The 140905-nt window shown below is 46.2% G+C and overlaps 6 protein-coding genes across 31 annotated transcripts in view; 3 read left to right on the forward strand and 3 right to left on the reverse strand.

The window, feature by feature from the left end:
- Positions 1–5411: 5411 nt before the first annotated feature.
- On the reverse strand, positions 5412–5873 carry LOC140593930 (histone H2A.N-like; the record flags this gene model as incomplete). Its single annotated transcript, XM_072720775.1, has 1 exon — positions 5412–5873. A coding segment is annotated over one exon (345 nt), but the record flags the coding sequence as incomplete, so codon positions are not given.
- Positions 5874–20915: 15042 nt separating this feature from the next.
- SELENOK (selenoprotein K) lies at positions 20916–27447 on the forward strand. Of its 2 annotated transcripts, XM_025986243.2 has the most exons (5): positions 20916–21104; positions 24478–24568; positions 25994–26077; positions 26654–26740; positions 27008–27447. In XM_025986243.2, exons 1-5 carry the CDS (start codon positions 21086–21088, stop codon positions 27009–27011), a joined length of 285 nt encoding a protein of 94 aa, XP_025842028.1. In that variant the 5' UTR covers positions 20916–21085; the 3' UTR covers positions 27012–27447. The 2 variants fall into 2 exon arrangements, with proteins under 2 accessions (XP_025842028.1, XP_025842036.1); XM_025986251.2 differs by lacking the exon at positions 27008–27447 and having other exon boundaries at positions 20972–21104; positions 26654–26744.
- Positions 27448–29702: 2255 nt separating this feature from the next.
- ACTR8 (actin related protein 8) lies at positions 29703–46774 on the forward strand. Of its 6 annotated transcripts, none has more exons than XM_025986267.2 (14): positions 29945–30183; positions 30397–30572; positions 33940–34110; positions 35243–35353; positions 35985–36089; positions 36307–36480; positions 38513–38606; positions 38823–38955; positions 40237–40390; positions 41389–41484; positions 41983–42123; positions 43061–43325; positions 44069–44232; positions 45029–46774. In XM_025986267.2, the coding sequence occupies exons 2-14, from the start codon at positions 30528–30530 to the stop codon at positions 45170–45172; spliced, it is 1797 nt and encodes a 598-aa protein (XP_025842052.1). In that variant the 5' UTR covers positions 29945–30183; positions 30397–30527; the 3' UTR covers positions 45173–46774. The 6 variants fall into 6 exon arrangements, with proteins under 6 accessions (XP_025842046.1, XP_025842052.1, XP_072576866.1 ...); XM_025986275.2 differs by having other exon boundaries at positions 29968–30183; positions 30397–30520; positions 33977–34110; XM_025986261.2 differs by lacking the exon at positions 30397–30572 and having other exon boundaries at positions 29703–30183.
- Positions 46775–47298: 524 nt separating this feature from the next.
- Positions 47299–63857, reverse strand: IL17RB (interleukin 17 receptor B). 4 transcript variants are annotated; one of them, XM_072720773.1, is made up of 11 exons: positions 63351–63857; positions 60109–60133; positions 59270–59410; positions 56973–57100; positions 56456–56582; positions 55223–55270; positions 53729–53871; positions 53270–53338; positions 51538–51613; positions 50091–50189; positions 47299–48720 (listed from the first exon to the last, which is right to left on the reverse strand). In XM_072720773.1, exons 1-11 carry the CDS (start codon positions 63372–63374, stop codon positions 48176–48178), a joined length of 1425 nt encoding a protein of 474 aa, XP_072576874.1. In that variant the 5' UTR covers positions 63375–63857; the 3' UTR covers positions 47299–48175. The 4 variants fall into 4 exon arrangements, with proteins under 4 accessions (XP_072576874.1, XP_072576875.1, XP_025842081.2 ...); XM_072720774.1 differs by having other exon boundaries at positions 63580–63664; XM_025986296.2 differs by lacking the exon at positions 63351–63857 and adding an exon at positions 62407–62685 and having other exon boundaries at positions 53756–53871.
- CHDH (choline dehydrogenase) lies at positions 62085–101375 on the forward strand. Of its 6 annotated transcripts, none has more exons than XM_072720771.1 (9): positions 62085–62231; positions 66680–66750; positions 91552–92316; positions 93789–93940; positions 94599–94728; positions 95734–95868; positions 96707–96849; positions 97291–97393; positions 98147–101375. In XM_072720771.1, the coding sequence occupies exons 3-9, from the start codon at positions 91599–91601 to the stop codon at positions 98563–98565; spliced, it is 1800 nt and encodes a 599-aa protein (XP_072576872.1). In that variant the 5' UTR covers positions 62085–62231; positions 66680–66750; positions 91552–91598; the 3' UTR covers positions 98566–101375. The 6 variants fall into 6 exon arrangements, with proteins under 6 accessions (XP_072576872.1, XP_072576870.1, XP_072576868.1 ...); XM_072720769.1 differs by having other exon boundaries at positions 91555–92316; XM_072720767.1 differs by lacking the exon at positions 62085–62231 and adding an exon at positions 62714–62854.
- A 1109-nt stretch (positions 101376–102484) lies between these two features.
- Positions 102485–140905, reverse strand: part of CACNA1D (calcium voltage-gated channel subunit alpha1 D) — a 300511-nt gene continuing 262090 nt past the window's right edge. For 7 of the 12 annotated variants that reach the window (XM_025986349.2, XM_072720756.1, XM_025986336.2 and 4 more), the window contains 16 exons: positions 139501–139566; positions 137790–137881; positions 136687–136846; positions 135995–136122; positions 135759–135855; positions 133340–133442; positions 131864–131965; positions 126800–126930; positions 113833–113949; positions 112763–113130; positions 112013–112039; positions 110392–110541; positions 109916–110079; positions 106994–107115; positions 105090–105410; positions 102485–104596 (listed from right to left, as the gene is read on the reverse strand). In XM_025986349.2, coding sequence (XP_025842134.1) covers positions 104303–104596; positions 105090–105410; positions 106994–107115; positions 109916–110079; positions 110392–110541; positions 112013–112039; positions 112763–113130; positions 113833–113949; positions 126800–126930; positions 131864–131965; positions 133340–133442; positions 135759–135855; positions 135995–136122; positions 136687–136846; positions 137790–137881; positions 139501–139566 — 2442 coding nt within the window. In that variant the 3' untranslated portion in view covers positions 102485–104302. The remainder of the gene's footprint in view (positions 104597–105089; positions 105411–106993; positions 107116–109915; positions 110080–110391; positions 110542–112012; positions 112040–112762; positions 113131–113832; positions 113950–126799; positions 126931–131863; positions 131966–133339; positions 133443–135758; positions 135856–135994; positions 136123–136686; positions 136847–137789; positions 137882–139500; positions 139567–140905) is intronic. The other 5 variants (XM_072720761.1, XM_072720759.1, XM_072720757.1 and 2 more) reach the window with 1 other exon arrangement.

The raw sequence follows: 140905 nt of genomic DNA on the forward strand, positions 1-140905 counted from the left end.
GAGACTTCCCTGTGGCAGGAAGAAAATATGCTTATCACCAGGCACTGGGATAGACCCGGAATAAAAACCTAACTAAGATAACCTTATCTTCTAGTAGCTTCTCTCCAAATATTCTCTAGTCACTCTCCCACAATTTACTGCCCTTTGACCAAGCTCCTTTGTTTATTACCTCCCCACAATGTAGTGGTTTTGTATACAAAAGGTATACAAGCTTTGGTTCTAATGGTTTGCTCAGGTCTTCATTTTCCTTCTGAAGACTATGAAATAAAATGTGTATTTTTGGCCTATAAATCTGTCTTATGTCAGTTTAATTTTTAGGTCCAGCACAGAACTTAAGAGGGTAGAAGGAAGGCTTCTTGTAAGATCTCTATACTGAAAATCATGCAGTATTCTGAGAGAATTTAAAGATAACCATACCATGCTCAACACACTGGATGATTCAATATTATTAGCATGTGAATTCTTCCCACATTGATCTATAGGTCATAATTTCAGTTATACTCTCAGCAGCCCTTTTATACAGAAATTGAAAAGCTGAGTCTAAAATGTATCCAGAAGTGAAAGGACCTAGAATATCCAAAGAAATCTTGAAAAAGAAAAACAAAGTTGGAAGTTTGAAATGAATGAAGAAATGAAATACTAATGGATGGGTACAGTGATGGATGGACTGAGAGACAAAGAGACATTTTGTTTCTTATAACAAAATGTTAACAGTTGAAACTAGGCAGTAGATATATGGGTTTTCACTCTAACATTCTTTAGATTTTTCTGTACATTTGAAAAAGTGTCATCATAAAATGTTGGGGAAAACTTCTATGAGTCTTTATCGAAGGTCTTTTGGAAGGGACAGCTTAAGTCACATAGGAAAACCTTCTAAAAACTCTCTTCTATTTCCTAAAATCCCACACCTAGTTTATCACTGTAATTATGTATCATTCTCCTGTTCTAGAACATGAGGAAATGTATCTACTTTTTTCAATAAAAAAAAGGAGATCTTAACTCCTTTGATAAAAGGGAGATAGAAGCAAGTAAAAATACAAAGACCTGAGGCAAGTAACCAATTGCATTCCTCACTTGATAATCACAGGTTGTTTCTGACCTCAGATAGTAATTTAGACTTGGTTCCAATTAATTACCATGTATTTCCAAAAATCAAATTTACCTTCAACACATGAGGTGATTCCACCACTAAGGAAATCTGTAGCAATATGACTAAGGCTAAGTAGGACATTCAGAAGGAAGAATTTCAAACATGTTGTACACAATAAGCGCATCATCAGAATAGTATAAAAGCTCACAAGATAACTATTTTGAAAAGGACCTTATCCAACCAGAGGTATACATTAAAAGAGTCTTCTAAAGTAATTATATTAGTTCACATTCTGGCACAGAACAATAGTGGATATTCATAACGATAAGCTTGTATTATCAATATTAAATTATAAGCAGTATGCTCTTTACTACAAGGCATTATAAATAACCTCAAAGACTTCTAATAAAAAGAATAAATCTTTAAAAGTTCTGAAGCGGAATGCCTGGGTGGCTCAGTGCTTTAGCACCTGCCTTTAGCCCAGGGCGTGATCCTGGACTCCCAGGATGGAGTCCCACATCGGGCTCCCTGCATGGAGCCTGCTTCTCCCTCTGCCTGTGTCTCTGCCTCTCTCTCTTTCTCTCTTTCTCTCTCTCTCTCTCTCTCTCATGAATAAATAAATAAATCTTTTAAAAAATAAAGAAATAAAAGTTCTGATGCTGGGATATCAGTTATCTGAAGATTTTACCATGTGGGATAGCTCAGTCTATTTCAGAATATCATATATTACTAAATTCATTTCAGAATACATCTTGACATTTTTTTCCTTCTAGCCTGGGATATGATCTTCAAGCCGACACTCCAAAACATTAGTTATTTTTACAAGTGTACCTAAAGACATCACAACGTGACCATCGGAGATTTATGTTGTAGCAGTAACAGAATGATTAAAAGAGAATAAGAAAATCATGTCTATTTCTGTTTGAACAGTCATCAAATAGATAGTAAATCCTATGAAAGATCAGTGTGCCCAATGATGTTTTGTGGAGTTGGTATTTATGACATATTCCTAAGAATAACGCATTTGAAGCAATAGTTGTAGATGATACCTATGTGATTAACTCTCTGACATTCACTTTTTTCCCTCCCTAGGATTCTGGTGACGACTGAAGGTGAAGACTTTTGTAGCACATTTATTGCAGTGTTCAACACATTAAGTAAGTGCTCAGTTATATGCAGGCTACTATAATTTTTTATTGATTGTGGGGACCGCATTTTAAAAGTGTAATATGAGAATCAGGAGAGAAAACAAGAAAATTATGTTTCTGTTCATCAGTCCATGCCCACTTATCATTTTCCCAAAAAGTATCCCAAATATTTCATGTTAATTACCCAAGTATGTGGGGGTTTGTTTTCATTTTAGTTCAAGATTTCTATTTTTATCTCCATTGATTTTAAATGGTGTAACGCAAATACTCTCATTCCCCATCCCCCCCTAAAAAAAATCAGGGGCGCCTGCATGGCTCAGTGGTTGAGTGTCTGCCTTTGGCTCAGATCATGATCCCGGAGTCTTCATGGGGAGCCTGCTTCTTCTACTGCCTATGTCTCTGCCTCTCTCTGTGTGTCTCGTGAATAAATAAATAAAATCTTAAAAAAAAAAATCAAACCAAATTGAAACATGTAGGATGAGATGTGAAAGCTCCCTTATCTGCTTCCTAGTCCTTTTCCAAGTCTTCCCATGAGATATCAACCTGTACCTGTACTCCCAAGTCACTCATCTCTGTAGCAAACAGTGTTCACATTCCACAGCCTCATCCTGGGCATTTCAACAGAAGATTTGATTCTCTTAGTCACTGCATAAAAATTTCAAGTCCTCCCACAAGTGCAGTTCCCTCTGCAGCTTTGATAATAATCTCTACACATTTGTAAGGAGTTGGCAAACCCACCCACCCGCATTCCCCCAAATGCATGTATCTCTGGGTTAATTTAGGAATTCAAGAAATTCAGATACACCAAAAAATTTTGGAGACACAATTCCATCAAAGAACCTGGAAATAGGAGACTCAACAGTTCACTGACACAGCCATCCACGTAAGTCATGTAACTGTTGGAACCAGTTCGTTTCTTCCTCTTCTGCTCTGAGGAATATAGCAAATGTGGGCCACAACTTAATGAAAGTATCATGGGGAGGTTCCACAGGGTGAGAGGCCTCTGTTTGTCTATGCAAGTTTTCACACAGGTTGTAAAATGAAGAAAGTGGCTACCAAATTAAATGATCCCACCTATGTGAAGAAAGTGGCTACCAAATTAAATGATGCCACTTATGTGGCATATTCCACATAGCAAATATGCCAAGTGGATGATTAAAATTCAGCAGGTTATACTTGCTGCCATTCTACAGGTGGTTTTCTAGGCAGTCATTATATTTTGTGAGCAATCTGTTCTGTAGCTTTTGATATTCTGGAAGGATTGACGACATCCATTTCCTTTCAAATAGAGCAGTTTTCAATTTAGCTACATTCAGCAACCTACAAATCAATCTGCAAGGCACTGTGAGGAAGATGGCTTTCAGACCTTAGCTATGTTGCAGGTGAATTCTGCTGAGAACCATAATGTATAGATGCTCTGGGACCTCTGATGAGCCGTAAGTAGAACAACATCAAAAGTCAGTTTCCCTGAGTGAGACACATACAAATGAGAACTAAGCTGAGGCATTACATCACAGGGCTCTTTTTATTTTTATTTTTTATTTATTTATTTTTTTAGGACTCTTCTTATTTTTTTTAAGATTTTTTATTTATTTATTCATAGAGACACACACAGAGGGGAGAGAGAGAGAGAGAGAGAGAGAGAGAGAGAGAGAGAGAGAAGGCACCATGCAGAGAGCCTGACGTGGGACTCAATCCAGGGTCTCCAGGATCATGCCCTCCCTGGGCTGCAGGCGGCGCTAAACTGCTGCGCCACCGGGGCTGCCCTAGGACTCTTTTTAAATAATGAGAAGAAATGATGCAAGGGTGGTATTTATTTCCTCATTGCATAAAAGTAGGTCCCCACTAAGAAAAGATGCATACTCCTGGGTGGTTCAGCAGTTGAACATCTGCCTTTGGTTCAGGGTATGACCCCAGGGCCCAGGATCAAGTCCCGTATCCAGCTCCTTGCAGGGAGCCTGCTTCTCCCTCTGCCTGTGTCTCTGCATCTCTGTGTGTCTCTCATGAATAAATAAAATCTCTATAAAAAAGAAAAGATTCATGACATAGAAATGGTCTGTAAATTCTTGTGAACTTTAAAAATGGTAAAATGAAAATAATCACAAAATATTTCCATTTCCATAGCCTTCTAGAGCATTGTTGAAGAGCTGGTTGGCCTCAACAAAATCTTGTAAGTAATGTGTTACTTTGCTAGCACTGCCATAACAAAGCATCATACAGTAGATGTGGACTTAAGAAACAGAAACTTACTGTCTCACAGTTCTGGGACCTAAAGGTCCAAAATCAAGGCATTAGCAGGGCTGGTTTCTTTTGAGAGAAGGATCTGTTTCATGCCTTCCTCCTGACTTGTGATGACCATCTTCATACCATCTCCTTTCTATGTGTATCTCTCTGCCTAGGTTCTTCTTTTTTGTAAGAGCACCAGTCATCTTAAATTAGGGCCCCCTCTAATGACCTCATTTTAATTTTGTTCCCTCTATAAAGACCTCATCTCCAAATAAGGGCACATTCTGAGATGCTGGGGGTTACAACTTCAACATACGAATTTTGAGAGGTACACAACCTGTAACAAGTAATTTAAACATTCTAAAACTATCTTCAGTGATGCAATACATTTCAAGATATTCCTAATTTTCCTTTTACTCTGTTCCCTTTAGAGTCTCTTCAGAAATATAATTAGCCTCAGCAAAATCAGTTTTGAACTACAACAGTGTCTCACATATGTAGATGTACAATAAATGTGCTGATTTGAATTTGATTTTATCATAACCCTAATAATGAATCAAAGTCATTGGATCCCATGGCATTAAGCAGATTCCAACTGACTACAAAACACTTGATATGTCCAACTGTTCAGCTATAACATGAATTGTCTGAGTGTGTTGGCCTTTGAATTTCTGTCCTGCAGAATTTGCAGGTTAAATACAGTCATAAGTCATCAATTTTTTTTTTTTTGTAACTAAACATTTCAAATAATATAGAGTGGTAACTCCACAAATAAGGTTCTCCCTCCTCTAATTTGTTGTTGCTGCTTGTTGTTTGTTTAGTGACTTTTTGGAAGAAAAAAGTTTTTTTGTTTTTTTTTTAACATGACATAAGAGAAAATGCCTTTATATTTCCCCCCCACACAAATTAGGTCAGAGGCCAAAAACACAGGACCCAGAGACCAGGTATGTAGTACCAAGACTCCTGTTGCAACAGGTATTTATCAGATACCTTGTCTTCCAACTCAGTCCTCTGACCTATCTGATTATTTTTGACAAGTGCAATCCTTTCAACAACAGCACCATTCAGAACACTTCGTTTACACAAAAGCTCTTCAGAAAGGATCTCTGCTTAACTGCTCCAAGGATCTCTCTGCTGGTAACAGCTCTTCTGTGGTTGTAGAAGGATAGTCGAACCGCCTCCAGGCTAACCTGTTCCAGCAGCCAATCCTCCAGGGAGCCCAGTGTATCCAAGATCCAGGAGCATCCACTGAAGTCTGGGTGAGTTTGCTTTAGGATTTTCCCCATGTAGCTAAAATAGACCTCTTTCTTCTTCCTCTTCTTCCTAAGGGCTGAGTTGGCCCACTCATACTTCTCTCTGGCTGGGATATAAAGTATAGTCCTCTTCTCCGGGAACCTCAGGCCATGTAAGCAAATGGGTCAATACTGCCTTAATGAGAACATTTGTGCATTCTCACAATTGTAAAGTTTCCTTTCCCTCTCCATCTAGGTGACCAATAATACTACTGTAAATTGATGTGTTTTTTGTTTTTTGTTTTTTTTGCAGTTCACAGGGTATTAATATGTTGAAGTACTATGTAAATTTAAAGAAGTCATAAACTGCATTTATTACGTTTATTTTTTTTTGTATTTAAAAAGTAAAACCTGTTCATATTTGATATTTTAAGAGAAATAACATTAAATAAAGTAGATGTTTTTGAAATATCAACATATAATAAAAAAAATCACAAAGTGCAAAAATCTTCCTCTATCTCCAATGCTCAGAGAACAGTTATCCAGCTGTAGTCTACTTTCCTGAATTTTCTTAGTTCTTTTTCTTCAGATTTTGACAACTGATGTATAAGGTCTTCTCCCAAATCTGTGCTGTTTGTATCTTCTATCTTTTCAGTAAAATCATTTTCTTCATCTGAATCATTACTTTCTTTTCCTTCCATATCTACATCTTCTGGGATTTCTTCATCACTCTTTGTCTCCTTAGACAGCAGCAATGAATTAACAAACTTGGAGCAAAGGAAAGAAGCAGATGGCAAAACATGAGCTGGAGTATGAAGAAGCTCATTAATTGCAGGTATGTTTTCTGTTAAGGGTAGTTGTATTAGTTCACTCTCCAAAGCTTCATTTATTTTTTCATCCTGCTGTTCCCTGTGTTTTCCCAGTATGAAATAAAATGGTGTCGTTGGAAGACTTTCTTCTGCTAGCAGCTGTTTGCTTGTTGGTGTGAGTTTCTCTTCTGGAGACTTCGTACTGAATGTCAATAAACTCTGTGACTTTATACTGTAAACGCTATATCCTTTTTATATGTCATCACTGAAGTCCTTGCTGGGTGATCTGAGTGCTCAGAGATTTATTTATTTCAATGTTTGGAACCATTAAGTTTCCCACTGTGCTGAGGCACGCTGTGTGTTGGGGCATGCCTTCAATGTTCAGTCAGGCAGTTGGGAATTCCATGTTACCTTTTATGTCTTGCTTGTGCAGAGTCTCAAGATCAGCCAGGGTTGAGAAATTAGGGCCTTATGGGGTCTTTCTTGAACATGCAATCAGACATAGGCATGGGCATCTTCTAGATTCCCAAGAACACATCCGAGCTTTTCAAAGCCCCTATGGTCATTGCATTGCCCGATTTTTTCTGCTAAATTTTTGCTTAGCCTATTGTTTTTCCCAACTGTTATCCTCTGCCTCGGGTGGTCAGAAAGTTAATCCATTGTTTTTAATTGTTTTCAACAAATGCCCCCAGAAAAAGTTTCTCCTACACTCTATAAGTCCTGGCAGCCTTTCAATTGGTGTCTTATAGGGAACCTCTAGACAGGTCAAATAATGACGATTTTCTATGAATGCACCAGCCCCATTCTGCCCCTCTTCTGGTGGTTAGGCTATCAGCTCCCAAAACAATTGCAGAGCCAGAGTGGAGAATGGAAACAGGACAAGTTAAGAAGCCAGGAAGATTGCTATTCTTACTGATATTCAGCAATTTTTCTTGATTAAATGCTCTCCAGATTGCTGTAAGCCTTTGGTTAATTTCCACAATTCTGAAAAATTCTCCCCATTTTTGGCCACTTTTCTCATTGCTTTTATGGAGAAGAGAATTTTTGGATATTCTTACTCCACTGTCTTTGCTTATGTCTTTCTATTATATTATTTTTATGATTTTTAAAAATTAAAAATAGTACTTCTTAAAAAGTACTGTGGTGATAAGGTAATGGTGGGGCTATCTACATGGTATTGGTACTCTCCTAGTTCCCGTAAAACTTATCGCATTATCATTCATTACATTACCAGAACAGTGGATTTTTCTCCCATGGGTATCAATTTTGTTGTTTTTATCTTCTTTATTAAATTTTTATTTGTATTAAAATGTTGTGCTCATCAATAGATTAAAAGAGATTTATCAAGAAATATCAACCAATTACAATGTATTTCAATCCTGATTTGCAAAATGAAAACTGAAAAAAAAAGTGATAATTAGGAGGGGAATTTTGAACATTGGATGTTTAATGATATTAAGAAATAATAGTTAATTTTTGTCAGTGGGAAAATGACATTGCAATTACCTGTATTTTTTTAAAGTCCTTGTCTTTTATTTTTATTTTTTTTATTTTACTTATTTATTCATGAGAGACACAGAGAGTGAGAGAGGCAGAGACACAGGCAGAGGGAAAAGCAGGCTCCATGCAGGGAGCCTGATGGGGACTCGATCCTGGGTCTCCAGGATCACGCCCTGGGCTGAAGGCAGCGCTAAACTGCTGAGCCACCAGGGCTTCCCAAAGTCCTCGTCTTTTAGAGATGCATGCTGAAATATTTACAAATAAAACTATATGATGTCTAGGAATTGCTTCAAAATAATCTGAGGAAAATAGGGCAAGTGGCTGGAAGTATGGATGAAGCAAGACTAACCACAAGATGATAACTGTCTAAACTGGGTAATAGACACCAAGTTATACTATTCTACTTCTCAATGTTTGAAATTTTTCATTAATAAAAGGCTTGGTACATTGTTGTTGTTGTCATTTGTAATGTTATGTTACTTCAAGCTTGGGCCTGTGAGGAATTTTAGCAATCTCTAGTGAGTATATCTTAAAGCAAATCTTGTAAACAGGTGGTCATTGCATTAAATTCAGCTTTATAGGCATGTTTTGTTTAGCCAGCACTGTTTCTTTTTTTAAAAGATATGAATTAGTTACCAACATTTTAATACTGTAAAACAGAGAAATTTCAGATAATCATCTGGAGTTCAAGCTTTTCTTGAAATCATGAGAAGCGCTGGCTACACTGGACTTGCATCTCACACGGTGACAACTAGCTGGAATGGAAAAGTTTCTGTACCCTGTATCCTTTCCTCTAAAGAGAGGAAAGGGACTCTTCATTTGCCACAGATCACATTTTCCTGCCCTTTGCAGTCACCCACATGTGTCATTCCTGTCTCGCTGTGCTTCAAAATCTTGTTGACAATGGGAGATGACAATGAACAGTAATCAATAATTTACTTCACTTTGTTCAAGGTACAGTGGAGCTAGACCACTGTTGCGAAGAACAACAACAACAAAAAAAGGTTTAAGATATAACATTTCACCTGTTTACAAAAAATTCAAAAGAGACAGGAAAATATCTTGCATAAGACTTGATGCCAATTAGAATATTTCTAAGGTGACAGTCTATGAGCTAGGCTTCAACAGGCAGACTGCAAAGCTAAGTCAGTGACAGAGCAATTGTCTTTTATAAGATAAACTATGGAAACAGGATGCTTAAAAAAACAGCCAATTCAGTTAAGGAGTGCATTTTTTGTGATGAGCACCAGGTATTATACAGAAATGTTGAATCACTGCATTGTACACCTGACGCTGATATTATACTGTATGTTAACTAACTGGAATTTAAATAAAAACTTTAAAAAGCAGTCAATTCATCATAAATCTTATTAGGTTTAAGGCAAGTGATCACGTGGAGATCTGGCTAAAGTGGAGGGATTTCTGAGTGACAGATGCAGTCTCGTGCATCCTTCATTTCATTTCTAGGTCCTATTGCCCTTCTCAAGATACATTTTAAGTTACAAGATACACTTCAACTGTCACTTTTCAAGAATTCTTTTCTGATTCCTGCCAGGTAACATGTACTCTCCCTCCTCCAAATCATAGGGGTACTTCATGTGTCTTTTTTTTTTTTATGACATTTGACCTTCCTCAGTCTTACATGAGTGCTTTCATCAATCCCCTTCTCCTTGTGGAGAATGGAAGACTGGCAGAGACTCTGCAGCCAGACTGCCTGGGTTTCAATCCCAGATCTACCACTTTCTAGCTGTGAACAAATTACTAAATCTCTCTGAGCATCAATTTCCTCATCTATGAAGTGGACATGATAATCATACCAATTTCACAGAGTTATTAGCAGGATTCACTGAAGTCATACATGTTCAACAGGATGTTAAGATGGAAACGTTGACTGCAGCATCTAGGTAGAATGGATCCAATATTTTGAAAAAGGAACTAGAGCAAAATGTATCTTTTCAAAGTAGCCATCTGAAAACTAGCTCCTTGTCTATAGTTGCCAGCGATACCTGAATGTGTTTGACAACCAGTTCCTGAACTCCTAAGCCCTTCTTCACCTGGGAATACAGAAGGGTTCAAGGTACGAAATTTTTAAATAGTAGATTTTTAGAGGGTGAGTTATTCTGATTGGGTAGGGAGCTTCACTACTTTCATCTCAAGTCATCAGAGGGAGGCTTTAAGGAAACCACCTAGAAAGATGAATGTGTACTCCTGAGTTTTGGAAGGACTGTTAGTGTGTTTATTATATTTAAACTATGCAATTCTGTGATAGAAGAAAAAAAAAAAACAGGGTGGATGTTAGAAAGATAGTATGTTAGTAGTGTCTAAGATGTGTTAAAGATAAAGGGAATAATGGACTACATGATTTCTTAAAAAAAAAATAGAACTCGGGATCCCTGGGTGGCGCAGCGGTTTGGCGCCTGCCTTTGGCCCAGGGCGCAATCCTGGAGACCCGGGATCGAATCCCACGTCGGGCTCCCGGTGCATGGAGCCTGCTTCTCCCTCTGCCTGTGTCTCTGGCTCTGTCTCTCCTTCTATCTCTCAAGAATAAATAAATAAAATCTTTAAAAAAAAAAAATAGAACACACACACACACACACAAAAAAAATAGAACAAACGAGAGTACTGCTTATGGATAGAAAATGATGGGAAGACCAAGTGATAAGGTAGGTAGTGAATCATGCCACCTCCAGACTGACAACTGTGTTATCCCTAAATTTTTCATCCACCTGTGATACCCATTATGGTCCCATTATGAACCCAGTGTTCTTCCCAAGATATGCACATAAAACCTATTGCTGCTCAACAGCCTAACTGGCAAGCTGTGGCTCATGGCCAGGCTCAAGTGTGTCTCTGATAGAGCGAGCATGTTGGCTCTAAGCACCTTCTACATGCTAAGCCCTTTGCTGATTTTCAGATCTGGTTCTTATAACCACACCATCAATGGGGAAACTGTGGTGGGGGCACTGGGGATGGGAGGGGACATACAAACAATGAGAAACAAAGGATGAGGATAACATAGTCCTTCCACCCTGCTTGTATACTACCCTATGGTGTGATAAACCTATCCATCTGTCTCCCTTTGTTCTTGTGTGTTTTAAATTGATTGACTAAATTATGTCATTTGAGCATCATATTTTTGCCTATGAGTGATTTTATTTTGTAACCTCTGGGATAGCTTGCCAGGCAGTATACTAAAAGCTACCTCTGCATCAAGGTAATTTCCCACATGACAGAGACACACAAAGCAGGTGTCTGATTCCTGCCTGGAAAACCTAAAAGGTGAGGAATGGTCTGGATGGCTGCCTTAAAAGCAGGACTGAAGACATTGCTGCTACTATAATGGATTTGGCTGGCACTCTCACAATTTTTCAGGCAAAGGATGTGGGAAGGTCCTAGGATTATGTTGACCTGCCAGCCTGGTAGTGTGCTGGGACATCAGCAGAGAAGGCTGCAGGTAAAACATGGATTACCAGAAGCAGAGGAATGAACTCTGAGCAAGCCAAGAGCAGGAGTAGAGATGTTTTTGGTCTTACCCAGAGGGCTATTTGTGATAGACTCCCCAGCAATTGAGAGAATTTCCAAAGCGCTCACAAAAGCTGAGTTTAGAGGCCACCGACTCATATTATGGAGGATCATAGGTAAGAATTTTTCTGGTTCTCTTTGCTTCTCCTTCATCCCTGGAGGAGTCTGAAACCACAGTAAGCCAGCTCCAAGAGGTGGAGGAAAAAGCTGGACTGGTAACAAGAAGAGGGATCTACCAAGTCATAGACACTTCTGCCTACAGTAAACCTCACCTGGGGAAGGGAAAAGCCTTAATTTTCAATCACAATCAGTAGATCTACGCTTACTTAGAAATGGACATTTTTCTTATTATATTTAGATAGTGAGACCTATGAGGAACCAAAAAGTCTTGGGACTTGCCCAAATTTTCATTTAGGCTCATAGAAGAACTAGCCGCACCTAACAAAATGTAAAGGAGTGGAGGGGGGCAAAAATAAAATTATTATCAGAAGCTGTAGTTCTAGCTTGCTCAATACAATGTTTACATATGGAAAGTGCTTAACACAGCACCTGGCATACAGTAAGTGCCAAATAAATATTAGCTATCATTACTGTTTGTGCCATTGCCTAGCATGACTTGTACACAATAGGAGCCTAATAAGCATTTTATCAAGTTAAACTAAATTCATAGTAGAGTAACTGCACAAATTAATGGATCTTTAAGATCTAGAGCAAAAAGTATAGTGTCCAGAACTTTTTTTTTTGTCCAGAACTTTTTTGAGGCTCACTTCTGAAATCTACAGCCCATTAAAAAGGATATAAAAGAGAATACCATAAAGCATCCTAAGGTCTTTTTTTTTTTTTTTTTTTTTGGCTTATATCATAAAAACTCGAGAAGTTCTGAAATAGGCCTCACATCTTCCAGAGGATCAAAGGAAATCATTTCCTTCACTAGTCTTAAATTTCAAAAGTAGTTTATTTACTCCTGAAATACTCAAGCTGAAATACTGCTTGAGAGAGAACTAAAGAAGACAAATTGTCCATAGAGAATATTCCAGAGCACACTGGGTGGCACTGTGAGGACAGATCCTCCCGGATTTCTCAGGCCTCTGTAGAACTGAGGCATAACTCAGGGTCTCTGCAGCCCTTCTCCACTCCACTTTAGAAGGCAGCTTAAGTCTTGCATTTTACTATGTACATATTTAAAAGAACTTAACTTGTTTTCTGTGTTGACTCCCTGCATGCTATTTCCAGAAAGTGCCTTCTAGCTGGGAGGCAAAAATCATTGAGTTGGACTCTGATTTATTCCTCTGGAAGTAAGAAAGTTGCCACAGCATATTTCTTATAGCCTATAAATTCTATTCAAGGAAAGGATGTTAGATCAAACCCTTATACAACAAACTTTTGAGTTTGTTTTTGTTTTGTTTTTGAGGATTTGTGGGTGTGGTTTTTTTGTTCTTAAGTTACTTACCACCATAGAACATTCTATAAACGTTCTTGATTAACAGTCTATTTTTTTCAGCATGGTCCAAATACCATTAAGATGATTCTACTGTCTGTCTACAGTTAGCCACCTGAAGGCAGGGCTCAAGATCTATAAAGGTCTATAGCTGTATTTGAATGCTCTAAAAAAGTTTTACTTAATAGTATAACAGGGCTCTGAAAAAGACACATTTAAAATCAATGTTTTTGTTCAGTAACCTTGCCAATGGATCATTCGCACAATCTGAACATGCAAGTCTGCATTTTGATCAGCTGTCAAGATTATATTGAGCTAACTAGCAAAGAATTTGAAACTACATTTACTTGATTCTTACCAGACTCTATCAGCATTTAGGGAAAACCAAAAAACATTGACTCCTCCAGGGATGGGAGAGGAAGCAAAGAGGACCAGAAAGCTTCTTACCTACGGTCCTCCATAATCTGAGTTGGTGGTCTCTAAACCCAGCTTTTGTGGGTCCTTTGAGGATTCTCTCAATTGCTGGGGATCTATCTTCCATATGTATCACGTGTATACTTTTGAGTACGAGGGCACTTAAGGATAGCAAACACAACTTTATGAAATAAAACGTCTTTTAAGTTGCATTCCAAAAGTTAACAACTACCTGAGCAAATCCTTTAGTTATTAATTTCCTAACAGTTCTGCTAGAAAGACAAATTTGGGGGCAATTTTTAAAGAATTTCCCAAACCATTAAATTAAACTAATGATGAACCCTTAGTGTCTAACAAATGAACTTTTAAAAATTATTGGTATTTTGATTGATTTTTATTGCTATTTGACATTGTTTATATGTCTAATAACAAAAAGAATGCAAATTTTTTATAGAAAATTTGTGAACTATAGAAAAGCACAAAGAAAAATTACAGCTCTTATAATCCCACTTTTAAAAAGGACTTTTACTTATTGACAGACAGAGAGCACTAGATGGCAGAGCAGCAAGCAGAGGGGAACCGGAGAAGTAGGCTCCTTGCTGAGCAGAGAGCCTGACATAGGGCTCTATCACAGGACACTGGGATCATGACAGGGCCAAAGGCAGATGCTTAACCAACTGAGACACTCAGGCACCCTTCATAATCCCATTGTAGTGTAATTTCATATACATGCATTTCTTTTTTTGTTGTTGTGCACTGACACACTGTACATACTTTGTAATATGCTTTTTTTTCACCAAACAGTAGTGTGAATGGTTTCCCATTACTTTAATGTACATGTGCTATTGTTTTCTAAAATTTAGCCAATCCCCATTGTTTTAGCTTTGTGGCTTCCATTTCTTTATTTCAAATAACATGGGGTAAATATCCTTGCACATAAATCTATCTGAACTCTCTCATTGTTTCTTTAGAAATTCTAGAAATGGAAATGCTGGGTTAAGGATATGAACATTTTCAAAGCTTATGATGGAAAATGTAATTTAGCACAGTTTCTTTAGCATTTTACATTTCTAAAAACAGTGACTCCAGTGAAATGACTAGACTCATATGCTGGGTGGCTTCCCCCTGCAGGAACAGTCTCAAAGCTGAACTCCCCTGGTACCTGGTAAGCCTATTAAATCCCAGTGTGAACTGTTTGTGCTGGCACCTCTGCTGCAGCTGTAAGTCTGAGCAACAGTCCTTCTGTCTCATGTGCCAGCCCTGTTGGCAGCCTCTACATCTGCTCTGCTCCCCTGCCTGCCGGCTGACTATGGTACAGGAACTGCAGAGACCAGACAGGTCAGCCACCCAAGGTGACCCTATCCATTGCCACTTGCTTCTCCACTTTTCTGGGCATATGGTCTTCAGCACACTTGTGAAATGTCTCAGTCTGAACGTGAAAGACTGGGTGCCACTAAGGAGAAGCTAAATACGTTCAAAATGAAATGAGAAAATAATATCAAGCAACACTTCTTCAGTTGCCAGATTCCATTTTCAGAGTCTCTGTTTCATACTTTCCATCAAAAACAAGTTGGGGTTTCATAGAAAAAGAGATGAATTACTGATCATTGTGAAAGATGATTTTGTGGAGAACCATATTTGACCTTGTGTGATATTAACCAAGCTGCTGTCTTGTGCAATTAGTGAGGAAAAATGATGTCAAGGCTCAGCAACAGCCTGCCTAGCCACCGAGTTGAGGTGACAGCAACCTCCTTCACAGTATCCCTTTGAGCCTGGCTATCAATTTTTCCAAGGAACACTCATCACTGGGCCACAAAGAAATTTCCTTTAGGAGGCTATAAAATAAACCCTTTTTCAATGAACCCACCAACAAAGGAACCAAGAATGTCAAGACAAAGTATGGTTTTAGACATCTGTTTGGTTATGGAAAGATTAAAAGAATGTTTATTGGTAAAATAATTTTTTTGAATCACCCACACATTTTAACTTACTACTTATAATGATCCTTTCTGCTCACAAGAAAGAATGTGTTTTGACTATATTAGGAAAATAGTTGTTCTAGAAAATTTATTTATATATACATAACAGAATTTTTAAAGCAAAAGGCAAAGCAGTGTTTAAAACTTAACCTAAATTGTCACTTTGATTTGGTTAAATAAATGCATCTATCCTTTTGCTATGGAGGATTAAGTAATTTGTACTAACTTTCCTTCAGAGGACAACTAAAAAGAACCTGGCCAAAATAATGAGAAAAAGACATTTTAAAAACGTTAGAGAGCTAATAAGTGATTGAGGAATTGCTTGGTAAAGATCCAAGAGAAGATGCACTTGAGAGAGGTGAGTCTGTCATGAAGGTTACTATTGCCCAAGAGGAAATTTGCCAAGAAGAGCTTCCAACAGCCTCACTGCGCTAGAGGATCAAAGTTTAGCATCCTGAATTATAGGGGAAGAAAGGAAACGTGTTCTTCACATATCCATTTTTTTATTTCTTATATTATGTTCAGGTATCACATTAAAAAAAACAGATCTAAGGACTTTTATTAAATTCTCTGCTCTGAATCATTTAATGAATAAGAATAATGAATCATATACTCCTTAACATCAATGGGTACATATCCCTACTCTTAATTTTTCCAAACATAAACATCAGTGTTATCTTGAGACTTATAAACATAGTAATGGAATGTACATTTCTATTTCTTTACTCCATTTTTTGGAATCTGTAGATAAGTCTTAGAAAGCAATACTTTTTTGTATTAGAGAATGCAAATATAAAAGTATTAAAAATCTACTTTTAACGATCAGTCAAAAAATGAGACAATTAAAGAACTAAGATTTCTAAGTCCAAATACAATAAAACAAGGCAATAACTATAAGAACAATACATAAACACATGTAAACAATAAAAAGAATAAAAATAAAGAATAAAAATGCCAACTGTTGGGCAGCCCTGGTGGCTCAGCGGTTTAGTGCCGCCTTCAGCCCACGGTGGGATCCTGGAGACCTGGGATCAAGTTCCATGTCAGGCTCCCTGCATGGAGTGGAGCCTGCTTCTCCCTCTGCCTGTGTCTCTGCCTCTCTCTCTCTCTATGTCTCTCATGCATAAATAAATAAGATCTTTAAAAAAAATAAAATAAAACATAAAAATGCCAAGTATTTTCCATGTTCCTAAAGGCAGTATTGAGGGCATCTTATTGTTTTGATGCAACCCAGTATCCATTCACTACCTTGTAGTAAACACTACCCGTCTTCAACTCCCAAACCATGTGGTTTAAGCAGGATTGACTCCAGTTCCAGAGGTAGCGGTCTTTCACAAATAGACCGTCCCTCTGGCAAGGGATTGGTACAGAAATGAGAAGGTAATTAACCTTGGTGCTTAAGGAAATTTTATGCTTTGGGATGTCTAGAAAAGAAAAACTAGGGGAACCTATTTTGCAACTTTGATAAAACTGAGATACATTCAATCTCCAGAAACTACCTCCCTTTCTATGTGGACTACTACTGTTTGAACAGCTGTTAGTGTGTGGAGAGGCAGTAAAGAAGTCAGGAGCACAAACTATAGAGCCACACTCTTGGTCCTAACCACTGCTTTGCTTCTTAACTAGCTGTGTGATGTTGGGCAAGTCACCTGAGCTATTTATGACTCAGTTTCCTCAACTGTAAAATGGGAATAGAACCAACTTATAGGGTTGAAGTTTAAATGAATTAATACATGAAAAGCACTTAGAACATTGCATGGCACAAAGTAAGTGCTATACAAATGTTAGCCACCATTATTGTTGTAAGGATTAAATGAACTATTAAATAAAAAGTGTACAGAACAGTGCCTGACATATAGTAAAGCCTGTGTATTATTCATTATTGGGCTGACATTGGCAGCACATATACTAAAATATTATCCAGTATTAAGACCATTCATTCATTCAACAAATATTTGCTGAGTATGTTTTCTGTGCCAGGCTGGCCAATATCTTCATTCTAGACCAGCAGTATTCAACAGAAAATGTAATGTGAATCATAAATATAAGCCAAGTATGTAATATTAAATTTTCTAGCAGTCACATTAAAGAAGTAAAAAGGAAAATAGAAGTACCTTTATAAAATATTTCATGGGGCACTTGGATCAGTGGTTTAGCATCTGCCTTTGGCTCAGATCTTGATCCTGGAGTCCTGGGATTGAGTCTTGCCTTAGGCTCCCCACAGGGAGCCTGCTTTCCCCTCTATGTCTCTGTCTCTCTTTGTATTTCTCATGAATAAAATCTTTTTAAAAATAAAAAAAATATTTTACATAATCCAATATCCAAAATAATGACTTCAACATGCAATCAATATTTAAAAGTTTAGATACTTCATATTTTCTCATTTTAAGTCCCTGTAACATAGTGTGTATTTTATATGCACAGTACATATTAATTCAGCCTAACCACATTTCACCTGCTCAAGAGCCACATGTGACTAGTATTTAACATGCAGTTCCAGACAGTGAAGGTTAGGGAAATAGAGAAAATGTTATCTTTGTCTCCCCACCCACCTTGCTACGGATTACACTTTTCTTTTTCAATTTGCAAAGTCTTTTCACATTATTTCATTTGATAGGAACACACCTCATCTTGAAGGATGGATTAGATTTTAAGAAGTGGGAAAACTTTATCCATTCACCTAAAGAAGATTTGGTACGTGTGTGTGTATATATAGAGAGATATATATAGATAAATATGTATATATGATGGAATACTACTCAGCCATCAAAAAGAATGAAATCTTTCCATATGCAATGACATGAATGGAACTAGGTTTTAGGCTAAGCAAAATAAGTCAATCAGGGAAAGACAACAGTCATATGATCTCACCCATATATGGAATTTAAGAACAAAGCAGAGGATCATAGGGGCAAGAGGGATAAATAAAACAAGATGAAATCAGAGAGGGAGACAAACCACAAAAGGCACTTAATCATAGGAAACAAATGGAGGGGGGAGAGGGGGATGCGATAACCGGGTGACAGGCATTAAGGAGGGCAGTGATGTAATGAGCAGAGGGTATTATGTAAGATTGATGAATCACTGAACTCTCTGAAACTAATAATACGTTATCTGTTAATTGAAATTAAACTAAAAAACAATAAAATCACAGAAACAACATCTAAAAAGGGGGGGGGGATCCCTGGGTGGCGCAGCGGTTTGGCGCCTGCCTTTGGCCCAGGGCGCCATCCTGGAGACCCGGGATCAAATCCCACGTCGGGCTCCTGGTGCGTGGAGCCTGCTTCTCCCTCTGCCTGTGTCTCTGCCTCTCTCTCTCTCTCTCTCTGTAACTATCATAAATTAAAATAAAATAAAATAAAAATAAAAATAAAAATAAAAATAAAAAATAAATAAAAAATAAAAAGGGGGGGGGATTTCCATCAAGAAGAAATACATGAGCAGGAGCAAGAGGCAGGAAAACAAGAGATCTAGGAGGAAATCAGAAGATCAAGATAGGCACTGGAGGGGAGAGGGTGAGGGAATGGGTAATGTCCATCACCATTACTGGGTGATGGACATTAAAGAAGGCACATCATGTAATGAGCACTGAGTGTTATGTAAGACTGATGAATCACTGACCTCTATCTCTGAAACCAAAAATACATTATATGTTAATTGAATTTAAATAAAAATTTTTACAAAGATCAAAACAGAGAAATAAGAGACAGTCTGGTACTCAAAAGATCCCAATGTTAATCCCCTTCCTCTTTTGCCGACTGAGGAATATTTTAGGGAAAGCCTCCCCCACCCCAACAAATATTTGGATACCTACTATCTGCCAAGGGCTATGATAGACCTTGAAGATATAAAAAGGAACAATGCAGGTGAAGTTCCTGACTTCTTAGATTTTACCTTCTCTAGAGACAAAAATCAATCACCATATAAAATAATTTCACGTTGTGTTAAGCATTACGTAGGAAATAATCATGGGGATGAGTGGCCGGGAAAAGGTACTCAGAAATGGTGACAAACTGAGATCAAAAGAATAAAAGGAACTGATGAGCTAGGAACCAGGGGAAGAGTGCTTCAGGGGGAGGGAAAAGCATGTGCAGAGTTTTGGAGGCATGAAAGAATTTGAGGGTGCTCCAGAAACTTAAGAAACAATGTTGGTAGAGCACAATATGGCCGTAGATTGTGGCAGAAGGTACGATGAAAGGTGCAATCGAGTGGACAGGTCATGATGGGCCTGAAGACCATGAGGAGGAACTGGATTTCATTTTAAAAGCAATGGGAAATCACTGAATTTTAGTGTCTTAAAGGTTATAGACAAGAGAATGAGGCATTTTAAACTCATTCTTGGCTGCCGTGTGAAAAACTCGTTAAGGTGAACAAAAGTGGAAGCTGGAAATTTCAGTTAGAAAGCAAGGAATGTAGAGATGATGGCAGCATAGTCCAGACTGAAAGGTCCTTGGTACAATTCATGACCTTTTGTGGATGCCTGGGTGCCTCAGCAGTTGACCTTCAGCTCAGGTCATGATCCCCAGGACCTGGGATCCAGTCCCACATTGGGCTCCCCAGATGGAGCCTGCTTCTCTCTCTGCCTAGGTCTCTGTCTCTGTGTTTCTCATGAATAAATAAATAATTTTTTTAAATGACCCTTTCCAATATTTCTGAAAAATTATCCTCTAGGATTGTGCTGCAAAAATCTCAAAAAGAAGTAAAAGATGTTGTCTTGTCCTATTACACATTTTTGGGGGGAAATGCTCCCCCAAAGAGCCAACATGAAATTAAATCTTTGTCCTAGGTATTAGGACATACTTAACATCTTAACCAACACTATTAAATACAAAGTAGAATCATCTCCAAAATATAATTTTTCCATTCTTGTTAAGGTGACTGGTAATCTTTTCGAGCTGACGCACGGGTTGAGCACTCCGGACTTGGGGGTCGGGGTGGGGTGGGGGGGCTCGCAGCAATTAGGGCTTTGAGGAGAAGGACAGCCAAGTACAAAGGCCGTGAAACAAGAATGAGATTGCCACGTGGCCGTCAGTAAGAAACCATAACAGAACGGTCTCGCGCTGCGGATTCGTTTTTCACGGCGGCCTCACGGGACTTAATAATTCCATTCGCTTCTGGTGAATCAAGGGCAGAAACAGTGCCTAGAAAAAGAACCAACACATCTGCCGGCCGCCTGTCCCTGTATTCCGCAAACAAGACAATAAAGCTCCGCAGGGTTTGGTCACCGTCTCCGCCCGAAGGCACTTCCCTCCACATCCTCAAATAGCAACACTTCTGGAAGATTCGGAGGAGCTTCCTCCTGCCTGCAGTTCTCCACTGCATCGCCTTCCCGACGCCGGGTGCCAACAAGCAACCAAAAAATTGCTTTTCTTCCTCGGGGGAGGGGGGTGGGGGTGGAAACCAGCTCCTCAAGCTCAAATCCCAAGTGGGACGGGAAAGCGCGCGTTCACGGGTTAAATCCCAAACATCACTTCCGGTCACCTGCCCGGCAGCCCTGGCTCTACCTGATCTACCGGAAGTCGCCGCCGTGATGACGCAGAAACCGCCCGCCGTGTGCGTGTCCCTCCCAGCAGCCAATGGGCTCCGTCCACCTCCCTGCTCCGGCGCCGTTGCGTTCGGTCTAACCGTGGGCTGTGACGTTTAGGGGCGGAGCGCGGAGAGAGAGACCGCGGCCGAGAGGGGCCAAGCTTCTCAGTCGCTCCAGAAGCGGGGACCGAGGGGGCCAAGATGGTTTACATCTCGAACGGTGAGTTGCAGGGTCTTCGGGGGCGGCCGCTGGCCGCGGAGGCGACACCCGGGCTTCTTCCGTCCTCGCTCTCCCGAGACGGCCGAGCGTCCCTGGAGCCCGGAGGCAGAGGCCGAGGTCCCGGGGTGACGACGCTGCCGGCTGCCGGGCATCCTCGCCCCGCTTGTGGCCGTGGGTGTCGGCCGCGTCCTTAGCCGGGGATGACAACAGGGTTAACGCGGTCTGTGCGCGTAGCGCCTGTGTCGGCGGCGCTGCTCCCACCTGGCTCGCAGTCGACCCGCTCCGTCCGATTCGGGTACTTGGTTACCGCGTTTTAGGGGCGGGGACTCAGAGGCGCAGCTGGGCCCTGGAGGTCGCCTGTAGCATCTCTAATGGTCGTAGACGGTTCAGCCGGATTTCGAGCGGGGAGGACTGTCGTCAGGGTCCTTCTCTGTAGGAGGAGAATTCAACAGGACGGTCTTCCCTCCCCTCCCCCCACGCCCCCAGGAGTAGGTAGCGGATCCTACACGTAATTGTTTGTTTGCCCCGGATTCCAAGGGGCACAGGAAGAGGCACCGCCCCCTGTTGGAACCTGGTAACTGTTCCCGGCCCGAGTAGAGAATCTGAGAGCGACTTAGTTCGGGCGGAAGTGTATGGGGGCACCTGTGTGGTTCAGTCGTTCGAGCGTCCTACTCTTTGTTTGCTTAGGTCTTGACCTGGGAGGCCTGCGGCATCTGCCCCGCCTGGGGCTCCGCGCTCAGCGAGGAGTCGGCTGGGTACTTTCTCTCCCGACTCCCGTTGGCCCCAACCCCCTTTCTCTCTCTGCCCAAAATAAATAAGTAAATCTTAAAAAAAAAAAAAAAGTGGGGCACCTGGATGGCTCAGTGATCACCTGCCTTCGGCTCACCTGCCTTGGGCTCAGGCCATGATCCCGGGGTCCTGGGATCCAGTGCCGCATCAGGCTCCCTGCATGGAGCCTGCTTCCTCCCTCTGTCTCATGAGTAAATAAATAAAATCTTAAGAAAAAAAACAGTGCCAGGAAAGAAAGGACCCAGTATGACCGGGTCAGACCATTGCCCAAACTGCCTTCCCACCTTTTTGACGCAGGTGTCTTGGCGCAATCTTAAAACACGTAGGATCACTGGAGCTAGATCCTTGTTCAATTGAACTCATCTGTTTATCTTCAGGGAGGATTCAGGTTTTCAGAAGACTTCTGGCTGAGTACACTCTGCATTTCTTTGCTCTTCATAAAGTCTCCCCTCCTCCTCCTGGTGCAATTAAAAATCTTTGTAACAAGTAGGTTGATGGACACTACCCAAAAGCATCAAAGTTTTATTCTTATTTGGGGGCGCTTGCGGAGTTTGTGTTACGTCCTTTGTGGGTAATGCTGGCAGCTTCTATTTTTGCATTATTGAGTAATTCTTTGTATGTCTTCCTGTGTATACATTATCATAGTGGATCCAGATAAATAACATGAAGGTCCTCTTAAGACCTTTTATTTCACCATTATAGTTGAGAAATGCCACTTGGATCCAAGCAACTTACTTTGCTCTGTGGATATTGGGAGGGGAAGTTTCTGCCTTCAGAAGCTAGGAGAGAAAAGTGCTAAGAGCAAGATAGAGGGATGCAAGTGCATGCAAAGGGTTCTTTAGAATCACAAAGAGAAAAATGTGTTCTAGTTAGATCTCCTTTAGAAGGATTGAATTTATCAATGCTTTCCAGTTGACAAAACATTTACTGTCACATGACTTTTTCTTCAATCCTACCTGATGACTAGTCTTGGAATACTTTTTTCAGAGCAGGAAAATGTCCCATCAGCCAATGAAGCAGAGCTAGTAAGAGTCAGAACCAAGCATGTCACAACCCATGCCCTATCTTGAAGTGTATCTCTCTTTTTCTCAATAGCTCCATTGAGAGCTCAGGTCCAAGTGGATCCCTAAAAGTAAGGTGGTCAAAGAAGGAGAAATTGTAGACCCTGACTAAGGGGGTTGAGAAGATTGAGAGGAGAGGTGGTTGACAGCTCTTCTCCCAAAATATTCCTGATTCTCAAGGCTAAAAGAACGCTAGAACACTAACTTCATGTTGTAGTTTCCATTATTTAAAGTGGTTTGAAAAATAGATCTTCATTTGTGCTTAAGATGAAACTGGAATCCATTGGAGCCCCTGGGTGGCTCAGTAGTTTAAGTGTCTGACTCTTGATTTTGGTTCAGGTCATGATCTCAGGGACTTAGGATCGAGCCCTGAGTCCGGCTCCCTGCTTAGTGGGGAGTCTGCTTGTCTCTCTCTCTGCACCCCCCCCCCCACCGCAGTGTGTGCATTCTCTCTCTCTCAAGTAAATAAATAACCTAAAGAAAAAAAAAGAAACGAGTCTGTAATTAGAACAGCATCCCATTAGAGAAAAATTGTGGTTATTTTAATGAACAAGGTGAATTCTCTTCAGTACCTAGAACACACAGACTGAATTTCAATGAAAATATTAACATAGCTGAGTGTACAGATTGGTAAAAGTGTATGTAAACAATTTTTTTATACAGGAAAGAGACTTTGCAGGTGAAAAGAGATTTTCACATTTAGGAAAGTGGAAGTGGTGTGAATATTCTTTTATATTCACTCATCCCATTTGTTTCCTCAAAATACTTGAATAAATAGAGATTCAGGCACCGGCATTCATAGCAGCATTGTCACAATGGCCAATAGATGGAACCACCCCAAGTGCCCATCAACAGATGTATGCATAAACAAAATAAACACATGAGATGGGAGATTAACCAGCCTTAAAAAAAGATGGAAGTTTGACACATCTACAACATGGATGAAACTTGAAGACATTAGCCTGTCATCAAAGTAAGAATACTGTGTGATTCTTCATATGAGGTTTTTAGAGCAGTCAAATTCATAGAGACAGGAAGTAAAAGGGTAGTTGCCAAGAACTAGGAGAAGGGAGAAAACAGGAGTTAGTGTTGAATGGGCACAGAATTTCAGTTGGAGGAAGATAAAAGTTCTGGAGATAGGTGATGGTGATGGTTGTACAACTGTGTGAAGGTACTTGATGCCATAGAACTGCACACTTTAAAATGATTAAAATGGGAACTTTTTATGTATATTTTATCACAACTTAAAAAGAAAAGAAATCCTTGAATTGTCACTCACCAAAATTAGGAACATAGGAAGGCATTTGACATATTAAAAGAATGACCCTTAGATTGTAGAGCTTTATTTCTCTGAACCCTTTCTTAGAAGGATGCACACATAACAAACCTTTCCTTGTGTTGGCTCTCTGAAACAGTGAACAAGTTGAAAACTGAGTCTTACTGTTCCCTAAGTAGTTAATTATAAAGCATCTTGTATCAGGGATTTGTAGTACTAACTGAAGTTTCTTTTTTCTCGTCTGTAGGACAAGTGTTGGACAGCCGGAGTCAGTCCCCATGGAGATTATCTTTGATAACAGACTTCTTCTGGGGAATAGCAGAGTTCGTGGTTTTGTTGTAAGTGTAACAGTGCTCTTACTAGCCTTGATACTTAAGTTAACAGAAGTACCTTAGTACATCATGTTGAGGATCTTAAATAGGCTGAGCTTTTAATTGTAATTAAAAATTATATATATATATATATTATTAGCTTTGCTAAGGGAAATGAAGACTTCTGTGGCGGTAAAGCTGCCCCCCAAGCATCCAACAAGTATGAATATGATAGTTGAGTAGGTAGCTCGACTGTGACTTAGCCTTGGCAACCATTTCAATCTGCAGCTATGAAGCCAGGCTTCCCTAGTCTAATGCTGGGCAACAGTGCCTCACTTTCTCTCTGCTATTTCAGCTTAGTGTGTATGTGCAGCTTTTACTCCATATTATACAAGAAACAAGGGGAATTAGATCTTGATTAAAAAAAAAAAAAATTCCAAGCAGTTCTTAAATGCATTTTTGTCCTTTTCCATGCTGTTTTTTTTTTTTGTGAAGATTATTCATCAGCTATGAACAAGCTATGAACAAGTCTTACTCATGCTAAGTTTGAATATATATATTTGAATGTCACATGGCAGAGAACTGCAGGGATGCAGAGATGTGGGAGACTGCTTCTTCCTTCTTTGACTTTAATTCATATTACAATGGGTGTTGGGCTGGCATGATTGTGGGAGGTGGCCATCAGAGGAAGTTACTCCAGGTGGAAGAAACACAGGAAAGATGGCAGAGAAGTTTGAATAGCAGACTATGATCTTTATACTTAATTGAATTGTTGCTGTGATTTAAGAAGATTAATCTCATGGCTGCATGTAACATAAGTTAGAAGGGGTTAAAAAAAAATCAAAGAGATGGTTTTATATAAAAATAGAGTGGGACAGAGGGTCCTTAAGTTGCCAGTGCAAAACTTCCTTAAAGTTTTACACATTTCACCTACTCCCTATTTACTTAAAATAATTGTTTTAACTTAAATTCTTCCCCCTCCACAACTAAAAAAGATTCCAATCAGATGAATTCCCAGAAGCCCTTTGCCTCTGGCACAGCACCCTAGGCTCCTCCCACAGCAAGGTAACATTAGGTAGGCTGTTCGCAGGGGAAATGTGAAGGAAATGAATGTGCAGTGCTGTTTAAAAAAAAAAAAAAAAGACTAAGCTCTGACAGCTGATATACGGTACAGGAAGGAAGTTGGGGATGGCTCTGGTTTCACTCACTTCTAGTGCCTAGACTCTCTTAAGGTGAGTTACTAGCATGTAAGAAAGACAGGCAATGGTGGCTTTGGCCCAGAACATAGCACATGTGTAGACATGAGCTACACGGTGTTGTCCAGCTGGCTTTGAGAAACATGAGGTGGGAACTGAGTTGGTTTAGTACTCTTCTCGTAGATATAACTGAAACTGTGGAGGTACATTTTATAATGTTGAAAGTGGTATTTATGTTTTTTGCCCTTTGTTTCAGTTTTAAAACTCTGCTTCAGCAAGATGTGAAAAAGAGAAGAGGCTATGGAAACTCCTCTGATTCCAGATATGATGATGGAAGAGGGTATAGCTTTTTAAATTGATAATTGGTATTTTTACCACTCTGTAATTTTAATTAAATTAGCTATTATAGATAGACATTGTCTCACAGAAATAAAAGGTTTAAATTCTATTTCATAAAATTAATGCGTTACTATAAGTTATGTCAGGCTGCCTCTGATTTGATAATTAGAGTCAATTTGACAAAGCTAAATTGTGTATCAACTATCCTGTGGGAAAAGTCTAAATTAGATGATGAAAACTGATGACAACCATTAAATCTAAAGAGTCCATTTTAAAGTCTGGATTTCTACTGCTAAAGAAAACTAGAGAAGATCAAGCAGCGCAGGGTTGGGCTTGCATTTCCATGGAGCTGGGTTTCAGTTACGCATGTATTTATAGGAAGTACTATTTAGGTCATCACAGTCTTTGCTTGATTCCTTTTCTCATGTGCATTAAGTATCTGGTCCCTATAAGTATTTGAATTTTCTCAACTCCTGACCTAATTGGTAGTTCTTATTTTAAAATAAAAGGGTCTATTTGAGTTTTTGAAAGGAATCACTTGATGTCTACTAAACAGTAGAAATTTTTCTTTTATTAGGCCACCAGGAAACCCTCCCAGAAGAATGGGTCGAATTAATCATCTACGTGGCCCTAGTCCTCCTCCAATGGCTGGTGGATGAGGAAGGTAACTTGAAATCTGAAATTACTCTGCAGAGATTTCATTTTGAAAATACCTCCTTAGGGAAGTTTTCTTTAGGAAACAGAAGTTGCCCAATATTTTGTAATTACTCAGGCATCTTATTTGAAAAATATTTATATCTTAACCCTTGAAAAATTTGTTGAATTTTATTATCAGTCTTTTGAAAAAAGGCTTAAAAAAATGATTATTAGATTTTTTTGTGCAGATCCAAATTAGTAACTAGTAACTGATTGTTATAATGCTTTCTTTTAGGTAAATGTCTGCTCTAAGAAGCAGACAACTGGACATGCACATTCATAACAGAAGGAAACCATCAAGAAGTAGAGTGCAGACCATATTGGACAAGTAATTGAATGTGTATGCCCAAACAAGGATTGCTCTGTGCCTTCACAGACGGATGAGGTCGTGCTGGGAATTCCCTCCCCAGGGATCTGGCATGACTGACATGCAGTTCTATAAATGCACATGTTTGTCTCATTATCTTTTTTGTATAGTTTATGAAAGTATTAATATAGTTTTAATAAGTAAATATTTTTAGGTTACAAAACTTGACTTCACATCTTTGTATAATTAAACTCCAAATTTGAAGAAAAATAAAAGATTGTGTATTCAGTAAATTAGTGTCACCTTTTTAACTTCTGAAATACTATTCATTGTTAATTTGTTCTCATAAATAAATCACATTGTATTTATTTCAGTGGTATGCATACAATTTTATCTTAAAACATTATATGGAGTATCAGATTTGATATGAAATATAATTATCAGAGTATTTATAAAGTCATAACCAAGAGGCCTGAGCTACAAGAATGAAGATTAACTAGGTAGTCTTTAAAATCATAGACTTCTGTACTATTTTAACAAATCTGAATTCTAAACTATTGGTTAGGATATTATGTGTTGGCTTTCAACCCCCATGAATGCTGGCAACTCTCCTATACTTTCACTAGAATGGAAGTTCTGTGAGATTAGGGATTTCGTCTTTTTTTACCCTAGTGTTTTGAACAGTAACTACATGTAGGCACTGAAATATCTGTTGGAAAAATGAATAATACTGCTTTGTGTTTAACAGTCTTTTAAACAAAGTGTTCCGGTAAAAGCATTTTTTTAAAAAGATTTTATTTTAGTGAGAGCATGTGCCCATGCATGACGGGGGGGGCGGGGGCAGAGGGAGAAGCAGACTCTCCATTGAGTAGAGAGTAGCTCTACTTTCTAGTGTGGGAGCCCCTGACATGGGGCTCAACCTCAAAACCCTGGGATCATGACGTGAAGCAAAGGCAGATGCTTAACCAACTTAAACCACCCAGGGACTCCTGGTAAGAGTATTTATATATATTTGGAAATACTTACTCAACCCTATTTGCCGAGAAATGGGGATGTAGTGGCACGAGATACTGACTTTCAAATAAGGAAAGGGGCAATTGCAACACAATTTTAACGTTAAGGATAATAGAGACAGTTTATTGATCACCCAAGTCTCTGTCAGATATTTTATCTTTTATATTTTGTTAATTCTGACACACTACAATAGGTAGATGATACTTGCATTAAATAGAGAACATGTGAAAACTCAGCAAAGTTGTGATGTCTCAGATAACATGGCTAGTGAATGGCAGAGTCAAATTTCCATCTAAAGCTGGAGTGAAGAAAAAGGAAAAAAAAAAAAAAGCTGGAGTGAAGAAAAAAAGGCAGAGTCTCAGGAAGCAGTGGCTTTTCTGTGCATGTGATTCATGATACCTGCCCCCTGCCCCTTCACCTAACTCCTCTGCAGGACCCTTTAGAAATTATCCTATAATCCCAACTGCATTGGATAGTTAGCTCTACCACTCTGAGCATGCAGTAGGTAGACCGCTGCAGGGCAGGAAGTAGCCTTGAGTCATTTGTGTTCAAATCTTGTCTTTGGTACTCAATAGCTTATGCTCTTGACTAAATTATGTCATTCTCTCCCACTGTACTCTTACGAAGTGGGGATCACATGTCTACCTCCAGGGATTCTTCATTCAGCAGTATTTACTCCACAAATGCTTAGTGGGCACCTACCATGTGCTGAAAATAACAGTGGCAATTAAGACAACGTTCCTCCTCATGGAGCTTACTTTCTAGTGTGGGAAAACAGCAGCCAAGTACAGACTTCTTTAAAGGAAATGAGACTTAGGTGACATTTGAGGTGAGACAGGACGAGAATGAGCCAGCTGAGGGAGAAGCACCCAAGGCAAAGCCAACAACGTGAGTGATGGATGGCTCAACGATGAGAAGGGCCTGGCATATCTGAGAAGCTGAAAGGAAGCAAGTGTAGCTGGGAATGCCAACAGAAGGAGAGAGAGGACGCGAACTGAGAGATGCAGCAGGAACTGGATTAAGACTGGCTTAATAGGCTAATGGTTAAGTTCTGTTCCATGAGCAAAGGGGAACTAAGTACGGATTTAATTTTTGAGATAATGCATTGGTGGTATTAACTGGAAAGCTGAGTATGTAGTACTGATTGTCTTAACTACATATTTTAAAACTGGATTATTTGGGGAACTTGCAGAAGGACAAGAGGAATGCTGCAAGTTAGGTCAAGAGGCTGTTGCAGTCCAGGTGAGACGATAGTAGTTTGGACTAGATAGCAGTAGGAATGGAGAAGTGGGTTCAAGATACACCTGAGCGACTGCAGGATTTAGTGATGGACTGGACAACCGAAGCATCAAAGTGGTATTCACTGAGATGGTAAAATGGTAGTGGGGTGGGGGGCGGGTATCAAGAGTTGCAGTTTGGACGGGTTTGAGTTTGCAGTGCTCTGTGGACATCCAAATGGAGACACGGAACAGGCCCCTGGTTATGTCTAGATCTCTGGGGCACTTCCAGACTGGAATTACATACCCCGGAGTTACCTATGTAAAGCCATGAAGCCGGATAAAGTCCTCCAGGCGATGTGAAGAGAGGCGCCCGGGCTCGAGAGCGCCCTAACGTCCGCGGCGGGACTGAGCATCACCAGCGCAGCACGACAGCCAGGAGAACGTGTGGGTTCCGGGAATCCAGGGAGCGGCAGGCCTCGGCGAGGCTTCGGAAGGAACCGGCTTCTCTCCTGTAAACGCTCAAAACAAAAGGGCGGCTGCGAGCACGCTACCGCCGGGACCAACCCCACCACCACCACCACCCCCGCCCGGCCAGCCCCGGCCCCGCCCCTCCGCCTTCCCGGAAGCCTCTGCGGCAGCGGCCCGGCGGCCATCTTGGTTGCCGGGAGGCTGCGCCTGCGCAGCCGCCCTCCAGCTCCGGCGGGCGCCGCGGGTCCCTGAGGCGGGGTGTGGGCGTCGGTGGCCGCGATGACCCAGGCGGAGAAGGGGGACGCGGAGAACGGGAAGGAGAAGGGCGGGGAGAAGGAGAAGGAGCAACGCGGCGTGAAACGCCCCATCGTGCCCGCGCTGGTGCCGGAGTCGCTGCAGGAGGTGAGGCGCGGCGCCGGGGGCGGGTCTCGTGAGGGCCTTCCGGCCGGGGTGGGGAGGGGGTGGCAGCGGCAGCGGCGACGCGCGGCTTCCGGTCTCCGCGCCCTGGCGGCTGGTGCCCGGCGGTGCTCGTCACGCCCGCGGGCGGCAGGACGGGGACTGGGCTTCGGGAACTTCCCGAGCTGCCGTGGGCTGTCGGTGACCTCCACTCCGCAGGTGGAGTCCGGCACCGGGCAGGCACCGTTTCCTTCGTGAAAACGCCGGACGTTCAAGCCTGACGCCGGGGAGAGAGGCAAACGACTGTCTGAATAGACGTGAAGAGTTTGCGTGTCCGCGCCAGGTCAAGAATGAAGGCTGCTAACCAGGAAGAGTTACTTACAGTTGCATGGCAGGCAAAGGACCTGGGTGTCTGTGTGTCCTTAGGGATCGGTGGAAAACAAAAACAAAACACAACGTTCCCGTAGGAAACAAAATGGGCAGTTTCACAGGAAAAAGCAAGGAGGCATTGATAATGCTCAGGATTTCATGTTGGACATCTCCGACACGGCTTCTTAACGGGGGGATGGGCTGAGGATAACACCCAACTGGCCTGGCACCTGTAGGATACATAGCTGGGTGCCCGCTCCCGGGGAACCCCCAGGGGGGTTCTGACTGTTGCACGGGCCTCAGTTTCCCCACCCATCTAGTTGAGGGAGCAGACTGGGTGGTCTGTAAGGGCCTTGCCTTCCCGCCCACTAGGATTCTCCCCCATTCTGTGAGTGGGAGAGCTCACGGTTGGGTATGGGGCAGCAGGTATGAGGGCATCGTGGGGATAGGCTAATGCAGAAGGCCATAGGGAGTTATTGGGCACACACGGCAGGGACCTCCCCTGGCCCTGATGGCCTGGGAGCGCCTAACAGGAAGTGATCTCTGCACCAAGACCTAAGAATGATTAGGAGCTAGCCAGGAGGGATCTCCTGGAAGGAGGACAACATGGAAGGGACAGACCTGGGCCAGGAGAGGGCATGAAGTATTCGTGATCATGATGTCTGGAAGTGAGGAAGAAGGAGGAGCAAGATTGGGACGCCACGGTGGCTCAGCGGTTGAGCACCTGCTTTCAGCCTAGGGCCTGATCCTGGGGCCCCGGGGTGGAGTCCCACCATGGGCTCCCTGCAGGAGCCTGCTTCTCCCTCTGCCTGTGTCTCTGCCTCTCTCTCTCTGTTTCTCATGAATAAATAAATAAAATGTTTGCTTTTTTTTTTTTTTTTTTTGAAAAAAAGAAAGGAGCAAGAGGTGAAACTGGAGAGCTTAGTGGGGCCTATCATGAGAGTCTTTAGAGCCAGAGTCTGCTCTCTTCTGAAAGGCAGCGGAGTACTTTGGAAGAGCTAGCCAGACTCTGAGCTACATGAGTAACTAGATTAATGGTCACAATAACTCTATGAGGTAAGAACTTCATCCAGAGCAAGGAAGTGGTGCTGTATGAATTTGAAGCCAAATCTGTGAATCCAGAGCCTGGGCCCTTAACCACTATAGCAGCATTTCCTTTATCTTCGGTCAGTTGTACCACACCCATTAGTTTTTCCATGTTCTCTGTGGCTTTTTCATATCCATTACTTTCTTAATAACTGTTTTACTCAGTTTTATATTTTTATTTTATTTATTTATTTATTTTTTATATATTTTTATTTTATTTGAGAGAGAGGTGAGAGAGTGAGCATGAGAGCACAAGTAGGGGAGAGGGAAAGGGAGAAGCAAACTCCCTACTCAGTAGGGAGCCCAATGCGTGGCTCCTTCCCAGAACCCTGAGAACGTAACCTGAGCCAAAGGCAGCCGCTCAACCAAATGATCACCCAGGTGCCCCTACTCCATCTTTTTTAAGCAGTAATATTTGGGAAATGACTTGTGGAGTGTACTAGCTTGTTGTTTCCTAATATGTTAAAATAGGTCTGAAATTATTTAAAAATATTTGTTCATACTTCTGAAAATTGCCATTACTAACCCCAGAACTTCCCAGTCAATGTGCTGTAGTCTGTGTTCCGTAAATGAAGTACAGGTATCCTGATGGCAAGCAGCTTCATCTTTTTGCTCCAGTCTACTGGACGAATGTCTCCCATAGCTCAAAAAAGCTTGGGAAGTACTGTTTAACATCATGCCAACCACTTGAAAGAGATGCATTCAACAAATAACTCTTAGCTCCTGTGTGCCTTGCACTAGGCATAGAGTACTGAGTAAGACAGAAGTGATTCCTTTTTACGTGAAGGTTTTTGTTAGTTGGGAGGGCAGACAGTAAATAATTATAAAATGATAGATGACATGAAAACTATATTGCAGGGGGTTAAGTAAACCTAGTCTGATGACATTTAACTTCAGAACTGAAGGGAGAAGTAAGATTTACAAGGGAGAAAGGATATGGCAAGCAAAGGGAGTTACCTGTATGAAGACACAGTGTGATGAGTTAAGAAACCAAGAGAGATCTAGATTGGGAAGATTAAAGAGACCAGAAAGCAGGTGGTTCTTGAGTAGGGCTGGAGAACAGACAGGTTCTTGATCTCACAGGTTCTGGACTTTATCTTATGGGCAAGCTGTGGAAATGTTTTAAATGGAGACCTGCAAGAAGACCCAACTGTAGCTCAAGGGCAAAGCAGAGTAGGTGCTGGCTAAGGAGTTGTGCAGGAATGGTGGTTCTTCACAGAGGTATCCTCTTGTCACAGGAATTGTCAGAGTCCCTTCTTCCCCTTCTCTGTACTGAAACCATGGGTCCTTTAATGAGTTTATGAGGCAAAGGTTCCCCAACTGATTGAGATTCTATGTTTCGCTCCCTTGGGAATTACACATCTGAAACAATTACCATCTAAAAATAAAGGTCACAGCAGTCACTCGTGTCCTGACATGTGCTGCTTTATCATTTCTTGTTCACCATTTCCCAAGAATGGATTGTAAAATACAGCAAGGTTTTCTGGCCTATGAAGATAGAATTGTGAACGCTGGCATTTTAACACCAAACTTTTGCCAGATTAGGTGAATAGCATAGAACTAAGAAGAGGTAAAATGTTTTAAAAATGATAACCAAAATGTGGTTTATGCACACACTGAGAAGTGGTTGCTGTATAAAAAGCCTTACTTTCCAGCATTACAAAATAGTAATTCTCTGCTTACGTGAATTTCTTCCCTAACTTATTCAACCAGTGGTTGTCAAACCTGAGTGATCATACTGATCACCTCAAGAACTTTTGAAAGTTGCAGATTCCTAGGCTCCCTTCCTGGAAATTCTGAATCAGAATATTTGTACTAGAGGCTTAGAATCTAGTTTTTTTATTTACAAGCATCTTTAGGTAATGCAGATATAGGTAGCACTTCCCTAGTCATCGTATTCCCTACACTTATTCCTTGTCTGTTTCCCCTAGTAAACAGAGTTCTCCCATGGTCAGAATTTTGTCTTGGTCACCATTGTACCCCAATACCTGGCCCAGAAATGCCCAGTAATTGTAAGTTAACTTGCATTGGATAATTATGGTTTCATTCATTTAAACAAGTGTTGACCTATGTACTGTGAGTCAGATCCTGGGAGCACAGAAATATGAAATGAATTTGCATTCAGGCAGAGAGCAATAATTGGATGCCTTTCAAAGAGCTACCTTCAACTGAATTATTTTGGTACCTGTGAGTCTGATAGTTATTACACAAAACTAACTTTTTAGTCTAGCCTGTTACCTTATGTTATTTAACTTGTTACCTATATATTATTTACTAAGGTCACATTCCTTTGTTTTATATTGGCAGCAAATCCAGAGCAACTTCATTGTTGTCATACATCCAGGTTCAACAACCTTAAGGATTGGCCGAGCCACAGATACACTTCCTGCTAGCATTCCTCATGTCATTGCACGAAGACACAAACAACAAGGGCAGCCACTATACAAGGACAACTGGCTCCTAAGGGAAGGACTAAATGTAAGTCAGTAATGGAGGATCTGGAGAGAAAGCCCAATGTTGTTTCCTTGAGACAGCTTAGACATTCAGGTATACACAGTAAACTTGAATTAATATCTTCACGGGTTTAATGTATTTTAAAATAATAACATCATTCAGGGGTACAAAGAGCATTTTTCATTTGAGCTAGTGGTTTTAGATTGTAAAGAAATAATTATGACAAGCAAATCAAAATTATTTTAGCCCATTAATATGAATTGGGTATTGATGAAGGTGATTTTTAAATGGGCAATACAGAATTGTCACTTAAAATGAAGCATTAAGGTCTCTCAACTGACTGCTCCATATTTTTCTCTTCCAGATACTTAGAGTTTATATTGAGTTTGTGTTTTCAATCCATAAACAAATTGAATTGTTATAATCACTTCTTACAATCTTAGATCAAATTATAATTTAAAGGCAGGACTATGTATATCCTTGCAGTTAGCATTTACTTTATCTTACCTTGGAGATGGTAATTATCAGAAAAATTTTTCATGGTAGATGTTAAAGTGTGCATATTGCTTCATAATCCACTTTTAAGTTTTAGGTGAAAGGTAATTTTAGGAACCTGTAGGTTCTATACTTCTAATAGTAAGCTTTAGGGTTCCACTTTTTTTTTTTTTTTTTTAAAGCATAATTAGAAGACTACCTTAAGCTCATTTCTCTAAGCCTAGGTGTAACTTTGAGAGTATGAGAGTCTAAATCCATTTGTATCTTTGGATCTCACAGTTCTACTGTAGGGCCTAAATTTCAAGAGTAAAATTTAGGTATGAGAATTATGTCAATATTTGGAAAAGTCTCTGAAATACTTTGTAAATACTAAGTAGCTATCCTGTACTTAGTTCTCTGAATGACTTTATCACTTAAACTTCACTTGAGGCTATAGCTTTTTACAGATACTTGGTTTGTGGTGTTTATTTTTGACTTTTTTATTCATAAATAATAAGATTATTTTGAATTCTTAAGATTGATATATTTGGCTATGATTAAGGAAATGCTGCTACTTGTTGATGAGGGATATTTCCTCTTGGATTAAATCAGTAGTTTGACACATTGCTTTCTCTTTTCATTAAATCCTTTCTGCTGCTCATCTTTCACTTTTTTTCCCCAGAAACCAGAAAGTAATGAACAAAGACAAAATGGCCTTAAAATGGTGGATCAAGCAATATGGTCTAAAAAGATGTCAAATGGTACAAGACGGATTCCCGTGTCCCCTGAACAGGTTCAGTCTCTTTTTTTAGATTTATTCCATAACCGCTGTTCTATCATAAGTGCCATTCATGTGTTCTCTCGATTTCATTAAGCAAATAAAAGATGGGATTTCCTTAAAAAAGGAAAAAGCATTCATAACCACCTACAGAATACCCAAATCAGTGTCACAAATGCTTGGACAAGCCAAATAATTTAAAAGATGGTATTTCTTATGGCAAATTGATAAAAATTTATAGTTTACCTGAGAGTCATAAGTGTGTAATTCCAGGATCTTGGTGGGAAGCAATTTGCTTACTACATTTGCCATTTTAATATGATGAAAAATACTATTAGGAATGGACAGGAGTTGGCATGTATGTAAATGTATATTCAACTTTAAGCAGAGTGCAGTATTAATTTTGGACTGGTTATGAATCATAATCTAGGTATTAAAACTATGGGAACAATCAAAATTTTGGAAAAGGCCAAGAGTATCTTTTTGTGACCAGTCAGTATTTTGCCAAATATTTAGGATTTGTGATTAAATTTTGCTAACCATATCTAGTATATGAGAGAGGAGAAAAGAGGACTCATACTAGGTTTCTCCCATTCCCCCTCCTTTTTTTCTTACATAAAATTTTCTGGTGATTTTTTAATTTCAGGCACGTTCCTACAACAAGCAGATGCGACCTGCAATTTTAGATCACTGTTCTGGAAATAAATGGACCAACACATCTCATCACCCTGAGTTTTTGGTTGGGGAAGAGGTAGGGACATCCAGTTCTAGTTGTTTCCTAGAATTCATAATCTTCCTTTCAGGCCCAGATACTCACACGGGCTCCTGTGATGTTAGATACTCTACTCTCAACATTTAGAATAGTCCGCAAATGTTAACCATAACTCTGGCCTGAGATTTTTAATGTGAATCCAGAAAACACCCAGAAGAAGTTTTAACAATATATTCATCTCCCCTGTCTTTTCTAGGCCTTATATGTTAATCCATTGGACTGTTATAATATTCACTGGCCTATCAGAAGAGGTCAGTTAAATATTCACCCAGGACCTGGGGGCTCTCTCACAGCTGTTCTGGCAGATATTGAAGTAATATGGTCTCATGCAATCCAGAAATACTTAGAAATTCCACTGAAAGATTTAAAGGTGAGGTTAAATTCCCAATTAACTTGGATTAGCTTTAAGATTCTTGGGCAGCCCAGGTGGCTCAGTGGTTTAGCGCCGCCTTCAGGCCAGGGCCTGATCCTGGAGACCGGGGATCGAGTCCCATGTCGGGCTCCCTGCACGGACCCTGCTTCTCCCTCTGCCTGTGTCTTTGCCTCTCTCTCTCTCTCCGTGTCTCATGAATAAATAAATAAAATCTTAAAAAAAAAAAAAAGAAAAGATTATTGATCAGTAAAAGTGCCTAATACTGAGTTGTTTGTAATTTAATGTCCTTAGAGCATTTTGTCAGCCTTAAGGTGTTGAGGACAGCTTTCTTTCTTCACTGACTTCACCTCTCATGCTTTCTCTTTTTTCTTACTCTTTTTTTGGTGTCTCTGTCTATTGCTCTGCAACCAGCAAGCTTGCTCATGTTTGTGCCTTATCACTGGACCTTTTTCAGTTCTTATTATCTTATTTTTAATGTCACAAGGTTTTTTTTTCTTTTTCAGTTGAAGTATAGTTGACACACCATTGTTACATTACTTTCGGATTTATAGCATAGCGATTGGACAACCCTATTCATAATGCTGGTCTCACCCCAAGTATAGCCACCATTCTGTCACTATGCCATGACAGTACCATTATAGTACCAGTGACTATGTTCCCTGTGCTCTATCTTTCATCTCCATGACTTATTCATTCTGTAACTGGAGGTTTATCTCTCCCAGTACTCCTTACCCATTTTGCCCACCCTCCTTCCCCCTCTGGCAACCACCAGTTTATTCTCCATGTTTATGTGTCTGTTTCTGCTTTTTTTGTTTTGTTTTGTTTTTAAGATTTCACATATAAGTGAAATTGTATGGTATTTATCTTTTTCTGACTTCACTTAGTGTAAGGTCCTCTAGGTCTACCCATGTCGTTGCAAATGGCAAGATTTCATTCTTTTTTATGGCTAATATACCATTGTATGTATATACCACATCTTCACACATTTATCTATCATTGGATACTTACGTTGCTTCTGTATGTTGGCTATTGTAAAGAATGCTATAATGAAAATAGGAATGCATATATTATTTCAAATTACTGTTTTAATTTTCTTTGGGTAATAACTAGTAGTGGAATTACTGGGTTGTGTGCTATTTCTATTTTTAACTTTTTAGGAATCTCCATTCTGTTCTCCGTAGTGGCTATACCAATTTACATTCCCATCAACAGTGTATAAGGGTTCCTTTTTCTCCACATCCTCACCAACTCTTGCTATTTCCTGTCTGTTTGATACTAGTCATTTTGACAGGTTTTAGGTGATAACCTCATTGTGGTTTTGGTTTGCATTTCCCTGATGATGAGTGATGTTGAGCATCTTTTCATGTCTGTTGGCCATCTGTCTATGATCATTGGAAAAACGTCTATTCATGCCCTCTGCCCATTTTTTAATTGGATTATTTTTCTGCTGTTGAGTTGTATAAGTTCTTTATATATTTCAACTATTAACCCCTTATCAGGTTTCAGATCTCACATTTATGTGTTTAATCTATTTTGAGTTTCTTTTTGAACAGGGCTTAAGAAAGTGGTCCAGTTCCATTCTTTTGCATAAGGCTGTCCAGTTTTCCCAGAACCATTTATTGAAGACACTATCTTTTTCCCAATGCTATCCTTGCCTCCTTTGTCAAAGATTCATTGATCATATAAGTGTGGGTTTATTTTTGGGCTCTAATCTTTTCCATTGATCTATGTATTTTTGTGCCGATACCATACTATTTTGATTATTACAACCTTATAGTGTATCTTGAGATCTGGGGTTTTGATACCATTTCACAAGTTTTTAATATAAAGGGGAAAAAAACACAACTTCAGCATTTCCTGTTTTTCATTAAACCCAAAAGATAGAGATTTGAGCTTTGTTCTGGGCCTCTAACCATTGCTTCCATCCTTTAGAGAAAATCCTTTCTGAAGACAAGTGTAGTGACATTTATTTTGATCTGGCTTTAGTATTAATGGTTTTCTCTTCTTTTTTCTTTGTTCTTCTCTTTAGTATTATAGATGTATCTTGTTAATTCCTGATATCTATAATAAACAGCACGTGAAAGAATTAGTGAATATGATCCTAATGAAGATGGGTTTTTCAGGTATGTCTGATATTCCTGAGAAATCTGTTTGAAATGAGATTGTTTATCTATTTTACTGACAAAGTTAATCTAATATACTGCCTTATTGAAATGCATATTCTAAGAGGATCAGCCATGCTTGGACAATTGCCCAGATGTTCCCAGACTTTAATGGATGATTTGTCTTAGGATCTTTACTGCTCCCTAGCTGATTGCTCCTCTACCTTTGTGTTTTAGGAATTGTGGTCCATCAGGAGTCTGTGTGTGCCACCTTTGGAAGTGGTTTAAGCAGCACATGTATTGTAGATGTTGGAGACCAGAAGACAAGTGTGTGCTGTGTGGAGGATGGGGTCTCTCATCGCAATACTCGGTAAGGACCTTGGAAGGTAGCATTCTCTGTTTTCTCCCCTCACAGCCTGTTCAGCTATAAAGCATCAGAAGTTAAAAAGAAAATTATTATAAGGAATTATATATTCAGAGTTTGCATAGGAAACCAAGATTATGGAAGTGCAAATTCTAGCAAGGCTATAAACCACTGATTTTATCCTTCCTGTTAGTACTATTTATGCTTCCTGTTATGAGTACATAACAGGAGCTCCTGAAAATCCTAACTTGTGTTGTGTGCTTTCCCACAGAGGCAGTGTATATATTAACTCTGTGTCTTGCTGTGGTCTGATGTAGAGATATGTATCATGCTCACAGCAAAGCTTTAATTACACAGGTCATGCAGGGGAAAATAGGTTTTCAGGTCCAAATTCTCTATCTAGCATTATGAGCATTTGCTTTTGTCATAATTGTTCAGTGAGTGATGAGTAGTGTTCTGGTCAAGTCCCTTCATGATGTCATCACTGATATAAGAGGTAATAAAGTAACTCAGGAGCAGATTTACTGCTTGTCCTTCCTGAGACAAGCCCAACAAAGGTAAGCACACTCAGGCAATACGCATACAGATTCTTTGCAGCATTTTTGTGCTCCCAGGATGGCTTCTTCAGGATGCTGTAGTGCTTTCTGTCCCGCACATACGTAGTTCAAGATCCAGGGCATAGAAACATTTAAAAGAAGACCTAAGCAGTCCATGCAGAAAGTTGACCTGTTGCCTCCTATCCCAAATTACAGTGAATTCTAAAACAGTATAAGTTGATTTGGCTCATCCATTGGTTATGTATTACGTAATGCCATTGAGTCTCAAAGTATGGAGAAAACACTGGGCCTGGGTCTCCCACCTCTAAAATAATATAGCAGTGCTTTTTGCAAATCATAGAACCATTCAGTTAGTTGGTGGTATACTCTTGAAAGTTTTCTCCCGTGAGTCTGTCTTATGGTGTCACTGTTTGTCACCTCAATGTATTAGTATAGACAGGCAAACCACTATGATATGGTAAATATGATAACTTAGAAATGAGTTGCATTAACGCTGTTCTCTTTCTTGGAAACTTTTTGCAGAAGCATGACTGCTGCTAGGTGCTCACCACTGATGGTTTGCTAGAGTTCTATTTCTCCCATCTCTCCATCCTGTCCTTTCATTCTTTATTCCTAAAATAAACATCTTTTGAGACTTGTTAGGTTTCACTGTGCCTAGTTGAGTTTTTGAAATGCCCTTTGCACCTTCTTGATTAACAGATTACCCACCTCTTTTCTCTTTTAACTCTAGGCTCTGTCTGGCCTATGGGGGGTCTGACGTGTCAAGGTGTTTTTACTGGCTCATGCAGCGAGCTGGATTCCCTTACCGAGAATGCCAACTAACAAATAAAATGGATTGTCTTCTTCTGCAGCATCTTAAAGAAACTTTCTGTCATTTAGATCAGGTGGGAGCAAAACCAAAATTGCTGATTATTTTTGTTACTAGGAAGAATTTACAATATTCAAAAGGCAGTTAAAAATAGAGGCACCTGGGTGGCTCAGTTGGTTAAGTGTCTGCCTTCAGCTGAGGTCATAATACCAAGGTCCTGGGATTGAGCCTTGCGTAGGGCTCCCTGCTTCCCCCTCTCTCTGTCCCTTCCCCTGCTTATGCGTGAGTGTGTGAACATGCTGTCTCTGTGCCGCCGCCCCCCCCCCCCCCACTCTCAAATAAATAAAATCTTAAAAAAATATATAGCAGTATTCTACCCTTTCAACCCAAGTTGAGAGAGCCTTAAAGTTAAAGCTCTTAAGGAGTTAAGAGTGTTTTGGTAAGGTCAGATCTGTTAGGATGTGTCTCAGGCTCTGGAAAATACAGCTGTTTTTTTTTAAGAGTGAGTATTTAGCAGATTTGTCTCTCTTTAGGATCTTTGATCAAGATGTAGGTAAACCTTTAGGTGTAATGCATGTGTAGGTACAGACATTTAATTAAATGGCAGCAACTGAAGCGCTTTCTTAGTGTTGTGAATAGTCAACATGTAATCTTTGCTATATGTCGATTCCTACCTTTTTATGCTTTCTGTTTCAGGCCTTTTTATTTTCCCTGACATTTTTCAAGCAATCCTAATTCTAAACAACAAAATTTTGAGAAACCTAAGACTGGGTATCATTTCCCAATTACTGAGGGAATTGGCTTATTGATTTGGATCCTTGTTTAAATTAATATTTACCGATAATAAAGATAAAAATGCAGATGACAGGAATTTCAGACATGTTAAAAGTAAGGTATATCTGAACTATTTTATTAAGTTCCAGTTGAAATGGGGGAAAAAAAAGAAATGGTAGAAAGTTGCAGAGCAGCTTTATTATAGGTGAGATTTGGATAGTGTAGAGAGGCTTGTCATTTGAGGAGTTTATATGCATGCACTTTTACTGGTTCACTGACAGCATCTTTTTCTGGAATCAGGACATCTCTGGGCTTCAGGATCATGAGTTTCAAATTCGACATCCAGATTCCCCTGCCCTACTTTACCAGTTTCGATTAGGAGATGAAAAACTCCAGGTAATGTGTAGTTGTATATTTCCATGGGTAGAAAGAAAGCCATCCAGGTTCAGTCAGATTGAGAGAATATATACTTGTCTGAAACCTCATGAGGCAGAATGTCAGCTGGTTTAGACTGTCGGCTAAACCAGCTTTTAAGTCCCTGATAGCATACAGATCATAATAGATCTAAAGACTATCTTTTTAATTAGCCACTGTATGATTAGTTCTTATTTAGAGAGGGGGTACTATTCTTACTAAGGAATTTTAAAATAGCTTGTTAGGCACTCAAATTACATTTGCTTTGACATTTCTCTCTGTGGTGTCACATCACTCATTCAATTGGATGATTTCTGTAGTTTTCTGACCTCTTCTGCAATGAAGAAATAATACTAACTCCCAAAAGAGAATGCTTACTCAGTCTACCTTCTAGGGTCTAATCTTCCAGTTTTGTTTGGGGAAGAACAGATTTTAATGGATCAGTATCCTTGGTTGATACTTGTTTTCTTCCTTGCACAGGCTCCAATGGCTTTGTTTTACCCAGCAACTTTTGGAATTGTTGGACAGAAAATGACAACTTTGCAGCACAGATCCCAGGGTGACCCTGAGGATCCTCATGATGAGCATTACCTGCTAGCCACACAGAGCAAGCAAGAACAGGTCCGCAGTGATTCTGGTGTGTGAGGAGATAGCTTTGTCCCTGCAGGAGAAATTTGCCCATCATTAATAGATCATTGCAGTCGCTAGAATCTGACTGCATAGTAAAGCTGATACTGTTTTTAGGACTGTAGATGAAATGAAGTCTAAATTTAAAATCCAGATTACAGATTTCTTCATTCATTCAATAATCCGATTTTCAGAATGCCAGTCCACACGTTTAAAAATTAGTGTAATAAAGATACTTCTTTTTGGTGTATACAGTATCTTCTTTTGAATATTTATTCAGTAGGGAGTATTTTCAGTAAAATCTGACTTGTTTTTAAAATCATAATGTAATGTAAATGGTATGAGGTCTAGGCAGAAAGCTGAATTCTTTTGTCCAGAGCTGATTATCCCAGTATAGGATATTTAATATAAGGGCACAAATTAAAGCTCTTATCTGCCAGTGAAACAGCAGCTCATGATGGAGAAAGGAGGGCTCTAAACCTGTTCTAGTCCTTGTCCCTGATCATGAGGTGGTTAGGTAGGGTCTGAAAACGAGGATTTCAGAATAGCCACAGGCACAAGAATCCTACTAAACTCCACTTAAAAACTCCATTCAAGCAGGAAAAGTCTGTGTATGCCGAAATTTTCAATTTTAAAATCCAACCAGTGATAATAAGGTCGTGAGATTTGCTCTGCCTGCCAGTGACTGCTTTGGGATTGTATGCACATCCTCATCTTTTGTACACCATGTGTCACTCCCAGGTGATCCGGGAGAGGGTCCAAGTGGTTGGCTATATACTAGCATGTATTCCTTCTGCACCACAGTAATGCACCTTTGCTTTATAGTAGCGTAAAGCACTATAAAATAACGCAGTAGGGAAGAGTGGGGTCTAGCTGGAGAACATCCGTTATAGTCCTACCATCTACTTGATTGTCCTTTTAATTGATTTAGTCTGCCAAAGCTACTGCTGACCGAAAGTCTGCATCCAAACCCATTGGATTTGAAGGGGATCTTCGTGGCCAGTCTTCTGATCTTCCAGAAAGACTCCATGCCCAGGAGGTGGATTTGGGATCCTCCCAAGGAGACTGTTTGATGGCTGGCAATGAATCCGAGGAGGCTCTCACAGCACTGATGTCCAGGAAGACTGCCATCTCTCTGTTTGAAGGGAAAGCCCTGGGCCTGGATAAAGCCATTCTTCACAGCATAGACTGCTGTTGTAAGCATATTTCAGGAGCCAGTAGCAGTTATTGAATGTGTTAAAGCTAGACTGTGGGTATGCAGCGTAACATGTGCATTGAAAAACTGGAGCACCTGCTTTGCACTTGTGTTGTCTGATATTAGAAATTGGTTCCTGGTCTCATTGGGCATATAGCCTAGTAGAGGAGACCAAAAAAGTTAAATTGTCACACAAATGGGAAACCACAACTATGGCAGGTGCTACAAAGGTGAACTAACTAAAGGATACTGACTTTCAGAGCTTCTGATTGAGGGATTTAATAAGGGATTTTTAATAGGAAGAAGTGTGGAGGATGGGAGGCAGGGAAACCTTTCTTGGGAAAGAGCCGCTTAAGAGAGATTTAGGAGGTGAGTGTGGGGGGGCGGGGGGCGGTTAGCCTGTCAGGATGGCATTCTGGGCAGAGGAAGATGCCTGTGTGGAGATTAGTATGGCTGGGGACACTGGGTGCCAGGATGAAGCTAGAGAAGCAGTGAATACACACCATATTGAACTTTGTAGGTCCCTGTAGAGATTTTGGTCTTAATCCTGCAGGTGGAAAGTATGGTAACAACATGTTCATGTTGGTGTTTTGCAAGATTCTTCTGTCTGCATTGTTGCGGATGGGTTGGAGAGAAACCTTTGAGGAGGCTTTTAGAATTATCCAAACGAGATGGCGGTGGCTTGGCCCAGGGTGGTGGTGGATATGGAGAAAAAGAATGGAAGGAATATCATTGTCTTTTCAGCATCTGATGATACCAAAAAGAAGATGTACAGTTCCATCCTGGTGGTGGGAGGTGGTTTGATGTTTCATAAAGCTCAAGAATTTCTGCAGCACAGAATTCTCAACAAAATGCCACCTTCATTCAGACGAATTATTGAGAATGTGGATGTGATCACAAGGCCCAAGGTCTGTTGTTGGTGCAGTTGGATTGCATACAAATGAAATCAGGACTGATTCTAATTGTAATGTTGTATGTGGACAGATAAAATGCTGGGAGGCATGAGTTTGTGTCTGGGCTGCTCTTAATTAAGGGCTTGGGCAAGTAGAAGAATTTCAGTGGGTCACAGATTTGGTGCAAGGAGCTTTTGGCTAGGGGCCTGGCTTTCTGGGTGTTAGTCCCAGCTCTCCTCTCCAGACTAGACTGACTTCCAAAAGCTATGCCTCTGGAAAAGGACGGGCTGGTCTCACATTGGCCAGAACAGCTTCAGTTTTTGCTTTCATATTTAAGATCTGCTGTTGGTCTATGGACCAGGGCATCTTTACAGATCCTTTTGGCTTGAACGGTCTTGGAAAGAAACATAAACCCTGGAATTTAGAAAGAGATGGTGTCTGTATTTCATTATATCCCACGAACAATTCCTGGGAATGTTCTTATTTAATTTTAATCCTGTGGGAGGGATTATGGCATACATTTATTCTACTCTAACTTCAGAATAATGATTTCCTTACGTATGATCCTTGAGTATGGGACCTATTTGTAAAGTAATAGTATTGAATGGTAGCATCTTCAGTAATAAACACTAAAGTTTTCTCATCAGTTGGAACAGAAAGATGTCTGTAGTTAATGGGTCCTTTGTATAGATGAGTCTTTAATGCAGGTTGAAAATCTGGCTTTTTAGGTATTGACTCAGCAGGTTTTTTCTACCCCAAAGTCAAGGAAATCTTATCTGCTTTTGCTGAAATATCTTTATCACTTCCCTAGGACATGGATCCTCGGCTGATTGCATGGAAAGGAGGGGCTGTGTTGGCTTGTTTGGACACAACACAGGAACTATGGATTTATCAGAGAGAATGGCAGCGCTTTGGTGTCCGCATGTTACGAGAGCGAGCTGCTTTTGTATGGTGAAAACAGGGAGAAAGTCCCTATTGAAGACCAAAAAACAGGCCTCCTGGTGTAAAAGACTCTTAAAAATATGTATATTTTAATTTATTGACTCAGATGCTTAAGTTTCATGGAAAATAAATGAATTTTAACTTTTATGTTGACAGCAGGACATTGGTGTGAAATTATAAGCTGCTTTTGTAGTCAGGATACTTAATAAATATGAACTTACTCTTCAGTGGTAAATTCTGCCCCTTTCTCAGGATCGCAGGAGCTCCCTGATGATGTGAATTGTTGCTGTTGTCTCATGTATGTGCACGCCTGGGCTTAAGTTGACCTCAGTGTCATCAGACAATCTCAAGCATCCACAAAGGGTGGGAGCGTGACTTGGGTACCTGACTCCTTAGAGCTGTGTGGTCATGCCATTTCCCTCATGTGTTACAGCAGGCACACATGTTGGGACTCGTGTGGTCTTAGAATTCCAAATAGGGGGAAAAAATGTTCTTTTCTTTTTCTGTTGGATTATAAAAAAGACTGACCAGTTGAGCTCTGGATTTCCAGAGGCAAAGATTTAAGGCTGGGCTGGTTGGCTTTTGTTACTCACATGCTTCAGGGTAGGCTTAGGGAAAGAAAACAGTCCTTATCTGGTCAAAACAGAACAAAACTGAAAACTTGTTTCCTTCTTCAAGCCCAATAGAAACAACTCAGGTGTAATGTAGAGTTAACTTGTACAGATAAGTAAAGGTGACTGCTCTAATCACTACGAATTTAATCATCAAGCCCCCAGTTTTCCTTAAAGGAACTAAGAGAAAGGTTTCAGAACTCTTTATGCTTGGTATGATCATTTGACCTTAATCTGTGAACCATCTGAAGCAAAATCTAAATACAAACCGGTATTAGCACCAGCGGTCCAGGCCTTGGGGAAGCCTTCCAAGCCCCTGGCCAGAGGAAAAGAAAGTACTGTGTGGAGACAGAAGAGACCTGGGAGCCTGGGGAATTGCCTGATTCCTGCCACTCCCTGCTGGGAGTCTGCTTCCACCATCTGCTTATCCAGAACTGGAGATGGGAGTGGGACTCGAATGAGGGAGGTGAGAGACAAAGGTAGAGATAAGAGGTTAAGAGGTGGAGGGTAAAAGTACAATATAGAAAGAGTAGGACGGTTAGAAATCTCAGCGCCTGAAGAAATACTGGTCCTAGAACATTTTGCATAACAAGGAATATTCTAAATACCTGCTCAGGTGAGGAACAATGATTTTTACCTTGTTTGGTATTATTGAAGATATGTGCCTTCAATCTTAAGATTGTGTACTCTTTATTTTTTAAAAATTTTAACAAAATAAATTTATACAATATTGATTTTATTTATTTTTCTGCACTGTTTCACCCCAATTTATTAATGTCTACCTAGTTCCAAAAGCAAAATGTATTTTGTGTATAGTTGGTTTTTTACATAGTAACCTATTACCCTTATAACTGGTAGATACTGATTCAGAGGAAGTTGGTTTCTGGTCCAAGTTTTGACATAAGCTTTGTCCGTCTTTTGTTACTAGCACTTAAAAGCGCCTTGAAAACTGTTCATGACAAGTAAGTGAGTTTAACCACATTAAACATATTGCCTCACCATTACCAAGTGTCTGCTTGTGAAGTTGGACATGGTGAGTTTTCATTCTGTGCTTCCTTATTTTGGTTTTTGTTTTATCTGTAAGACCTGTCCCTTTAAGGTTAGCTTTAAAAATTTTTTTTTTTAATTTTTTATTTATTTATGATAGTCACACACAGAGAGAGAGAGAGGCAGAGACACTGGCAGAGGGAGAAGCAGGCTCCATGCACCGGGAGCCTGACGTGGGATTCGATCCCGGGTCTCCAGGATCACGCCCTGGGCCAAAGGCAGGCGCCAAACCGCTGCGCCACCCAGGGATCCCTTAAGGTTAGCTTTAACACTTCACAAATACATTTTAAAAGTTATCCACCAAAAGCTGATCCACATTCTAGGGCAGATTCAGTATTGCACTGTGTGAGAGAGACAAGCATTCCTAGAAAAATTGTGTGCTAATATAAATGGCCTCTTGGTAATCTCTAAAAGAATTCTAAAAGAATCTATAAAAAGATTCTTTTATAAAAAGAAGTTGGGAGACTTTAAATACCATACATTTCTAGCTCTTGGTAATTTTTTATTCAGCAAACCATTATAATTCCATTTATAAAAAGCCTAATTATTTCAAGAGGGCTGACTTTCGATGGAGCAGGAATTGTGTTTTGAACAGGAAAAGTTACATATTCACCAAGAAACTCAACGCTTACAATAACCTCTTAAAGATAACTGGGCCAAAGTAGACATTAGGTCTGCAGGTAATGGATGTTGGTATTCATGTTAAAAGTCACCTGTACAAGAATCAGATAGGACATGAATCTAGTTCAGGGCAGGAAGGTCCTATGCAAGTGCCAGATAATACAAATGGCTATACATATACTATATCATCTGGTCAGCAAAGAGGAGTTCAGCTTGTTATTACCTATTCTGTTTTCTTTAAAATAGCTTTTGTATATAATAGAGGGTTTTTCACCTATGAAGTTACTGGTGAAGGAGCAAAGGTTTTCTTAAATTTGGTATTCACTAACAAGTTCAGAATGTCACAGAAATAAATAATTTTGCTTACAGTGCAGTGCGTGGGCTGTTCAAGACTGGATGGTCTCCTGGAAGATGCTTTGTTGTTATCAGTGGTTTTAGTTCTGCATTTTAAGTCTCCTTGACTTTTAGGTATGAAGTTGATTTAGCTTTATAAATTTAGTTTCTGTCCTTCAGTTAATGCAACAGAAGTTAGTATTTGTAACAGTTTCATTGGCATAAAAGTTCTAATTAAACTAAGGCATATGTATTGTTTTGAATCCTGTTTTTCTTGCTACATAAAGCAGGTGTATATAAAATATTTCCTGCATGTAGCCCATACAGGAACCTTCAGAATCATCTGAGATACTTTCCCCCTGTGGGTAAGAAGGCTTCAAGGCCCCTCATTTCTCATGGGTGGGCTATAGGAAACAGGCCGTCAGTCTCTTTTCTCCTGACACTGGCTGCTTGACGCGGAGTTCTGTACAGAAAGCAGCAGCATCCTTCATGAGGTGGTACTTGGGGCAGACACTGAGCGCACTGTATTCGTCTTTGGTATCAGTATCCCTAAAATAGACTACCATGTATTTGTCAAGAGGAGTCTGGCTTCTCAGATCGCTGCAGAAGAGGTTAAAGGCCAGGGGGAATAGGTCTTGGGAGCTTTCGTGCGGGCTGCCCTCCCTCTGGCCACAGGTGTTATCACAATTGGAGCTGACATCATTGGAAAGAAGGAAGATGACTTTATCAACTGCTTTCTTCTGAGTGGTAAGCCACTGCACTGGACCCATCTCAGCTATTTTCTTTTTCTGCCATTCTTCAAGGATAACCTCACTTTTGCAATGATTTTGAAGAAATTCAGTGAAGTAACAAACTGTGTGATGGAAACATATTTCAGATGGGTAGACCACAAGAACCTTAATGAGGGGCAGTAGCGTGGTAGTAGGGAAGGAAGCCTTCTTGGTCCTTTCTGTGGGGAGAGAAAGCATTTGTTCTCTGTGAGCCACAAACAGTAGGCTTTCACTCTGGTCTGAACCACTATTAAGAAATGATCCCTTGCTAGGGGATGCTGGTGGAGCACCAGGGACATTGTTACTGCCAGAGAGGAAATATCCCCAGTGTTCATTTTGAATGTATCGCCTGAAAGACACTGATGTTTAGACCTTAAAGATGCTTTAAAAGATGTATTTTCCAAGTCCCGATCACTAAATCAGTCCTCTTAAGCCATATCTTTTCAGCTTGAGGTACTTTGTTTTAGGTAGGTGGTTGTAACTGTACTATTCTTAGTGTCCTATATAAACAGGGCCAGGGTCACCTGACCTGTCCTTCACATCACATTTTGAGTTACGTCAACTCGGTAACTGGTCCATCTTCTATCTGCAGGTGGTAAAGTTTCTTTGTGGTTGCATAAGGTTAGCTGGTAGCCCATTTCAGCTGGAACTGAACTGGAATTTTGTATGTGCTCTAAGAACAGAAACTATATGTGAAAGTACTATAACTTAATAACAGGCCAAGCATGTTCCCTGAATAGAAGTATTCCCAAGGTCAGCGTTCCACATGGCTTCCGTACTAAAGTTATGAGGTTAACCTTGTTCTAGGCACAACATCACAAATAACTCAGAGGGTACGTTTAGATTTGGCTCCATGTGAAGAGGAGAAGCAGAAGTTTTCAGGTATCTGTATAAATACTCTTTGGTTTCCGTATTCAAATCCTCAGTGTCTTGAGTGTTGGCAAGGTCTCAAATACATAGATTCAAGTGTGTGGTGTTCTTATGCATGTTAGAATTATTTTTAAAAAGTGGGACTAGGCACACCTGGGTGGCTCAGTGGTTGGGCGCCTGCCTTCAGCTCAAATCATGATCCCGGGATCCGGGATCAAGTCCCGCATCGGGCTCCCTGTGAGGAGCCTGCTTCTTCCTCTGCCTGTGTCTCTGCCTCTCTCTCTCAGTCTGTGTCTCTCATGAATAAATAAATAAATCTTAAAAAAAAAAAAAAAAAAAAAAGGAACTAGCTTGGAGTACCTATTACAGGCAAAATGCAATTTATTAGCTATCTTTTGCTCATTGCTGTCCTTTTAGATGCCTCATGATAAAAGATAAACCAGTGGTAGTGACCAGATTGAGGTCCTCATCCCTGCTCTGCCTTGGCAAATGTGACCCGGTCATCTGTACTTGGGTACTGATGGGTATTTTTGGAAAGCTCTATGGCGTTACATCAGTGCTACCTGACTCTTGTCGTAACACCAAAATGGGATTGCCTCAAGAAGAATCCTCTTTAAAAAAAAAAAAAAAAAAAAATTCACATTTGGGTTGTTTTAAAGAACTGAATTGTAACACTTACCATGCTTCCACATTAGATAGATCACAACCACCAGCACCCATGTGGCTACTAGCAGAGCTGAGAGGAAGAGAGGCAGCCAGCCACCCAATATGCTTCTGCCTGGAGAAAACAAAAGTTTATTTACCTTCAGCAAAACCATATTTATCTTCTATTTGGAAACTAAGATTTTCACTCTATATAGGTTAGATTCCTATAAAACCAACAGTCTAGGGATGCCTGGGTGGCTTGGTGGTTGAGCATCTGCCTTCAGCTCAGGGCATGATCCTGGAGTTCTGGGATCTAGTTCCGAGTCAGGCTCTCCATGGGGAGCCTGCTTCTCCCTCTTCTCATGTCTCTGCCTTTCTCTGTGTGTCTCTCCTGAATAAATAAAATCTTTAAAACAAAACAGAATATCGCTAGGGTGTCTGCAGATTGGTGCATTTTTCCGCAGTGTACAGGCCACTCATTAGATTGTCAGAAGGGATAAGGGACCCAAGAGGTTAAGAAAGTACCCCCCCCCCCTCCCGCAAAGAAAGAAATTCCCCTAAATTGGCTTGGGTGTCTTACTCCACATATATGAAGGCGTTATCACTGTGGTAACCAGAGTTTGTATTCAGTTTTTTTGTTGTGATGAATTGAGGTTATTCTGGGCATGGTTACTTAATAGTATACACAGATGCCATCTTCAAAGGCTGTTTTGTTAGACTGGCAAACGGGGTAATGCTACCCCCCCCCCCCCCCCGCAGGAATGTCGGTCAGGTAAGCTCAGAAACCCATAGGCACTGTGCCCACACAGAAGTCAGCATTATCAGGCACCTGGGTTGTCAGTTTGTTCAGCTGAGTTTCTAAGAATAACACTTTCTAACTTTTGACTCCACCTCAAGCTAGTTCTGGGAACATTTTGTTTATCTGTAATGAGAGAACTAACGTCTCCGAATCCAGAGAGACGTTTTCCCAAATATGCTGCTCTCAGGCACCAGTGAGGCGTGTCTTTTGGGGCCAGTATTCCTAATTTGTTATCCAAATGTTGGCTGTGTGACCACACCAAGGTACAGTAACAGGCCAGGGCCACTGCGACTGGTCAGAAGATCAGAGTTGCAGTGACATGCACCTTACATACTCAGTCCTCTAACACCACTGACTTCCCAGCTAGTCCTCGTAGTGCTCTCCGCATCCATTTTGCACTGTTTATTTTTCCCCACTTCCCCACTTCATGTGTGTATCCTGTTTTATAAAGGATCTTGCAGTGAATTCCTAAATAAAGCCTTCATTCTCAGGTGACGGGCCCTCTGGCACGGCCTCAACATCTGCCCCTGCACCCCAGCTCTCACTCTCACGCAGGACAGGCATGCGCCCTGGCACACGCTGAGTGGGGTGGCCAGTGGGCCCCTGAAGCCCTGAACCTCTCTGATGACCCGGTGGAAATGGCTGGGCACTTACGACTATCCAGGGGGAAAGAGAGAGATACCTGTTTGTGGGCAAAGCACAACTGTCCCTTTGCGTCGGATGCAGTCATTGCCACAAGTATGGAAATACGGAGTCAGCTGAGGGAAAAACAGGAGGCTCAGCAAATTACCATCATGCTTCAGAGCAAGACCTGAGCAGAATGCCTACTTCCACCGAAAACGCCTCTACCCTTTCTCTTCTGGTTTGAACTGCACCCCCACCCCCAGCATTGTAAGAGGACACTTTTTCCCTTGGTCACACTTTCATAAAAAAAACCTTAAAATCCAAACCAGGGATGCCTGGGTGGCTCAGTGGTTGAGCATCTGCCTTCAGCTCAGGGCGTGATCCCAGGTTCAGGGATCGAATCCCACATCGGGCTCCCTACAGGGAGCCTGCCTCTCTCTTGGTCTGTCATGAATAAATAAATCTTAAAAAAAAAAAAAAAAAATGACTCAAGACCAAACATGCTCTGACTCCTGAATTGTGAGCCTAAACTTTGTACATGTTGCTAACATGTTGGTTTCCTTATCTAAAAGGGTTAGGTCACATCCCATACATATACAAATATTTCCTCTAAAAAAAACCCAGAGCAGTAGAGCTATTGACAGATAGGTCCCCTGGGAATAGAAAAGCCTAATTCCCTGGAAAAGGGGTACGGCCAGGGGTGCTGACAGGTATCTGCTCCCTCTGGCATGTCTGAGTACTGCCTTTATGTTCCAGGGAATGAGAAACAAAAGCTTGTATCTCGGGCATGGCTGTGTCCCACCATGACCCTCCTGTCCCCACATCATGAACTGAAAGAGACCCGAGAGCATCTCTGATCCAACTTCCTGTTTTCCAGCTGAGTCAGTGGTGGCCCTGAGAGGACAGGCAGCTGACCCTTCAAAGTTGGTACACCGATCACAACCCAAACCTGATTTCAAATCCTTTGTTGCTTCATTTTGCAGTTGGGAGAATTAAATGGTACTCCTGTCTCAGAATTACCCTGAGGCTCTGTGACTAAAAATGGAAAGTCAACAGCCATGAATAAGAGTCAAAGGGCGGGCGCCTGGGTGGCTCAGCAGTTGAGCATCTGCCTTTGGCTCAGGGCATGATCCCCGGGTCTGGGATCGAGTCCTGCATTGGGATCCCTGTGGGGAGCCTGCTTCTCCCTCTGCCTGTGTCTCTGCCTCTTTCTCTGCATCTCTCATGAGTAAATAAAAAAAATCTTAAAAAGAAAAAAAAAAACAACAACAACATCACCTTCAGCTTCGGTCATGATCCCAGGGTCCTGGAATTGAGCCCCAGGTTGGGCTCCTTGCTCAGCAGGGAGCCTGTTTCACCCTCTCCCTCTGCCTGCCACTCTGCTTGTTCTCTCTCTCTCTCAAAATATTTTTTAAAAAACATTAAAAAAAATAGGGGATCCCTGGATGGCTTAGCGGTTTAGCACCACCTTCGGCCCAGGGCGTGATCCTGGAGACCCGGGATCGAGTCCCACATCAAGCTCCCTGCATGGAGCCTGCTTCTCCCTCTGCCTGTGTCTCTGCCTCTCTCTCTCTCTGTCTCTCATGAATAAATAAATAAAATCTTTAAAATAAATAAATGAATAAAAAACATTAAAAAATAAAAGCAAAAGGGCTCATGACCCTGAGGTCAGCCTCCTGCCCTGGCCTCTGTAACAGGACTTCGCTGGGGAGGGAGCACATGGAAGCGGTAACGTGAACCAGCCCTTTCCGTGTGCCCCTGCCTGCCCCAAACCCCCCGTGGAACCTTACCTGGACCACAGCACCTTCACTTTCCCCGGTTACTGGGATCACCACCGAAGCTCGAGTTGGGGGTTGGTTCTGGTGCAGGTTAAGTGAGACAAAATCGAGAACCGTGAGCCGTCCGAGTGAGGACAACACACACATAGCCATACAGCCAGTGGAGAAACTGCCTTTCCCAAACTGACCCTCAATTCACTAGACTCTGTGTGAACAAGCATTCGTTTCTGAAATACCTACTTTTTGTTGGTGTTAGATTCTCAGGGACATTTCCAGGGATGTCCCAGAGACTTGTCTTTCTCTGCTGAATGAATCAAAATAGCTCAGGACATTTGGACAACGGACAGTCCCTGCGCTCTGTTAAAATTGAGGGCTTGTCTGAGGAATCCTAGAGCTTCTACGTTTTTTGTCAAGAAGGTGAGGAAGGCTGGAGGCTGAGGATGGAGGTGGTGGTAGGAAATGAAGAAGTACCTCCAGCATGTAAGAAAACCCAATTACAATGTTAGTTTGGATGAGAGCCATGTATTTGTTTCCAAGGGGGCTGGTTGTAAAATTCACTTCTACCGTCGTCTCGTTCTTCTTACAAGCAGTGATGTCTGGATCCCACAGACTTCCTGAGTCAAGAGAGAATCACATTGATGGAGTTGCAAACTGCCCCTCATTTAAGTCCCCCAAAGGGCTTGACCAAAACAAGTCTAAGTCCTCAGGCATACATGCATCCAAGAGATTCGGGCTCCACTGCAGTATATTTTCTATTAATCGCTGGTACCTGCTGCCCAAGAATGTTTAGCAGCCCCACGTCTCTGCTTTGCGTAAGATAACTTCCCTGGGCTGGGGGTGTGGGAGGCACAGATGGGGTTCTAGTACTCCCGCCTGTTCTCAACATCCATTTTGAGTTAAGCTAGTAGGGTCAGTATTTTCTCCTTTCCAGGATGGGAAGGAGGAGCTACAGGCCAGAAGACATGTCTAAGATTACAGAGCAAGTGAATTCAGGATCAGGACTACAGCTACTAGAACATTCTGAGTCCCAGGAGACCATTCTGCTGGCTTTACTGGATGTGAAGGAATAAGGAAATGCCTCAACGCTTAGCAGATACTCTGAGAGGCCTACTCTACGAGAAAAAGTCAGCTGATGGTTGTGACTTGCAAATCAGCACCCAGGTTTATTTCCAGGAACACGAGAGATGATAGCGTGCATTGTTTTCCCCACCTGGGAGAGCATTTCATGCCCTAGCTCAGAGCTGTCTTAAGAGTGGAGGTTTAGGACTGATTGAAGTCCCTCAGAGCTCCTCACACCCACCGTGCCCTCCATAGTCCAGATCTCTTGTGGGGAGGCAAGAGAGAAAGTACAAAGCTCTAGCCTCATTAGCATCACAAGACCATATTTCCCAGAAATTTACACACACCCTTTCTAAATCCTAAATTGGAAAGTGGACATTTGGGACTGATGATCCTGAAGGGACTAGTGGCAGGTTCTAGTAGTCTGGCATGTGAGAGGTGAACCCCATTGATGACACAGGTTGAGAATATGCATCTAGGTCACTTATAGCTAACACTTCCACTTTGAATATTTGCTAACCCAAACGGAAGTTCACAGGGCCCCCATGGCCAGAGGTCAGTGGTACTGCTGTCTGAGCAGGTGAAAGGACTTAGAGACCCCCCTCCGGTCAGGGGGGGCCTTCCATCAGCACCACCAAAAGTGCAGTGTGGGCAGAAATGTTCATTTCACCCGAGGTAGTGGGTGTTTTTCTGTGACTGTTGCTCACTATCTAAATCTACTCAGGGTCGGTCCTTCTCTGGACAGGCTGCTTGATTCAGCGGGCACAGTGCTGGGATCAGCCCTCTTTGTGCAACTTGGACACATAACTCCTCTGCTCTGGGCCTCAGTTTCTTCATGGGAGACGGATTGAGCCATATTGGATCCAGTTTCTTCTAATAACAAAAGCAAACACTGTGTTTACTTACCTGCCTCGATGCACTTTTTTTTGTATTTCATTATGTGGTCTAGGCAGCCTGGAGATGCGGAGGAAAGTTTTTACGTTTTAGAAAAAGGTATCTCTGCTCCAATCCCTTGCCAACAGGCACACACAGCACAGGATTACCACACTTGTAACAAATTGCCAGAACACTGAAGATGTGAGGTAAGATAGCAAACTTAAATGGAACCTAACATTTGACTGTTAAACAGAAGATTACGCATGAAGTGATAACCAGAGTCTAATTTAAATACAATCTTTATCAGAATAGCATCTGTGATCCCTAGGAGACTCAAACCTTTGAAAATGAGGTTTGATAATATATGTAAATACTGCCCCTTCTCCACAGCCGTACCCCAGAGTGACGCAGATTCAGTCACTTGCTTCAAAAACTAGAGTAGAGAAATGGAGAGTCAGTAGATTTACAATGGAGATAGCTGGCAGATACCAGTGCGATCATGTGGATGTCATCCACCCCCGCTGGCAGGGAGGACACTCTACCTCTGCAGTATCTCTCCAAAAACACACATCCCCAGGCTAATCATGAGATGAACATCAGACAAACCCAGACTAGACATTCTGCAAGAGGCCTAGCCAGCACTCCAGACGGTCATGAAGAACAAAGAAAGACTCGAAGCCTGTGACTGACCAGGGGACACAGGAGACACCAGGACTAAATGTGTCTGGAACAGAAAGCGGGCATTCATGGAAAAGCAGGCAACATCCCAATCAAGTCTGCAGTATAGTTTATAGAAGTGTACCGATGTTGGTTTCTTAGTTTTGATAAATATACCACGGTGATGTCACAGGTTAATGATGAGGGACACTGGGTGAGAGCCCTATGGGAATTCTTTGGACATCTACACAATTCTTTGTATTATCTTTGCAAATTTATTCCAAAGCAAGACATTTCTATTTTTCAAAATGAGGCTGGTCTCATGGAGAAAGCTGGAACACCCTGGACCACAAGCTCAAAGCACAGCAAGCAATTGGACAATGGCCCCATTTGGCTTGGATGCTTCGCCAGAGACAGAGCACAGGACTGGCGTACCGAACGGGTGATCCAGCCTAGGTTTACTACATCTGTGTCACACAGGAGGAAAGCAGACTCAGCGAGTCCAAATGCCTTGTCCAGGGCACTCCAGCTTCTCTGGACCAAAGCACATGCCCCGCAGCAAGCATCCCAGCAAGACAGGATGACAGAGGACTGAGAAGAGTTTACCTGCTGAGGTGAAGTTCACAGACATGGAAGGGGGGTCTTCATTCATATTTGCGTTGGGGATATTGTGGGCTCCAATGAAGTAGAGTGTGTTGGGCTCTACAGGAAAGCCTATGTAGGAAAACGTCCACTGAAAGGCAAGGCAAAGAACCCCTGAATCTCTAAAACACTGCAGGGCAGAAATATAGACCTTTGTGTACTGCCCTTTTCATTTATAACTGTCCACTACAGGAATGTAGGCCACGCAATTTGCCAGGGTAAGCCACAGAATGGGAGAAGTGTAAACTTTTAGAGCCAGGATAGAATTTCAGTTCAGCTCCCCCCTCTCTTTGCTGATGGGGAAACTGAGGCCCAGAGCTACTGACTTGCCCAAGGCACACAGGCTAGAAGTGGCCAGGCATCCTGCTCAGCAGCCTAGGTGTCCGACACATCACCCCCAGCCCCCCACCCCAACCCCTGCATCCCCACCCCAAGCAAAGGGGCTAGCTTTAACAACACCCAGGTGCCTCAGTGCACTCACTCTGCCACCAGAGGGTCTGGTTTGAGTCTGGAAGGCCTCTGTGTAATTGCACCTCACGCAGCTGTAGGACTGGTGGTCGCCCTTGCCTGTCACACAGATCTTGGTGGCCTTCAACAAGCGAATGCTGGCTGCAGAGACAGGCAAGAGGGCAACTGTTTAGCACCTACCACGAGGCCAGCATGATGCTGGAGCATGTACATGACTCATCTCACTTCCTGGAGCATGTACATGACTCATCTCACTTCCTATTCACAATGGCCCCATAAACTGGACACCATGGTCGGCCCCTGTGTACAGATGCAGTGAGCGAGACTTGGGGGACATTGGGGAGCTCCACCCAGGCTTACGGAGCTCCTCAGCAGTACATATGGATTCAAGCTGAAGCCCAAGCTCTTTTCTCTTCACAGGCGAATCTCAGTGTCACAGGATCCTGCAAAGCGGACTCCAGCTCTGCACTCTGTGGGTGTCTGTTAAGAGGAACAGCCCTCGCCCCACAGAGCATCATCACCAAACCATGCCAGTTCTGAGCATCCCTTCTCTCCGCGTGCTCTCTGCCTCACTAAGGCTCACTACTCCTTCAAGGACCGGCTTCCCTAGAACAACTAACAAATGCAGGTACTCACTCTGTGCTAGGCACAGGGCCACTGCCTTACTGCACCACTTAAAAGGGCCCTCTCCTGCTCCCCCTGCATGCATCCCACCCATGGGAGCATAGCCCCTTCCCAGACACCCCTGACACTGAGCACAGCGCCCCTGTGCCTGTGCGTGCCTCCCCACCTTCCCCCACGCACCAGGACCCTACTGCCTGGAAACTGTGGCTGCCTCACCTCTCTGTGCCAGGCACTCCCAGATTCCTGACCCGATGGAATTTAACTGAACTGAGTGGGTGGAAACCAGAGTTATGGGCTTTTGGCCCCCAGGATGGGTTCATGGAAATAACATTTCCCCAAGCTGCCTTGGGGAAATGCCAGGACTTTCATGGTGCCATTTGGGAAACAGAAAAGTATTGTACCTGAGCCAGCACTTCCCCTAAACCTGGAGGGGGCTCATCTCTGCACTTATTCTGTTTTTTTTTTTTATTTTTTTCTTCCATGAAATGTAACATAACATACAGAAGAGTACACGAATCCTAAGTTGACCGTGTGATGAGTTGTCACATTCATGTAGCCAGTACCCAGGCCAAGAAACAGCGTAGGCCTGCAAATCATATATCCGGTCAGTCACTCCCTACCCAAGAGTAACCACTACTCTGACTTCTAACCATTCAGTGCTGCATTCATGGGCAGCCCGGGTGGCTCAGTGGTTTAGCACCGCCTTCAGCCCATGATGTGGTCCTGGAGTCTCAGGATCGAGTCCCACATCAGGTTCCCTGCATGGAGCCTGCTTCTCCCGCTGCCTGTGTCTCTGCCTCTCTCTCTCTCTCTCTCTCTCTCTCTCTCTCCCTCTGTATCTCTCATGAATGAATGAATGAATGAATAAATAAATAAACAAATAAACAAATAAATAAATAAATCTATCTTTTAAAAAAAGAGAAACATTAAAAAAAATTCAGTGCTGCATTCAGATGTGAATGTGGACTCTTGGTCCTGACTTCTTAGGTTTGTTAGATTCATCCATACAGTGTTAGATACAGATCATTCATGCTCATTACTGCATTAGAATGGTTTTGTGATTCCAATGCTACCGTCAGGCAGATCATGCTTCCATTTTTTGGCTGGTATGAATAATGCTACTAGGAATAAACTAGTACGGTAGCCTTCCCCCGGCCCCTTATCCACATAGGATATGTTCCAAGACTTCAGTGGATGCCTGAAACTGTGGATAGTACTGAACTTTATACGTACCATTTTTTCCCTATACATACATATGTATGATTGAGCTTATAAATCAAGCACAGCTAGATATAAACAATAACTAGTAATAAAATAGAATGATTATAACAATAGTAACAAAAGTTACGTGAATGCGGTCTCTCTGAAAGCATCTCTTGTACTGTACCTGCCCTTCTACGTGATGAGGCAAAGTAAGGTGAATGAAGGTGAATATATCATACAACGATACGGTGTTAGGCTCCTACTGACCTTCGGAAGATATGTCAGGAGAATGATCACCTGCTTCCACACTGAGGTTGACCACAGGTAACTGACGCCATGGAAAGCAAACCCGTATGTGGCTTTTGGTGCACTTTTATATCTGTTCTGTCCGGTGTATGCCAGGGGTGGAATTAACGGGTCACACAGTCTGTACTTGGCTGCTTTAGTAAACACTGCAGGCTTTATTGCTTGAACCAAACTTACCATCTGCCCGGAGTCTCCAGCTTATATTCATCAAAATTGAATAGTCCTCCATTGCAGCACTGCTTTTAACAGGTTCCACCTGGAGGTCCCTCAAGTCTCCCGGGGTCAGAGTGTGTCGGACCATCCACTCTGGAGACGGTCCTGGGAAGAGGCAAAACTGCCTGTGACACTCTCCTCCTGGCCCAGTCCAATGCCATCTCCTCCAGGTGACCCCCCGTGACCCATCATTCACAAGCCATCTCTTCTGGCTAAGGCAGGCCAGGCCAGACATTTCTTAGGGCCGGCCGACTCGTGGCGGAGGACATGCCCAACCGCCTGGCCCCAAACCTAAGGGCCCTCAGACCACTCCATACGCTGGTGCATGAGCATCTGACGTGCTTGTGAGGTCAGTTCTGCCTTCCCCAGGCCTCAGCCTTGGACCCCGCCTGCTGCCCGCACAACTCCGCCTCCTGCCTCCTAGTCCTTGCCAGCACCACCGCTCCTCCAGCCCACCCTTACCATCGCAAACCCTCCTTCTCTAAAACATTTGCTTCCTGTTCTCCACTGTGAGGGGCCTCCCTGTCACTGCACTTGGTCCCCCGGGAGTGGCAGGCCTCACTTCCTACGCTGAAAGAGGATCTCTGCCGGGCCTCTGCCCCTCTTCCTGGCCAGGAAGACAAAGCATCTGACATGCTGGGAACTCTGCCTTCCCAGGAAGCGGTTCATCCAAATCAGCTAACAAAGCGATGTTTCGCCCTGTCCCTGGTCTCCAATGACCCACTGCCTGGACTTGGGCCCCCCAAAAGTCGAACTGTTCTGACAGTGTAAAGCTCCAAATACCCATTTCCTAGCACACCTACCGGGTTCAGAGTCACACTGAATCGTCTGCAAGAGAGAAAGAAACAAAGTATCATGTTAAATGCTAGCAAAGAGTAAACCTTCATTTGCCAACTAGACAAAACACCATTGTTTTTCTTAAAATTCATATACAAGTGGCAAACTTTCAGAGAATAGGTGGGCTGGTTCCACTTCAGTTTGGGGGAGACTAAGCTGGCCCATTGTGGGCTATGGTGGACCTGAGATTAGCTATCATATACCTGATCCTCAAGTCTGCTCACTTAAAAAAAACTAGAGGTAGGTCTCTACCCCTCTCTGTGCCTGCCCCCATCCCCTGCTGTATGCAGGGGTGACTCTGGACCATCATGAAGGCAGCTTCATACTCTGTTGTGGTTTTCTTTCTTTTCTTTTCTTTTCTTTCTTTCTTTCTTTCTTTCTTTCTTTCTTTCTTTCTTTCCTTTCTTTCGATTTAATTTATTTATTCATGAGAGACAGAGACACAGGCAGAGGGAGAAGCAGGCTTCATGCCAGGAGCCCGATGCAGAACTCGATCCCGGGACTCTAGGATCGTGCCCTGGACCAAAGGCAGGTGCCAAACCGCTGAGCCACCCAGGGATCCCCCTATTGTGGTTTTCTTTTTAAGATGTTATTTATGTATTTGAGAGAGAGCACGAGCAGAGGGAGCAGCAGAGGGAGAGGGAGAAGCTGATTCCCCAGTGAGCAGGGAGCCCGATATGGGACTTGCTCCCAGCACCCTGGGATCATGACCTGAGCCACCCAGGTGCCCGCATTCACACTCCACCTTTCAACTGCAGATTTTCAGGACCATCCAGAGGACTTACTGATTCTCCCCAGGTGAAGGGTTAAGCTGTGCTAAGACAATAAACAGAAGCTATAAATGCAGTCCATGGTGCCTTTCCAGGGTCTTTCAAACATTCCTCCTCTGATACAAAAGGACTCACCTAAGATCTCACTGTAATTTCATGTTATCTTTTTAAAAGAGCTCTTCAAAAAATAAATACTTTCTTGGACACTTATCAGTGTGATAAGTGGACCCTGATAAGTGTTCAAGAAAGGCCAATACTATATCCTTTGGAGGTAATGGCTCATATTTTTTTAAGGAAAAGAATAATCACTACTTTCATTTTGGAATAAAATGCTGGACCTAAAATAGTTAAATTTTAGGCTGCAGCAAGTTTCAGTGACAAGACCCTATACGCTCAAAGGCCACCCGTCTGCAATCCGATCCCTCTCAGCCTGAACATTTCCAAACATCTTGTAAGAAAGAAGGCCAGACTTTTGATGGGTTTAAGTAACCTGGGTTTGTTAGTCCCTCATCTTTGTCTTTTTAACAGCTGAACTGCAAATAACATCATGATTTTTTTGAATAGGCCACCATCGTAGGAGCTGAGTTCCTGTCAAAGGGCTGGTGAGACAGATGTTAGGAAGAAGCAAAGCAACAAGGATAGTATAGTAGCTGGAGACATCAGGGCACACGAATGGGGTTAATCTCTCCATAACCATCAACAAGTAACCACCGTGTTTTATCCTCTATGCTAGGCTAAGAGGGCAGGGGTATAGTTTCACACATTTCAAAGGCTTTTTCGAAAGATTTTTCTTCACCCGGAAGATTCCCTCAATCCTTCAAGAAGGCACCTGGGGAAGAAAGGAAGCAGGCCAGGGATCCCTGGGTGGCCCAGCGGTTTAGCGCCTGCCTTTGGCCCAGGGCGGGATCCTGGAGACCTGGGATTGAAACCCACCTTGGGCTGCCTGCATGGAGCCTGCTTCTCCCTCTGCCTATGTCTCTGCCTCTCTCTCTCTCTCTCTCTCTCTCTCTCTCTGTGACTATCATAAATAAATAAATAAATAAAGAAGATTTAAAAAAAAAAAAGGAAGCAGGGCAGAGTTCACCAGACTACCTGCTCCAGGGTCGTGGCACCCGGTGGGAATCAACCTGGCAAACGAGGCCAGAGGTACTGGAGGTGGAGTGCCTGTGCCCAGAGTCGGGCGGACCTCCGGGGTGCCAGAGTGACAGTACTGAGCACCTACGAGGGGCCTGGCTCTTTGCTGCTGCCTTGCCAGCCCTGCCGCTGTTCCTCGCTAGGCCCAAGGGAGTTGAGTTGGGTTTACTGTCCCCTTTGCAGAGGTGAGGACGCCCGGCCTCAGTGAGCCTGAATGACTGGCGGGGTCGGGTCCGGATGCCCCCCCCCCCCGGGTCGCGCCCTTCCAGCCGCCCTCCGCGAACCCGCGTGAGCCTGGGGGTGCGGGGCAGGGTCGGGGCTCCAGGGATGGGACGCAGGACAGGGGCGCGGGGGGCTTACGGGCTCGGGGGACACGGCTCCCCAGCACAGCGCGGCCAGGCTCAGCAGCACGGGCGACATCGCGGGGCCCGCCAGCCTCCCGCCCGCGGCGCGCTCTTCTCTGGGCGCCCGGGGCCATCCCTCGGGGCCATCCCTCGGGGCCCCGCCCCCCGCAGCGCCGCAGCCCGGGGCGGGGGCGGGGGCAGGGGGCCGGGGAGCGCCCGGGGCTCGCGGGGCCGGGCCGGGGGCCCCCGCCTGGGGCATCTGGCGGGCGGAGCACCTGCGGGCGCGGCGCACGTGCGGGCAGCGGGCCAGGTGCTCGCCTGCACACGCGCCCCGGGCCCGCCCGCGCAGCCGCTGCCCTCCCCGCCGAGCGCGCCCCGTGCGCCCGCCCCGGTTGGAGGGAGCGCACGGGGCCTGCCGTCCCGCCGAGCTCCGCCGCAGCGAGCGCCGCCCCCGGCCGCCCAGGGTGAGTCGCGCGGGGCCGCCCCGGCCCGCCCCGGAGCCCCGGGCTGCACCCCCCCGGCGCAGCGGGCGCCCCCCACCCCCGGAGCCAGAGGGTGGGCCTGCTCGGGTCCCCGGAGGAGCCTCCCTGGAGTGTGTTTATTTGCACAAGCCCAGGTCTGACAGCGACGCTTGGGGCTCCGAAAGCGGAAGCCTGGGCGCGGGGCGCGGGGCGCGGGGCGCGGGGCGCGGGGCGGCGGGGCCCGAGTCTGCGCGCCGCCTGGAATGCAAACCGGGGCGCGCCCTCGGCCCCCCAGCCGACCCCCACCCTGGGCCCCGGCCCCGCTCTGCCCCCGCGGCTTGGAGGGGCCTGACGCCCGCTGCCGGGAGCCTCCTCCGGGACAGCGATCTGGGGACAAGTCAGCAAAAGTTTGGTGGTGCCACCAGTGGATCGCAGAGCGTGGGACTCAGCCCCCTGCGCTGGCAGAGGACGGGTCAGGGTGACCAGCTCAGCCGCTTACACATGCAGGCCGAGGTAGCGCCATTCTGCAGAGGAGGAGACCGAGGCCTAGACAGGCGGTGAGACTTAGGAGGGAGCTGTCAGCCGGCAGGAGACGTTGACTTTGTCAAACAGCTGGTTTTGCCGAGATCTTACTGCGGGGCCAGGCCTGCCTGCCCTACGGGGCTTGGTTTGGGGCTCACGTGGACCTTAAGCCCCAGCCTCAAGGTCATCTGAGGCTGACAGGGTACCTGTGGGGCTCCAGGTGACGTTTCCAGAGGATTGGTTCTCCCAGTTCCTGGCCAGGGAGAATGGCTCAGGTGGGGATGTTAGCTCATCCCTGCCTGGGGCTGGTTCACCTTGGGGCCCCTTACTCAACCTCTCTTGAGTTGCTTTGAGCCCTGTGGTCCCCGAGACCATTTCCAGCCCTGAGCGTTCTGCGTCTTCTCAGCAAACATCTGCAGGGTGCCAGTACTGGGGTGCAAAGGTGAATGACACACAGGTGCTGGCTGATGGGCGCTCTTGGACTGGGGATGAATGTGAGGAGGGTGCGTTCAAGGGTACATGTGCCCGCCCTGCCGTGAAATTGCTGATGGAGACAGCTTCAGAGGCCAGGCGGAGATTGTGAACCTTGTCCCGGGGTGCCAAGGAATGACAGCAGAATTTTAGGTGGTGGGACAGTTTTAAGGTTTAGAAAGACCACCCGGGCGGCTGTGTAGGGCACAGAGGGCCAGCCCCTCTGAGACCAGCGAGAGCAGCTGCTAACCAACATGCTTTCTCTAGATGAACAGCTGAGGCTCCTCATGGGCCAGGCTCCAAGGTACAGCTGTGTGCCCCAGCTGGCCTTGCTGTGGGGGCTTGGGACCGAGTGTGAGGGTTTTGGGGACAAGCCATGAGACCTAGAGATGGGATTTGTGAGTCAGACGTATATAGGGAGTGGGAAAATCCAGCGGTGAGGGAGCACCGCTGTGAATCAAATGGGGCAGAGAGGTTGGGGTTGGCCTGGCTTATGTCACTGGCAATCTGGGGTGCCTTTGGCAAGAGGGGGAGAGATGGGAATGGGAGAAAGTGGGTTCAGAGATGGGAGTGGGGTGGGGATGGTTTTAAGAAGAGGAGAGGCAGAATTCTTTCTCCAGGGGACGGAGCTGATAGGTGAAGGGGTAGTGAGTGTGGAGTGGAGTCACTGAGCATGTGGTAGGAGAGGTGAAAGGGGGGCCCCTGGGAAGGGAGTGTGGGGGCACAGTGCCGACCCTTCCCTGGCCCTCCGGGGCTCCCAGATTGTGATGATGTCCATGGCCAGCTCTGCAGACAGGACTGCGGGGTGAGGTGTGGAGAGGCGGGCCCTGCAGCCACAGCTGGTCTTCTCTGTGGGCAAGTGATGCCTGCCTGTCTTCTTGGGCGGTTCCACGCTGGCTTGGAAGGTCATTCCAAAAAGTGACCCTCCTTAAAGGTCCTCATTGATGAGAGTATGCAGCCTTTGAGGGCCCTGCCAGAAGGGACACCATTTGTTTGAATACCTGAGCCCAGTAACATTGTGGTTTTTAAACCAGAGTCAAGGCCACTAAGTACCCAGTGGTCTCTTGCTCCGTCCCCTTCTCTGTGCCAGGAGGCAGGGGAGATGGTGAAGTAGCATCAGCTCAAAGAAGTGACTTGAGCTTGTGAGGAAAGCAAGCTTTGGAGGTGCTCTGACCTCCCCCCACCTCAGCCATGAATTCAGCTGGGTCTGGTGTTCTCAAAGAGCCACCATGCAGTGTGGCTTCACGTCCTGGGATTTAGGAGGCACCTTTAAATGCTTAAATGAACAAATGATGTGCACCTTCCACCCAGTGGCACTCACTCCTGCCTACCCGGGAGAGCTGGTTTGCGTTTCTTCCTTTTTCTCCTCTGGTAGAGTGACTGTCAGGGCCTCTAGTGCAGCCCAGAAGACCCCCCTGTCTAGTACCCATGGCACCTGACCCCAGACTTCCTGGGATAGGCTTTGTGCTGCCCCCGGCAGGTGAGACTCCAGGGTTTGTCCAGCTGTGCTGCTGACCTCGGGTGAAGCTCTTGTTGTCTTGGAGCCTCAGTGTCCCTCACTATCAGTGGGGCTGACATCTACTCTTCTGGGTGGGCAGAGCTGTTAGGAGACTGAAGAGATAGGAAGGAAGTTGAAGGAGTTCAAGATGCTGTGTAAATCTGGGAGAAGGGAAGGCGAGGCAAAAAAAAAATAATACCTCCATGACTCGAGTAAGGAAATTCCTCCCCACTCAAGTGGGGTCACAGTCTCAGGTTCTATCACCTTTATCAGGCCTGTTTCTCTGCCTGGGCTATCCCTGAGAGAGCAAGGCCACGGAGGTTGTTGACATACCCCAGGCCCCGCCTCAATCCAGATGAATTCTCTACTTTGCTCCTTTTGCAAATATTAATCAAGGCCCTGGCCGGTCAATGTGCACTCATTGTCTGGTGAAGAGCCAGTAGTTTCTGGCTGCTTCCTGGGGCCCTGGTGGCCTACCTGAGCTGGGACATGGGGCTTTTGGGAGGAGCTCTGCCCCAGGTGCTCCTCTGACCCTGTGTCTGCCCCCCAGCCAGGGACAGGAAGCCCCCCCAGGGCCTGTACCCCGCTGTCCCCAGCAGGGCCACCCAGGGCAATCATCTGCTCTGCTGCCATGAGGAGGGGCCAGCCCAGAAAAGCACACCACCGGGACCAGGCTGTGCACTCCAGCCCCGGGGCACTTGCATAGGTGTTTGCATACATTGTCCTGCGGGGCCTCCAGAGCAAGTCCAAAGACAGAGGGAGGGGGCAGGGAATGCCGTCCTCCCGGAGCCCCCGCTGCACGCGGGGGAGGGGAGGTGATGCTGTCAGCCTCCCAGTCCTCTCGGGAGGGTTATTGGGCACACAGAGCAGGGTTGGTGACCTACTTTTTGATCAGTGATATGTGAATGACTCTATTATCAGTGATATTATTGGCCAGGGTCACACTTGATGGAGGAGGAGGCAGGGTGAGTGAAGCTATGTAGGGAGTAGGGCGAGGACAGGACTGCAGCCACACTGTGAATGTGACAGGTGGCACTTTTCATTTATCAAAGGGTGTTTTTGGCTCTGACTTCCTTTTACTCTCCTAACAAACCCACGAAAGGGGTGGCTCTGTTTCTATTTTATAGATGAGGAAACTGAGATCCAGAGGGCCTCAATAAACCAAGAGGGGTGACCGCTTTGGGGCTGCAACCCCAGGATCACAACCAGTGATCTTTTTTTCCTTTTTTGGAAGCCCATTACCTTGCCAGGAGACCCAACCGACATAAAGGCTTTGTGTGGAATTACTGTAAAAGTTTCTCAACTCTGACTTTCGATGCTGTGCTTATCTTTTACAGACAATCCACAGCAGCGTGTGGGCTGGTGCTGGCGGCCGGCTCTCCTGAATCCTGTCATAGCTGGGTGTGAGGTGGGTGTTTTTTAATTGAGGTTTGAAAACTATGTAAAAGCAGGCTTGAAAGAGGAGGGAGGCAGCCTGGATTTGCAGGGGAATGGTTGGGAATCCTTCAGCCTAGACCTGGTCCCCTGCCTGGAGTGTGGTGGGGGGAGGTTCTCTGGTCCACCCTCCTTTCTTTCCTTCACTCCTGTGGCAGGGATGTTGCAGCCTTAAAGCAGAGGGGCAGCAGCAACAATTCTCTTTTATTATGGAAAGTTTGGAACAAAATGAGCCTGGAGGTGTCGAGTTCCACCTGCCCTTCCCAGGGAGGGTGTGATCCTGTTAAGTCTGTCTCCCCAGTCATACCTATGGTGATTGTAAACCAAACTCCAAATACGTATTTTTTTCCTTTCGAGTTTTTTAGTATGTATTCCTGAAAGAGATACTTTTTTTTTTTTTTAAAGATTTTATTTATTCATGAGAGACACACCCAGATAGGCAGAGACACAGGCAGAGGGAGAAGCAGGCTCCCCGCGGGAAGCCTGATGTGGGGAATCGATCTGGGGACTCCGGGATCACCACCTGAGCGGAAGGCAGTAGATCAACCGCTGAGCCATCCAGGGGCCCCTGAAAGAGGGTTTCAAACAGTGTAACTACAGGGCCAAGGTCAAATCTGACAAGCAAGGATTTCCTTAATATCCTCAAAAGCCCAGCAGGTGTTCACATTCCCAGAATCTTTTTTTTTTTTTTTAAGATTTTATTTATTTATTCATGAGAGACACAGAGAGAGAGGCAGAGACATAGGCAGAGGGAGGAGCAGGCTCCATGCAGGGAGCCCAACGTGGGGACTCGATCTTGGGTCTCCAGGATCATGCCTGGGCTGAAGGCGGCGCTAAACCTCTGAGCCACCGGGGCTGCCCACATTCCCAGAATCTAAGTAAGATCCACACATTATTCTAGAGATTTTGCTCTATCTCAGAGATTTTGCTCTCTTTGTCTTGTTTATTTTTCACTTGAAATTGTTGTTGAAGAAATAAATATATGGCGTTTCCCTTGATGGGGCTGTGGGGGGGTGCTATCCCATGCTCCCCTGACTTTCCTCTGAATTGGTAGGTAGCTCTAGAAGTGCAAGCAGATTCGGGTTTGAGTTTTTTGGCGAGGATATTTTGTAGGTGTGGTGTGTCTCCCGATGGAATGGGGGTCCCCTGGATGTGGGGTGGCAATGGGCTGGAGTCAGTGGTGCAGGAGGTAAAAGAATTCAGAGGAGCTAGAAGTTGATTAAACGCACTGCAGGGCGTGCATTTGGTGGGTGGGACAGCAGAGGGCAGGGCAGCGGTGGGTGGGACAGCAGAGGGGAGGCCTTCTGCCGAAAGAGGTGGTGGGTGGGGGTGTGGAAACATGGGGTTCAGAGCAAACAGTCCAGAAAGGATTCTCAAGACGTCTTTGGTGCAGCAAGGTGGTTTTATTAAATTGCAGGGACAGGCTCCGTGGGCAGAAGGAGCCGGGCCGCGCAGGGACTTCGAGGGGTGACTGCTGGGTCGCCTGCTGGGCCTGCCTGTATTAACCCCGGGGTGGGGGGGCACCCAGGGGCCTTTGCTCCTTCCTGACTCAGGCCTGTTTCCTACAAGTGGCCTGTACAGTAGGCGGTACTGTGTCCTCCCATTCGGACCCTCTCTGGACATGAGGGAGCTTTGGTCATTCTGTCTTCTCTGTGTGATTCATCACTTTGGTGAGGCCCAAGCTGACCCTCTGCTAGTTGGGGGCTCCCCTTCCTTCTGAGATTCCCCCAGCTGCTGGGGGGGTGCAGACTGTAGGCGAGAGTGCAGAGGGGGTCGTGGTGGCAGGGATGCCATCAGGAACTATCAGGAGGGGTTCCAGTGGGAGGTGATGGAACCGGGTCCAGGTGGGTGTCTGTGGGGTGGACAAAAGTGGACAGATTCAGAGGTGCTGGCCGTAGGCCTTGTAAGAGAAGTCCCTGACCCCCCGTGCCTCAGTTTCCATTTCTGCCTCTTCTGGAGTGAACAATGTATTTTTATATACTAGTCAAGTGACAAGCACTTACTGAGCGCTTGCTGTGTGCCTGGCTCTGGAAGCCCTGAGCTCCCCCTACTGCTGTCTGTATGTGAACAGATCCCATCACAGCTCTGTGGGCAGGCCCGGCCTGTGGAAATCTTGGTAACCTGTGGCTACTAGGCCACCTGGTAGCCTCTGCGCCCTCACTGTGTGTGGCCCAAGGAAGGCCTTCAACACCCCGGATGGGGGAAGCATCCCTGTTTTTGGTGTTACATCACTTCTGCATAAGAGCCAAGGCCCCGGGATCTTCTGTGCCCTCAGCCCTTCCCTGGTTTCGGCCCAGACTTACCTGTGCTTACCATCAGCAGGTGCCCCCCAACACCGCTACTTTCACCCAGCCTTCTCTGCTATAGAACACCACTTACCTGGGCTACTACAGCCCAGATTTCAGGGGAGTTAACATCTAGAGGGGCACCCTCATGCTCAGTGGCAAGCCTGAGATGCTCTTGCCCCCCACACCAGGCCATTAGGTGATGGATTCTGAGAGGATGGTTGTGCACCTGGAACCCATACTGCAAGGCTCATGGTGGGGTGGAAGGAGGTAGAGCGGGCAGGGGACAGAATAAGCAGGGCTCTTGGGACAAAAGGAGCCATGGGGCCCTGAGGAAGCTCATTGTGCCATCTTGGGGTGGCCTCGCTTAGGGGTGGCAGTGAAGGGGAGGAGGCAGCTCCCCGGGGCTATTCACTAGACCATCACCTCCCAGCCAGGGCTCATCTCTCTCTGATCAAGACCCTTCCTACCCTGGGCCATCACCCCGCGCTCACCTCAGCCTGCCGCAGGTTGTACCAATGGTTGTACCATTGGGAAGACTTTGCTGAGCTGCAGGAAAGCAGCTGAGCCGTTCCTGCTTCTGGCCTCCAGAGCTCTGGTGTCGGCATATGGTGTCCTGCACTCTTCTCATGTCACCATGACTTTTTGGCTCCTATGATGTGGTTTTGTTGTTCAGGCCTATGGTGGGGGTGTCCTGGCTCCCAATTTGAGACAGGGCAGGGGCTCCACCCTTCAGGCTCGTTTGCCTTTCTGTGACATGAGACTGATCATGAGGAGGAGGAGGAGGATGAAGACCCACCCCCCTTCCCATGCTCCATCCCCACCCACATGTCTGGGGGATTGAATGTGCATGGGGACCCATGCAAAGTGCTCAGGACAGGACAGCTGCCCTTGCTATTACTAATATAATGATCACTCTGGTTGGTTTCACGGCTGAAGGGAGCTTCATGGTCAGACAAAGGCAGCTACGGAGCATTGTCCATTCCACCCACACAAAGCCTAGCCTGGACGTGAGAACCTTATTGGAGGTCTTGCAGGGAGAGCAGGCCAAAGCCAGGACTAGATAGATGGTCAGGTCAAAGGCAGGCAATCTGACCTGAATCCTCCATTTGAGAATGACATGCAGCCACTGCCACAGAGGCAAGGATGGCTGTGGTCCCCACCATGCGTTCTGTGATTCTCTTGGCAGTGTTGTCACCATCCCGGCCTGAGGGCACAGAGACAGGTGTGAAGGCCAGTCCCTCCTTGGGCATCAAGGGCCTCGATGGTCAGGAGCCGGGCCGTGTACTTGGGTCTGCTCAGGCTGCATCCACAGTGAGAAGGCTACACAGTCACTATTTAAAAGAGTAAGCAGGTCCTTTCACATGGATGGGCCCATTTTTTTCCCTATGCCATCCCCTAGTGGTGGACAGTTAGGTTTTTATCATTGGTTTCCAGCAGAAACAACACGGGACAGCTCTCTTACGCTTGTATTTTTTTGTAGTCATGAAGAGCTCTCCTCTGGTTGAATTCCTAGAAGTGAGATGGAAACGAAGGGCTGCACCTTTGAAGTCCTCATGTGTCCATTCCCTTTTAGAAGGGTTTACACGCTCTGCTGTGCCCCAAGCAGAATCGTTGCCATTGGCCTTGCCCTAGTGGAGCTTCTCAAAGGCTGAAGCAGGCTGCTAGCTGCTAGCTGAGCCTGCTTGGTCTCTCTCCAGAGTCATGTCATCTCTTCTTGGGTTACCTATGAAAGCTTGGACTTGAGGGGCCCAAAGGGTCTGACCAGCCCAGCTCACTGCACACAACACAAGCTACAAAGGAAACACACACACACACACACACACACACACACACGTGCATGCCAAGAGATTGTGAAGAACCTGTTACAAGTGTTGTGTCAGAGGGTTTGATTAGTTCTCCAGCTGTGTGACTCTGGAGGCCAACTGTCCCAAGAGTGGGTACTCCAGAGAGGACAGGTAAGCATTTTATTCTGGGTACATTTCTCTTGCAATTTGACACCACCAAAATGATCGAACTTCCTATGCAGTTGGTCACAAGCTCAAAATTACATGGAAATTTGTCATTCTACAAGAAATTCTGACCATGAAATTTGGCACATTATTTAATACACATCTTCACCTACTGATTTAAGAATTTGAAACGAGAATTGTTAGTCACTACTGAGTACTACGGTGACAAAGGCCTCTAGCGATACTTAATGGCATAAGGTGGCTCCTATATTTGTTGCCCATCACTCATCTGCGCTTGACCCACCTGCTGTGTCCATCACTGAATTGAGGGTAGGAGGAAGGGCCTGAATTGACCAGATTCTTGCTTTCCAGACTGAAGTGTCACAGGGACCAGGTGCCTAGCTCCAAGCTGCCTGGCTGGATGGAAGGGGTGGTTTGGTGTGGCTGCCCGGTGCCCCGAGAAGACCAGTGTAGCATGAAGGTCTTCTCCCCGGGACTGGGAGGCAGAACAGATGGACGTCTCCTCTTGCCCCTTCCTCTCTTGCTCAGAGCCCAGGAGCGGACAGACAAGGGCCCTAAACAGAGCCAGGGTTGGTTCCAGCAAACAGGGCAGGTCAGGGATATAGGCACCTAGACTCAGAAGGAAGCCTTGGATGCTACCTGGCCTATGGCAGGACCCCCCTATCCACTGACCCCCCCCATCTACTGACCCACCCCTCACTTTCCACATGACCAGTTCCAGGGCTCCTTCCCTGTGACTCCTGCCCCCTGTGGATCAGTATACCTACTCGCCTGGTCTGGAAGCCCAAGGGGGCACTGCACCAGGGATTAGGGGTCCCTGACCCCAAGGAGTCCCCTTTGGGTAGTGAGCCCTCTCTCTGCAACCCCATTCCTCCCACCCCCTCATTCCCTTGTACAAAGTGAGTGTGTTATAGGGCCCGTACCTTCCAACACTGTGAACCAGGAGCCTGAGGCCTGGGCCTTCTGAGAGGAGGTGGGAGCCAGCTCCCACAGAGGTATCTCAGGAGCAGGGAAATGTTCTGGGGGCTGGGCACCAAGCCTGCCTGAAGAGAAAAAGAAAGCCTACCCCTCGCCATGGTGTGGGCATGGTGTGGGGCGGAGAGCTGGACCACATGCATCCTGAGAAGGGGAAGTGAAAGCAGGCAAGTGCCCTGTGCTCTCTGGTCTCCATTATTCAGCAAATCCTGGGCTGGGGACTGGGAGGCAGAGGTGCCTGAGGGACTTTCCTAGTTCCAACAGAGGAAGGGACCACCCAGATAGGCCGCACATTAGTCTACCCCTGCCCAGAGGCTGGAGAGATGCTGCCCTAGTTGGAGGTCAGACCCAGAACTTGGAGAGCAATTAAAAGTCCTTCCATGGTGGGGCATGTGGAGGGGAGTGTTGGAGGCTGAGCTGTGACAGGAGGTGAGGTCAAGGAGAGTAAGTGACCTGCTGTCATCCCATGAATAAGAGGCTTGTCTTCACTTCTCCACAGTAGACCTGATGCCTTCTGATAAAGCTACCGTGTTGTTTCCTAATCCTGTCAACTTTTAATACCAATTATTTCAGGCCTTCAAAGCTGTCTGAACAGACCTTCAGAGCTCTATGAATGTACATGCCCCTGCCACCGGGGTTAAGAGTCACAGCATGGCAGGTGCGGGTGAGAACACCTGAGACCACCCTGCTTGGAAGCAACATCCTGGGCTTCCTGACCCTTTCCTCTGTCATAGGTTTGAATCCCCCAACAACAACACATCTGCAATTGTGTAGCATGTGATATGGGAGGGTCTTTTGCAGTTTTATTATGGCAAAAATATACATAACATCAAAATTACCATTTAAATAATTTTTAAGAGTACAATTTAGGGGCATTAAGTGCTTTCACAGTGCTGTGCAACCATCGCTACTATCCATTTCCAAAGTGTCCCGTCACCTCAAACAGAAGTTGTGTACCCGCGAAACGATGTGGGCAGGCATACCTTGTTTTATTGCACTTTGCTGTGTTGTGCTCCGCAGATCTGTGTTTTTCACAAATGGAAGTTTGCGGCAACCCTGCGTCAAGCACGTCTCTTGGTGCCATTTTTCCACCAGCACCTGCTCGCTGCATGTCTCTGTGTCACATTCTGGTAGTTCTCGCAGTATTTCAAACTTTATTATTTGTTATGGTGATCTGTGGTCTGTGATCTTTGATGTTACCGTTGTAATTGTTTTGGAGTGCCACGAACCAGGCCCGGTATACGGTGGTGAAGTTCATCTATAAATGTTGTGTGTTTCGACTGCTCCCCCGACCCACCATTCCTTTTCTCTTTCCCTCTCCTTGGGTCTTCCTATTCCCTGGGGCAAACGACATTGAACTTAGGCCAATTAATAACCCTCCAATGGCCTTTGAAAGGAAGAGATCCCCGTCTCCCAGTTTAAATCAAAAGCTAGAAACGATGAAGCTTAGAGAGGAAGGCATGTTGAAAGCCGAGACAGGCCAAAAGCTAGGCCTCTTGAGCCAAACAGCCAAGTTGTGAACGCAGAGGAAGTCCTTGAAGGAAATGAAAAGTTCTGCTTAATGAACCCATGAATGATAAGAAAGTGGAACGTCTTGTTGCTGCGATGGAGAAAGTCTGAGTGGTCGGGAGAGACGATCCAGGCAGTCATAACATTTCCTTAAAGCCAAAGCCTCATCCAGAGCAAGGCCTTAACTCTCTTCAATTTTGTGAAGGCTGGGAAAGGTGGGGAAGCTCAGAAGAAAAGTGTGAGGCTAGCAGAGGTGGGTTCATGGGGTTTAAGGAAACAACAAAAAGTGCCAGGTGTAGCAGCAGCAAGTGCTGATGTAGAAGCTGCCGCAAATTACCCGGAAGGTCTAGCTCAGATAATTCATGAAGGTGGCTACCCTCAATGCCAGATTGTCAGTGTAGATATAACAGCCTTGTATGGGGAGAAGATGCCGTCTAGGACTTTCAGAGCTGGAGAGGAGAAGTCAGTGCCTGGCGTCTAAGCTTCAAAGGACAAGCTGACACTCTTTATAGGGTGAATGTAGCTGCTGAGTTTAAGGTAACGCAAATGCTCATTTACCATTCAGGAAGTTCTAGGGTCCTTAAGAATTATGCTTATCTACTCTGTGCTCTGTAAGTGAGCAACAAAGGCTGGGTGACAGCCCATCTCTTTACAAAACGTTTTACTAATTATTTTAAGCCCACTATTGAGACATATCGCTCAGAAAAGATTCCTTTCAAAATATTACTGCTCATTGACACAGCACCTGGTCACCAGAGAGTTCCGATGGAGATGTTTAACAAGGTTCATGCTGTTTTCCTGTCTGCTAACACAACATCCATTCGCCAGCCCATGGACCAAGGAGTAATTTCAACTGTTGAGTCTTATTATTTAAGGAATATGCTTCGTAAGGCTCTAGCTGCCATACCCTGTGATTTCTCTGACGGATCTGGGCAAAGTCAATTAAAAACCTGCCGGAAAGGGTTCACCATCTAGATGCCATTAAGAGCATGTGTGATTCATGAGAAGAGATCAAAATATCAACATGAGCAGGAGTTTGGAAGAAGTAGATTCCCACCCTCATGGAGGACTTTGAGGGGTTCAAGACTTCCTTGGAGGAAGTAACTTCAGATGTAGAGAAAACAGCGAGAGAACCAGAATTAGAAGTAGAGCCTGAACGTGGGACTGCATTGTTACAATCTCATGATAAAACCTGATGAGGAGTTGCTTCTTAGGGGTTAGCAATGGGAGTGGCTTCTTGAGCTGGAATTTACTCCAGGTGAGGATGCTGTGATAATTTTTGAAGTGACAACAAAGGATTTAGAAGATCACACAAACTTAGTTGATAAAGCAGCGGTAGGATTTGAGAAGATTGACTACAGTTTTTTAAAAAAGATTTTATTTAGGGGATCCCTGGGTGGCGCAGCGGTTTAGCGCCTGCCTTTGGCCCAAGGGCGCGATCCTGGAGACCCAGGATCGAATCCCACGTCGGGCTCCCGGTGCATGGAGCCTGCTTCTCCCTCTGCCTGTGTCTCTGCCCCCCCCCCCCCCCTCTGTGACTATCATTAAAAAAAAAAAAAGATTTTATTTATTTATTCATGAGAGATACAGAAAGAGGCAGAGACATAGGCAGAGGGAGGAGAAGCGGTCTCCATGCAGGAGCCCGATGTGGGACTCCATCCCAGAACTCCAGGATCACGTCCCGAGCCAAAGGCAGATGCTCAACTGCTAAGCCACCAGACGTCCCGACACCAATTTTCAAAGAGGGTAAAATGCCATGAGATGGCATTGCATGCTACAGAGAAACCATTTGTGAAAGTAAGAGTCATTCAATGCAGCGAACTTCTCTGTTGTCTTACTTAAGAAATCACCACAGCCACCCAGCCTTCAGCAACCACCGGCCCGATCAGTTAGTGGCCATCAGCACGGAGGCAGGGCCCTCCACCAGCCAAAAGACATGTCTCTATCAGCTCAGAGGATGGTTAGCATTTTTTAGTAATATTTTTAAATTAAGACATATGCATTGTTTTTTGGGGCATAGTGCTACTGCACACTTAATAGACTTACAGTTTAGGGTAAGCGCACCTTTTATATGCACTGGGAAACCAAAAACATCACTTGACTCACTTTATTGTGGTATTTACTTTATTGCATCAATCTGGGACCAAACCTGCCATATCTCAGAGGTGTGTCTGCAATTTGCTCTCCCCACCAACCCCGTGGTCACTTCTAATCTTTTTGTCTCTTTGAATTTATCTCATATAAGTGGAACCATACAACAGTTGTCCCTTCGTTACTGACTTATTTTACTTCACATAATGTTTTCAAGATTCATCCATGTTGTAGCATGTATTAGAACTTTGTTTCTATTTAAGTCTGAGTCACACTCCATCGTACGACATCACAGCCTTGCTCATTCAGTCATCTGTGGATGGCCACTTGTGTTATTTCTGCCTTTTTGCTTTTGTGAATGATCCTGCTATAAAAACACCGAGGTACGAGTATCTGAGACCCTGCTTTCCGTTCTTTTGGTATATATCTAGGAGTGGAAGTGCCATCATATGGTAGTTCTATGTTTAGCTTTTTGAGGAACCACCAAACTTTTTTTTTTTATTTGTTTGCAGTGACTGTGCCATTTTACATTCCAACCAGCAGTGCACAATGGTTCCAATTTCCCTACATCCTTGTCAACACTCATTATTTTCCTTTCTTTAAATTTTATTTTAGACGTCCTAGTTATAGGCTTATTAGTATTTTTTGTTTCTTCGTAATTCAGTTTGGGTACATGGTGTATATCTGGGAATTTTCTGAGTCATCTAATTTGTTGGCCTACAGTTATTCATAGTGGTTTCTTATAATCCTTTTTAATGCTGTAAAATCATAGACATGTCCCCACTTTCACTTCTGATTTTACTAATTGGAATCTTCTCTTTTTATCTTATCCAATCTACTTAAAGGCTTGTCTTTTTTTTTTTTTTTTTAAGAACCAACTTTTAGCTTGATTTTCTCTTTTTTTCTGATCATTATTTTTTATCTCTGTTCTAATCTATTATTTCCTTCTGCTAGCTTTGGGTTTAGTTTGCTCTTCTTTGTCTAGTATCTTAAGATGTAAAGCCAGGGTTTTTTTTTTTTTTTTTTAGATCTTCTTTTTTAATGTATGCATTTACAACTAAAAATGTTCCTCTTTGCACTGCTTTTGCTCCATCTTGTGAGTTTTGGTATATTGATTTCATTTTCATTTGTCTCTAATATCGTTTGTGATTTCTTCTTTGACAAATAGGTTAAGAGTGTGTTGTTTAGTTTCCACATATTTGAGAATTCTCTAGTTTTCCTTTTGATATTATTTTCTACTTTCATTCCAGTATGATCAGAAAAGATACTTTGTATGATTTCAATACTTTTAAATTTATTAAGATTTGTGGCGTAACAAATGTCAAGTGCTCCATGTGCACTTGAGAAGAATGTATGTTCTGTTGCTGGGTGGAGTGTTCTGTGTATATCTACTAGGTCCAGTGGCTCTGTAGTGTTAATTAAGTCATCTGTCGCCTGTTGATCTGTTACTCTGGTCACCATCGAAATCTGAGTATTGAAGTCTCTGTTTATTACTATAGAAATATCTGTTAATCCCTTCAAATCTCTTAATGTTTACTTCATATATTTTGGGGCTCTGATGTTGGATGCACATATGAATTACATGTTTTAGAACTGTATTTGTATAAAAGTCTTATTTAGGTCATACCATGCATAATTTGCTTTTTATATTTGAATATATTCCTGGGATTTATTCATGTTGATGTGAAGTTCTGTGGCCCTTCATTTTCACTGTTCTGTGGAGTTTCTTCATAATGACTCTTACTACAACTTTCTGTGGCCTTGGTATTTCCATATATGTATTGAAGGCAGCATGTCAATTTCTACAACCCTACCCCCCCCCCCGAGTTTTGATTGCATTGCACCTTATCTATAAATCAATTTAGAGAGTATTGACTTCATAACAATGTTAGTCTTCCTGTTCATGCTCTTTTTTATTTTTAGGTTATTTAAATTTTTTATCAACAGGTTTATAGCTTTCATTGTATAAGTTTTGCACGTATTCTGTTAAATTACTCTTAAGTATTTCATATTTCCTAATGCTCTTATAAATGGTATTGTTCTGTTTTGTGGTTGCCCCACAGAAGATGGGGCAAGCCTACTCTACCACCAGTAGAATTTGTTTGAATGTTGAGACTGATGATACCACACATATACCAAGAGCCTATGAAAAGGCTTATTTTTCCCTAATGGGGCTTTCTGGGGAGAGCACTGCAGACATCCAAGTTGCTCCAGGATGGCTTGAGTGAAAGGAAGGATGAATGGCTCTGGTTTTTATTATGGTTGGAGAGGGGGGACCAAAGTGGAGATTCCTATATATGGATGGTTTGAAGATCTCACCCCCTCATTCCCTTCCACTCCTGCCCCCCCCCCCTCCCCACAGGGCAGGAATGCCAGGGCTTTCTTATTGACTTGTCCACGTATAGGGCAAGAGGGAGGAATGGAGCGTGAAGCTGTCAGTGTCAAACATCAAAAATAAACTGCCTTTATTACATTTTTTACATTTAAATTGCCAATTGTTAATAGTATATAAAAATACTGTTGCCTTTGTACATTGACCTTGTTTATATCCTGTGACCTTGCAAAAATTCATTTATTAATTCCAAGTCGCTTTTGTAGATTCCTTGGGGATTTCTATTGTAGATGATTGTGTTATCTGCAAATAAGGATGTTTATAATTGTAATCTGTATGCCTCTTACTTTTATAATAGTTAATTAACCTTAAAATTCTGGTTAGAACCTTCACACAAGGTTGAATAAACATGGTAAGAGTGAATATCCTTGCCTCGTTCCTGATCTCAGGGGGAATGCTTTTAGCCTTTCACCATTTAGTACAGAGTTAGCTGTAGGTATTTCATAGATGCTCTTTATTCAGGAAGTTCTCTTTCATTACCTGGGTACACAGAGATTTTATGGACGGAATATGGAATATTGCCAAATGCTTTCTGCATTAGGATGATTATATGGTTTTTCTTTTTTGGTTTCTTAATATGATGAAATACATTGCTTTTCTACTGTTGAGCCAACTTTGCATCTCTGGGTTAAACTCTAGTTGGTTATGATGTATGTTACTAGATTTGATTTGCTAAAATTTTATTAAAGGTTTTTGCATCTTTGTTCATGATGGATATTGGTGGGTAATCTTCTTGTGATGTCTTTGTCTGGTTTTGGTAACAAGATAATGCTGGTTTTATAAAAATGAGTGGGAAAGTGTTCTGTACTCTTCTGTTTTCTATAGAATTGCTATTATTCCATCTTGGATGTTTCTTAGGTTTTACCAATGATGTCTAAAGGTTTTTGTTTTTGTTTTTTTGTGAGAAGAGTTTAAATAATGAATTCAATCTCTTTGATAGATATGTGTAGCTACTTAGGTTACATAGTTCTTGAGTGAGCTTTGATAATCTTGTCTTTCAATTATCACATTTTTTGGCATAAAGTTTCCGTGTTATCCTTATATTGTCTGTTACTTACCTGTAGAATAGGTAGTGATACTTCCTCTGTCATTGCCAATGTTGGTAATTTGTGTTACCTCTCTTTTCTTTGAATAGAAGTTTATTATTTTTTTGCTTTAAAGAACCAAATTTTGGTTTTATTTTTTCAACTTTTAAATTTGTTTTCAATTTTATTTCTGCTGTTACGTTTATTAGATTACTATAGGATTGATTTTCTTTTTTCTGATTTTTTAAAGGCAAATGTATAGATCATCAATTTGAGATCTGACTTTTCTAATATAAGCATCGTAATGCCATATATTTCCTCAATATGTGGAATTCACCTGATTTCCACACATTTTGGTCTCTTGTGTTTTCATTTTCATTGAATTCAAACATTTGCTAATTTTAATTTTTCCTGTGATCTCTTCTTTGGCTTATGGGTTACATAGAAGTGTGTTGCTTGATTTCTTATGGATTTTTCAGATGTATATTTTTTATTTATTCTAAATCAATTCTTTTGTGGACAGAGAACATGCTTTGTATCATATCAACCCTTTTACATTTGTTGAAATTTTTATTATGACCAAGGTCTCCCTTGGTGAGGTATACTTGCAAAGAACATGTATTCTGCTGTTGTTTAGGCATTCAATAGGAAGTGTTAATTCAGTCAGTTTAGCTAATAATGTTAAGTTTTCTGCATTCTTATTGATTTTTTTTTGCCTAAAGATTTTATCTCTTACTGAAAAGGGGGAATGTTGAGATCTCCAACTGTGATTGTGTATTGATTATTTTCTCCTTTTCTATCAATTTTTGCTTCATGATTTTGAAGCTGTAGTAGGCACAAACACATTTAGAATTATTTTTTTCTTATGATAAATTGGCCCCTTTGTCATCTTGAAATGTCTTCTTAACCTTGATAATATTCTTTGTACTGAAGTCTACGTTGTCTGATATTAGTATAGTCACTCTAATCCTTTTTTTTTTGTATACTGTTTTGATATGCTGTTTATATGGTACGTCTTTTTTCCATTTTTTATGTCTTTGTATTGAAAGTAGCTTTTTTTTGTAGACAGCATATATTTGATTCCTGCTTTTTAAAAAATTCATCTGAGAATCTCTGCATTGTAATTCGAGTGTCTATTACTATTTATACTTAATGCAGTTACTGATATGGTTAGATTAAAATGTAACATTTTGCTATTTATTTGTACTATCTCTTTTTAGTTTTAGTACCTCTTTTGATTATTCTATATTATTTTATTTCTACTATTGACTTATTAGCTACAATTCTCATTTTATTTATTTAATTTTTAGTGATTGTGATAGGGTTTATAATATCTATCTTTCACTTATCACAGTATACCTTCAAATAATATTGTACCACTTTGTGTATGGTATAAAAGCCTGATACAAGTATACTTCTATTTCTCCACATCCATTCTTTGTGCTGTTATTGTTGTGTACATTTTAATGCCACATATATAAACTATTGTATATTTTACTACTTTTGCTTTAGACGATTATATTCCGAAGAGATTAAAAATAAGGGGGATCTGTTTTTTTGTTGGTCTCTCTCTCTTTTTCTTCTTGTTCATTTGCTTTGTTTCTTAAATTCCACATGAGTGAAATTATATGTTATCTGTCTTTCTCTGACTTCTTTCATTTAGCATTATACTCTCCAGGTTCCTCCATATTGTTGCCAATGGCAAGATCTCATTCTTTTTTATGGCTGAGTATATTCCATTTTATATGCTAGAAGGGAGGTGAGTTGGGGCATGGGTGAAAAAGATAAAGAAGATTGAGACTACACTTATCTTTTTTTCTAAGTAAAGTTTTGTTTTGTTTTGTTTTTAGATTTTATTTATTTATTCATGAGAGACACAGAGACATAGGTAGAGGGAGAAGCAGGCTCCCTGCGGGCAGCCTGATGTGGGACTTGATCCCAGGGCCCTGGGATCACGACTTGGGCCAAAGGCAGATGCTCAACCCCTGAGCCACCCAGGTGCCCCAAGGAAAGTTTTTATTATAAAAATTCTTTATAACTGCTATAAACTAGATCCTTAGTAGGATTACACTACATTCCTTTGATTATTTTTCAAATTTTATTTAAATTCTAGTTTAATATAATATTAAGTTCAGGAGTTGAATTTAGTGATTCATCACTTGCATATAACATCCAGTGCTCATCATAACAAGTGACCTCCTTAATGCCCATCATTCAATTAGCCCATCCCTCACTCCACTTCTTCTGTCAACCCTTGGTTCTCTATCATTAAGAGGACACTTATCTTGATGAGCACTGAAAAATGTATAGAATTATTGAATATTGTATATTGTACACGTGAAGCTAACATAACATTGTGTTAATTATTCCTGAATAAAAATATATAATAATTCCTAGATTACAAAATACAAATAAAAACAAGGGAAAAAGTTGTATTTACCCACTGTGGTAGGCTTAATGATTGCCTCCCATAATATCCATGTTCTAACTCTGGAGTCTGTGAATATGTTACCTTATATGGCAACATGGATTTTGCAGATGAGATTAATAATGTGGAGATGGAGAGATGATCCTGGATTGTCCAGGTGGTCCCAGTGATGTAATCACAAGTGTCCTAATAAGGGGCAGATACAAATACAGAAGTAAAAGATGTGACAACAGAAGCAAGAGGTTAAGGAATGCAGGTGACCTCTGGAATCTAGAAAATGCAAGGAAATGCATTCTCCTCTAGGGAGCTTCTAGAAGAAACAGGCCCTGAATGACACCTTGACTTTAGCAGTGAAACTGCTTTCAAACTGCTGGCCTCCAGAACTGTAAGAGAATAAATTTGTGTTGTTTTAAGCCACCAAGTTTATGGTAATTTGTTATAACAGTCATAAGAAACCCATACACCCAAATTTTTATCATTTCCATTGCTTTTTTTAAAAAAATATTTTATTTATTTATTCATGAGAGACACAGGGAGAGAGGGGCAGAGACATAGGCAGAGGGAGAAGCAGGCTCCATGCAGGGAGCCCAATCCCAGGACTCCAGGATCACACCCTGGGCTGTCGGCAGGCGCTAAACCGCTGAGCCACCCGGGTGTCCCCCCCCCATTTTTTTTTCTTTTGTAAAATTTCTTTCTGGTGTCATACTTGAAGAATTTCCTGTATCATATCTTGCAGTGCAGATCCACTGGCAATAAATTCCCTCAGCTTTTGTTTCTCTGAAGATGTCTTTCTCCTTCATATTTGAAAGAGAATGGGTATAGAGAGTTTTAAGTTTATTGGATCCCCTCCCCCACCATTTCAGTATTTTACAGTTGTCACTCCATTATCTTCTGGACTGCATATTTTCTGATGAGAAGTTTGTTGTCACTCTTATATTTATTCCTCTGTGCATGTTTCTTTTTTTTTTGGCTGGCTGTCTTGATGATTTTTACTTAGGATTTCTGCAATTTGGCTATGATGTAGCGAGATGTGTGTGTGTGTGTGTTTTTTGTGAGATGTGTTTTTAAAAAAATTCTGCATGGGATACTCTAAGCTTCTTGGATCTGTGATGTTTTGTCTTATATTAATTTTGGGAAAGTCTCAGCAATGATCGCTTTAAAAATTTTTTTCTCTGCCTTTTTCTCTTGCTCTTCTCTCTCTCCCCCTTTCTTCCTCTGCCCCTCACTCCTCCTTCCCCTTTTCCTTTTAGCCTCTTCTCCTACTGGGATTCCAATGATTTTTTTTTTTTTTTTGGTATATTTTTTATTGGAGTTCGATTTGCCAACATATAGTATAACACCCAGTGCTCATCTCGTCAAGTGCCCCCCTCAGTGCCCATCTGGGTGATGGGATTCCAATGGTCTTAACTCTAAATAGTTTGATATCATCCCATGGCTCTTAGCTGTTCTCTCTTCCTCTTTCTTTCACTCTTCCTTCACTTTATATTTCCATTTGGATAGTTCCTACTAATCTAATTTGCATTTTCACTTACTCTCTTCTCTGCTGTAACCAAATTATTCATTTCTGATATTTTTATTTTGAACATTTCTGTTTGTCCCTTTTTTTTTGTAGTTTCCAATTTTTGCTGCAGTCACCTATCTGTTCAACATATTGTCCACCTTTTCAACTAAATCTTTTATTTTTTTTTTTAATTTTTTTTTTTATTTATTTACGATAGTCACAGAGAGATAGAGAGAGAGGCAGAGACACAGGCAGAGGGAGAAGCAGGCTCCATGCACCGGGAGCCCGACGTGGGATTCAATCCCGGGTCTCCAGGATCGCGCCCTGGGCCAAAGCCAGGCGCCAAACCGCTGGCGCCACCCAGGGATCCCAACTAAATCTTTTAAAACGTGGAACTTGATTATTTTGAAGTCTTTGACAGTTCTGACATCTGGACAGGTCCTCCCTCAGTCTGGTTTTATTGACTATCTCTTGATAATGAGTCATTTCTTTTTCTTGCTCTTTTATGTCTCTATATTGAATACATATTATTTTTAATTTTAGTTGTTAAGTATACAATATTATATTAGTTTCAGGTTTATAATATATTGATTCAAGAATTAAATCATTACAAAATGTTCACCATAATAAATGTAGTCACCATTTGCCACCATACAATGTTATTGCAGTATTATTGACTATATTTCCTGTGCTGTACTTTTTCATCTTTGTGACTTATTTTATAACTGAAAGTTTGTATCTCATAATCCCCTTCACCTATTTTTGTCTCTCCCCTATCCCTCAGCTCTGGCAACCACCAATTAGTATTTTTCCTTCCTTATATTTATGAGTTTGTTTGTTTTTTGTTTGCTTTCCTTTTAAGACTCCACATATGAAATCATATGGTATTTGTCCTTCTCTGTCCAACTTATTTCCCTTGACATAATACCCTCTTGGTCCATCCATGTTGTCATAAATGTCAAGATTTCATTTTTTTATGACTAATAATTCTGTTGTGGTACCACATTTTCTTTATCCATTCATCTATCGAAGGACATCTAGGTTGCTTTCATATCTTGGCTCTTGTGAATAATGCTGCAATAAACATAGAGTACATATATATTTTTAAATTAGTGTTTTTGTTTTCCTTGAGGATATACCCAGAAGTGGAATTACCAGATCATATAGTATTTCTATTTTTAATATTTTGAGGAACCATCATACTGTTTTCCACAGTGGCTGCACCAACTTACATTCCTGTAAACGGCATGAGGGTTCCCCTTTTTTTTGGCCAACACTTGTTATTTCTTGTCTTTTTGATAGTAACCATTCTAACTGGCATGAGGTGATTTCCCATTGTGGTTTTGATTTTCAATTCCCTAATGATTTGTGATGCTGAGCATCTTTTCATGTATCTATTGGCCATCTGTATGTCTTTTTTAGAAATAAATGTCTACTCAGGTCCTCTGCCCTTTTTTAAATCAGATTATTTGTTTTTCTGGTCTTGAGTTGTACAAGTTCCTTATATATTTTGGATATTAACTCCTTATCAGATATATCATTTGCACATATCTTCTCCCAACCATTCATTTGTCTCTCAAATATCTTGCCTTTTCATTTTGTTGATTAAAAAGCTTTTTTGTTGTGCAAAAGCTTTTTAATTTGATGTAATCCCAGTTGTTTCTTTTTGCTTTTGTTTCCTTTGCCTGGAAAGATCAACACAGACAAATATTGCTAAGCCAGATGTCAGAATTTATTGGCTATGTTTACTTATATGATTCTTATGGTTTTAGGTCTTACAGTTAGGTCTTTAATCCATTTTCAGTTTATCTTTGTGTATGGTATAAGAAAATGGCCCGGTTTCATTCTTTTCAACATAGCTTCCCCATTTTCCCAACACTATTTATTAAAGAGACTGTCTTTTTTGTATATTGGTTATCCTTGCCTCCTTTGTCATAGATTAATTGACCACATAAGCGTGGGTTTATTTCTGGGCTCTCTATTCTGTACTATTGATTTATGTGTCTGCTTTTTTGCCGGTACCATAATGTTTTGATTACTATGGCTCTGTAGTATAGTTTGAAATCTGGGCACATGATCCCTCCAGCTTTGTTCTTTCTCAAGATTGCTTTGGCTATTCAGGATCTTTTGTGGTTCCATACAAATTTGAGAATTATTTGTTCTAGTTCTGTAAAAAATACTATGGTTATTTGATAAGGATTGCACTGAATCTATAGACTGCTTTGGGAAATATGAACATTTTAAGGATACGTATTTTAAGGATATTAATTATTAAAGATCTACCATGGTAGATCTTTACATTTCTTTGTGTTGTCTCCAGTTTCATTGATACCTTATAGTTCAAAGTACAAGTCTTTGAACTCTCAGTTAAATTTATTCCTAGGCATCTTATTCTTTTTGATGCAGTTGTAAATGGGACTATTTTCTTAATTTCTCTTTCTGCCAGATTATTAGTGTATAGAAACTCAGCAATGCTCTGTATAGTAATTTTGTATCCTGCAACTTTACTGAATTCATTTAATAGTTCTAATAGGGTTTTTTTAATCTTTAGGGTTAAATATATATAATATATATATATATATGTGTGTATATATATATATATATATATATATATATATATATATATATAGTAACATGCCATCTGCAAATAGTGACAGTTTTACTTTTCCTTTACCAGTTTGGATGCCTTTTATTTCTTTTTCTTCTCTGATTGTTGTGGCCAGGACTTCTGGTACTATGTTTAATAAAAGTGGCGAGAGTGGACATCTTTCTCTTGTTCCTGATCTTAGAGGGAAAGCTTTCAGCTTTTCACCATTGACTGTGATGTTAGCTGTGGGTGTGTCATATATGGCCGTTATTATCTTGAGGTTTGCTGCCTTTCTACCCACTTGGTTGAGAGTTTTATCATGAATAGGTATTGAATTTTGTTAAATGTTTTCTGTATATATTGAGATGATCATATAATTTTTATCCTTTATTTTCTTAATATGGTGTATCAGGTTAATTGATTTGTAAATGTTGAACCATCCTTACATCTCTGGGATATATCCCACTTAATTATGGTGAATGATCCTTTTAATGTATTGTTTGCTAACTGAGTTTGCTAATATTTTGTTGAGGATTTTTGCAACCATGTTCATCAGGGATATTGGTCTGTAATTTTCTTAGAGTGTCTTTCTCTGGTTTTGGTATGAGGGTAGTGTCAGCCTCATAGAATGAATTTGGAAGCATTCCTTTCTCTTCTATTTTTTGGAATAATTTGAGAACGATAGGTATTAACACTTTAAATGTTTGATAGAAATCACCTGTGAAAATATCTTGTTCTGGACTTTTGTTTGTTGAGAGTTTTGTCATTACTGATTACATTTCATTACTAGGAATAGGTCTATTCAGATTTTTATTTCTTCCTGATTCAGTCTTGGAAAATTGTGTGTTTTTAGGAATTTATCCACTTCTAGATATTTCAATTTGTTGGTGTATAATTTTTCATAGTAATATCACAATCCTTTGTATTTCTGTGGTGTTGGTTGTAAATTCTCTTTCATTTGTGATTTTTTAAAATTTGAGTCTTTTTTTTCTTAATGAATCTGGCTAAAGGTTTATCAATTTTGTTTATCTTACCAAAGAACCAGCTCTTAGTTTCATTGATCTTTTCTATTGTTTTATTTTTAAGTCTTTATCTTATTTATTTCTGCTAGGATATCTAGTAATTCCTTCCTTCTACTGACTTTAGGTTTCTTCTTTTTTTAGTTAGATTGCTTATTTGAGAATTTTTTCTGTTTTCTTGAGGTAGGACTGTATTACTATAAACTTCCCTCTTAGAACTACTTTTGCTAAGTCCCAAAGATTTTTTTTTTTTTTTTTATTCGTGAGAGACAGAGCGAGTGAGCGAGCGAGCGAGCGAGAGAGGCAGAGACACAGGCAGAGGGAGAAGCGGCCCCTTGCAAGGAGCCCGGCGCGGGACTCAATCCCCGGTCTCCAGGATCACACCCTGGGCCGAAGGCGGCGCTAAACCGCTGAGCTACCCGGGATACCCAAGTCCCAAAGATTTTGAACCATTTTGTGTCCATTTTCATTTGTCTCTGGATGTTTTTTAGTTTCCTCTTTTATTTCCTCATGACCTATTGGTTGCATGTTATTTGGCCTCCACATATTTGTGTTTTTTCTAATTTCTTTCTGTAATTGGTTTCTAGTTTCATACCATCATGGTTGGAAAATATGCTTGATACGATTTCAGTCTCCTTAAATTTATTAAGACCTGTTTTGTGGCCTAACATGAGAACTATCTTGGAGAACATTCCATATGCACCTGAACAGAATGTGTATTCTGTTGTTTTTGGATGGAGTCTTCTGTATATATCTGTTAAGTCTACTGGTCTGATGTACCACTCAAAACCTCTGTTTCCTTAATGCTTTTTTGCATGGATGATCTATCCATTGATGCAAGTGGGATTTTAAAGGCCTCTATTATTATTGTACTACTATCAATTTCTCCCTTTATGTCTATTAATATTTGCTTCATATATTTAGGTCTTCCTATGTCAGATGCGTAGATATTTACAATTGTTATATTCTCTTGTTGGATTGATCCCTTTATCATTATGTAATGCTTTCCCTTGTTACAGTCTGTTTTAAAGTCTATTTTGTCTAATATAAGTATTGCTGCCCTGGCTTTTTTTTTTTTCTACCATTCTCATGGAATATCTTTTCTACCCCTTCACTTTCAGTCTGCGTATGTGTTTAGGTCTGAAGTGAGTCTAGTATAAGTCTAGTATAAGATGGTCTTATTTTTTTTTTATCCATTCAGTCATCCTATACCTTTTGATTTAAGGTATGTTCATTTACATTTATAGTAATTATTGATAGGTTTGCACTTATTGCCCTTTTGTAAGTTGTTTTCTGGTTGTTTTGGTGGTAGTTCTTTTCTATTGCTTTCTTCTCTTGCTTTCTTTGCTTGTGATCTGATGACTCTTTTTTAGTGCTGTGCTAAGGATGTCTTTGTCCATATTTTTTGTGTATTTATTATACACTTTTTGGTTTGTGATCACTGTAAAGCTTATATATTAACATCCTATGTATGTAACAATCTATATTTAAGTTGGTGGGCACTTGAGTTTGAACATATTCTGAAATTACTACATTTTTACTCCCCTACTCCATGTTTTAATGTATATGACATAATATTTTATATCTTTTTATTTTGTGTATCCCTTAACTAAATTTTATAGGTATAATTGACCTTGTCTTTACCTTCACACTAGCTTTATAAGTGATTAATCTACTACCTTTCTGTGTTTGCTTTTACCAGTGAAATTGTTTCCTTTCATAATTTTCTTCTAGTTGTGACCTTTTATTTTCCTCTTAAAGGGATCCCTTTAACATTTCTTATAAGGTTGGGTTAGTGGTGATGAACGTTTTCAACTTTTGTCTAAGAAACTCTCTCTCCTTTAATTCTGAACAATAATCTTGGCAGATACAGTATTCTTGGCAGTAGATTTTTTTCCTTTCAGCACTTTGTATTATGTCACTCCTTTCTTCCTGCAAAGTTTCTGCTGAAATATCTGGTGATAGCTTTATGGGGGTTTTCCTCATCTGTAACTATTTACTTTTCTCTTTCTGCTTTTATGATTCTCTTTAATTTTTGCCATCTTTGTTACATGCCTTGGTGTGGACGTAGATCAATCCAACAAGAGAATATAACAATTGTAAATATCTAGCCTTAGAGGCTTTTTGTGCTTCCTGGACCTGGATGTCTGTTTTCTTCCCCAGGTTAGAGAAATGTTCAGCTATTACTTCTTCAAATAAGTTTTCTGCCCCATTCTTTCTCCTCTTTCTGGGATCCCTTTAAGGTAAATCTTAGTACACGTGATGTTGTCTCAGAGATCCCTTAATCCACTCTTAATCCATATTTTTAAAATTCTTTTTCTTTTTGCTGTTCAGTTTGAGCGCTTTCCACTCTCCCGTCTTCCAGATTGCTGATCTGTTCTTCTGCATCCTCTATGTTGCTGTTGATATCCTCTATTGTATTTTAAGCTATTATTCCACTCTGATTTGTGCCTTTTTATGTTTTCTCTTGTTGATATTCTCTATGAGCTCACGCACTTTTCTCAGTGAGCATCCTATGACCATTACTTTGAGCTCTTCCGTAGTTAGATTGCTGATCTCCATTTTGCTTAGTTCTTTTTCTGAGGTCCTGTCATCGTCTTGTTGGAATACATTCTTCTGTATCCTCATTTTGTCCGACTGTGTTGGCTTCTATGTATTAGGTAGAGTAGCTATGCCTCCTGGTCTTGAAAGTAGTGGCCTTTTGTAGAAGGCATCCTGTAGGGCCCAGTAGTGCAATCTCCTCGGTCACCAGAACCTGACATTCAAAGGGTGTCCCTTGTGTGGGCTGCTTGCACCCTCCTGTTGTGACTGGGCCACAACTTCTGTGGTGTCCTGTTGGGCAGGGTTGTTCCCTTGTATGGCTGTGTGAGTGGCCTGGCTGTACTGCTGAGGGTGTGCTGATGGGTTGGGGGGCTGGCCCCCAGCCCAGCTGGCTGTTGGGAGTAGCTGCTGCAGGCACACAGGTGAGCAGGGCTGGCCCCGAGCACAGCTGCCTTCGAAAACCCAACTGTAACTGCTGCAGGCGTGCTGGTGTGCGGTGTTAGCTCTTAGCACAGCTGGCTGAAAGGCCTGGCTGTAGCCTCTGAAACATGCTGGGGTATGGTGCTGGCTCTCCACTAATCCAGGTCAGGAGTCACTTTGGATGGATGCCAGACCCAGTTGTGGCTGCCTGCTGGGTGTGAGGGGAAGAGTCGCTTTGGAGGGACACCTGCCGGGGCAGGCAGGTTGAGTGGTGTGGGTCCACAGAGGAATGCTGGTGGAGGGGACAAGCAATGCCAGCAAGGTAGATGAAGTATCAGAAGTGGCTCCTGTAAGCATCCAACCAGTGGCACTCAAGGAGGGCAGGAAAGATAGCGTCACCAGCACTTCTGTTCCTGGAGAAATCTCCTACAGATCCCTTCCTGCCCATTCAGCAATGGGCTAAAAGTAGTAAACAATCTTCGCACGTAAGCCAGGTGCTCGTCAAACTGCGGTTCCCGCGCTGCGTCTCAAACTGGGTGATATGGTGCCCTCTGAGAGCAAGACTCTTGCTTTCCGGAAGTCCTCCAGCTCTCCCAGAGTGAAGCTTCCGTGATTTTCAAAGCCAGACACTATAGGGGCTCGTCTTCCCAGTGCAGATCCCCAGGATGGGGGGATCCCCTGGCTCCTCGGGAAAGACCTCCCTGCTTGTGATAGTCTTCTGGCTTGTGGTGGGAAAGCCCCCGCAGTGCCAGAGATTGGTCCCTGACTGCATCTCCACCCCTCCTCCCCTTCTTGATAGGGCCTTCTCTTTATGCTTTTAGCTCTGGACTGGCCCTTCTGCCAGTCTTCAGGTGGTTTTCAGGGTCAGCTGTATTCTGTGTCCTTGTTGCTCCACCTCCCCTACCCCCCGCCCCGCGTCTGGGAGGAGATGAGCTCGAGATCCTTCTCCTCCACCACCTTCCCCTGCTCTTCATCTGGGTCTCTTAAGCCTTTATGAATGCTGGACCTTGTAACAGGACAGCAGGGATGGAGGTGAATCGTATTCATGCCTAGAAAAGGTCACGCTTTTCATTCCACCAGGTCATGGATGTGGAGTGTCGAGCAACCTAGTTGGGAGTGGAGTGCTGGGTACTGCTACCTTGTGCTAGTATGGGGCCTGGAGTGCTGGAAGGTTCTTCTGTGCTCCGGCTTTCATGAGGCCTTGGGGCTTCTTTGTCCTGTGTCTGCACGAGGGGCGGTGGGGTCTTTCTCTAGCCACTTAGCTCTTAGGCTGCCCTAGGGGGGGGCCGCTGTGTTACTTGGGGCAGGCTGGTGCAGGGGCCGGTGGATGGATCAGGGTTCCAGGCTGCCTTGAGGTTCCTCCCTTTCTTGTGGTGGGTGGCCTCAGTCTTGCGCGCCTGAACTTCACGGGGGGGGCTCTCTCTGATGGTCTTGCGGTCGGTAGAGCGGGATATCCTGGCTCCTTTCTACCTCTGTGTGATGGGCTTGTTGGGATTCATTTGCACGTGGTTGGCAGAGGCCCCTCCGAAAGCTGCCGGCACTGTGTTGTTCAGACTCCGGCACTCTACGGAGTGGTCTCTGGAGATGGTAGCTCTGACCGTGCGGCCTGCTGCAAAGCCCTGGGGTCACACCCGGTGGCCCTGGGGTCACAGCCTGGCCTTCCTTCCTTCGGTAATGCAAGTCTTCTGCCTCCCGAGCCCCAGACGTCTTGTTCTGTGTTATTGCTGGAGATGAAACGGCGCCTGGCACGTGGCAGGGCTCAGCCACGGACTTGAGCGGGGGAGCAGCGGGTGCAAGGCCGGAAAGCCCTGATGTGTCGGGGGGGGGGGTCCCCTGCCCCCCCCGCCCCCGCCCCCAGGTTCACGAACGCACGTCACAGAGGAGCCTTGCTGGGGATCGCCCAGCCCTGTGCTTGTCAGCCCCGGCAGGGACCTGCAGGGATCTCGCGGCTCCGCCTCCATCCCCCGCGCAGGGTCCCGGGGTGAGCTGAGCTGAGCTGAGCTGAGGCCTGTCTGTCTTCTCGTCTCAGCAGGGAGGCCTCGCGGAGGCACCGGAGTCGGACTCGCCGGACGGACGATGTGGGGCGCCCTGCGAGGCTGCAGGGGGCGGCGCCCGGGCGCCTGGGGAGCCTGGGGAGCCGGGGGCGCCGGGGGCGCCGGGGGGCGGCGCGGCGCGGCGCGGTCCTCGGTGAGCCCCGGCCCCGCCGGCGAGTACAGCCACGTGGTGGTGGGCGCGGGCTCGGCGGGCTGCGTGCTGGCGGGGCGGCTCACCGAGGACCCCGCCGTGCGCCTGCTGCTGCTGGAGGCCGGGCCCCGCGACCTGCTCGCCGGGAGCAAGCGGCTGCTCTGGAAGATCCACATGCCCGCCGCGCTCGTGGCCAACCTGTGCGACGACAGGTACAACTGGTGCTACCACACCGAGCCGCAGGCCGGCCTGGACGGCCGCGTGCTGTACTGGCCGCGCGGCCGCGTGTGGGGCGGCTCGTCCTCGCTCAACGCCATGGTGTACGTGCGCGGCCACGCCGAGGACTACGAGCGCTGGCGGCGCGAGGGCGCGGCGGGCTGGGGCTACGCGCGCTGCCTGCCCTACTTCCGCAGGGCGCAGAGCCACGAGCTGGGCGCCGGCCCCTACCGCGGCGGCCACGGCCCGCTGCACGTGTCCCGCGGCCGCACCGACCACCCGCTGCACCGCGCCTTCCTGGACGCCGCGCAGCAGGCCGGCTACCCGCTCACCGACGACATGAACGGCTTCCAGCAGGAGGGCTTCGGGTGGATGGACAGGACCATCCACCAAGGTAGCGCCGGGCCCGGGCCCCGCCCCCGACCCCGACCCCAGACCCCTCCCCCGGGCTCCCCTCCCCCGTTCCCTGACCCCCAGACCCCTCCCCCGGGCTCCCCCCATCCCCGGGCTCCCCTCCCCCGTTCCCTGACCCCCAGACCCCTCCCCTGGGCTCCCCTCCCCTGTTCCCTGACCCTCAGGCCCCTCCCCCGGGCTCCCCTCCCCCGTTCCCTGACCCCCAGACCCCTCCCCTGGGCTCCCCTCCAGCTCCCCCCATCCCCGGGCTCCCCTCCCCCGTTCCCTGACCCCCCAGACCCCTCCCCCGGGCTCCCCCCATCCCCGGGCTCCCCTCCCCCGTTCCCTGACCCCCCAGACCCCTCCCCCGGGCTCCCCCCATCCCCGGGCTCCCCTCCCCCGTTCCCTGACCCCCAGACCCCTCCCCTGGGCTCCCCTCCCCTGTTCCCTGACCCTCAGGCCCCTCCCCCGGGCTCCCCTCCCCCGTTCCCTGACCCTCAGGCCCCTCCCCCGGGCTCCCCTCCCCCGTTCCCTGACCCTCAGGCCCCTCCCCCGGGCTCCCCTCCCCTGTTCCCTGACCCTCAGGCCCCTTCCCCGGGCTCCCCTCCCCCTGTTCCCTGACCCCCAGACCCCCGGGCTCCCCCCCAGCTCCCCCCATCCCCGGACTCCCCTCCCCCTGTTCCCTGACCCCCAGACCCCTCCCCCGGGCTCCCCTCCCCTGTTCCCTGACCCCCTGATCCTCAGGCCCCTCCCCCGGGCTCCCCTCCCCCTGTTCCCTGACCCCCAGACCCTCCCATCCCCGGACTCCCCTCCCCTGTTCCCTGACCCTCAGACCCGTCCCCCCGGGCTCCCCTCCCCCGACCCCTCTCCCCGGGGGCCCCCCCCCCTCCTCCACTTGGAAGCCAGTCTCCACCAGAGCACCTGTGCCTCCTGCCCCCATCATGGTCAGCGAGTGACAGGAAACGGAGGCCATATGGCCGAGGTGTCACACCCCCTAGAGGCCACACAATACAGCCCACAGCCAGTGACACTCAGTTTGGAGACAGACTCGGGCATCTGCAGGCCTCTGGTGGCATGGAGAGGCAACTGTGACCAGAGAGCCCAGAGGCTGAAGGGATGTGCAGATGAGGAAACCGGGGCACTGAGCCCCGAAGCGCCCTGCTCACAGCAGGGTAGAGGCAAGGCCTGGGTTGACCTAGGCTCCTGCCTGCGTCCACAGGGTTTTCACTCCCTTTTATTAGCAGCTCCTGGCCTGCCATCCTGTGGGGAGTAGAGGGGGCCTTCCACCCCCACATGGATGCGGATTTCAGTCCAGCAGGGACTTGGGGTCTCAGCCTTACTCGGGAGGCAGAGCTCCCAGCCGCAGGGGAAGGTCAAATTCCATCTTTCTCCAGCCGCTTCCAACTCCCCACCCCGCAGGTACCAGGAGAAGGGGGGGGGCACCGTTCCTGATGTCCTTGCTCTGTCCTGCAGGCAAGCGCTGGAGCGCAGCCTGTGCCTACCTGCACCCAGCACTGAGCCGCCCCAACCTCACAGCCGAGGCCCAGACGTTTGTGAGCAGGGTGCTGTTTGAAGGCACCCGGGCAGTGGGCGTGGAGTACATCAAGAACGGGCAGACCCGCAGGGTGAGTCGGGCCAGGGCCGCCGAGATGGAAGGGGAGGAGCCCTCACCCCGGCGGTTCCTCCCATACCTTTTCAGAAATTGAGAGGTTTCAGTAAGGCTTTAAAAACTGTAAATGTGAGTGTACTCCAGATTTCAGCACTACACTGTTTTCCACTTAGCGGCATGTCCAGATCATTCTGAGTCCCTGTGAAGATCTGGCTCACTGTTGTTTTATTTAAACTGCTTGTTTGAGTACGTGCTTTTATTTATCTCATTTAAGCTCAGCAGTCCTAAGATTTTATTTATTTACTCATGAGACACAGAGAGACACAGGCAGAGGGAGAAGCAGGCTCCATGCAGGGAGCCCGATGTGGGACTCGATCCTGGGACTCCAGGATCACGCCCTGGGCCGAAGGCAGGCGCTGAACCGCTGAGCCACCCGGGCCGCCCGGCAGTCCTGTGTCTAAGACCGTCATTACAGTGTGGCTGCCACAGAACACGTATCAGCACGTGAAGTGCGCTTTAGTATTGCACACCGGAGCTGCACATCCTCTTCCTTCCTCTGGGGCCCAGGAATGGGATCCTCACTCACCACCCGGGGACATCACGCCAGGGCCAGGTTCTCAGGGTTCTGTCTGGCTTTTCAGGAATTGTGACCTGTAGGCCCCTGTGTCTTCCAGGCTTATGCCAGCAAGGAGGTGATTCTGAGCGGGGGTGCCATCAACTCTCCACAATTGCTCATGCTCTCGGGTGTCGGCAATGCAGACGACCTCAAGAAGCTGGGCATCCCAGTGGTGTGCCATCTTCCGGGTGAGCTCCCTTCTCTGCTGCTCCTCAGAGGGTGCCTCTGCTAATAAAAGGGCTTATTATAGTTCATTAGCATGGAGTGGGGAGGGGGGCAACTGTCAGTATTCCATGGAATGGTCACATTCTTCCCAAGAGCCTCACTGGACACCTCTGCTCTCCGGGGGCCCCAAGTCTTTGTGTTTTTTCCCCCTTCCTGGCCCTCCTGTCCCACTGAGAGGCGATGCCCCTCAAGCAGGGAGGCTAGCCCATAAAGCCCGTGGGCCAGGCTCGGCTAGGTCACCAGGGCAGCCCTACAGTGAGGGGGTCAGGCCTTTTGTTTTCTGTCCTTGGGACTCAGCAGCAGCTCGGACATCAAAGATGCCAACTCAGTGCTCCAGAGCATGCTTTTCATGCTGAGACAATTACCCCAGGCCTAACATTTATCTTACAAACTATCTTTGATACCCATTAGGGCCTCTTAACTCTCTTAAAACCCAGGCTCCCTCAAAATGATCCATTTTCCTATGGAGGCATCATCATAAGAGGCCTGTGAGAGTGTTGGTCTGTGACAGCAGCCTGCCACCCCATGTCCCCGCGTGCTTAGATGAGCTGGCACAGCGTCTGCCCAGCACAAGGCCTGATTCTCTTTATCCCTACATCAGGGGTGCAGGGTGGGCCATCAGGCCATCTGGCAGCAGCTCAGGGAGTGGTGCCTGCTGAATGCTGGGGACCCATGCTCGGGGAGGGTGGCTACAGGGGAAGGACAGTGTTGGATGGTTACAGGGGCTGCCCTGGGAGTGAGTGACAAGGGCAGGTGGCTTTGGCAGCATGAGAGGACTAGACTTGGCCCTGAGTATGGAGATGATGTCCCGGGAGGTGACCTTTAAACCAAAATGAGCAGGAGCTGGCCTGGCAGAGAAGTGGGAGGGGTGGGGGTGGAGCGTTTTCAAAGCCAGGGGACATTGAGAGGCCAGCACAGCCGAGGCCCCCTTGGAAGCTGTTTCTCGTAACCACTCCCTCCCATTTCAGGAGTGGGCCAGAACCTGCAGGACCACCTGGAGATTTACATCCAGCAGGCATGCACCCTCCCCATCACTCTCCACTCGGCACAGAAGCCCTTGAGGAAGGTCCGGATTGGTCTGGAGTGGCTCTGGAAGTTCACAGGTGGGCGTGCTGGTCCGGGACCTGATTGGAGCTGGTCGAGGGGCAGCACGGCCTCCCTCCTGAGGTGCTGAGTGAGGGCTCTGGCCTCAAGTCACTTATTCACAGCTTAGCTCTGCCTTTCGCCTCCTCAACTTTCCCATCTGCAAAATGGGGATACATAGTCACGCCCGGCAGGCTGTTGTGAGGACCAGATGCAGCACCCCAAGGCCTGTCCAGCATACGATTCCTCAGAGCCCGGGTGCTGCTCTCTCTTACGGATGGACAGGAGTAAAGGCACAATCAACATCCATTTCTCAGCAGTTTTTTTGTCTGTTTTTGGAGTCCCAGAGTACTGCCCAGGCCAGAATGTGGTCCTTGGAGATCCCCGTCAGCATGGGTTTCTCCCACACCTGCCAGCTATGCTATGCCAGAAAGGCAGGTGCCCTCAAGGGAGCTTCCGTGCTGGGGGGATCAATGGAAAGAATCCTTGTAAACCTGCTTAAGTTTTAAGATCAGGACATTAGTAAAGTGGAGAATATCTGAGACGTAGGAAGGAGGTGTTACAAGGGCCCCGGATCTAAGTATCTGGTGTTGGAGGAAGAAATATGTTGGGCCAGGGAGACTGTAACATGTTGAGGAGGAACATGCAGTGGAGGAGTGGAGGAGTCCATGGGAAGGGCAAAGCCCCCTGGCAGGAGCTGGTATTGACACCTGTGCTGTTGGGTGAGCCCCCGCTGAGGACGAGAGGCCAGAGTTGAGCACTTTGGGTCCAGGCCCCAGAATAGGGCCTGGGCGGAGCTACCCAGAGAGGGGAGGCCGGCCCACCTGCTCAGCTGCCTCGTCCTCTTCTGCTCCTCAGGGGATGGAGCCACCGCACACCTGGAAACTGGTGGGTTCATTCGGAGCCGGCCCGGAGTCCCCCACCCGGACATCCAGTTCCATTTCCTGCCGTCCCAAGTGATTGACCATGGACGGGTGCCCACCCAGCAAGAGGCTTACCAGGTAAGCAGGCCGCATTCTCCTCACTGCAGCAGGGCCCTCAGCGGGCTGCGCAGGAGCCTTGTCCTGCTCTCCAGCTATTCAGCGGGTCCGAGTGGTGAGGGGAGAGGCTGACCCTGGAATCTTCCTGAGGCAGTGCCAGGAATGGCTCAGGGTAAATGCTCTAGAGATCCAGACTGCTGGAAATGGACAGACGTGGCCAAGGGCCCTGGGGTTTCCCTGAAAGCCCCTGGAAGTTTAAGACCATCAGGTATAAAGCCAGGAAGCAGGTTCAGGGAGGGGGGATCTTCCTTCCCCCCCACTTGTGGAAGGGACGGGGGTCTGTCTGCTTTTAATTGGCTCTGGGTGTGGAGTCCTATCCCACGGATACCCTGGGATACCCTGGGGCCTAAGCCTACTGAGTCAGGAGGTGGCAGGAGGTCATGCTTCCTCCGGTTCTTCTAGGTACACGTGGGGACCCTGCGGGGCACGAGTGTGGGCTGGCTCAAATTGAGAAGTGCTGACCCTCGGGACCACCCTGTGATTCAGCCCAACTACTTGTCAACAGGTAATTCACCAGCCCCCATGTCTACCCAGGCCTGGGCTTGCCAGGTCATTCATTCAGTGAATGAGTGAATGCCTTTAGGGGGTTCATATTTGTCTCTGAATCATACCCGAGATGCAAGTCCCCCTCTGCCTCCCTCACTTTGGGCTATAAACTTGCACATGCTGCTGTGTGTGTACTGGGTCACTTGAAGTAACCCTGGCGGGTCCTTTTGCACAGCAGGAGAGAGTTGCAGCTTTCAGAGCAATTCACCAGAAGGTGCAAGGAGGTCTGGCTGTGCACATAGAGCTCACAGAGCAGTTTTGCTGCTGTTACTCTGAGCATCCTCCAAAAGCAGATAACCTTCCTGGGCCTGCCTCTTTGCATGCAGTAGCAAAAAGGAGCACTCCCCATTGCTCACTGACGACTCGCAGCATGCTCACAGCCACAGTGGCAAGCAGCAGGCGGTCTACTCTTGCCCCTCATTTAAACCCAGGGCCTCTGGGGCAGGCTCTGTCCACCTAGGATGCTGCCTATTGGCCTTCATGAGACTCTGCTTGGCTGCAGTCTAACTGGCCATGAGTAGGTGACAGACGACCTGGTGGCTCTGTGCCCCTGAGGTTTTCGGGCCTGAGCACCCTGGTCTGTGGATCCACTACGGCAGTGGGATCACAGGGCTGGCAGGCGCTGACCATTGCTTCGGGCAGCTTACTGAGCCTCTTCGTGCTCAATCCGCTGGTAAGAGGCGGCACCTCACTTGTCTCTTCTCATTGACAGAAACCGACATTAAAGATTTCCGCCAGTGCGTGAAGCTGACCAGAGAAATTTTTGCCCAGAAAGCTCTGGCACCATTCCGGGGGAAGGAGCTCCAGCCAGGAAGCCACGTGCAGTCAGACACAGAGATAGACGCCTTTGTGCGGGCAAAAGCAGACAGCGCCTACCACCCCTCATGCACCTGCAAGATGGGCCAGCCCTCTGATCCCACTGCCGTGGTGGATCCGCAGGCCAGGGTCCTCGGGGTGGAGAACCTCAGGGTGGTGGATGCCTCCATCATGCCCAGCGTGGTCAGCGGCAACCTTAATGCCCCCACCATCATGATCGCGGAGAAAGCAGCGGACATCATCAAGGGGCAGCCTGCACTCTGGGACGAGGATGTTCCTGTGTACAAGCCCCAGACTTTGGCCACCCAGCGCTGAGGTGGACACTGCCCGAGATGCCTCCTGACGAGCCAGGAGGGTCAGCGCAGCACCCACCCTGGGTGCCCTTTCCTGAAACTGTCGAGGATGTCACAATTCAGTGGCTGAGAATGAGTAATTTCTGAGGCTCGGAAACCAGTACAAGCAGCCAGGCAGGTTTCGTTTCACCAGCATTTTCCCCACAGGCCTGCCTCCTAAGGGACAGGAGAGAGGGCTAGGGGGCAGGCCTGCAGAGGATGGCTGACTCCTGCCACCACCTTGTCTCAGACTCCATGGCACACTGCAGTCCAGGGTCTCCCCCCGGCTGCCCTTTTAGTGAGGGCAAGTGGCTCCAGGAGTGGGGTGCTGGCTAGAGGGCACTGGGTTCTTGGGGTGGTGGTGGGGAGCATCCTCTGGCTCAGGCTGCAGCCTTGCAGCCAGGCCCATGCCTAAGCCTCGGGCATCCCTGCTCAGAGGGAAAGCTGCCTGCCGGAAGAAACACGGGCTGCTCTCTCTTCTACTTCCTGAGTCCCCTCCCAGTTGGGTCCCTCTGAGGGCCCACGTCTCCAGTGCTCTGGTTCTTAACACAGCCCCATGAGAGCATTTCTGGACCTTGTTCAAAGAGGAGTCTGGAGAGTCTCTTCAACTACCATAGGTTTCCTGATTTAGCATTTTAAAAGATTTTCCTGTTACCGGGGAAACCTAGAATCCCAGAGCAAACCAGACCAGACCTCTGCTCCCAGCCAAAGCTGCTAGCCCAGAGAGGATGCTTTCCTGTCAGCCCGGGGAAACGACTCACAGTGGACACGGCTGGCCAATTTGTATTCCACAGGCATCCACAGGAACAGACGGGGATGGAGCCGAGGCTGATGGAAAAAGCAGTCAAGTCAAACTATGTACCTGAGCTTGTGAAAATAAACTGGCAAAGATTTGAGTTGGGGGCGGGCAGTGGGGAGAAACAGATACAAGTAGCATTTAAAATAGTTCTTTGATTTAAACTTTCTCTAATTCAACAATGTAATCCAGTACCTGATTTTTGAGTGGAGATGCCTCAGCCAGACTGTTCTTACAAGGTGATGAAAACTAAATGCATTTTGGATTGATTTTTCCGAAGATCTCCAAGGCCACCACCTACGGTAGGGGAGAGAAGAACTGTGCTATGGAAACCTGCTGCGCGGGACCCACGACAAGGAGGGGAGGGAAAGGGGGCATTCCAGGCTTCGCCCAGGATCGAGGTGGCCTGGAGGCCAGACAGCCACAACCTGTGTTTGTGAGAAAGACCTTCCAGAGAGAGAGGAGGAAACCACCACACTTCTTCCTTTAAAAATTTTAAGTATCTCTGGTTGAATCTTACCTGTAACTTGCTTTATTTTCTGTTCCAAGGGAGGCTCTAAGTGCTAGGAGATCCATTTCTCCTAGAGAGCTTCCCCATCTGCCCGCAGCCGTGGTGCACAGTCATCACCCTCGGGGTCCTGGAGCCGCCTGCAGGGGTGAAAGGACAGCGGGGCAGTGCAGGTGCCCACCCCACTGCTCGGAGGGCCAGCAGGCAGCGAGCTCAGTGGGCAGAGGGGCCCCAGGCCTGAGCGGGACTGTGCTGACCTTCACTCGTGCGGGTGGGCCAGGTGACCCAGCCGATCACTCCTGCGGCCTCTGCGTTCTCCGAGCCCATGGCTGGTTTACTACTGTGTCTGCCCCGTCAGATAAGCAGAATGACCTGTGGCCAGAGGAGGCACAGAATGCTGTACGGCCAGATGACATCTAGGCCCCTCGCCCACTCCTGGTCACTGAGTCTTGTTCCCGATGATCACACACCATGTGCAGAAATAAGTCTCAAAAGAGAACACCGTGAGTGTCCTACATCCAGGCCTCCCGGGACTCAGAGCAGAGCACCGTGCTGTTGGGGTCCAGCCGAGGGCAGAACACTGGGCTCTGAAGCGGCTGCTCGCCCAGGCCCTGGCCGGTGAGCGTGCAGCCATCTGGCAGGGGGGAACCATGGCCCGTTGTCGCAACAGCAGGCTGTCTCCAAGTCCCTGCCACGAGGGAAACTTGGACCTCAGAAAGAGGGCCGTTGGCTGCAGAAGCCCGAGAGGGAGAAGGGTGCCCACTGGGTTAGGGCAGGCAGCAGCTCTCCAGGCACCCAGAGACCAGGCCAGCACTCGCCCTGGGAGGAATCTTACTTAAGCCCCTTAGCAAAGACCCCCTGATGCTCACAAACAGAAGAATGTACTTTTCCAAAAATGGTTGAAGTGCAACAGAGCTGTGTATTACCTGGTCGGGCCCTGAGCATGGACCCCTTCGAAGAAGCCTATGTCCAAGCTGCTGCATGAGCTGAAGGTGCTTCCTGGTAGCTTCGGGGTCATAACGCACAGGTGGAGGAGCAGCCCATCTGCAGCATGACGGGAGATGGCAGGTCCTGGAAGCCGGGTCCTGGCACTTGGACCTGCAGCCTCTCTGCTCCCTGGGCAGACTATGGGAGTCCTCGTTTCCATAAATTCAAATAGAGTCTCCTCTCCAGCCTGGAGGCTGTTCCTCCCCACAAAGGCAGTTTCCTGCTTCCACCAAATTAACATCACATCTAATACCTGCGTCCTTTTCTCTTAAAAAACCAGAAGGAAACACACACCCTCTCCACCAGCCCTATCTTGAGACCTAGGCAGTGTCCCATGTCCTTTCTCATCCCACCAACCCCACAGGGTGTCTGCAAGGCCTCTCTCACTGGTGCTCCTACATTGGACACACGGGCCCCAGGCCTGCGCCTCATTCTCCTTCCCTCTGACATCCCCAGGAAAGGAGGAATATCATTTTGGAGAAATAAACACTTTGTTAACAAATGAAAGCCTACCTAGTGTCTGTTTTTGAGTCAGGGAAGGAGCTGGAGCTCTGTGCCAGAGGACAGGCTCTGGTGCTGGCCGGTATTTAGAACAAACCTAAAGCCCATCATAACAATGGAAACCTCTTCAGGAAAACAGGCAGTTGGCAAAGACAGCGAAGACCATAAAATATAAACAATGAAGTAAACTACCCTGGTTCCTTTCACAAGTGTGGGGTCAGCAGTAAGGCAGGTAAAGCCTACACTGTACGGAGAGCTTCCCAGGCTCCAAAATGTGGGAAAACAGTTGGAAAGGCCCATCTGGCCAGGCTGCTGGGTAGAAACAAGAGTTAAAGCTGTTTGTGAGGTTTCTGCTGGTTGGGAGTTAGAACTGCCATTTCCATTTGTGCTATGAAAAACACAAAACCAAATGTACTACTTCTGGGAACACAACAGAATGACCTTTTTTAGGGGATGTAGGGGAACCAGAAAGGAGAGACATTTAATCTTATAACTTTCCTGAAGGGATGCCTGGGTGACTCAGGGGTTGAATGTCTGCCTTTGGCTCAGGTCGTGATCCTGGGATCCCTGGGTCCTGGGATCGAGTCCCGTATCAGGCTCCCCAGAGGGAGCCTGCTTCTCCCTCTGCCTATGTCTCTGCTTCTGTCTCTCATGAATAAATAAATTTAAAAAATCTTTCCTGAAGCAAAGGGAAAAAAACCCACATGGCTCAACAAATTGTTCTTACAAAGAACAATTTAATAGACAGGAGGTTGAACCAGACTTAAAGTGGACTTATTAGGAGTGGTGCAGGCTGTACAAACTCTATAAGTACTGACTGGAAAAGAGGGTGGCCTGCACCAGAAAACCCCATCGTGGTGGAGGCAATTTGGGCTGCTGCTGAGAAGCCACACAGGAAGAACAATACCCAGCAGAAAGGATGGGAACAGTGGCTTAGCCCTTGAGGAGAAACCGTGCTCTCTGCAGCTGGTGCTGACTTAGCCACGGGCATCAAGGAGGGAGCCATCAGGGTACGAGAACTGCTCAGAGTCCCAGGACTGCCCTCACCGGCCCCCACCAGCTCTTTGCAACAAGAGCTCCCTAATGCAGTAAAATTATTACACAGTTATATTCTGAAGAACATTTTGCATTTTAATTAAAAAAAATTTACGTCAGGAAATAGTCATTTACAAACCTTGAAGTGTTTTTGCCTGGATCTGGAGTAAGAATGTCTTAAGAAGAGGTTTGTAAGGTCTTCATAACAAAGTCTTGTTATTTACAAAAAACAAAAACAAAAAAACCCAAAACATTAACAGGTTGCCCAGGTAATATTTAAAAATTTTGAACCCAAAACTGCTAATTATCTTTTTTTGACCGCAGGGAATCCCTGCCAAGGTAAATTGACAAAGTCGGCATGATTCTTTGAACAGAAAAGGAAGCCTTGGTGGGTCTAACGGTCCAAAAGTGGGTTTTCATCAGGAAGTACAATCGGAGTGTGAGTACGTTCTAATGAAAACTTCAGCCCTCATTCAGTTGCATATAAAAGCCCTCAAAGAGAACACACAGTACAGCAGTGTTTTGTAAAAAGGCAACAGTACAACTTGGACAGACCCGACGTTCCCATCCTGCAGAGCATCTCTGTGCTCCTCCACCCCCTTTCCCCAGCACCCCGATTTATGACAAGCAGCAGCGTCCGTCCTCAGGGAGCAAGGGCAGAGGAACTTCATTCACCTGTGTGATAATTTCTACACCAGAGATGCGAAAATGTCTTGTGGGGGTAGCTGAGGTGCCATTGTGAATGCCACAGGGTCAGAGTAACCAGCTCGACCTATGCAATGAGCTTCTCGGAGGGCTAGTGAGAGAAAAGACAGTTGTAACCCATGGTGGACCAAAGGTACACTATCAAATCCTAGAACTCTTGCTCAGAGCAAAGGCTGTTAAACATCTGGTATATCTTGTTGTAAAGGTAGATTCAGAGTGACTCAAAATATTTTAGAAAAAAATCTAATGTCAAGTTCTTTTGAACTTAAAATTTCACCCCCAAAAGATTTTCACTGAATGAATGAGAATTGGCTCTATTTCTTCTACTTCTGTACAGCCCGAGTAAAAATGCTAGTAATTTCTAGGTTTCAGTGGGGAACTACAATTATTAGGACCCATGGATATTGCTGCAGTTCAAATACGGTACAATAATTACAAAATATAGACCATCTCTTTACAAATACAAATTATAGTATATTACAAGTCATGTACAGTAAATCTATAATTTTTAAACAAACTAGCGTATCTAAGTTTACCTGGTTGCGAGTGCATGATTATTCCAGTTTACAGTTGCCCTTAAGCTGCCAGTCCAAAACCGACTGAGTGACACTCTCTTGTAAACTGGGGTCACAGAACAGAAAACCTCATGTATGAGGTCCTGCTCCCCTCTCCAGATGACGGCTGGTAGGTGGGTCCTGACTCACACACTGCATTTCAAAACGGCTAAACAGAAACCAGGAAGCAGTGTATTTGGGGGGATGGGTTTAAAAATGGATATGCTGGGCCCAGTGAATGTCTGATATGCTAGACCGATGGCTGAGGTAATGACACAGGTGTGGTGATCGTCATCACCTTGACCTTCCCACCGTGCCAGCAGGTGGGTGGGCGCGGGCGAGTGCCCCAGGGGTGCCCTGGACGAGTGGGCCGGGCTTGTCCCACGTCCTCGTCCTCTCGGGTCCTCCCCAGGAAGGCTGGACCTGCTGCTTCCCACAGCTGGGGCTGGGCACGGGTGCACGGCTGTTCCCTACCAGGTTTATGGCTTCCTTGAGGCATGACATCACTTGTACAAAAGTCTAATTGAATACGGACTCCACACTAGTGCCTAAACTTTCCTAACTATGAGGCACTTTTTTCCTGGCCCTCCGGCGCCCCACCTGAGGCCAGAGCCAGTCTGCCCCTCCCTGGGGGCTACAGGGTGGTGATGCATATCATTTCATCTGCCAGGTCCTCCTCATCTCTTCCAAGGTCAGGCTCCTCATCGCTGTAGCCCGGCCCAAAGTCCTGGAGCTCATAGTCCTGCCGGTGTGAGACAGGGCCCACGCCCCCGTTAGCCCGGGGATGCACAGTCCCATTGAGCAGGTTGCTGGCTGCACTCTCCATCTCATCGATGGTCAGGTCACAGGCATCGGCGATTTCGTGTTTTGTTGCCGATACAAATTTTGGGTCCCTTGCATACCGTCCTAAGCCTTCGGATATCAGGACCTGTACAGGACAAAAAATGAACGGCATAAAAGTGTTAGAAGGCTTTGCAGGGAGAAGCGCACAGGAACCGCCTGAAGCACAAACCGCACAATGTACTTCTGGGACTCAGCCAATCGTGTCTGCTAGACCTCACACATGACAGTTAAATGTAAATGGCTTTGAAACATCACAGAGTTCCAACACTACATGTGGCCCAACAAGAGTGGGCCCCACTGGGGGAAATCTCAGTAGGAACTAGTAGTATTTGCAGGCCCGGCACCTGCAATCCTAGGTGCAGCTCCTTTATGAGAACTGGCAGTGGCAGTATTTTTATACTCATGCTGTAAGTACCATCTTTGTATCCAAGGAATGGGCGCTGTCCAGAGGAAAAGGGGCACACTTGGGCCCCAGAGCCCCCCCAGCCTCAGAACTTCCACTGCCCCTGCAGGTCCCCCTCTGCTATGCCAGAGCCTGCCCATCCTGGCATCCTTGGGGTGGAGTGGAGCATACTCACTGCCTCCACCAAGCTGTCTGCACTCCTCTGCTTGTCACTGTTTTTGTTGCGGAAGCTGCTGGGGACAGTCAGGCTGGCTGGTGTGAAAGTTCGGTATGAGATGCCGGGCTCGTCCGTGTACCATGAGCTTCGGTGCAGGGATGGAAGGCTGCCGTTGACCTGGTCCAGGGCCTCTGGCCGCTCCACCTGGATCAGGGGCGCGTAGCATGGCGTCCAGTCTCGGTACGGAGGGGTCGCTGGAGGGGTGGCCCACGACCGGGTTGAGTGGCTCGGCGAGTACTTCTGGGCTTTACTGGAATCCAGGCCCGCAACTGCCATGATCTGGGGAGAGATGAGAGGTGGCGGGGTCAGAAGTCCTCAGGAGCAAACCCCAGGCCTCCTCACGCAGACCAAGCAGGAGACATGGCTGCAGAGGGGCAGCCTTGTACAGGGACTTCAAGAGGACACAGGCAGTGAAATCTGGCTTTCTGGCAGACTAGTTTTGGTTTTCCCAAATCCATAATGCACTTCTTAGGACTGTTCCTAAGCAGGAATCAGCTGCTAATTTGTCAAACTGCCATCAAGCAGTGGAGAATTAGTGAAGACATTTCTTTACCTTGTGGTGTAGGAACATACCACCCCGTTCACTCTAGGTTCAAATACAGTACATTCGGGGCAAACGAGACATTCCCAGCCCTCAGAAGGAACACAGCTGGTTCTCTTGACTCTAGTGCAATTCATCACACCAGCAGGCATCTGGTCTGCTCTGAAGCTCTGGGCACAAGCCCTGCTTCCCCCACCTACAGCTGCACCACAACAGATTGGCCCCAGCATTCCCTCTCTGCACGGAGGGCCACGATGGCCCGTGGCCCAACCAAAAGCCACGACCACCTGAGGGAGGCAATGCAGGCACAGAGGTGTCCTCGTCAGCGGGACAGCACAGGGAAGGGCGTTTTCATGCACGTGCCCACATAGACTGCCATGCCTACTTGGTTTGTGGCATTTGATGGCTGGGTCTTCCCAAGCTTTGCCCTCTCACGATAAAGCAGGGCACAAATAAGAGCTAATAAAAAAAACTGAAGGCAGCAAAGTAAAAAATTGGCAGAGAAACCTGGAACAGAACACCTGAAATGGAAGCTAGTGCTCACATGCTCAGGATGCTGGCGGTGAGCTACCTAGGCGGTGAGCTAGCTCTGCAATTTTACAGACTGGGTGTTCCCTGCATGCTTTCCTGCCCCTGACACATGTACACAGTGGGTGGCATCTCTGATGTGCTCTTCTTAGAAAGAAAAAGTACCATATTCTTGTCCTTGAGGCAAGCCCCTGGTGAATGGGCTGCAGCTCCAGCCCCTGAGCTCCTACCTGTCACACTGTGGATGGGTCCTTCTCCCTGGACCACCGTCTTTCCTTGCAGCCTATTTGGAGGCTCACCCACCCCTGTGACCAGAGGGCCCTGCGCGCAAAGGGCTCCACAGACATATTTTAATGAAAGGACAGCATCTCGGGAAATAAAGGGCAGCACTGGTTATTCAGGACCAGGCAAGCGACCACCACTCCCTGGGTCAGGGATTGTACTAGGCCGCATCGTCAATGCCCCAGAGAGAACACAGTGTGCACCCAAGCCAAGAGCCCAGCTTTGGAAGCTGGCAGCCTAGGATGCCTATGTCAACTCGGTCACACACCTCCTGTGTGAGCTTAGGCATGTCACCTACCCTCTCCCCTGATATTTGCTCATTTGTGAAAAGGGGGTCGGGATAGTATCTATTTGGCAAGGTTGCTACAGGATGGAGCCAGAGTGTCTGTGAAGGTTCTCCCCTTTTTTTTGCTCCTGCTGCTGGCAGCCAAAGGGAAGGGGGTGTCTGGAAGGCGGGGTCCACAGGGTACCCGTCAGGCACGTGGTATCAAGGCCACGCAGGCCGGCTCACCTGTTGCTGCATCAGGTGCAGTGGCAGGGCTGTGCGGTGGGGGAAGGTGGGGGACAGCGGGACCTCCTCCTGGCTGCTCTGCCGGCGCAGGCACTCAAAGTTGAAGGAGGATCTCCGGTGCGCTGAGAAGTGAAGCACACCAGCAGTCGTGAAACAAGCGCTCTGTGGGGGCCCCAGGGCTCTGGGGTCAGGGTGGCCCACTGGACACTCAGCAGGGAGCCCGAGAGGAAGCAAGCGATATGTCCCAGGAAGAGCATTAGGCAGTAAGGTCTCAGAACTTTGGGAGGCTGAAGAAACTGCCCAACTGAGGGGGTGTTTTTAGTTAAGTGCAAGTTGGCTTCTTGTACAAGTAATGCCTGTTATCACAGGGCATAGCTAAAGGCTCCAGAGAGCAGCTGCTCTGACTTGACACCCCTGGTCCTGTACACACATTGTGGGGACCACAGCACTTCAGGTCAAGAACACAACGTCATTCTAGAATCCTACAACACCTGCTGCCGCCCCCCCCCCCCCCGCCCCGACCCCGAAGGCATCTTAAGAGTCTCTGGGGCCCACGGCATCTTGCTGCTGCTCCCGTGCTTCTGCCTGCTTCAAGGGACTTGTTATAACTGAACCAGGTAAGAAGCGAGTTCTTTTGTTGGGAAAGACCCAGCTTCTCCAGCACTGAAGGCAAAAACAGAGAACACCTCTAATGTTAAAGAACACAACTGTCCTGTTAACAACCACTCGAAATAGAGGCTGGTGCACAGGCTGAGCAATGACAAGAGATCCAAAGTTTGTGGCTTCACAGGACACAGGGCCCAGGGGGTCCTGAGTTCTGGGCCCCAAGCACAGGCCAGGGGCTCTGTTCCCCCTGGGAACAGGTCTACCCTTGAGGGCGCTGGCGCTGGAGAAAGGGCTTGGGGCCTGACAGTTTGCAAGGCAGGAGCCAGGTCTCTTCAGCTTCTGCTTCCTAAGATCCCAGGGCATTTCTCCTGCTTTGGCAAAACACACCCCTAATTCCCGTACTGGAAAACCATAGGGGTGGGTGAGCCTCCCAGGCCTCCTAGAAGTCACATGAAGCTACAGGAATCGGGTTCTGTGAGAGCTCTAGTCTAAAAGTGTAGGAAGACCAGGCTGAGCCATTGACTGGCCCTGCCCAGTGTGGGGAGAACAGACAACGGCCCTGGCCACCCGGGCTTGAGGTGCCCCTGTGGGGTGTGCTGGGCCTCCTCCTCCTCCTCCTGGAGTTGCCTACGTGGGACATGGACAGCTGCATGACACCTGCTACCCCCATCAGACATCCTGTCCTCCCTGCACCACACAGGGAGGGCAATGTGTCCTAAGGGGGATACCCTAAGGGAGATGGGCCTCCCTCGTTGGCACCCCCTCTAGAACCCTCTCAGGATCAGAGGGCAGGGGCCAGAGGCTGGGAGCCAGGAGAGGAAACCACCATCTCTCTCATTCCAGTAGTGCCTTGCAGTTTTGAAAATCCATGTAGACACTGATCATCTCATCTGCTGTGTGCAACCGACGCCGGCAGACGAAGTAATCTCATTTTTGCTGAGAACACAGGCTGAAGGTTTCCAGCTTCTCCCTGCTCAAGGTCTGAACCGATGAGCAGCGAAGCAAATAAAATTTATTTGCCCTTACAAATAAAGAGGCCCGCTCTCTGCTCTGATCTGGCCCACTCAGGTTCTTTGCTTCACTAGGGCAGTGCCCCTGAACGGTGGGCATTAACGTGGCTACCGGAGGGGACACAGGGAGATCCAGGCGGGGCAGGGGCACTCCCTGGGCAAGGGGCCTCTGCCTGGCCTCACTCGCCTGTGTCACCCAGTATTCACGGAGCTCAGAAGTGCTCTGTTCAGCATGTGTTTGGGGCTGCAGAATTAAATATTAACTATGGAAATGGTGTCTCCTGCGACAGCCGGAGAGAGGCAGGGGGCCCCCGGCGCCATCCAGCTGGACTGGTTATCGCACACAGAGTTAGCCGACTCAGAGCCAATGTGTCTGGGCTACTTTTGGTTACTGATTAGAGCCCTGCTCGAGTATGTGCTTCATTCCTCAAAACACCAGGACTGGATGTTCTTGAACCACCACCAAAATGCCCACATGTGCACAATCCAACTGCTTGGCCAGGAGCTGGCAAAGGTCACTGCTACGTTTCTCACCCCAGCCCAGGTTCCTCACTGGGGGTGAATCAGATCTCTGGGGGGCACTGCTTAGGCCACCTGCTTAAGAAAACCAGGTGGGAAACAGCTACCCCACCCCCGCCGCCTCTTCTCTAGCAGGATGGGTCTCCTCGAGCCCCCGGGTGGGAGCACTGACCCAAAACCTGCCCTGTGAGCAAGGGCACTAGCTGACGCCTGGCAGAGATGAGAGCCGAGGGGTGGAGGGGGTGGGTGAGAGGGGAACTTCCTGGTGGGGACTGAGGAGACATGGACAGACACCAAGAGCTCCCAGGTGCACCTCGGAGGCATGGGGCTTGGTGGGACAGGCCTAGGATGGGGTCCAGCTCCGTGCCAGGGCCGATCCCTTCTGCCCTCTGAGGGTCAGTCACCCCATCCACGGAGATAGCCTGACGACAACACGGTGCACATGGTGACTACCTCGCAAGAGGGACTCTGGGCTCAAAGAAACAAAGACAAGCACAAAAAGCCCCTTATCAGATGCCACACGCTGTGCACGTTTGGGACCACGCGCTGCCTTTCTCTGTTCTCAGAGAGTCAAGACCACCACTGAAGTGCTTTGAGCTCTATCACGCGGCACACGGACGAGGCAGAAAGGAAAGCCGCTAGGGTCTCCGACCAGGGATCTGGTCTGGAGGACCAGGGTCCCTAATGCAGCAGGATCACAGCTGTCACGCTTCCTCGGGGCCGGGGCCGGGGGAGGCACACACTGTTCTCTGGGAGGCTTCACCCAAAACAAAAAATCTGGCCTCACATGTCGGGGTGGGAGGTAGTAGGCGTCTCCTTGGAGATCTCCGGGAGTCATAGCAAACGGGCGAGTCGTCATCCTCCAAGAAGCCTTGGGGGTGATGGTAGCCTCGGGGCCGCTCGAAGTCCCAGCTGCTGCCCGGGTATCGGTTGTAGTAGTTGTAGCTCTGCCTGGCGGTCAAAAAAGGCCAAAAGAGAGGGTGAGGGGCACATGCCAGCCTCGCGAGCAAGCCCCGTCGCTTAGCTTAGACCCACGGCGACAGTCCTCTCCCCACCATTCCTGGACACCCTGGACTGGCTGAGAGCAAGGCAGTCAGTCCTCAGCTTCATGGAAGATTCGGGGCCCTGGGAGAAGCTGGCCTGAGAGAGCAGCCCCTCCCCCCGCCTCTCCGCCCGGGGCCGGCCAGCTGGGACACGGTGGGCCCTCGCTTCCAGGACAAGCGGCCACGTCCTGAGGTCGGCCCGAGCCGCGGCGCTGCTCACCTGCCCCCCGCCGGAGAGCCCACATCCTCATAGCCCTCCTCGCCGCTGAAGTACTCCTGCTCCTCCAAGCAGCGGGCGTCCCTGAAGTAGCCGTGGGGCTCCGGATCCTCTCGGCAGATGGTTGGGAACTGCTCATCTCCCGAGTCAGATCTGCAGTTGCGACACAGGCCCCGAGCCCCTGAGCCCCTGAGCACGCAGGCAGACGCTTCCTGAGCCGGCCTCGATGTGTGGCTAGCACCCCTGCCCCACGTGCCCCTGGCTTCTCCTGGGGGGACCTGGGACTGGACTCTTCAGGCCTCTGGCGGTGGTGCCGTGTGTGTGAGCATGTGTGTGTGCTGGGAGAGGGTGCATCTCTCAGTACCTTGCACAATGCTGGTGCCAAACCACCCTGCCCGAGGGCCATGGAGTCAAAGAAGAAGGTGTGATTTGGGGAACAGAACAAGAAAATGGACCTAGAGGCCGCAGCGATCGGCAGTCCTGGAGAGAAAATGCTGGGCTCCCCGGCCACCTACTCTGATCCTTGTTCCTTCTATTGTGGCTCGTGTGACTTTAGGATCTGGAACAAAGGAGCTCCCTTACCAGTTTCCCACTGCCTCTGGCCCAGGAAATATGACAGAGGAGTCTGGGATCCTGGGTCCCAGGGGAGACTCACACCTGTGACACTTGCCAATTTTCCAAAGCCTGCTGTGCCCACATGGCAAGACTGTCGTGCTATCTCCCTGAAAGCCCTTAACCTGGCTCCAGTCCTCAGGAAAACCAGCTAAGCTCTGTGACATCAACTCTTTCCAAAGAGATGACTGTGCCCCCTCCAAGTTCTCCACTCTCTCAGGTTGCTCCTGAGCAGCTAGTTACACTTAATTAAGCCAAGAGACTTAGTCTCTCTGTCCCCAAGAAAATGATCATTCTTACAATTCAACCCTGTTCAGCAAATATGGAGTAGGATACACTGCACATATGTTGAAGACTATGGAGAAGACTACGGAGAAGGCCCAGTCCCTGGTCTTCAGGAGGTTGGGGTCATGCTCTTATGAAGCCCCCATAAGAGGCTTGAACCCAGACAGCAGAGGCAGTGCCAGCCTCCCAGGGGAGTATACAGTAGGCTCTCCCTGCACAGTCATGAGGCGTGTAGGGGTTAGCCTGTGGGCATGCTGGCGTGTGAGTATTAGCTCTTAGGTGAGAACAAAGTCTGTGCGTATATGGACCTGAACGCTCCTTTGCTTAGAAAGAAGCAACTACTGGGGCACCTGAGTGGCTCAGGTCATGATCTCAGGGTTGTGAGAGCGAGTCCTTGCGTCAGGCTCTGTACTCGGCAAGGAGTCTGCTTGAGATTCTCTCCCTCTCCCTCTGCCCCACCCCTCCCCACCCCTGCTCACATACATGCACTCTCTAAAATAAAATAAATAAAATCTCAAAAAAGAGAGAGAGGGAAAAAAAGACAGAGAAAGAAAGAAGGAAATCAAAAAGCAACGACGTCTGCCTCTGGAGTCCACGGCCCCAAGCTCCACTACCCTATCAGGTTGTTGCCTCAAAGGATGTTCTCATCCCTCAGCACTTGGAGGCCAACCGGTTACACTTACAACACAGAGTATTTAACACACAAACACAGGCGATGAGCACATACCTAATGTAAGTTTCATAATAGCGGGTTCTATCCAGGAAAGGCATAACATGGGAGGGAGAAGATAAAAGTTAAATATTTCCAATAAAATTTAAAATGCAGATATCAGGCTAGTTCCTAGAGCAGAGAGCAGCCAGCTATGGTTTACAGGCCATTATACTGCCCATGAGCTATGAACGGTTCTTAACGCTTTTAAAAGATGGCAAAGAAAGAAAAAAAATCAAAGGAAGAAAAAAAGTCCCATTTCATCACGTGGGACTTATATGAAGTTCACACTGCGGTGTCTGTAAATAAAGTTTCAAGTTTTATTGGGACACAGCCACCCCCACACATTTACACACGCCGTCTAGGATTGCTTTCTCTCTCCAACGGCAGAGCTCGGCCGCTGCAGTGGAGCCTGTGTGGTGGCCAGGGCCTAAAATATTTACCATCTGGCCCTTTACAAGACAAAGGTTGCCAGCCCCTGTCCCACGGTATGTTGGCACCACTGGGGAAGGTAGAGTTTACGGCAACTACTGCTGTTTTAAGGAGCGGCCCCTCTGGCAGGGCACAGGATAGCTCGTGGCCCTCCATCCTTTGGGTTCATCACTGGCTAGTGCCTGACAAGGCCCATGAGCTCACGGCACTTGCAGGTTCACGTGCAGATGCCTCCTCAGAGTCTCCTGTGTGTGCCAGAGCACGGGGGGGTGGGGGAGAAAGCCACGCCTTGGGGAGACACTACATCACCAAGTGCAAACACATTTTAAAGGTTACCTTTTAATACTGGACCTTCTTTGAGGCTCCCGGTCATGCTTGTGGGAGGAGTGATGCCCATTTTCAGACATATGCTCAAGGTTCCCAATGCTGGGCCGCTTTCCAGGGGCAGCTTTGGACATATTGGCATTATTGAGATTGGCATTTGTTGAGCTGGGAGCTTGCTTTCCTACGGAATTATGGTTATGATGGCTATGACACCCCGAATTTCCTGCTGGAGGAAACAGCGGTCTCTCAGTATCACTTGCAGGTGGAACTGAAGGCCTTTGGACATGCAGGGGACGGTGGGTGGTATTGGTCTGCTGAAGGGGGTCTCTCCTATCACTATTAACATGATTGACATGGTTTCCAAGCAGGGCACCATTTCTCTGCAAAATAATGGGAGACAACACCAGGTAATTTAACAAGTATTTGATGCAGGCTAGCTTTGTTAGGTAATTTTTTCTACACGAAAAACAAATTCTAGGTAAGCTCCGTAGGATCCCTGTAAAACAATCTGAGTGTCTCACAGATCAGGGTGGATGTGTCTGTGTGGCAGCCGGTCCCCCTGAAATGAGGAAGGTTACCGATCCCTGAGTGGGGAGCCAGCTCTCGGCTGTCACACGAGTGTGCTCTTCCAGTCGCTCCAAGTTGAGGTGACTTACACCCAGCAGGGCGGGCTGGCAGCCCCCAGCGGTTGAGGTTGGACAGGAAGCACACCCTCTGGGCTGGGAGGGGGCTGAGGGCCAGCTGGCAGATCAAAGAGTTGGCCCAGGGAAGAAGGGGGGAACACAGGCGGGCAGCGGCTAGCAGGCCTCAGGATGCTCAGCCACACTGGCCGAGCGGCTGTGGCCAGGCTCCTCTGAAGCGGCCAGCGTGGGACAGAGGGGCCAGCTCAGGAAAGCAGCAGGCCCGGCCCCAGAAGAGGTGCCGAAGGTCTGCTGTGGGGAGAGCATGGTCCAGAAGCCCCTCTAGGCCCGGGAGCTGGCGTGCATTCTCCAGGTTCTTTTGTGGATCACCAACTGCCCAAATTGAAGTCCTGCCCCGCTATTTCCAAGTGGCCAGTGTGTAGCTAGGCGTGGAATAATTACTTTGAATCCATCTTCTTCTTCTTCTCGTTTTGTTTCCTCCGGCTCGTCATCTTGCAAATCACATGATATAGCACGCCGGATTTCTGGCCCAATGTCATGCAGTGTCCTTAATCCTGCCTAGATCAACAAAAATGGCAAAATGGATTAGACAACGTGGGCGTGCTGGGCTCGGCCTGGGTCCTGGCTCTGCTCCTGCCTGATTCAGCTGTGGGGAGGGAAGGTTTCTCCAAAAGGCAACCCAGGGAAGTGACTGCTCGTGTGAGTGTAATTGAGGGGGTCCCTGAAGCCCCAGGGTTAAAGGGTGTGGTCAGGAGTTCAAGCTGGTCCCCTAGACTGGGGTGCTTGAGGCCTTCCACCCAGTCTCCTCCTCCTCACACACCCCCACTTGCAGGGAACAGTGTCTGCCGTGGCCGAGAGCACAAGCCCACATCTAAATGACAGTCTATAGAATGTGGCCTGCAGGGTCCTTTCCCAGAGCCCCAGTGGGGGCAAGGAACACAACCCGGCCATTCTATAGGGAGGGTGGCAGGGACTCACCAGCTGTGACCTAAGTACAAGTGTGAGGGGGCAAAGCAGACCCGCAGCCTTCGGGGCCACTGGTTCTGCAAAAAAAAAGCCATGGGAACGAGGGAGTGACACCACACACTGCAATCACCAGCACATTCAGGACCATGACAGAATGGGTCGACACACACACAGACCTGGGCTGCTGTGCAGCGCCAGCCTCCGTGGCCATCCGTGATGCCCTGGCCTGGAGCCTGGTATCAGGCCAAGAACTTGCCAACAGTTGGATCATCTTAAAGACCACAACACATTGAAAGGGGCTCATCAGCCCTGGGGGCTGTGTGGGACCCACCAGGTGACCCCTCACAGACATATTCCTTTGCCTGAGCCCTCACAGTTGTCCTTCCTTACACTGGGTCCCGGGTTCCACTGGAACAGGCCCTGGGAGAAGCCCTTCTGTTATTCCCAACTTTGTTAGGGAAACTTTAAAGATGTTTACACTACACGCAGGGGGAGGTGGAGTTGCAGGCTCTGAAAATTATGTTTTGAGCACCAACTTGAAGAAAAATACCATGCTGACCTAAAGACTAATAACAGGGACAGTACAGCTACTTTATCTTTTTCCACTAAAGGACTGACATCTCAAAGTGGCGTTTCCTCCCTGCCCCCAGACCTAAGCCCACCTGTCCCATATCCGGGCAGGACCCCCTCATTTGCTGGCACTCCCTCTGCAACTCAGCAGCCACACTGGAGGGTGCCTGAAACCTGGCTGTACAGGGCTGCACCTGCAGCTAATGCTCTGTATCACGGAAGACTGTGGGGGACAAATGGGCCTACAAGTGGGGCATCAGGGGACCCCCAGCAGTGGGGAGTGGGGAGGGTTGGGGTGGAGATGGTGGCCACAGTTTGGCTGGGTCACACAGGGCTGGTCCCGCTGGTGTGGGAATGCTCAGAACCAGTCTTCTGCCATTGTTAGTGGCAGTGAAAGTAATTTAGAGTGTAAAATCCTACAGGAACTTCCTAAGAGGCTCCTGTGAAAACAGCCTCCTCCATAAGAGACAATGCTGTTAAAAATGGTACACCAGGCTAGGTCTGGTTTGATCCATTCTTTGACTAGAGGGGCAGGGGTTGGGGCTTTCCATTTCATAAATGGTGGGTGTGAAAGAGCCACTGGGATTCAGAGCTCTCGGGTTCCTGGCTAGGAAAGCTGTGGTCTTGTCAGGGAAAGACACATGTGTCCTGCGACCAAGTCCAGAACAGTCCATGGTATGGTCAGTGAGGCTGCCTCTCACTCTCCTGTCCCTCTAACCCCAGCACAAGCTGCACGCGCACATGCATACACATACACACTCACGGATGCGCACACACACCTGCTTTCCCTCTCTCAGGATCCCCGAATCTGGCACACCTGAGCCAGGGGAATCATCTGCTCAGATGTGGACCCACTTGCCATCCTCTTGGAAACATCGAGAAGGTGGCGCTAAGGTCAGGTGGGGGAGGGCTCTTTCACACAGAGCTTCAGGTGTGTGCAGGAAGGTCAAGCCCAGCGGCGTCCAACAGTGTTTTCCAGAGCTCGGTCGTCAAGGGAAGATTAGCTAAACCAGGGTTTCATTGTCTGGTTCTGGATCACCGGGAGGAAAGGCTGGCCACAGATCTGAGGCTCCCAAATCAAAGACCAGGTTTGAGACACCTGCTGCCGTGTCCACAAAGTAAACACAGGCGACAAGCACTAAGTCAACACCCCAGGTAAATTATGTATATGAACCCATGTCACGAGGCACCACGGGCTTGGAATACCCCTGAGTTTGAAACACAGCAGATGATCCTATTCACTGTCATTCAACAATTTGGACTAGGTCCGATTAAAAGAAATAGAAAACTATTTATTTGGATAATTTTTAACATCATCCTCTGTTGGCGGGTTGACATTTCACTGAAATACACATATAACAGAATTGCGTAATAAAAACAAAAACGGTCTCCAGCACGTCTTCAATGGTACACAAGATCAGGAGAGTGTGGTGAACAGACACAGGACAGAGAATTTGTTTGCAACAGAAATCATGGAGAAAACTGAGAGGTGGCTCAAGAGGCCCCTTCCGAGGACAAATAATGACAACATATTCATTAAAGAGACATCAGAGGAGGATAGAAAGCATCACTCTTCCTCGACACGAAAGCAGAGGTTTAGAAATCATGGTTATGTTTTGCTTGCTCCACGCAGATAGAAACACATCTTCTAAGGGTCAGGGACTGACCTCTCTCACATGGGATCAGGGGAAGGACAGGGTGGGGGGTGGGGGGGTGCCGAGGGGTGGGGTGTCTGCCAGCTATGGGAATGAAGGAAACAGAGGTTCCCAAACTGGAACTGAAATGAAGCTTAAACACAGCACCCTGAATTTATTACATATCACAAAACATGATAATGAAATTTTTCTAGCACACATATCAAGCTAAAAAGGTAGCTTAGGCTGCTCCAAAATTTCCATAGGCACAAGTTCTGATCCCAGAAAACTATCTTAAACTCTCAAAAAAATTACTTTTTTTCCACAGCCCTAAAAAAAAAAAAAAAAGAACATTTTTTTCCCTTGAAATAAAGACTTTACAATCAGTAGAATGATCTATTCTTTCATTTTTCATATCTGTGTCTACCTCTATCAGCAAAATACTACTTTAATTTGAAATGTGGTCATTAGCACTTAAACCAACACAATTAAAGCCGTATAAATTCATTCCATTAACATCACAGAAGTATGGTTCTGAATAAACAGAGAATTGCTATAAAATAGAAACATTTTGATTTAAGATGTCCAATCGTATAAAATATTAAACAGAATCAAGCTTAGTTTCTGGTTGATTTTTAAATGCTAGATGGCATCATAAATATCTGTTAAAAAAAGAAATGTTGGCGCTTTGCCTGTAGACTGCTGCTTTAAATTTTAGACACCATTTAATTGGAATTTTATATTTACTCTATAGAATGATTAAGTCACCAAAAAAAAAACCCCAAAACAAACCCCAAACTACAAAATCTAAGTATCTCTAAAGCAAGAGCGTAAAAATATGGTATTTTAACATCAACTCTGAACATTCATGTACGTTCCTTCCTGTTGCCCACTTTCAGGGTAAGTCTGTCCTACCTGGGCGTGCGAGAGCTGCTGCGCCGCGGCCTTCCTAAGCTAGCTGGGGGACACCCCAGGGAGCGGCCAGCTGTCCCCTGCACGGCACGCGCAAACACCCTGCAGCAGTGGGGATAAGACACGGGAGTCTGCGGGCGGACCCGGCCAGGCCATTCATCCTTGGATGCGAGTGCCAGGCTGCCAGCCTCCGGCCAAGGGGCCCCCATCTGGCACAGCCTGCTCCCCATCAGGGCCCTCGCTCGGCCAGCAGCGGCTCCTGCACACTCGCCTCCGTAAGGGCAGGTTCAGGTCGGCCCTCCCCCAGGATTCAGCAGCCCCCCCCCCCCCCATCATAGGGCACTGTTTCCGACTGGTTCCATCAGGAGAACAAACTGGAGGTTGAATCCTTACAGAATAAGCCAGCTGTCCCCCACTGCCTCCGCACACACACATGGGCACACCCCTTCTTTTGCCCTCCTTTTCCTCCAGGGAAAAATGTGACCGTGTGGCCTTTGTGGGCCTTATGTGCAGTTCTTGAGTCATATCTGAAGGGGTTAGAGTCCTGAGCACCGCACTCCATGGGCCACCCACAGTGACTCTGACCCACGCTGAAAAGCTAGCCGTGAGGTCACTGCGTAAAGCTCCTCTTGCGGTTGCGCTCGGCAGTACGCATCGGGTTTGTGACCACCACTTTGAAAGATTAAGGACTTTTTTAATTATCTAAAGGAACCTATGACATTTCCCTACACATGATCTCGCAGAGCTATCTGAGCAACCTTGATTCTTGGTTGAAGTTTAACACCAGAATCAGAAATTCCTGCTAGTTTCCCGATTAACAGAGTACTATTTAAATTTAAGCTCAGTAGATGCCTTAAATCATGACCTCTATTCTGTTAGCAACTTTGTGCCTGTCCTAATGATCTCACATCCTTTATCCCACTACATCCTGGGAGGCCAGGATTATCCCCCATTTGGTTGAATGGTCTGCCCTACAGAGTGAAGGCTCAGCTAGCACTCAGGTCCCCAGGTCTCTGGTTCCCATGAAGCCCTGCTGGCCTCACCCTGACCACCGCCAAGACGTCGTTGAGTCTACGGGAAAGAGGGCTGGGATCAAGCCTGAATCGTGCACTCACTTATAACTGTGACCCCACATGTGACCTCAAGGTTAACCTCCTTCCAACTAAGAGCTCTTGTATCCCTAAGTCAACATGGAAATGATAAGTGACCACAAGGTGTCATGAAAGCTGACCCTATACTTGGCACACATCCTCATCTCAGCTGTGCCACTCTGAGGAGTGGTGATCTTTAAAAACCCTGTCTATCACACACTAATTCAGACCATCTTTCCTCTAGGTCAGCACCGGCAGTGAGATGTGGGGTTCAACTCTCAGTCTGAACCTAGCTGGACACAGGAAGATGCACAGGCAGCTCTGTGTCGAGGGGAGTGGGCTGAGACTCTGGGGTGGCACCTAGGAGGGACAGAGAAGTTCAGGTAGGGGCAGTGCTCTTCGCAGGAGGCTCCCTCACCAGGGAGAACATAAAAAGGCTCCAGCACCTTTTTTCTTTAGGAGGGACGTGGGATCCATTTCCCTGGAGTAGCAGTTCTCAAAGTTCTGGGGACACCTTCAGTATTTGCACAAAACTAGTATCTTCTTTGCCTCATACACGCATTCTCTCAGGGCACAGTGGGGTTGTTCAAAGGCTACATGACCTGTGATGATGTCATTTTCTATTTTTGTACATGTAGATTCTGTATTTTAAAAGTTTCTCACTTTTAATTTCTAATGTAAATACTGATATACGAGGGTCCTCAATAATTTTTGAGAACATAAAAGAGACGCAGAAGTTTGATAACAGCTGATAACTCAGCCCCAGACAGGCAGCGCCAACCTTTCCTCAGGCACTGGCCCCTTCACTTCGTCTATGATTCCTCGGATCCTGGTGACTTTCTCCACTTTTGGAAGAAATTTCCTTCCACTGGCTTCTGTGAGCTGGCCTCTGGCACTTGTCAATGAGTTGCCTTCAGTGGCTTATAATGACACACGCTCCCATTAGCCCAAATAGTCACCTCCCAGGTCTGAGGCATGCCACGGAGAATGAATCTATGCAGGTACCTACCCAGCCCTGGAACCGTTAGCAGGTGTTAACAAGCTCCTTCCCATGGAAAACTGGCACATTAGGGCTAATGCAGGGCATCGGGTTGGCATCATTCAGTAACACAATAATTAAGACCTTCTGCTACTACATAATATAACCCGCCTTAACTTTTCAGTAATTCTATCTTCTCAAAGACTTTTGAAAATAATAATTATTACTGTCAGAGGAAAAAGATCTGCCTTTCAGAAAAAGTTGAGAATCCAGTACCCAATAATCCTACACATTTATGGTCAAGGTCACACTACAGTGTAATTATGAAGAGCCTGGTATTTCTTACATCTGTTTCCCCATGATGGATACTGGCCTGCATTGTGTCTTCCATCCAGGAGCGTAAGAGTCTAGCACCATGGATTCTGGTGTTGGGTACCAAGTTTGCTGAGTCTGTGGAGATTCTCAGGTAATAAACTTGAGTTGTCTCTTATAACTTTTCTAGGCTCTAAGCTATACTCTCCTGGCAAGGCTTTAGGAGAAAGGACAGAAGTGTCTGCTGTCTGACTGTACGCCAAGTTTCAGGGAAGCCCTGTTTCCCTTTTGAGTTGGAAGTCAGAGGCAGATCTCATGACTTCTGGCTGTTTCCATGAACTGCCCTTGGCTAGCAGCCATGGCCAGCACCGTCACTCAGAAACACAGCCAGGCCGCTGCAGGGCCAGAGTCTCTCATTTCATTGAAACCATTCCCTACACCCACCTAGAAAGTTCACCGTTTTCCAGTTTTTCCTTATTTGGAAGGACTGCAGAAAGGCATATGGAAACACCTGCCATGCCCATTGCTTGGGGCTGTTCTGCCAAGACTTTACCCTGTGGAGACTCCATCTAGAAGTCAGCTGGTCACCCTGGCCCTCTGAGACTGGGGCAAGCACACGCTGCCCTTTATTGTTGAATAAACTCAACATTGGGGTGGGTTGGAAACCTGATCGTGAATTAGCTCTGCACCTGTACCCACAGGGCTGACCTGCCTCCTTTCAGGAATGATATACCAATTCTTAATAACTGGTATGTTCCAAGCACTACTCGATCAGGACAGAGTAGGCCTTCCAACCAGAGCAAGATCCCAGAAGCACCTGCTATCCCAGGCATTTAGCCTTTTAGTTGCTGGATCACAGAGGGATCTGGAGAGGGGCTGGATGTTGGCAAGGGGGCCACAGCTGTTAAGCAGCATGTACAGGCAGGCTTCAACATCTTCACAAGAGGTGCAGCCACACTAGAGTGTGTTGGCCAGCTTTCAAACCCATCCCATATCACTGCCCTTGGTGCTGCATGATGTCAGACCTGCTCTGAGCCCCATGGACTCCGTGAGAATCCAGAAAACCCACCACGGGCTCCTAGACTTACAGCAACTTACACACTGGGAACAGAACCAGGGGCCAGGTCTGTTTCCGTTAAGTGAAGCCAGGGAATCTACTGAAGTGCAGGCCGGCCAGACCCGTGGTAACACAAGCCACTGAGGGCAAAGGTCACAGTACAAAAGACATCGCTGGAAGAGACCTCAGGGCTGGGAGGGACCCTGCCAGCTGTGCCCAGGATGGGCCTGTAGGACTTCCACTAACACTGCTCTTCCCAACGGCTGATACCACTTTCCTACTTAGGTCTGCTCTTGAATGAGCCAGGGCCAGGGCCTCCCCACATGCTCCTGGCTGTCTCCAGTGCTTTCCACACACACCCTCATGCACATGCGCACATGTACAAAGCCTTCAGGCTGCACTGACGAAGGCAGGCAAAAGGGGCTTAAAAGCCGTCTTTTCTGGCAACACTTAAGAAACTTCAAGTTTTCACACTCCAGTTACTTTTGAATATTGGTCCTAAAACTCTGGTTGGCTCCTCTGGGTATCTTGGGCTCAGCACTGGATGTGCAGGCTCCTCAACCACTGCTTGGAATCGGCTGAGAATTTCAGACTCCCTCATGAAGCAACTTCTCCGGTAAAAGTCTACCATTTGTAAGATGTGAAAACACAACCTGTAGAGGTACCTCTGTATACATCTTTACACATTTCCCAGGTATCTTTAAAAAGGGTAGAATTTTCTTTCTCGGTGGGTAACTACAGTACAGAACAGAACAGAGATCAAAGAAAAACAAGAATTTCTTAAAGTTCTGGTAGTAAACAGGCATATGATATTATTATTGTTGTAGTCTTAATAATAAGCAATTATACGTTCAAAGTGCTTTACAATCACTTAGCTATTCCTCACAACAGCCCTGTGAGGTAGGTCGACATTATTACCCCCATTTTACAGATGGGGGAAACTGAGGCACAGAGAGGTTAAGTGTCTTGCCCAAGGTCACGCAGCAAGTAAACGCTGGAGCTGGGACTAGAACCCAGGTTCCCTGACTCCCAGTGTCCTTGAAACTAGACCACACTGCTTCCAAAGAGGCATCCCCAGACTGGCTTGAGCACGAATTAAAGACGGACAATGTTGGATGAGGTTTGGGTGTGGTGGGATCTCCCGTGGACACGTTAGATGGAACCTGAGGTGTTACCTGGACTGGTTTTGGCATGCGGGCGTGTGTGTTAGTTTAAATGGCGTGTCTGAGCTTCCTGGCCTGCCCACTTCCCGCTGCATTCTCAACTGGGTCGCTGCAGAGAGTGGGGGCCGGAGGGTCAGTATTCGTGGCGGACTGGCATATAAAAGGAACTCTCAGCTCAGAGCCAAGGGGCCTGCCAGTCTTTGGGAGTTCGGGCAAACTAGGGATGCAGGACTTTGGAACGAAGTCAGCTGCCCACCTTAGGCAGGTCTGCTTCATCTTTTTATTATGTTATTTTTTACTGGCCAGCATCAGGAAGTTGTGTTCATTTCATTTCTCTGTGGGGCGGCTGCCCCCCACCTTTGCTCTCTCTCGCTCTCTCTCTCTCTTGCTCTCTCTCTCTCTCTCTCCCTTTCTCTGAGTCTCTGCTTGGAAGGGAAAACTGTTAAGCCTTTTGCACGTTCCCTTCCATGAAAAAGAGCCACCGTGAGCAGCGTCCGCGCCAGGAGGCCATGGCTCTGCAGATGAGCCACGGCCCCGCTTCCGCCTTCTGGAGGAGTGCTTTGCTTGGAAGGGGTCTCCCTGGGGCCTTGGGTTTGCTCTTTCCTGCATTTCTCCCGAAATGCTGGTTCAGTAGAAATAAGCCCACTTGAGACTTTTCCCTTTCAAGGCCTTAGCCACAAACGCCTTCCGACTAACGAGCTTGGTGCTGTAGCTCAGGTGGAAAATTCTAAAGCATCCGTTCAAGCATCTGAAACAAATGAATCAGCCAGTGAAATCTCATCTGTTAGCATCTGTTCTCTTCTTAGATTAAAAAAGAAAAAAAGCAGCCTCTTTTTATGGCTTTAAATGGACTCATGCTTTTAAAAATGAAAAACACCTTGCCACTTTTTAAGGTAACTAAGTAACAAGCGTCTGATGCTCCACAGATTAAACGTCTGTGAGGTGTTTTCTTCTGCTTCTATACGGAGCCTCCCCAGGGTGGCTGCATCAGGGCACACCAGGGACGAAGAGTCACTGGATTCCTGTACACCACCCACCCTTCCACTCGACCACCTGCATCGCCATCGGTCGGCTGGGGTGCAGGCTTTAACATAAAACCTAACCACCTAGCTCTACAAGCTAGAAATAATGGTGACCTCCTTAAACCCAACCTCCATACAGGTGAGAAAAAGACTATCCCTCTAAAGGCTTCCTGTCATTAAAGATAGGCAGGCTCCCATCTGGGATGAGTGGGGGATAGAGTCTCCTTGGATTTCACCAGAGGTATCTTTTGCATAAAGGAAATCCTTGAATGTTGAAAGAAAAAGAAATGAACAAAACTTTTCCCACTTTGGGATCTTTTTTTTCTTGATCCATGAGACACTGGACTAATTCATGTTTCCATCTTGCATAGAAGTCCTCATCTGGAAAGTCTGATGGGGCATTGCTATTTGATGGGAAGGGGACTGAGCGTTTTCAAGGCTGCAGAGCTGTGTTCCTTTATTTACTTGCTCTTGGCAGAAACTTGCAGGTCACTCGATGCAGCAATAATGGAGGGAGAGCAAATGTGGAGTCAAACTGAAGTGGATTATGGCACATGAGGGGGTGGGTGGTGAGGAAAACAAAAAGGTAGCCTGATGGCCAGCTTCTCTCCGACCCTCCACAGAGGGTCGGAGAGAAGGCTGGCTTTAATGAAGATGGATGGACAGATGAGAACTGCACACTCATTCAGACCACAGAGGCCAGAGGACACCGGGTGCCGAGCTCCTCCCGACACACGGATCCAGGAGCTCAAGCCCTTCCCCTGCATATAGAAGGGGACACCACAGTGGGTCTGAACAGAAGGAGACCAGATGAATTCCACAGGGCCAGAAACCACAGTACATCTGTGTGCCCTTGAGAACCATTCCATGGGGAGCAGAGAACGTGGACCAGTTCTGATCCTGCTCAGACAGACTGCACTCTATGTAGCACAAGCACGCACATGCCTACAACTTACTTCTGCGCTCACACTCCACCTCCCATGGGCAATCTGTCCATCAGCCATGTGGCACCCCTGGCATAGGGAGAAGCAGCTCATCCCACTTCTCAGCAGGCCATACCCACATTTGGGGGCTTCCTTTGAGGGTCTGTGTACTTGTCCCTGGTGACACCGTGTGTGCCACTGACATTTGACCCTATGTCCCTCGCTATGTCACGTAATATTTCATCACACAGAAAGGAAGAGCTTCCTCATGCTTATTAAATGTACAGTGACAAATCACATTCAAAGCCACTTCTAGAACAGAGGTAGCCAAAAGTGTAATTAGAATTATCCTTCAAGGAGACCAAAATTTTCTATTTTTAATGTTTCCTTTGGGATCCACTGCACTTTCAGAATTTATCTGTCAAGATTATGACACAACTTCATCTTCTAGGCTGTGTACTCAATATAAACTATAGTCATAGCCTCAAGTCCCAACAGAACCCAGGTGAAGATGTGCTAGTATCATTATCTAACAGGAAATGTTCGAATTTCACCAAAGAAATGAAACTCTTTCTACAAACAACAAAATGAAAAAATGTTTAGAAGAAAAACATTATTGTAATGCAACATAATAGTCTTTTACTCCATGACTTATAAATGTAGCTTTAGCACCATTTGAACCTGCAACTTAAAAGACTCAGGGAAGCCCATCTGTGAAATGTGATAATTAATTACTTAGCCATGTGTTGTTTTTCAGGTTTTGAAACATGAAAACACTATATCCAGCCACTAGAGCAGGAACTGAAGCCATCTGATTGGGAAGTCTTGGAGATTCAGGGAAGGGATAATTCTACCCATGTGGTCATCATGCATGCCTTCCCCAGAAAACAGAAGAGTCTCATAACACAGGGCTAACTTGGTTACTGGAAATTATGACATCGCCATCCATGAAAGAGTATGTTTCCCCCTTGAGAAAAGTCATCAAGTTCTACTGACCCCACCACCTAGAATTCGAGAACAGCAGGCAGTTCCCTACTGGGGGAGAGGACCATGACACGCTGAAATCCAGCCAGTCTAGACCTCCAGTCCCATGGCCACTTCAAGGAAATGCCTCGGAAGCGTGTTCATCACACCTCCTCCTTGCACCCACCTTGGCCACACTGCCCTCAAGGGCCTATAGACCATAGACCTGCTCAGATTTGTAAACATGTCTTTTTGGTTTGCTTTGTCTTTCTAAGGCTACTTGTGAACTGTGATCATGAGGAGGACTGTCACTTTTGCAGACTGGAGGGGCTTGGGGCAGGGGGGCGTTTGACTCACAAACTCTACAACCTGAGACAGCAATGGCTATTGGATTGAGCCTGTGGTTCACTGAACCACCTTTAGGACAGGTGATCAGAGGAACCAAAGATAAGAAATTGTCTTCAGCTGGACTGAGCATCCATGCTCCCCCTGGCTCTGCAGCTGTCTGGGCAGAGCAACGGTGTCCTCATGAATCCTCGGGTCACTGTCACACCAGGCATCGACTAACCCACCATCTGCTTATGCACCCACACACCCTCACTCATGGCCATTCGCAGTCATATCATCTCTCACAACAAGGTCACAGACAAGCCTTCCCTTCGCTGCACCATTTATTGGAACACAAAACAATGCTGGACATTTCTCCCTAGAAAAAAGTGAAGGACTATTCCACACTGAACCCTCTAATACCTACACGGCCCAATGGAAGACATGTGATGGTAACAGGGACATAAAAGTCATTTTAGAATAAACAAATTAACAGGGAAAAAAGTCTTATTCATGATGGACTTCAGGCACTTGGGTAGCAGAGATGATGGGGCTCTGATTGGTTCGGACAGGTGTTTCTGACAGCTCTCCCACCCCTATGCTTCCCTTTTACCAGTTCTTAACATCTCCTTCCCTCTTTCTCTGTCGCCAGTGCTGGCTCACAAACTTGCCTTCCTGGTCCCTCGTCCTGCAGGCTTCCCCGTGACCCCCTTCCTCCACACATCTGCTTCCACGCCAGAGCTCTGGCCTTACCTAGGATTCTACATCCTCGAATGCGTGGACTCTGGCTGGAACCAGAGGTTCCTGCAAGCCACACCCACGCTCCAGAAGCCTGGGGCAGGTGAGCCACCCAGGGCTGGCACAGGGGGAGGGACCAGAGGCTGGCCCCAGGCACAGAGCCGCGTTTGCACAGCAAGCCTCACGGTCGTCAGGAAACACACACAGAGACAGACACACTGTGACACACGTGCACACGCACACACACACCAGGAGGTGATGGATGTTACTGAAATGGACCGAAAACCAACAAGCAGTGGGGTAAGAAACAAACAGAAACAAAACAAAGCACTTGCGTTCGGATGGAAAGCGGTTTCCTGGGAGGCCGGGGCCCAAGCCCAGGGAGGTGGGTGTCTGCCTAAGGACGCTGCCTTTGGAGAAGCCAGGAGGAGACCGGGCGCAAGGCCAGCACTGGCCTCCCAGGCCCGCTGGGGCTGTGCCTCCGCCGCCGTGCCAGGGGCCCTGCCGCACAGGCCACAGCAGGTGTGGGCACAACAGACAAAGCAAGAGGAGGGAGGCACTTACCTCGTAGCCCAGAAATGGCTAGTCCGCATTTTGGGGGTATGTGCGGTATCGCAGTTTAAACAAAATCCTTGTAGCACTGCTCAACCATGAATAGCCAGCTCTCTGGTATTTCAAATAAGCTTGTAAAATGGTTAGTGAAAAAAAAAAAAAAGAAGAAGAAGAAGAAGAAAACAAAAGGACAATTCACCTGTAGGGCAATGGTGGTGTTCTTCGCAGGGTATTTTCCCACCAGTCCTTGTTCTTTCCGTTTCTTGAATTTCCTAAAGTAGTCCTGTATCAGGAAAGTGGCATAGAACTTCCCCACGGTTACCTCATCATCTAAACGGAGAGACCAGACACAGCTCTCCCGAATCAGCACATTTGCACCAGGAGCCTAAACTCTCACTGGGGGCCGGGGCTGGGGGTGGGATGGGGGGGCAGTGCCCAGGGCGCTGAGCTCTGGGTTTAGGACACAGGAGACTAAATCTAGCAAAAAGCGAGGTTTTGCAAAGCAGTTAAGGCTCAAAATTAAGAGTCAGTCACATGAACTGATACTCAAAATTGCGGAAAACAGTATGTTGGTCATGAGTTTATTAGAGCAGCGTATTAGTAACACTATGGAGTGCTGTCTTGGTTATTTACTTAAAATAAAAATTACAAAACAACAACAAAAAAAAGACTTCCTGGGTCCTATTTTCACCCCTGCACATGGGGATTTGCATGTATAATTACCACGAACACCAAGGGCAATTAACCATCCAAATCCCGATGCTTTGAGATAAAAACAGAGACCTCGGAAAGTGACAGACAAGCTCGGAAGAGGAGGAAGGTTCAGGAAAGTGGCTGCAAACCCAGATTTTCATGTGCCCCTGCGATTCTGTTCCACTGGCCTCCATGTGCCGTTTCTCTACCTGTAATCCAGAACGGCTTATTTCCGGCACTGCCAGCCACAGCATCAACTAACCTCACGGTTGAGCTTATTTCTGCTTTGTTCGGAACAACTCCAGCATGCACCGCTGGGGAACTGGAACTCCGCTGAGCATTTTACAGGTGATGCATGAGGCAGAATAGAGGCTCTGGCTGTCTCATGGTAAACCACGACGCGGTGCAGATGTGCCCGGGGGTCTCCACCAGCCCTGCTCTCCCTGGGGTGCTTGCCCCCAGATCTGCAGCGGCCCCTGGGCAAGCAGCTTAGGGCCCCAGGACTTGTAGAGACTGAGGGGAGGAAGGGCTGCTGGCCCTCAGGCTTTAAGACAGATGAGCTTGTACCCAGGCCACCCTTCAAGAGTTGCAGGTTGATCTGGGGCAAGGGGCTCGTGTTCTCATCTGTAAATGGGGTTACCCCTCTTAGAGGAGCTATGGACGCAACCTGAGATGAGGCCTGGAAAGCACTCGGCTCCATGCTAGGGTGGTCCTAAGTGCCTGGGCTGGAAGACAGGGAGCTAGCAGCCTGCTGACAGTGGCATCCACTGAAATGGATGGTGGAACATGATGGGTTGGGGGCCACCAGGACCCTTTGTTTTCACTAGTGCATCCTCGATGGGGTTCATTTAGTGTCCCTGTATGGAGACTGCTGGGCTGCTGTACGCACCTCTCCAACCTTCCCTGTCAGGAGCCACTCAGTGTTACTGAGTAAGAAGAAGCCTTGGGGCAGCTGCATTCCTCCCAAACCCCAGTCAAGAAGTCCTGGAGTGGTGTAGGGGCCACCAAAGTGACAAAGGCTCTGGTAGATTGTGAAACCACATCCTGCATCTGTCTCAGGCTGGTACAAATGGCCTAATGATGTACTGTCTATAAGCAAGGAGGTGAGAGGTGGACAGACCATTTAGGTCTTGACACTTTACCTCTACTTTGCTCTCAAACTGCCCCTGATTGTGCCCACGGTGCATCCAGAATACCTGTTCTAGCTACCTCTATTCTTGGGCATCCATGTTCCCAGAGGAACTCCACATGGGTGTCATGGCCTCTTCACCATAGCTCTGAGATAGTGGAGCTGCTTGTTCCCCTCGACAGGTGGCATGGGGCTGAATGACCTGCCCTGGCAAGTCGAGCTGGGATGTGAGGCCAGGGCAACAGGCCTCTCGAGTATGGGCTCTCCTCCTTCTCCACATGGCCCACTAGGGCCACCCAGCTCTGGTTGCACAGACCACCTACTTCTTTAGAGCTGCCTTCCCCAGAGCATAAGTCTCTCTACTGGACTGCATGTAGGAGGTGGGCTCATAGCTGACAACCCTGGGGACCCAAGGGGGACTCTAGTGCCATAGCTGCTCCTGCAGTCCAGGATATCAAATCTTCTCTGTGGGCTCCCAGAAAAAAATCCACTGGGTCTAGAGAAGGCCCAACTCACTCCACACTGGGATGCTTCCTGTAAATGGAGGCCTAACGCTTTTCTCCCTTCAGCCCAGGTGGTGCTGGCCTGGGGCAGCCCAGGGGGCTCCTGTGGGAGGGTCTTGGCTCTCCCTGGCCCAGAACTGGGGGCAGCCAGGTGCTCAGTGCAGAGGGCTGACTGTAGTTCTGCCTGAGTGGCCACTCAGAGCAGAGGCAGGCCACCACTTGGTCTTCTCCACTAACATGCTAAGCTAATTGAGGCTGGGCTGAGAACAAGCTCTCAAGAGCAGGAAAAAGCAAAGCTAGAGAAGGCTAAAAAAGGAAGGGACAATAGGAATGGATGCAGTAAGGCTGTTTTGGCTCAGGCTCGGAGAGAAAGAGATGGGGTCAGCTTTTTGCACTCTTCAGGGCAAAAGAGTCAAAGATCTAGGTCAAGGAGTGGAGGCCCAAAGGAAGAACAGCCTCTGGAAGGATAGGGGATTCCTACAAAAAGAGGGAAGAGCCACGACATGGCAGAGACTGAAGAGTGGAGCAGAGAACATGAGCAAGATTTGAAGATGGGCAAGGGGATCACTGAGCACAGGTGATGGAGAGGACAGGCAGGCTGTGCCCAAGACCATAGGCCTCTGCTTGTGATGACCCGGGTGGATGGTGACCTCACACCATCCTGAGTTATAAGGCCTCCTGAGGCCTCTGCTCTGCTGTCATCTGGCCTGTGAAGGGCTCCTTGAGCCTGGTCCTAGGCACCAGGAGCAGCTGGCCTGTCTGGGTCTGCTTCTCTGGCCAGGGTATGGCCTTCGGGATACTGAGCCCCTTGGCCCAGGAAGCTATCCATTGCCAGCCCAGAAGGCTGACTAAATATCCCCACTTTCCAAGTGTGCCATGATGTGGGCAAAGCTGGGAACCACTGGTCTACTGGAAGGGAAAAGAAGAAACAGAGAACTGGCAAATGCAGGCAGTAAAACCCTGTCCTGCATGCACCTCATTCAGAGTGTGTTTGCAGATGCCTGAGAGTCCCTGCCTTGCTGTGAACCTCTCCAGCGCAGTAGCACTTGGGGTTCAGCCTGGAGGAGCCTGATCCGGGGGACATACTCGGTGACACAGAGCTTCTGCAGCATGCCACCTACTAAGGCCTGCCGCCTTCTCCTTGGGTTTCACTGTGCTTCCTGCTGCCATTTTGGAATAGATGAACACCTGTCATCCTAAACCCTAATCTTTTCTAAGAAATACAGAGAAAAGGCCAGGCCCAGCTTTATTAGAAGGCTAGCAGAGCTAAAAGTTGATCTGTTTTTCAAAGTAAAGGTGAGCCAAAAACTCTGGACCTTTTTTTCCTGGTCTAATTAAAAGAAAGCAAGTTTCAGAGTAATGTGACTATGCTTCCCAAGATGTTGGGGGTGAGACTGCTTTATGAAGAAGGCAGCCAGTCAGTAGAGGGGCGCTGGGGCAGGGCCTGGTGGGGAGAGGGAGGGGGGTACGGTTTACCGGGACGCGTGCAGCCGCTATTCTGAAGCATGCATCTAGATTTGAGAAACAGTGTAGGGGAATACGGCTGCCGAGAGATAACCCTGATTCCATGCCACCACCCTAAAACAGAATTGCTTCAGAATATTCTGAAAGACTGAGACTTGAAAGGAATGGAGGCTGCAGAAAAAGCTCAAGCACATTGTTACAACAATTTTAAAAAGCAATTTCTCTAAGCCATGCGAGCACTGGGTGCGCAGCTGCAAGGAAAAGAATGAAACCAAAGAGTCGTTTTAAATGTGCAGTATCAGTTCTCCCGTGGAGGGCCAGGGTGCTCCAGGTGGGAGCTCGGGGCTTCCCGTTCTTTGCTTTTCGGGATTTTGTGCGTATGTGTGTGCGTGCTTGTGTGCTTTCCCTTAATCATTTCTTTGGGGCCGTCTCCCCTGGCTTTGAACAGGTGGCCTGTGCCAGCTAGGGGTGGCCCCCTCCAGCGACAAAAGCTCACACTGCTCTGGCTTCATGCTGAGGAGCAGAGCTGGCTGCCATGCTGCTCTCGCGCGCTCTCTCTCTGTCTCCCAAGAGCCAGAGACTATCACCTTCTCAGAGGGAAAGGCCTTGGCCACCGTCCTGGCCCAGGGTCCTGGAGTCGGCTTCCAGCCCTGAGCCCGACCAATCTCGAAAGTTGCAGGAGCAGGGATGCTAGAAAAGTTTGGTTGGTTACAAAACACACCGAATGCTCACCATGTGCCCAGGGCTAGGGGCGGCTAAAATACTGGGGTGGGGGCACTGAGTGAACGGATCCTGCACCTTTAAAACGTGAAAATAAAATAGTCACAAAACCACCACCTCAACGTCTAAGTCCGGTGCACTTAAACAAAAATGGAAAAAAAAAGGCATATATATTATATATATGTGCATCATATATATATATACATCTGAAAAAGTTTAGTCTGTTATTTTATGACAAATAACAAAAGGAATAAGCATGCCTGTTAGTTCTGACTCTAAACTCCAGTTAAAGGGACACTTTCGGTAATTACAATGGTAAACTCAAGTCTTGAGATGAACATTTCAAAAATACCATCTTCTGAAAGCTATCTAATTTTTCTGAGACCTTTTCAACAATATGTTGAACGATAAATGGAAACTAATTTTAAATATTCCATTTTGGTTGAAGAAATACAAGCTCTTTGTTTTGAGACAGTAAGCTTTTTCTCCAACAGTAATTCTTCTACTGACAAGAAAACCCCTGTCCCAGCCATGTGGGTCTCAGGTCTCCTTCCCCCTGAGGCCTGTCTGGAATGGTCCTCCTGTTACCCCAAATAATTACACCAAAAGGCTGAGGAGCCTTCTTTAGCTATGGGCTCAAATGCTCTAGCGGATACGTAAAGCATTCCGCAAACCCCCTCTTGGCTTGCTGGAGATCCTTGCATTAAAACCAATGCGCTGGCAAAGAACCATTTAGGAAATAGATTGCACTGACCACCAGCTGGAGGGACAACTTGGTCAAGCAGTTTCATGCTGGTTTTCTTCCAGATTTTCTTTATCACAGCTCGGAGTTCCTCATTAGCTTGTTCCAGGTTCCCTGAATTCAAAAAGCAAGAAGAGAAAACAAGACTTGCTTCTCCTACCCAGCCCTCCTATCTGTTCCCACAAGGGCCACTTCCCTCCCAGCATGGCCTGGAGCAGAGCCCTCAGACAGGATGGGGCTCCCCCCTTTCCCGCCTAACTCTCCAGTGGGGGTCATAGGTAAATAGTGGGTAAGCCTTCCCCCAGGCAGTCACTCTATGGTGGGAACAGCCATGTTTTATTCTGGAATTCAGGCCTATGCAGGCTGACCACAGCCAAGACCCACTCCCACCCACTGCCCCCAATCAGAATGTTTTCTATTTGTCTGCTGCCTGTTCTAAACCCTGCCGCCAACCTGTGAAGATCAGATTAAATTTCTCCCAAATGAGACTCTCAATTCCTACTGCATGTCTTCATCAGCACCACAAAATCCTGGTCTTTTATTACATCGGCTGATGCCTGTCTCCTCAGCTAACCTGTCAGTACCTAAGACCATCCTGCCTTCTGCATCTCCTGGGGATGCTGGCCGGGGCCAGGTTTGTGTTGCGGTGAGGGGCACCCTGCCAGGGGACCCTGGGGGCCTGGAGAGATTGGCTTTGTGGAAAGGTACACCTAGCACCTCACCTAGCACTGTGGGGCTGCTAGTAGACAGCTGTCTGCAGATGGCAGTGGTGCCCTGCTGGTCTCCCCTTCCCTCTCATCCATAAAGTGTGGCAAGAGTTGGCTCCTTCACAGTATTTACTTTCCCACCTCCTGTCACTCCTCAGCTTGCTGCAATGTGCATCCTGTTCCACCTATCAAGTCATCACTGAGCCGACCCCAGTGGCCGGGTGCCGGGACTCGGTAGACCAGAGCTGAGTATGGCCGTGAAGACCACTCTGGTTTGACCTCAGCTGGGGAGACACTGCTGCTAACAGTCCTCAAGCACCAGCTATGCGCTCACGTGGCACAGAGGCCCTTGCAGACATCCTTTCATCTCATCCTCAGGACTTCTCCTGATGGAGGCATACCTGTTCCTTCTCAATAGAGAGAGAAGCTACGACTCAGCACCGTGAAATCCCCCTCTAAAGCTCGCACAGTAGAAAGGGACAGCTGGAGTGAACGCGTTTGTGATGGTCCCATCTCTGCCCTAATCCCTCACCTATTTCTCTTGCTATGTAGTGAGCCATAGCAGGAGTCACTGCAAGACTTTCTGGGACAAAGTGAAGCATAAGGGCAGGCAAGAAGGGATGAGGAAGGCAGGAACAGCCAGCTGGCCCAGCACTCACCGCCACCCCCTCTTCCCCAGGACTTCCCCTTCAACAAGAAAGGGCCCAGAAGGGAGAACACAAAGTGGGATAATGGCATCCCTCCCGTCTCGTACCACCTGTCCTGTCTTGGGGATGCTCACCTTCTGTCTTGATTTTAAGAGCCGTTCGAACCAAAGCAAACAGGGTTGCATTAAACATGACTGTCCCATCACTGTTGAGAGGCATGTTCATGGCAACTAGTCTCTGTAACAGAAAGAAGTTTCTCAACGGAAGGCAAATGATGGATGATGGCCATGCCCCTTTTAGGTGTTTATTCTCTGTTTATTCCTCACCTCCTACTAGTCAACACTTAGTTCAATTCAACCACTCCTTGGGGAGCACCTAGCATCTGGGGGGACTTGGAGCTGACACAGATCAAAGCTTTAGTCGTGAAACACACACGCTGGCACGCAGATGGTGTGCTTTGCTTGTTTTTAACTCCAACAATAAAGACTTGACTATTCAAGCACTCTTCTCTCCCTCCTCTTCTGGGGTCAGGCCTCCATTCAGGGCATATCCTTAAAGCCATCATGAGGATGAGACAATAAACCAAGTATGACAAGCCAGGCACAGGGCCTAGATCCTCACTATTCCCAACACAGGGAGTGTCCTTTAGGGACACTGGTGGGACCATAGTGTACTGTTTCCCACAAGCCCACGTGGTTGGTCTGGTATTTCAGAGCAGGACCCCCCCACTTCTCACTTCTCTTCTCTCTTCTGGTCCCTTGAACAGCAGCACTAGGGGCTAGGAGGGGGCTTGAGGGAGTGACACCTCTCTTGCAAATGCAGATGGCACACCTAGCTGGGATTAAGGGAGATCATGGACTCTTTCAGGGGATGCCTGGCACGTGCTCAGAGCTAAGTAAGTGGTACCTGTAATGGTCAATGGTTCCATATGTCTTATTTTGGGCTGGCAAGGTGTCCTAAGAGATTTTTTAAAACACTTTTTCTCTTCCCTATTAAGGGACTGGAATCTTGTGTTCGCATGACTCATCCCACCTATGTTTCTAGTCCTATGACCAATCACGCCTGTCTCCAGACAGGCAGCCAAGATAGCCTGCGTGTCCATTTGCTTTTCCTGGCAATTTCCTGAATCAGCAAAAGAGACCATACTGTGCCTCAAGGATACTTGGATCTTTTATATAAAAGGGTCTGGAAACGTAAACACAAAACGACAGCCATGAGCTGGAACCAATCTTGTTCTTGGAAAGCAGAAAAGAGGTTGGTACTGGAAAATTTCTGGAAAAAGGCAATTTCTGTGGCTAATCCTCTGTACCTTCATCCAGAGTCCAAGCTACAAAGATGTAAAGACATGGGCAAAGACCTAGGTCCTTGGGGTTTTCTGGACTTTTAGGGCAGAGAACAATGAGTTCATCTCTGAAGATTTCTTTGAAAGCCTGAAATACATTTCAGACTCTACTCTGGTTACCTTGGGTTCTGTCTAGAGTTGGCCCAGCACCACTGGAGTGGTAAAATCCCTGAACCAAGAGTCACCTCGGGCCTCTGGGGAGAGGCGACCAGCTGCTGTGGGGACTGGCTGGATTTCTAGGGGTTGCTGTGGGGACTGGCTGGATTTCTAGGATTTCTAGTTGTAGTAAGCAAATCTTGCCTGTCTCCTTCAGAAAGGGGAATTCTCCTTTGTTGCTTTGCTGACTCAAGGTGGTTCTCTGGGAGCTCCATGGAAGGAGAACAAATCTCAGCGGGAGCTCACAGACAGCATAGCCTGATGTGAAAACTACAGAAGTGGGCTATAGGGGTGGGATGGGAGATCTGAACCCAACCCTGAGAGGCCACTGCTGATGCCTGGCTCACAGAGACAGGCACTCTGGCAGCAGAGGGGTGTGCAACCATGTCCACTGTTACTCAAGCTAGGACATAGCCAGGGCCCTACATATTCTCCATTCTACTTCCAAAGCAGACCTTTTAGCTGTGCCCTCCTATGTCCCTACCTCCACCGCCCTCACTCTGGCTCCCATTACTTTACACTAAGACTCCAATAGCACTCTGGGTGGTCTCCATTTTACTCTCCCATTGCAAAGGTGGAACTTCCCTCCATGAAACTCTTCTCATGCTTCTTTTGTAGGATTCAGCATGGCAAAGGCAGCTCCTTGGAGCTGCACTCAGCTTGCATCTAGAGTCCTCTGCCACTTTCTTTTATGTTCCAGCCACACCAGTGACTCCCCATTTGGCACCATGATAGCCATCCCCTTACCTCTGCATCTGAGTTCTCTGTGTTCCCTTTCTAGAGTGCCCTCTTGCTTCTGTCTTTCTGGACCTGATGTAAATGGCCACCTGCCCAGTGACAAATTACATAATTCCCTTCCTATTCTTATTCTTGGCTGATAGGGTGTCCTAAGAGTTACAAATCTGATAGTTCCTCAGGACAGGAACCACGTATTATTCATCTCGGCATCCCCAGCGCACCTGATGGAAGACTCAGCAGAATGTCAATGAGTGTTTGTTGAATGAAGCAGGGAGTCCCTGCAGGGAGGCCATAAGACATACAAACAGGATGCTTACCTTACAGGCTACTCTGTGTGGGCATAATTTCCCAAACCCCAGGGGAGGCTGGATGCGTCGGAGCAGAGTGACCACATCAAGGTGCTTGATCCTTCCTCTGGAAACAAAGTATAGCATGAGGTACAGGGAAGTGCTGGCTGGCCTATCCTTTCAGTCCATCCCACACTTCCACAAAAATCACAGTCAACACTCCAGAAATGGCCCACACAAGTCACATGGAAGCCTTTTCAACTTACTTTGCCTCAGGGTCATATTCTGACCATATTCTTTTGAATTCATCTAAATGGTGAGGCCCTAGAATGGACCAGTCCCGAGTCAGATAATCAAAGTTGTCCATGATGACAGCCACAAACAGGTTGATGATCTGAAAATGCAAATCAGAGCAAAGCTGCTTCATCTATAGTGGAAAGGATGGGGTTAGACTCTACTAAGGGCCTCCTGATTATAAGGGTCAAGAAACATTTGGAACCCATTTCTCTGAGAAAGGCTGTAAAAACTTTCTTTCTGGAGAACATTTAATAAAAAGATACACTTCCAGCTTTCCAAAATGGCCTTGGTATAGTCCCAGGGAAAGGCAGGAGGGCACACTACAGTTTTATAGTTTTGTTGCCACCAAATACCTCACGCTATTAAGTCACAGCTATGTGCAGTGGCTTTGGAAACTGCTATAAAGACACCAGCAGCCTTAAGAAGCTGGGGTGGTGACTGTCCCAAGCCTGTTAGTGAGCCTCAAAGCTCTGCTCACAATGAAGGTGCCAGTAACACACAACACTGTTGAAGCAAGACCTCCGATGGCCAAATGAAGTTGAGAGTGCTCATCAACATACAACACCCCACAGCAATTCGATGGGGGCAGCATCCAAGGTCTGAGTCCCCAATGCCACACAGCATCTGTCGGTTGAGAAAGGGAGCTATCGTGATCACCTACCAGAAATGCACAGAGCATGTAAAAACTGATGAAATAAACAATGGCAAAGTTGCTCCCACATGTGTACTCCTCCCCAGGGTTATAGTCTGACTCAGGGTCACAAAGCTTCCCCGGGAGACAGGCCAGCATGATCTCCTGCCAGGCTTCACCCGTCGCACACCTTGTTCGGATTAAGAAGAGAAAGGGCTTTAGTAGAGGAAGGAGAGATTTGAAGGTTAGACCTTCACGATATTTTGAAGAATTTTTTTTTTAAACAAAACTTTTAATTAGAGCAAAACATAAGTGATTTGGGGAAAAGCCAGGTGAAATTAGTGAAAACTCCTAAATTGAAATTCCTACTTATTTTCAAATGCAACTTCTCGGAGTAAGTAGAGGCACTCTGATACAGCTCCTTTTGATTTAAGATAATCATTTGATATAAGCACATTAATTCTTTCTGTAAAAATGGATGTTTTTATGTCTTCTTCAAATGCTCATGCTACAATCTTAAAATAATTATTGTTTTTAATGACCTAATACCTGACAGCCTGATTAGATCCCCATTCAACTCTGTTGAAAGCAAAGAACTGAAAACTACCAAACAGCAAATAACTTGCTATTCAATCACGAGAGTCATTAGAAATTACCTGTATAATTTCTAGAAAGTTATCTCACGTCAAGATACCTTGTTTACAAAGTTCATTAACTGGGGTTAAAAACAATCCTTTAAAATCTGAAACCGTGCATCTTGGATATTCTCAGTTGGCTGTGCAAAGGCCTTTCTGTTCTTGCTAAATTTCCACACTCCTGGTTGTGGAGTATGGAAAGTGCATGCTCCCATGCATAAGCGTGTATCCTACCATTTTCCTGGTGGCCTTGGCAGACCTACTAGCTTCCAAAGGGCTAACCCTGAAGCTGGCCACAGCCTGAATGACCACAGTAGTTTCCACAATCCAGCGAAACTCCTCTGTGACTAAAATAATGTCTCTGTTCAAGAATACAAAACAAATACAATAAGCCACCGTGATCAATCAGGAGAGGCTACACTGCTGTAACAGAGCACGTGTCCTGTGTCACTCTGGAACCCAGAGCCAGAGAGAGATGCCCTCGTGGTACTCAGTCACCTGAAGAGTAGCAGCACCGCCTGAGGAAAGGTCTGGAAATTGTTGTTCCTGTTGATCTGGTTGTTATCTCTCATAGCAACCTTTCCAAACATCTAGGTGGAGAAATTATTAGGGAAATAAAGATTTTGTCAAGAAATAAAAAATAAAAATGCCCTCTCCCCCCAAAAAAACTATCCATGAAACATATTCCACATGTGAATTTAGAACTAACAAAAGCTCGATCAACACCCAGTAGGGCTTTCTCGTAGTGCTTGGCACTTCATTCACTTAACATGTGCCACTGGGAGCACAGTGCTGAGGTCAAGCATGCCCTCACCTCAGGGAATTCCTACTAGGCAATCAGCCAGACAGCCCCTCCTGGTGAGACCTGGCATGATCCAGCTGGACAGGGAGGCACATAAAGTATCTGCAGTCAGGGGCTGGGGGCAGGAAAGGTCCTCTGGAGGAGTGACACTTAAGGCTCAGAACTGAAGGCAAAATGGAAGCTAGTCAGGTGACAAGGAGGGTGAAGTGTTCGGGCAGAGGAAGCACTGCCTGCAAAGGAGCAGAGCTGACATGGCCCAGGAGCTCCAGGAAATGAAAAGAACATGATTGTGCACAGACAACACATCAGGCTGTAGAAAAGCGTGGGGGCCAGTGAGTCACAGAAAGGAGAGTGGCCTCTCCTGTAAGGGCAAGGGGAATTTAGCTGTGGGACTTGAAGAAGAAGAGTAGACCATTTTAGAAGAGCCTGGCAAAGCCTCCTGAGTGAACCGGTCATGGGGTGTGCAGGGCAGCTTGCAGTTCCCCAAGACAGCTCTTGTTTTGTAGAACATCAGGCATACAAGATCATTTGGGGGCACACAGCAGCCCATCCTGAACTACAGGGGGTCAAGTACGTCAACTCCTTGTTCCTAACTCCCAAATACATCCCCAGTGAAATGCAAATGTTTCTATGCCTTCAGATAAGTAAGCACAGCCACCTCTCTGCCTCTGGAATCACCCCATCACCCTACTCTTTGACACTCACAAGCCCCCTTATCTGAAGGACAGCATCCCAAACAGCAGAGCATGTAGCAGAGAGACCCCCCCCCCCCCCCAGGAGGGTCCAGCAGGCTGCTGTCTCCCTCTCCTCCCGGAAGCTGTGCCTCCCCTGTGAGGGCTCAGCAGTGAATGAAGCCAAATCCCTTTTCACACCCCTGAAGAAGTGGGGAAGAAACGCTTCAGCCACGGTCACTGACAACCTGGCTTCGTGGTTCTTTGTTAAAGGGCAGCTACAAATCCCTGTAATGGTCCCAGTTCAGCCCTTGCCGTAGCATCTGGGAGCAGGTGATTTCAAGCAAGGATCTCAGCTGGTTATGATAAAACATAACTTTCCAGACTGTCAACAGATTTCTGTAGCATTAAATATCTTCTTAGTGGCATTGGTACAGAAACTGGAACAATTACGGCTATTCTTGGTGTGGCATTTCCTGTTGCTGAAACCAACTGTGGGTTTTCTTAGTTGAGTTTTCCAAGACTCAGATTAGGGGTGAGGAGCACCAATAAACCCAGCCCTCCATGGCATGTCCCAACCTCTCCTGGCTCTTCTGAGCCTGGCTGTCCCTGGCACGGGTGCCTTCCTGGAAAATCAGGACCCTGTCTTTCCATTCCACCTGGTCAAGGTACATCTTGCCACAGATCTGGTGCTACCCAGCAAAGGGGACACAGGGAGAAAGTGGCTGGTGCTTACCTGCATGCCGATAACCGCGTAGATGAAGAACAGCATGGCTATGAGGAGGGCGACATAGGGCAGAGCCTGGAAGAGAGGAAGCACTTGGCTCAGTGCCCAGCCTCTCCCCCTTCCCCCCCACTGTGACTGCTCAGGTGCAGAATGAAGACCCAACATAGGTTCACATGCTTCTCTTGTTTGGGCTATACTGAAAGGATGTCGATAGTGAAGGAGGACTTTTTAAACCCAAGCCCATGACAGGAACTTCAGTCCTGAGTATAAGATCCACACATGCACCTTGTGTTACAAAGCTATGGGCAGGATATGCTTCCCACCATCATTAACAGTGGCCCCTGACCCTAAATAGTGTCAAGGCAGACATATTACCCTCACAATAATGTTTACATGTGTCACTGGACTACTTTGTGAAATTATCATAATTGATCAAACCATTCCAGAACACTGGATATTTAGATTGCTTCCACTTTCTTTTGTGGGGATGTTTGGGGTAGGGGTGAGGGGCTATTGTAGATCACATTGCAAAGGAACATCTTTGTGAAAAACCACCCATGTCTGCTTAAGGTGAAGTCTTAGGAGTCAAATTACTGGGGCCAAGGGAAAGAATCACTTTCTGGCTGCCGCTGTAGAAAGCAAGACACCTTTCTTAAAATGCACACTTTCTGAAAAAATGAGAGTTGAGGGTTGGGTCAGGGAAAAGAAAAGGAGCTAGCCCCAGCTGGTCACCAAACCTGGGCTCTCCTTAAGAACATTAAATACAGGTGTATGTGTGGGGTCAGACCCCTGGGTCCTCTCATCCTTGTTCCTCAACTACCTTCCTAGGACACATGTTGTATGACCAAAGATGTCCACACGCATGGCATACCTCTAGGTAGTGGCCGGATTGTTGAACTTCATGCCAAGCACATATGATTAAAGCGTCTACTTTCTCTTTTATCCACAAAAGGTCATCAGAAAGTCAGTGGCTACAAACCTTTCTGCTGTGTTCCAACTCTGGATCTGTGACTGCTTGCCCAGCCTGGAGCAACAGCACCATCCTGACAGCTGACCGCGGGATCAGAGCCCAACAGAGGGAGTCCCAGGCTTTCCTCGCCATAAACATACCTATAATGCATTTTCTTCCTAGATTACTGAATCTTTAAGAATTCTGTTGGCACTGTTTCTCAGTTTTTGTGAACTACCACTCTATGCAATGAATTTCTTTACACTGACCAAACTTTTAAAAAGAAAAGGTTTAATTTCTTTAAAAGTAAGTATGAAGAGGTGCCTGGATGGCTCAGTAGGTTAAGCATTGGCTTTTGGCTCAGGTCATGATCCCAGAATCCTGGGGTCAAGCCCCATGTCAGGCTCCCTGCTCAGTGGGGAGTCTCTTCTCCTCTCCCTCTATTTCTGCCTCTCCCCCTGCTTG

This window comes from Vulpes vulpes, chromosome 9, assembly GCF_048418805.1.
Source record: "Vulpes vulpes isolate BD-2025 chromosome 9, VulVul3, whole genome shotgun sequence".
Lineage (NCBI taxonomy): Eukaryota > Metazoa > Chordata > Mammalia > Carnivora > Canidae > Vulpes > Vulpes vulpes.

What these genes read in the sequence shown, in the direction of transcription:
- ACTR8 (XM_025986261.2), top strand. Translation starts at nt 30,061, where the DNA reads ATGACCCAGGCGGAGAAGGGGGACGCGGAGAACGGGAAGGAGAAGGGC. An exon ending in TAGGAGATGAAAAACTCCAG is followed by an intron (nt 41,485 to 41,982) that starts GTAATGTGTAGT and finishes TTCCTTGCACAG; the next exon opens with GCTCCAATGGCTTTGTTTTA. An exon ending in CACAGAGCAAGCAAGAACAG is followed by an intron (nt 42,124 to 43,060) that starts GTCCGCAGTGAT and finishes TAATTGATTTAG; the next exon opens with TCTGCCAAAGCTACTGCTGA.
- IL17RB (XM_025986289.2), bottom strand. Translation starts at nt 62,649, where the DNA reads ATGCCCCAGGCGGGGGCCCCCGGCCCGGCCCCGCGAGCCCCGGGCGCT. An exon ending in TCAGTGTGACTCTGAACCCG is followed by an intron (nt 59,411 to 60,108) that starts GTAGGTGTGCTA and finishes GCCTCTTCCCAG; the next exon opens with GACCGTCTCCAGAGTGGATG. An exon ending in CTATCTAATGTGGAAGCATG is followed by an intron (nt 48,721 to 50,090) that starts GTAAGTGTTACA and finishes CTCTCCCCACAG; the next exon opens with AAAGGACCAAGAAGGCTTCC.
- CHDH (XM_072720771.1), top strand. Translation starts at nt 91,599, where the DNA reads ATGTGGGGCGCCCTGCGAGGCTGCAGGGGGCGGCGCCCGGGCGCCTGG. An exon ending in GGACAGGACCATCCACCAAG is followed by an intron (nt 92,317 to 93,788) that starts GTAGCGCCGGGC and finishes TCTGTCCTGCAG; the next exon opens with GCAAGCGCTGGAGCGCAGCC. An exon ending in AGAACGGGCAGACCCGCAGG is followed by an intron (nt 93,941 to 94,598) that starts GTGAGTCGGGCC and finishes TGTGTCTTCCAG; the next exon opens with GCTTATGCCAGCAAGGAGGT.